The 129607-nt window shown below is 43.0% G+C and overlaps 5 protein-coding genes across 7 annotated transcripts; 3 read left to right on the top strand and 2 right to left on the bottom strand.

The window, feature by feature from the left end:
- Window positions 1–10271: 10271 nt before the first annotated feature.
- slc39a5 (solute carrier family 39 member 5) lies at window positions 10272–18806 on the bottom strand. The gene is made up of 12 exons (XM_066708241.1): window positions 18679–18806; window positions 17538–17755; window positions 16983–17215; window positions 15840–16041; window positions 14765–14945; window positions 14017–14186; window positions 13489–13608; window positions 13131–13206; window positions 11549–11719; window positions 11370–11450; window positions 10956–11146; window positions 10272–10547 (listed from the first exon to the last, which is right to left on the bottom strand). Exons 2-12 carry the CDS (start codon window positions 17748–17750, stop codon window positions 10404–10406), a joined length of 1782 nt encoding a protein of 593 aa, XP_066564338.1. The 5' UTR covers window positions 17751–17755; window positions 18679–18806; the 3' UTR covers window positions 10272–10403.
- Window positions 18807–19640: 834 nt separating this feature from the next.
- nabp2 (nucleic acid binding protein 2) lies at window positions 19641–25544 on the bottom strand. The gene is made up of 7 exons (XM_066708240.1): window positions 25230–25544; window positions 23901–24045; window positions 23356–23494; window positions 22512–22583; window positions 22090–22165; window positions 21652–21709; window positions 19641–21374 (listed from the first exon to the last, which is right to left on the bottom strand). Exons 2-7 carry the CDS (start codon window positions 23977–23979, stop codon window positions 21214–21216), a joined length of 585 nt encoding a protein of 194 aa, XP_066564337.1. The 5' UTR covers window positions 23980–24045; window positions 25230–25544; the 3' UTR covers window positions 19641–21213.
- A 1009-nt stretch (window positions 25545–26553) lies between these two features.
- Window positions 26554–60590, top strand: rnf41 (ring finger protein 41). 2 transcript variants are annotated; one of them, XM_066708237.1, is made up of 7 exons: window positions 26554–26662; window positions 39542–39635; window positions 44543–44657; window positions 50472–50743; window positions 53035–53170; window positions 54012–54115; window positions 54500–60590. In XM_066708237.1, exons 3-7 carry the CDS (start codon window positions 44568–44570, stop codon window positions 54852–54854), a joined length of 957 nt encoding a protein of 318 aa, XP_066564334.1. In that variant the 5' UTR covers window positions 26554–26662; window positions 39542–39635; window positions 44543–44567; the 3' UTR covers window positions 54855–60590. The 2 variants fall into 2 exon arrangements, with proteins under 2 accessions (XP_066564334.1, XP_066564336.1); XM_066708239.1 differs by lacking the exon at window positions 39542–39635.
- Window positions 60591–68708: 8118 nt separating this feature from the next.
- On the top strand, window positions 68709–105881 carry dgkaa (diacylglycerol kinase, alpha a). Its single transcript, XM_066708236.1, has 24 exons — window positions 68709–69025; window positions 86899–87009; window positions 91199–91275; window positions 91915–92059; window positions 92771–92851; window positions 93031–93080; window positions 93346–93420; window positions 94514–94630; window positions 96835–96952; window positions 97386–97474; window positions 98539–98658; window positions 99095–99193; window positions 99482–99574; window positions 99954–100027; window positions 100229–100303; window positions 100991–101076; window positions 101189–101278; window positions 101554–101714; window positions 102358–102422; window positions 102707–102797; window positions 103331–103517; window positions 103816–103936; window positions 104079–104139; window positions 104547–105881. The coding sequence occupies exons 2-24, from the start codon at window positions 86928–86930 to the stop codon at window positions 104643–104645; spliced, it is 2256 nt and encodes a 751-aa protein (XP_066564333.1). The 5' UTR covers window positions 68709–69025; window positions 86899–86927; the 3' UTR covers window positions 104646–105881.
- A 1092-nt stretch (window positions 105882–106973) lies between these two features.
- Window positions 106974–122835, top strand: tamalin (trafficking regulator and scaffold protein tamalin). 2 transcript variants are annotated; one of them, XM_066708234.1, is made up of 8 exons: window positions 106974–107583; window positions 110432–110481; window positions 112653–112707; window positions 115463–115565; window positions 118581–118674; window positions 120022–120088; window positions 121624–121690; window positions 122113–122835. In XM_066708234.1, the coding sequence occupies exons 1-8, from the start codon at window positions 107374–107376 to the stop codon at window positions 122574–122576; spliced, it is 1110 nt and encodes a 369-aa protein (XP_066564331.1). In that variant the 5' UTR covers window positions 106974–107373; the 3' UTR covers window positions 122577–122835. The 2 variants fall into 2 exon arrangements, with proteins under 2 accessions (XP_066564331.1, XP_066564332.1); XM_066708235.1 differs by lacking the exon at window positions 106974–107583 and adding an exon at window positions 108332–108456.
- The last annotated feature ends 6772 nt before the right edge of the window (window positions 122836–129607 follow it).

Genomic DNA, 129607 nt, shown 5'->3' with positions numbered 1-129607 from the left:
GGGCTATTGTCATCTTTCCGATCTTTGAGTCATTTCTAGTTTTTTCAGCTGGATATCCTTGTCTTACAGTCCAAATTTGAATCCCTCCTATAAATGGGTAAAACCTCCCTCTGGGTCATGCTTCAATGACCTGTTCCTAGCCTTACTCCATAATAATCTGCACACGCTTTAGCCCAATGGATCCTGTCTTTTTCAGTCTTCAAATACTTAAACCAATTGAACTGACAGATTTATATCAGACATGACTATTTTTTTCTGCAGATTGCCTTAATACTCAATTTCTTAAAATAATTGTCTAATAGCCTTCATGACCCCTGCAATGAAATTTTAATAATTAAGTTATACCGCGATGCACCTCTTTCCCCTTCCAAATTAATTCACCAGCTTCCAAAAAGTGCCACAATAAACTAGGGAGTCCTTTTATAGTTCGCTATATTGGCTGCCTCAGTACGGAAAGTGAAGACAGAATGAATTTCATGTGTTTTTGCACTGCTTTGGGGAGGCAAGATATACAGGGCAAAGGTCTTGATATTTCCCACAATTGTTGTCATTATCATGTTCAAGGGTTTTGCATTGTTAGCTGCTGTTCGAGTTTCAAAGATGCCCATTACTTCTGATTAACTTCCACAATTGGGCTGTGTAGGGAGTGTTGAATAAAAATAAATGAATCGGCAGTGTCCAGTAGAATTTTGTGTGGAGGAGAAGGTTTTTGTAATGTAATTCAAACAGTGGAGAGGGAGAGAAATGTGGGAGCATAAGCATCAAAATGAAGAAATAAACCCATTTGAAAAGACAGGATCTAATGATGTCTTGTTGGAATCACAATTGAAATCCCAGAAATGACTCAACTGTCAATTTCCTTTTTTGGTTCCAAACTTAGGAGAGGGGTGTGTGATGTATGTGTGTGTGTGTGTGTGTATTTTGTGCAGGGGGGTGCTGTATGTATAGTAGCCGGCTTTGAATGAATGCATGATTCCGTAGCGGATAAATGGAGCTGAAAAACTGCCAAACTCTGGCTGGAGTTTAGACGCAGGCAAAAGCAATAGACAAAGATGTGGCCACCGTTGGGGGCGAGGGGGCTTTTATGCACAAATGAGAATCATTTAAGGAAGGGGAAGAAATGGCATTAATAATCTATATGTAACATATAAGAGAAGTTCAGAGCTGGATTGAAGTCAGTGGAGTTGAGGGGGGGAGTGTTTGGAGGAATGGCATAATTTAGCGTTTGGTTTTGTGTAACAAGGATCTGAGTGCCATCAGCCAGTCCTTCTGACAAAGGAATTCTGTTCCTCCCTTCAAACTCCAAACTGTATTAGACCTGCCCTTCAAAAAAACACTTGGGAAAGAGCTGCCCAGAAGATGGGCTTGGGCTGTAAAGCACGGGGCGTCACCACCACCTCCAGAATAATTGTGAATTTGCCAGAAAAACTAACAAAATCATCCAGTGGCAGATTGCGATAGGAGATCGGACCAACCGAGCCACCTCGATTTTCCTCTTGCCTTTTGCTTTCTCTCCACAACTGTTATAAGAAGGAAAAAAAAAAAAAAAAAAAAAAAAGTAGTGCTTATGGTGAGCAATAGTGATCGGCAGCTTGCAATTGGTTCTAATTTTACATAAGTAAACACATAGTGGAATTTATAACATAATGGCCAGGGTTCTTTTGAAGGAGAGAAGAATGTTCAGTTTACCTCTTGGGCTTCGATGTCCCTTTATTACTTGAAGATGAGTTTGATCTGAGGCAACAGCTGAAGCAGTTCCAGCCAGCTGTTTCGGGGGTGGGGCCGTAGTGGCTTAAACTGGGAGGACCTGAAAGCCAAATACACTTTCAATCTGCTTTCCAGTGCGGGTATATATTAGTGTTTGTTGGTTTTGTTTTGCTTGCGTGTTAATTAAATAAATTAACTAAACTACTGGACTCGTTTGAATGGGCAGGAGGCAGGAGGCCCAGAAGAGTAGATCTGCAGCTTCCGTAAAGCAGAACTTAAGAGATACCTTTAAAAATATCGTCTCTATTAATTTCTTTTTTTTCCCTTCAAACCGTCAGTCAGTTCCCAAAATGTGTCCATGGTGTTTCTGGTCCATTTGGCGATCATGTGATTTTTATCAATTTTTACAAACTCCATTCCACCTCCCAGTCTCTGCTGGGGTGTCCAAGGGCCAGGAACATTCCCCAGAGGTCTGAGAGGTTAGCAACCACACACCTATCCCACTTTAAGCCTTTAATTGAATTGCCACCATTTGGAAAAAAAAAAAAAAAATGTATCTGCCTCTGGCATCTGTAATTTAAAAAAAATTGGCCCAGTGAGAGTACTGTACAGTTCTGCCAAGTCGCCAAAATAACTACATTCCATTTCCTGTACTTTCTAGTTTGTTGCACTTTTAAAAAAACAAAGTCATTAAGTAAATCAGATGTTTTGTTTTTAACTATGCCAGTTTGAGATTTTAACACAGCTGTGAATTGTTCTGCTTCCATTAGCAGTGGAAGCCAGTTGACTGCCATATAATCCTAAACTTTTTCATTAGATTTCATTCTGTGCTGGCCAAGTATTCTCACTGAAAATACAACAGAAACTAAGTGGCTGTACATGGCATTTAATTACAGAGCCAAGGCACAGTTCAAACATACCTCAGGTGCAGTTTCCAAGTCAGCGTCATTTAGTTAAATAATATTTCCCTCGATCTCGTTCAGAGATTAGCAGTTGTCCTGCTAATTAACAAATAAGATTGCTGATCTAACTTAAATTGACAAGCAATGCTGCGGTCCCCCCCCTTAAACCACAAGGAATGACTTTCCAATTCTTTGCGGAGACTGTTTACCTCAAAGCACTGTAGGAACACTAGGGAACAAACTCGTCCTTCCTCAAAATCCCTGTATCCTTTTTTTTTTTTTTTGTAATTTGTTCAAGAAAAGTCGACCTAGTAGTCTACACTTGTGTGTGGCATGTATCGTCCGTTTCTAGGAAGTAAGCGGGGACCAGTTGCAGATCCGTGCTTCTAACGGCAGTTTGGAATTGGGCATTCTCCCCGGCCTTAAGCTCTCTATTATAGCTGACCTCTAGGAAAACAAAATCAAACCGTGGGCTATAAATGCAAATGTAGCGGGTATATATAATATATATCGATCTGGAGTGTATGCACGTTTTTATTTGGCTTTGTTGATCCTCGTCTCTCTCTCTCTTGCTCTCTTGCTCTCTCTCGCTAGTGCCTCTAAAGTTTGTAGCATGGCATGTTCCTTGACCCCTTGCTGAAAGGATTGAAGGTCTTGGAATCCAAGTAACAAACCAACAAACAAACACAGGTTTTATTTACAAAGAAACGCCTGGATGAAATTCTAGGCAGCTCACAGTTTTACAGGTACTGGATTGTGGCTAGAAAGACTACATCAGTCTGATCGGGATTACAAAAACAAAATAAATAAAACTATAGAGCAGTCAGCATAATTTCCTTCATGTTTCACGTGTGTTCCTGGGTGGGAAAATAGAAATAGGTCAGTGTTTATCAGTGTTATTAAGGGAAATATGTACATCTCATTGGGGGAGAAGTCCTTTTAACATTTTATCCATTCCTTCACTGGATGTAACGGGGCTTTTATTTCACTATGATCAGACCTTTATTTAACCTCATAGGCTGTGTTGGCATGTTGGTCAATAAGTCCTAACAGTAGAGGTGCTGTCATTACTTATTTCTGATGGTTATGGGTTGGTGACAGTTCTAGTTCTTGGTTTTACGTTTTAATATGAATTCAACACACAGCCACTAAAAACAAGCCTAAAGGTCCCAAGCAGGAATTATTACATTATTGCAGTATTCACCAGAACACTCTAGCATTGAATCCAACTGTCCCACCTTAAAGGAAGTCATGACACGACCTCCACTGTCACGACTTTTCACCCACATTTACACGGCCGTTGTACACTGAGGGTCTCTTCAGTAGATCTTAGTATTTCAAGCTGTTGCCTTTAATACTGTAGTATACACCTCATTTGGAAGTGAAAAGCTGTCTGCTGTTAAAAACCCCATCTGATTGTCCAGACAAGTCTGCCTGCCAGTTACACACCGAGATGCAAACCCTCATATATATTTTGAGGGGTGGGGGGAGGGGGGGGCTGGGTTATGTAGCTATTTTAGATATGGATGTCCGTCTTGTTCTGGTCTCGCAGTTGTAGTAGCGTAGTGCATCTTTCTTAGCACTAGTGCTGTAGTCCTAGCTTTGTGAAATCCGAATGTCCAGAGTCTTATGGTGACAGCATGATTCTGAAATGTGACCAGTCTGTGCACATGATCTTGGAATTTAAAGGAAAGAGAAATGGAAGTGCAATAATAAAAAAAATTAAAAAGTCCTCTTCCTACGGAAATGAGCGAAAACAACAACCAAAATATTGAAATATGACTAAAATGTGGGACCTTCAATTCAAGTTTTTGCACAATACTGTCTCTCTGGTCAGTGGAAGCCGCCTGGCACGAACAGAGTCCCTGGCGATCCGGTTGGTTGATATCACTTAAAAACTGTCAGGAGCTCTATGCAGCTGCACTTTGTGAAGGGAAAAGCATCTGACCTGAAAAGCTTTTTGCCGAGTGAATTTTTTAAATATATATATATATAATTGTTTCCTGGAAAGCAATGAGCACACATTCTGATAACTGTGAGGGTTTGATAGTGATGGGAGTGTTTTTTGGATTTTTTAATGAAGGAGAGTACAAAATCAAATTGGCATTTGATTTGCATTGTAAGTGAATGAGATGATGAAAGGATCAATGGTGATGTTATGAAAGCAAAGCGGTTTGGAGGTTTGTGTTGGTCATTGTAGGAGGGCACTGGAGCTTTGGGCTGTAGCTGTGAACTGAAATCCTCAGTCTAGTTTATTGCCCCAGTTTCTGTAGACTAAGACCTCTATCTGGGGTGACAATGCTCAGCTATATAATGGTCTGTCAGGGCCCCAGTCCTGTTTCTGTTAATGGACTCTAGGCCTTAGGTTTTGTTAAAATCCCTCTGTTCACAGTCGGACATTGTGGGGTCCCACTAGACCTTTCAACCAGAATGAAAAGGTTGAATTACAGCGCAGAACAGAGGAGCACACCCACAGCCAATCCACTGCAGTTTTTTAACAAGTTCCTTCTCTTCCTCACTCTGCATTTCGAAACGTCTTCCCATCATCATGGGTCCATTCTCTACCCGTCTGATTCTGAGTTGAGTCCGATCGCTCGCTCTTCCACAGGTACCACACCAGGGGCACACTGTCCAGAGCTGCTCCCTGTGTAGAGTGCATCCCTGCCTTAAACAGCCTCTCTGCTCCAGGGTGCTTTGTTGTTTGTTTCTTTCTGTACTGCTGCAGCCTCAGCAAAACCTGGCTGCAGGTTACGTCAGAGAGACAGGTGTGCGTCAATTTGGATTGACAGTGGAGCGCCAGATCAAAGCTTAATAACACTCGCACACTTCTTGTCTTACCGTGGTACACTCAACTGTAACTGTTCAGCTTTCTCTGGGCTGCATCAGCGACCAACAAACAATGAAAGGAGGTAATTGATAAATAAGCATTAGATGACTGAATGATATTGAATCCTCTAAACAAGTGTTGAGGAGCCCTGGTCCAGGAGGGCTGTCCTGTAGGTTGTGTAGGTCTCTTTACATTACCGCCTGCTCACCACCTGGAAACGCTGCTTCAGTTTAGTAAAGACATGGTTCAGTAAAGAGTCTGAAGGTTGAGGAGGAACAAAAAACACTGGCCCCTTCAGGAGTTTTGCAATAATTTCCAGATTTTACCACAGTGAGGTCGATAGTTGAGAGCGACACGTCTGACTCTCTCTCGAGGGGTGGGGGGGACCGAAATGAACTGTATGACTGTGGGTTGCCACGCTTAAATTTGCACACCAGTGCCCAGTTTGTTGTTGTTGCTTTTTGATTGCTTTGGTTGATTGAGTGTCTTTTGTGTGTGGGCCGAATTTCCTGTGTGTGGCATTACACATATCAAAGAGACGGGTGCAAACACGAGGCAGCTAGACGTGCTGTACCAGACACTGACTGTATTCGAAATGGAAGACTAATGCTTGCTGTGTAAATATATATATTTATATTTAAATGTGTGTATTCATTGTGTCTCCCAACTCGCCAGTCTCCCAGTTTACAACAGGAAATTCAACTTGGAAACACTGGAGGTGTGTGTTTTAAAAAAAAATGTCTTTCCCCCTCCAAAATTAAGATTTTTGGGGGCTTTGTGATACCATTTTGAGTGAGAAAATAAGCTGTGAGTGTTATGGTGGGGTGGGGTGGTGTGGAGGGGGGGAGGCAGCAGGCAGAGATTTGCCTTAATATTTAATTTCCTGTAGCTGATGTGGTTGTTAAGCTTTCCTGAAGTTGGTTTATTATATCTTGCAATGGGTGGACACTGAGAGACGCACACTCGCTCGCTCACTCTCTGTAGATTGTGAAAGGGACCATCCAGTAAAGCACATCACTGTAGAGTCCAATGTAGAAATCCTGGCTTTCCAGTCCTGGTCACATAGTAGGGAGTCCCATGACCGAGGAGCACAAATAAGCCAGCAGTCACACCCTTGAGTGGATTTGTGTGCCCTGTCTTATGCTGCCATCGCTTGGTGGGTGGTGGGCCCTCTTAGCCCAGCGGGTTAAAAACTTATGGGAATGAAAGAGACTGTGAGAGCAGGGATTGGATTGGATTGGGGAATAAAGAAAATGCTGAAGATTCCTACTAGGGAGCAGGAAATGGGGACAGCGAAGGTAGAGAGTGTGCAGCCCAGAGGGATCTATAAACCCCATTACAGCTCGCCTGCCACAAATCTGCTGAGGGAGCCTACGCACTGACCCGAGCATTCATTCCTGTCCGAGATCTTTTTCACACCCGCACCTTCCAGCAAGAATGAGCTGGCAGCACCCAGGGTCTGTACCCGCATTCGTAAGCCAGGGTGAGCCAAATCCCTAATTACCTCATAAGGCACAGAGGACGTACTTGTAAATAACACGTCTGCCATCTGACCGCTAGGTTCCTGAAGTCCGTCTGGGTCGCTGGCTGGAAACACTGTACCCAGGCAGGGCTGACCACACCTCTGGGCACCCAGTGAAAGACAGGGCCAGTGTAAGGATGTGGACGGTCATTTTACAACTGCGGTGAAACCTATTATTATTCCTACCTCCATATTTCACAGCTCAATGTATCTAGCTGATATCCATCTGTATTAGCAAATTAATATTTCTATATTAAATGTATGTGTATATATACATGTGTGTGTATGTACATATATATGTATGTATATCTATTATTTGACCATCTGCAGTGGGAAGAGGTGTGCTTGAGTGTGTGCGCGCATGCTTGAGGCATGCGTGTCCTCTGGGAATATTTATAAATCTCTGTATCAAATACCACTGGAATGTGAAGCCAAATTGTATTAATAAACTCTTCTGTGGTTCAGCAGCAGCGTACACAAAATGACCTGTGGTGCAGTTTAAACCAATCCAAGCACTGCAGGGTATCTTGGCTAGTTTATTTGTATCGAAGGCAGAAGTTTTATTTAAGATACCCCCCCACCCCCTCCTTCTACACTTATAAGTCTGTATATGTGTATAAGTTGAGCCATACGTCTTGATTGATGTTTACAACTCTCTCGGTGTGTGTGTGCGTGTGTGTGCGTGCAATGGATTTTGGTACAAAAGCAACAAAACCTTTGTGAGCTATGCCGTTCAGTAACAACAACAAAAAAATACCTGTTATACAGCCTTATATACAATCCAACGCAAACTGACTCTAGATAAAACTTCTGTCTGAACCTGCCCCTTCTGCAATTTCCATTGATGCTTAGAGAGAGAGGGAGAGAAAGTGAGGGGGTTAGGGCTGTTGAGGGATCCACAACAGACTCCTATGTACCCATTTAGGGAGAGGGGAGAGAGTGAGAGACAGAAAGAGAGACGGACCGGGAGAGAACTGCAAGCCATTCATGATTCTACGTGACAATGCAATCCTGAAAGCACTTTGCCTTGTTAACTCATTGTGTGAGCTAGTGAATGGTTTATTTGTTACAAAAATAAAAGGATGTTACATACATGTATTTAAAAAAATATATATATGAATAATGAGAAAAACCATAAGAATAAAAACAACAACAATCTGCATCGGTCTTTCGGACATTAAAGGAAAAAGACGACAACCTAGGCAGTCAGACTTGATTTATTTTATACAATGTATGCTGCAGCCAACAAGTCTTGTAATTCAATATTGTGGCTTAGAATTGGTTATGTTTAAATAAAGTGCTATTGCTTATACCCACTGCGGCGCTGTGTCTTCTTTGCGTCAGTCTTTTCTGTCCGCGCAAGCCGTCTGTCTGGATTCAAACAGCCTTTTTTTTATATTCAAGAGGCATCTCTGCTGCAGATTTTTTTTTTTTTTCCCCCACTCTAATCAAACCACTGGCCCTATTGAGACCCTAGTACACGGGTGTTTATACTGACCAGGTTTTACCTGGGCCTGTAAAGAGGCAAGTCAGGAATCTGAATATGTATACATTTTAAATCTAAAAATATCCAAACGAGCAACACCGAGTGAGATGGATGGATGGATGGACAGACAGACAGGGTGGCAGCCATCTTGAAAAGCAGACAACGGACCTGTGGTCTTCCAAAGTTGGATGTGCGTCCGCCACGTGTCCCCACAGCTAGAGTTCAGGATCTGCTTCCAGGGCAGGTACTTGGTGTGGGCCGAGGTGATTACACTTGAGCCGATGTGCTCTGCAACATCGCAGCGATTGCCAGGTAAGTACTGATGGACGAGCTCATTGGATGGGATCTTTGCGTTTCCCATATGAATAGATCTTGCAAAAGTCACCCATGTACTCTGAAGTTTACTCTCCAATGGTACTCCCACCTACTGCCAACATCTCAAATGTTTATCAGTTAGCATCCATGTAGTTCTACAGCCTAATTAGAAAATATCCCCATCACTGTCATTTTAATTCTAATTTACCATTGATTGAAGTCCCTGCCGCCCTGTAGGCACCTACAAATGAAGAAACATTCATATCTTAGCATTTCTATCAGTGCTCAATACCCAGTATCACATTTTGAAAGATTATAGGATTTTGATGTCCCTCCCTTTTGCAAACCCCAAATGGTCTTCAACCCTTCAAAGGTATTTGGCACTGCCATGATTAGCCCTTAAAGTACACATTTAATAAGGAGATGGTATTTAAACATTCCCATGTCTAATGAAGGTCACCATGAATGGGTTGAGACACCGGTTTCACAGCCCAGTGTGGTGGCTGTTCTGTCCGGTAGCTAATGGGAGCTCATCAGGAAGTCAGCAGCTGCGATTGAGCGCAGGACTGTGAAGTCATGCAAGAGAACGTGATCAGCAGGTGAGTGGATGAGCTACAGCTCCACCTCCGGAGCGGACATCCAATAGTAATGCAGGGAGGCCACGGCAAAATGACTTCTATATCTTTGGTTTTTGAAGACGCCGATCACAGCTAATGGACTTATTTTGGTTCAGCTGCTGCCAATATCAAATTCTGCCTATTTCTCCATCTCCAAGAAAATGAAACATGAGTTTGTGACAGCGCTTTCTGAACCTCTCAATTTAGATTTCAGCGAGACATTAAGGCTTTGACTGCTGCCATACCTGCTCCTGCTTGCAAGATGACGAATTCCAGTAAAATATGAATGAAGTGTCCCGCCTATTTAACACATCATCAAAGCCGTCTTAAAGTGGACACCCAAAACAGAAAAGGCAACGTTCCAAAATCCCATGTGAAAGGATTGAAATTGTTTAAAAGACCAGGATTTAAACTTTGAGAAGGTGAAAAGGTGAAAGAACTATGGTGCAGTTTTAGTGGTCTTAAGTTTGACGTGAAGGAAGTCTGTGATTTTAACTTTCGAATCCAACGTTGATCCAATATTGGAGTCACATGCTAGTCTAATCTCTATCTCCATAGTCTATTAGTCATAGCCCCCATAAGTGACATACAAAGCAGATTATGTAATCTGGAGAGAGAAACCAGAACCAAATTGTAATTTAAAAAAATAAGGCATTCACTGACCATTTTAAAAACTTTAATTAAAAACAAAATAGTCATGTTCTCACCACATTTACACATTAATAAATCCTAATCCATTCTGTACAATAAATACTGAGTTTAAAATTAGGAGACTTAGCCGCCATTAGTCCAGGCTGTGCAGAGGCATTGTGCAGTATTGCATCTGATCCCCCACCAATTGAAGTACTGTTTGGGTTATGCACAGACACAAAAACACCCCATGTCTGCTGGCTGTTTTTCACTCTGGCCTCAGTTGTCCCCTCCTTGACCTGACCCATCTCCACCTTGTTTAAGAGCAGACGACAAGTGACAAGGTTGGAATAAGACCACCAGGAGTCCAGGGGTGGGGGGGCACTGTAGGCGGAGCTCAAGCCAGAAGGAGGGTGATCTGGTCCTCCAGCAGAGCGATGCACAGCATGATGGCGCCCCCCATCAGGAGCCCAAGGTGTTGCAGGAGCAGACGAGTCAGGGCTCCCACCGGACCTGGGGATCCACGGAGCATCTCAGGCATCTGGCAAAGAGGGAGAGGGGGATGTGGAGGGATTTGGATACAGGGAGAGGGGGACAGGGACAGAGGGGAAAGCGATAGATGTAGGGGTTACAGATATAGTGATAGTTTACAGCACAAAAATGTGTGCAGATTTTGGTCTGCTGTTTGTGCCTTACATTAACTTCATATACAATTAAACCCTTCTCCCTGTATAATAAGTAAAACCTCCTATACAAATCGTATGTTGTTTCCAATCGACTGTGCTAGAGCATGCTCTGTTTTGTGCTTAGCGTTGTGCCATCGTGTACAACCAGCGAGGCGGGGCTGTGTGCATTGGAAAGGGTTTGCTTGAGGGTTGTGGGTCCTCTCTGTCGGTTCGGCCAGTGTGATCTCAGTGTGTACTCTGTCTCCGTCTCTCAGCAGTCTCACCATGTCAGTCAGAGCCACATAGAGGAAGACCCCGGCGGTGAGGGTGAACAGCCAGGTGGAGAGCTCTGTGGAGTGCTGGCTGAGCAGGGTCCCCCCCAGCAGGCCCAGAAATCCCAGGCCTGCAGACAGCACACTGAACAGCAGCACGCGGCGCACAGGCCAGCCGGCCGAAAGCAGCACCGCCAGGTCACCTGTCAGGGAGAGAGAGGACACTGCAGTCACACTGGCCGGGACAGGGAGAGAGGGGCGAGAGAGAGACTGAATAGACCTCAGGATCACACTGTAAAAAGAGAGCGACAGAGGGAGGGACAGATGCACACTAGGTACCCAATGCTGAGTCAGAGAGAGAGAGTACAAACTGTGATTACACTGCAGAGAGCGAGATTACACGGTCATCACATTGCCGGGACATACCCAGTTCGTGGGGCAGCTCATGGCAGAACACAGCAACTGTGGTACTGAGGCCCCCCGCCAGGCTCTGAGAGAAGGCAGTCCCTGAGAGAGAGACGCATTAGACATATACAGACACTCTGGGTTCCTATAGGTTAAAAAGCGACTAATAAAAAAAACGTTTCTCCAGCCGCCCTCCTCACCAATGGCCAGTCCATCGATCAGGTTGTGAATCCCATCACCCATGATCACCATCCACACCAGGCTGCTAATCCCAGCATGCACCTGGGCGGGGTCGCCATGCGAGTGGGTTTGGCCCTGCTCGGCCCGGCCCCCACCATCACGGGAAGCTGATTGGTCAGGTGGAGGTGCGCCTGCAGATGAGGGAGAGAGAGCAATTGTCTTTGTAGAGTGGTGGGAGAGATGTGCTACTTTACCTCACAGGTATTTCTTCTCTGTTCCTTTGTGATCATGTGCTTCTTTCTGAAGGCCTGGATGTGTGTTTATTCATTATTTTGGCATTATCCAAGGTACCTTGCATTTCATACCATGACAAACTACACTACCAGTCAAAAGTTTTAGAACCCATTTTTCCAGTTTTTATTTAAATTTAAGCAGTTCAAGTCCAGTGAATAACCTGAAATGGTACAAAGGTAAGCGGTAAACTGACAGAAGTTAAAAAAAAAAAAAGTTTAGGTTACCAAAAACTGAAAAATAATGTACATTTCAGAGTTATATACGGTGTTACTACACCCTCTTAAGCATTATTTGGCAGTGTTATGCGCAGCTCCTGTGCATAGAAGTAACACTGTATTCCTACAATGCGCACATCGTTTGAAAGCTTATTCTCTTGGCTATCAGAGCGTTTCATTCTCAGACACATCTGATTTACAGTTTCCGTGTCACCCGCCATCATTCAGAGCCCAGGGGGGTAACCGTGCAGTCTGCTCCTGAGGGGAGTCTCATTCAGACAGTCACAGATCACTCAGTTTTGATCGGATTTCTTTGCTAATTTGCTTGTTTTGCTCAGAACAACCTAACATTAATCCTGTATATATTATTTGATGTTCTATCAAACACAGATCCAATTATATAAAATCGTTGTGTATTAGTACACTGTTAACAGAGTTTTCCATCTTGACATTTTGAGCTCTCCACGGGTGTGTGTTGCTTCTACCAAAACGTGGATGGTCTTGTTTTGATCAGTAGACCGTCTCAGTCTCATCTTTCATGGGATACCAAACACTTGGCAAACAACAGTGAAGAGTACACATGGGATTAAAGAGAAGCACACGGTTTTGGTGCCCTTTTAAGGGTACCAGAGGGGTTTGTCAACTCAAGGGGTTACACTGTTAAACAAAACGATTCCATTTTTTTTTTTATCTCCAATTGTTTATTTGTTCTATGCTTTAATTTCAGACTACACCGAGTCATTAAACTGCGTAAATTTCAATAGAAAATGGAAAAAGTGAGGTGTTCTAAAACTTTTGACCGGTAGTGTAAATACCATAATCTTACAAGGAGCTAAGCAGTAATTTCTTGCAAAAGACAAGAGATTAAACAGTCAAAATACAGCATACTGAAAAGTGTCGTAGATGAGCACACACTGAAGTCAATGAGGATTTAATTAAATCTACCAGACTAATACTTAATCTGTAAGATTATAAATTATATAAAATTTGAGTAAAACTGAAAGTTTTATTGGCGATACAGACCCTTCCTTTGTCTCACTAATGATGGGGATTTTGTCCAGCAGTCAGTCAGTGTGTGTCTGTGTGTCCTCACCCTGCAAAGCTGTCAATTCCCTCTCGGTCGCCCCCTCCTGGAGAGAACTGGCTCGCTCTCTCTTCCTTCGCTGGGACTGCAACCAAAAAACACAATGAAAAAGGGACAGGTGAGGCAATGTGGCTGGTACCCAGAATCCAATGGGGCGGCAGGAAGATGTTTACACAATGCCCTGGTCTTAACTGCTGCAATCTTTAGTTTCCCTCTAGAGCAGAACCAGTGTTTCAATAACCTCTGAAAGGATACTGAATGATCCAATTTCATTAGAAGTATTTATTAAACTAAACAAATCACCCAATGACTATTTCAAGTGAAGGGTGTAAATACTTTGGACGACACTAAGAGTTCTGTCTCTCACCATGCGATGGCGCTGTAGTCCCAGCAGACTCTCCACGAGGAAGAAGAGGTACAGCCCCCCCAGCACACACAGCCCTTTCAGCACAGCGTCCTGCAGCTCTGCGTGTGATCCCTTCCCAGCCTGTCAGACACAGAGGCATGATGTCAGCTTGGCACAGATGGTCACACATACAATGCACACTCCTTAATACAGGAATCTAAAAAAAAAAATATCCAGCAATGTTTGGAATATGATTAAATGTGTGTACAAGTAAAATTATGTCTTTCCACTAACAGTTTTTACAAGCTAAAAACATTACTATATAACTTTAATTAATATACTGTCCCTCTGATTTGTAAACCCTATTACCAACTACTATGCCGTCTACATTGTCTGTTCTTACAGTTAACTACTGTCACCACACCGTATGTATAGTGGGAGTGAGACCCTCAAAGACTCAGAGAGTGAGAGACTGCGAGACGACGGAGATCATGTGACTGTGTGGTCGAGTGATGCAGCCAGTGCGCGCAGACAGCAGAAGATGCTCACATGGGGCAGCAGGTGAAGCAGGGCGTCCCCGCACAGGGTGCCCACGGCCAGCGCAGCGAGAGGGCACAGCAGGGTGTGGAGACAGTGGGAGGGCAGGAGGGGCACAGTGCCCAGTGCCAGGAGGGAGGGCAGGCTAATGACGGTAAGAGCCAGGGAGCCCCAGCCCAGAGCTGCAGACAAGAGTTTATAAACATCATTCTTGTCATCAGATCTCCATGTTTGTCTATGAAACGATACGTGCTTGAATTATCTAGCATCCAGTATCTGCTTACATAATGCTCTAGATCTGGGGTGGTCAGACCTGTTTTCCAGGTCTTTTTACATCAGTCACTGGATACCTTGAACACAGGGAAATTGTGACTAATGAACCCTAACCAACTTGCCCAATTAAGCAGTCCCAGGGTTGGTAACCCCTGCACTAGACCCAGGTTTTGTACAACCTGAATTGCCTTCCAGTTAACCAGACTGTGGCAGCATTGTGAGACCTTGTGGTGGCTTGGATTTGTAGACTCTAAGGGCAAGTTGTCAAAACACAGTATAGGCTGCAGCACACATTTCTGCAATATTTTGCTCAGGTCATCAGCTCAGAATCTACTCATCTTTTAGGATTTGTTTTCCTTAATCAGCACAGCTTAAAAGCAACAAGGACAGAATCCAGTCAAGACTCAAATACCTACAATACAACTGTAATATGTACTCATGAGTAAGCCTCACCCCCAATGCACATTCCACCACGCCCCTCTCTCACCCATGAGGAAAGACACGCCCCTCTCCTTCCCTGGCCCCTGGCCCTCCTGCTGGTGGCGGATGCAGACACGGCTGTCAATCTGGTAGAGCAGGGCGGGGCACAGAAAGGTGAAGTGGGCCGGGGTGATATGGGACTCCTTCCTCAGGCCAAAATTCCCCAGGAGCTGAGTAACATTTAGACACTGAGACAGAGAGACAGACAAGACAGAGAATCAATAAACCTGAAGCAATCCAAGTTTTCTCCAATTAGAGAAAGACAGGGAAGGTAACGTAGCAGTACTTGTATTTTCGGTCAACTGACACAGAAAGGAGAAAGACCCCATATTAATAATAATACAAATAATAATAATGGAGACTGATTCTCTGACCCTCCTGTCTCTATGTGCCAGCAAACATAGAGCAAAGACATTTTCTCACTTCAGCACTGCAGTCATTCCCCACACAGGTGCTGTAAGTTCAGCCTGCTTGTGGTTTATGATCTTTCTAAGCCCTTCGCCACCTGCAATCCTGAGACTGGCTGGCGTCCCACAATGGGAACAGGCTTTAAACGATACAGGACTTTGTTCGACGTGGTTGATACCAGACCTTGAATGGAGAATTCTCTATCACATGGGCACTGTGGGGCCATTTAGTTTGTCACCTGATGCACTTTATGTTCTTGGGCAATTCCAGCTATAATGTTCCACAACAACACACCATAAGGGTGGATCAAACAAATCTGAGTCTAAGAGAAAAACAATTCTTGCTTGTATACACTTACTGAGTAAACTCAAACTGGCTCCAGTGTTCAAGATTGCGTGTTCCTTGTTTATGTTACAAAAGCTCAGCAACCCTCTGGCAAACAACAGTGATTGATTGTCACAAATGACAAACTTTTTGCCAGAAATTTGACAGAAGCATTGATTACTGCTAATGGCAAACCGGTTACAAAAGGGAAGGTTTTGCAAACTGATTATTACAGGACATTTTAACCAACCGTATAGGAAAAGGAGTTTAAATCCTGCTTTTTTGAGAAATCCTGATTATTCTTAACATACGTTAGATGCCGTCTCTAGCCAGCTGAGGGTACTACTCACATTGCCGTGGAGATGATTCTCAGTAGGGTGATTGAAAACCAAGGGGATTTCCAACTTGCGCCCCTCTTCAGGCTGGAGGACTGGAGGTTTCCCAGGGTGCTCTGGGATACTTTGGAGCACCACGGTTGTCCTTTCCGGGGAGCTATCCAGGGGCTGCTCCCATGATCCCATCGCCTGGTCATCTCCCTCAGATAGACGCCTCCTTACAGAGAGAGTGTCGTTACACAAAACACTAAATTCCCCTTATAGATAAAGACTAACATCTTGTGTAGATTGTTCCCCCAACCACTGTCCCCGTATCAGCAAGAGGAAAAAACACACAAATATTTCAATCAGCTACTGACTTTAGTTTATGCAATCAGCTAATACAGTCAAACAGTTTCAAAGTTGTGCGTTTTGGGGCACAGGTATTTGGTTGAGGACTTTGATTACATCTGCTGCCTGAAGAATGCTGACCAGCACTAATCAACACATAAAACACAACAACAACGGTAACAAACTCAGCTCTATGTTCATTATTATGCATGTGGTAAATCTATGTGTACAACTGCATTTTAACAAGATGAAATCACTACTGATGGATAAGACTGCCACCTATTGTGTATCTGAAGATACAAAAAGGCTTCTCCAACTCACATCCTTGGGTTAACCTGTATTTGTTTTTTGTAATGAACTTGTTACTTCTTCATCTGTGTATCCTGAGAATGTACTAAATCATTACACAGTCCTAGATAATAGGAAAGAAAACTTGCCCAAACCCTACCCTTATAACACTGTGATAGTATAAATGGAAATATATTTATAGATGATGTATTTATAGGATACTTATAGAAGACCCCCAGATCAGAATTCCAGGACAGAATTTGATCTTAAAGAAAAATCAGCAGGACAGTGTGCGTCCAGAACCAGAGCTAACAAGCAACGAGCTTGAATAGGACATCTTGAATTCCTGATGCAGGCTTGTCCAGGGTGGGCCACTTGGAGACCCGGAGTTTTAACAACTATTGAGAGATGCAGTTTCGCCAGTTGAAAAGGGAACGGAAAGCCATGAACTTCAGTGGAGTTCAAACGTCTTCCCTCCATCCAACAGAGACAGATATCAACCATTTTCCCATCAACTAAAGGGATGCAGAGCCCCCGTACCTTTGTGGGGGTGATGGCAAGGGGCCACGGTGCTCTGTGTGGTGGGGGTTGTGCTCCCGGTCCCCTGGCTGCACTGTGGGGGCCAGGGGAGGCTCGTGCCGGTGTCCTGGATGTCTGATCTCCAGGATGCTGACTTCCCCCAGGCCAAGGCTGCCCAGCAAGGCCTTCAGTCCCTCATAAGACAGAGTACCATTCTCCCCGTATTGCAGGAACAGCTGGCTCAGGTAATAACCCTGTGCACACACACACACACACACACACACGTCAACTTTAATGCACTCTCTAACTTACACTTTTGCACTTACTGGAACACGTTTGTTTATTTGTGTGACGTGTGCACTCTCTAACTTACACTTTTGCACTTACTGGAACACGTTTGTTTATTTGTGTGACGTGTATATTATGTGATGTCTATGTTGCCTTGGAAAAGGGTGTCTGCTAAGAAATAAATCATGATAATACACAGATGATGACCAAGGTCTGAGGAACCTTGTAAATTCAAATGTAAGAAGTCAAAACTAACGCACAGAAAAATAATAATACAAAAATCCCTACCTGCTCTTTTAGCGCCTCCTCCAAACTCAGAAGCTCCTCCCCATTGGCCTTCCACACCCCCTCTGCCACTCCCCATTGGTGCAGCTGCGCCACAGGGGCGGGGCTAACCAATTCCTGACCCCCAACGGGACCAATGACGAGGCAGAGCAGGAGAGTGGGCGTGACCACCAGCCCACAAAGCCAGTCACTTCCCGTCCTGGCCAGTAGGAGCATCTTCGCTAAAACATGGCGGGGTAAGAACAGCAAAATGTGCATTTCAGATCCATGCCCCAAAACACTGACTGGGCTCCACTGCTCATTCTGCAGAGCCCCAGTCCAGCTTCTTTCATAGGGTACTCTTGCATCGCTATTTTGTCGGTATATTTTTACAGCAGCCCGTTAGCTGAAGGCTTGTTCCTCATGATCTCAGAATAAGTGACCTGACTAAAGTCTTGTAACTGAGCAGAACAAAATGTTAAAATATGGATTGTAAGGATCGAAGAGCTTCAGATCTATTATAGCTAACAATTTCTTGAAATGGGCTTTATAAAGTCGAGATCTGGGCAAGAACAACACTGTCAACAGCAGAAATCAATGATAGTAACAAAGATCTAATATACAATTGTAGTGGTTTTCTCATACACCCCTTCCTTTGCATATATCGTTGATACATATTGTAACTGTGGATGCCACGCCACTGATGCCTGTAAACAAACAATTCCAATTACGGTTTAGTTAATTGAGATTAACGCAGAATCAGCTGAACATACTCTGAAAATATGCCAGCGATCAAAAATTGCTTAGATTAAGAACATGTATTAAACTAAAATGAGTCACTGAATAATGAATATGAACTTTAAACTATATTTAAATATTTCCATCCGTGCTACAAGCTTTCACCCCCCCTTTTCATTCAACTTTTTAGAGAGGTAGTTGCACTTTCTATTTCCAGACAGAACTTTGGCTGCATAAACTATTATTAAAAATAAAAAGATAATCATAGAATATGGTATTAACGTTATTTTGGGCTTTGAAAGACATCACCACGTTTTGAACACACGCGTGTTTCTTGATTTGCACAGTACTGTTGCGGATATCTTTTCTAGCAGTTTAAGCAAACACACGTTACGTTGATTATTCATTTGATGGAAATAACACTCACCTGTTCTGGTCAACCTTCTCGGACCATTTCCATCTCACTGCTTTGGGAAACCGTCTGTAAAGCGAAGTGGTTTCGGAGCTGCAGGCGAGTTAATGTTGTGCAGAACAATGATCTGCAAACACACATTTGGCCGACCCCTGAGAACCGATAAGAGCTTAATTGAATTGCCGCAATTCGCAGGCCTGGTGCTTATTGACATGCTTTGTTTTGCAAGTAAAGATGGGCCGTAGGATCCTTATCTCACTTTAGAGGATTGGGACGCCAAGTCACCCAGCTCTGACTGAAGATAAACTTCAAATTTGATTTTTCAGAAACTCTGGAATGTATAGCCCTGCAGATTCGACGGGGATTAAGATACATTCGATTTGAGGTTTTACTCTAGATATTGTAATTAAGTGTCTGTTATTACTGATCTGTTGTCCCGACTTTTGACGTCAAACGCACAGATCAGTAATAATAGACACAGGTCAATAATTAATTAGAATATTAAGAGTTATTAACTAATATTGATTACTTTAGTGCTCCATTTATATTCCAAAGTAGAAATTGGCCTTGTTTTTACAGACCCAGATTAACACTAGTCTTGGTCTACAGTCTTGTTTTAGGTGGAGTAGTGCAAGACTAGTGCTAATCAGTGAAACCAGCTGGTGTATATTAAACACCAAGTCTGTAGTGTAAAACTCTTTTCTAAAATGACCTGGCCTGGATACACTATATTTGCTATTATCACAATATCAACCAAGCCTATTGAATATCTGAAGTTCTATATCTAAAATTAAACTTGTAAATTCAGCTTTTGACACCTCACTTGAAATTGCATTGTTTGGTGTAAGTATGGTTTCTGTGCTGAAAGATAGTATGAGACCTATGTCTGCTAATAAATAAATAATAAATCCTAGCCACATTTTTTTCCCCCTCTCACTTTTAAAACACACACGTGACACACAGAAATCCCACACAGGTTTTCAACAAATCCAGCCGCTGTATTTCAAAAGAATGGCATGTGACAGTGACATTTTACACTGGTATCATGAGGGCTGAACACAAAGGATGGAAAATCGGCAGTCATAAAGAAGCATTACTACGCGTCATATTTCTAACAGCACAGATGTTTAGTCCTGAAAAGTCAGAAAGCATTTCACCATACTTTTTAATCTCTTTAAGACATATATATATATATATATATATATATATATATATATATATAAAAGTGGTGTATGCAGAATCAGTGTAGCCCCCCAGGAGTTGAGTTTGAGAGTCTTTCACACAGATCTAATAACAATTAATTTGGTTCACTTAGTATCTTTTCTCCCCAAGGCTGATGGAAACAAAATATTCCATCTTAATTCACGGTGGTTCCGCTTAACAACTTTGCAGTGAGAAGGTCTCACAGCTCGAAGACACGCATCTTTTTTTGAGTGAAGTTCGGAATCTGTTTGCTGGTGGGGGCAAAAGTCCAATGTTTTGAAACTTCCTCCATTTCCTAGTCTGTTTGAGAGTTTTCTGGAAGTGTCTCGGCCTGCTGTCATCTGAGCACAGTGCTGCCTCGGGGAATGCATGCAAATGTTGGGAAAAGACGCGGATGGCTCACTGTGGTTTCAGTCAGTTTGAAAATGGTGATGTAACCAATCCTGAGGCACAGGCTGAGCTACAAAATCTTCTAGATTTAAAACATTTTTTTTACTGACAAACCCGCTGCCGTTTCCTTAAAGTGATGGAAACACATGAGACTGATAAAATGTGGATATTTTGTCTGTCACTCGCCGCCATTTTGGAGATCAGACAACTGACCTAGCCACTTGCGAGGGGATTGTTTTTAATGCTCCTTTAAAAATGCTACCAAATATAAAGTGGGCAAAGCATAGGAGCCCTGCTGTAATAAAATTAATCTGCCCTCCCACCCACCCCAAAAGTAGTGGAGCTGCAGTTTCCCACCACAGCACTTCAGCCCCCAGTGGCATAAATATCTGCCTTGCCCCTGCAGGATGCACAAGGAGCCAGCTAACAGCTACCTGTGTGTTTGTGGCTGCTCCCTTTAGTGCTGAGTGTTGTGCCACATTAATCTGATCTTTGTCAACTATGCGATGATTTTAACATGGCAGGGTTCTGTGTATACATATCTGCATTTTAGGAATAGAAAGTTTATCAAGGCGTGTGTAATTTGTGTAATAACAGTGATGATTTAGAAACAGCACCATAAAGAGTATCTGGTATATCAGGAGTCAAGAACCTTGTATGTTCAAGGGGTGGGGTCCTCCTGCCCTGGTCCTAGAGAGCCTCTGTCCTAGAGCCTTTAGCTTTTATGTGGTAATTATATAGTGATCTGGGAAATGCATTAAATTCTAATAAATGCAAAAATAATTGCTCTATTGAAGTCTTTCAGAGTGGATCTCCAGGACCAGAGCTACAGGTGAGTTTTTTTGGATGTGAAGGACTGGGATAAAAGGCTTCAGTGGAGACCCAATGCAGGTTATAAAATCCTAGCCTATTTATTTCCTGGGTGCTGGTGTGGGAGGGGCCTGCCCCCTGGTCCAATCATCTCTTGGCTGAGCGGCGCGTCTCCTTGCCGTTGCTGACCGCCACAGCCGCCCCCTGATTGGCCGCCCCACGGGTGCTGCTCCGCACTGCTTGCTGGGGATTGGTGGAGGTGGTGGCAGCAGGGGCGCTTACTCCGTTCCCATTGGTGGTCTCATTTCCTTGGGGGGAGGAATGGAGGAGCGTGTTTGCCACATTCAAACAAGGCAGTCAATCACAATCATTGTTCTATTATAGAACACCAACAGTGTTATTTTCAAAACAAAAGTGGCCGGATACATTTTATATAAACCCTTTGAAAGGAGTTACCCTAATAAGGATCCCAATAAGGTTTATCTCTGTGCCATTCAGAAACACTGATCTGTAACACTGCGTGTGTGGGAGAAATAGATTCAGTAAGTATCCTGCAGGTCCACTGGGAACTCCCCGTTTACTCACCAGTTGTGACGGCAGGAGTGCTGTTGCTGTGAGAGGAGCTTCCCTGGTCATTCAGAGACTGGAGGGAAACAGAGAAATGTGATACTGATCAGCCTGGCACAGTGCAAGAGCTTGAGGAAGTGAGTCACTTCTAGGACTGCCAGACACTTACAGTATAAAAACAAACAAAATACACACTCACACACACAATCTAGAGATTCATTCTGGGCCTGGAAGACTCTGGGAGATGTTGTTGTGTGAGATTAACAGGCTATGGGGGTCTCGGAGTGACTGACCAAAATTCTTACAACTGAACCTAAATATCGACTTAGAGATGACATATTTCTGACTGGATGACATATTTATCTGACAGTGAAACACACGACAGGTTATAAGAGATCTGTGTTCCTTGTCATAGCTCCTCCTTTGGCAGTTTACAGGGCTGCAGTCAGTACTTACTGTTTTATTGACCTGCGTCAAGTACTCGGGGTTGGGTTCGCTGAAGTTGGGCACCTCCGAATAGACCATACAGAACCTGCCCAGAGGGGGACAGAGGGAGAAATCAACCCAAGAACCAAGCAGAGACGAAGAGCTGAGCCCACACCTCACTATCACAGGGACAATCGGTAGGTAAGCAGTTCTAGCATAATATGATCTGCTGACAAAGTTGAAGATTTTGGTTTGTCTGTGCACTTGTTTATTTTACAAAGAACTTGAAATCTACTGTCATTCAAAACCTGAAATACATATTCCAGCTAAGTGACTGAGAGCACCTACAAAAGAAGCAAATCAGAAATCTGTCCTCTTTTTCAAACACCAAATATTGTTGAGAGTTAGCTCTTGATCAAGCATGCCTCGTATAGCCATGGGGTAACACTTACTCTCCAATCTTCTGCAGCTCTCCCCCTCTCCCTGTGTACAGAGTGAGACAGCCTTTAAAAACTGAAGCATACCTGAAACACAGAGAAGGAGGTAGAGAGAGAGCGAGAGAGTTAGGAGGGTGTGGGTATCTGCCTGTATTACTACGCCTGTCCATCTTATTGAAACTATAAAAACTGCTCTCTCTACATCAGCGTTCTCCAACCCTAATCCTGGAGATTTCTTTCCAACCCTGGCACTCAATGACTCCATATACCCAAGTCAAGTTTTTGTAATTAGAACCCCCTATTGAAGACTTTTGCCAACTCTGAAAGACTGCACTGGGACTTGGGGTGAAACAGGTCTTATACAAGGCAAATCAACTTTTACAAGTCATAGACAACAATATGAACAACTTCAAGGCTTTCTTAAGATGATTAGTAAGTAGCAAGGCCGAGGATGGCACAGTATTCCAGAGCTGAAGAAAATTACACCAATGAGAATGACAAACTGCAATTATGCAGGTCTGAATCACAATACCAGTGCTGTGGTGTTCAATACCAATTATGCGGTAGAATTGCAATGTAATATAAAAAAACAATATGAACAGGAATAATAAATATTGTACTGGTCTTTAAGCAAAAAAAGAGAGATGACACGTTAAATATGGCCCCACAAACAGCAGCAGAGAGGTGAGATGAAACGGAACCAGACAGACACTGCGGCCCATTCAGGAACGTGTTTGAGACCCCTGAATGAACACCATCTGCTTAGCATCTGAGCGGGCTGGTGAAATAGAAAGCAGAAGGTCTAGTGGCTCTCAGGCCCAGGACACAACGGTACAGAACGGGACGAGGATGGCAGTACCCCTTGGTGAGTCGGATGATGTCTCCTGTTTGGATCAGCCCCCCCACTTCGTCCCACACCGAGATGCTGATGCTGCCTGTCTTGTCGGCCACCTTGCAGGTCCGCACCTCATGCCCGTCCTTGGTCTTCGTCACTCGTCCTTCACAAAGACAGACGACACCATTTACTCTTCACCCCCCCCCCCGACGCCTTACAATCAGTCGGAGAGCGGTTCCCTGGCCTGGGTCCGGGAGGCCTCGTGGTGTCTGCTGGATGGTTGGTCATTCCAGCCCCAGCTGTTGTCACCTCCTTAACCTGACCCATCTCCACCTTGTTTAAGAGTGGACACCAACTGACAGGTTGGAATGCGACCAACAGGAGTCCAGTTCAGGGTTCCATTAAGAGCTCAGGTGGCACAACAACCAGCAGACACAGGGATTCTCCACGACCAGGGTTGGGAACCAGGGATCAAAGAGGCTATACAACAGTGTCCGGCAAATCCCGTATGCAGCGGATTGACAGAAGTTTAGAGCTTACAAATTGGAGAGAGAGAAAGTGAGAGATACCTGTCTCCAGAACGATGAAGATGACGTTCAGGTTCTTGAGGCCAGGCTTGATGTCCTTCACGTGCGTTTCCGTCGTCATCTTTCAGTCCCGACCTTACCCAGCAACCCCCTCCCGCTCCCACCCCTCCAGCCTCCACCAGCTACCCTGGGAGATCAAAGGAGGAGAAGACGTCAATCACACAAGACCATCACTAGAAGAAAGAGCACATCCACTAGAAAATGGCACCTTATCACGGTATGGAAGTGGTTAGCCATGAAACATCAACTCAAACTAACTCTAACTATGTACTGATCCTTCCAAGGTACAACAGCAGTAACTTATAACGGAAGCCCTTATATGCTATTGCTTCCAGTAACATGATTAAAAAAAAGAAGGGGTATGTGCTCCAGAGGTCTGTCTGTAGGAAAAGATGAAGCTTGGATCAACTTGCCTTGAATTAAATCTATAATGAGCCTTAACACTTGCCCTTTATAACCTTCCATGCCCTTACATATACTAGCCAATCACCAGTCACCTTGACTGACATGTCACTATTAACACATCATATAATGCCTAGATGGGGTCAATGCCCAGGCCCTGCCCATTCTTTGCTAATTACTGTAACTGATAAAACGCCCATATTCTTACAAACCAGCCAGTCAGGTGTATCCCTCCACAGCAAGACAATCTAACTGCAGACTAAATTATATTTTTCTCCCCTGTAGCTTTGATTTAAACGTTTCTTATACAGGCTGTTGAATCACGGCTGTCTGTTTTCCAGGCTTAGAGAAAATCATGTTTTTCCCCACTGCCTCGCAGCATGGTCAACACAGACTGAAGCAAGCAGTGGCCATAACCTACTTTGCTTTCTGAAGTGGAGCCCGTTTTTCATGCTGACAGGTGTTTTGACAATACAACTTGACAGTCCCCTCACGAAAGAAAGACGGCGTGGCGTTATGTTGAATTAGGGTAGAGACATGCAACAAAAGATTCATGCTTATTTAAACATGTTGAATGTGCTGACTAGTTATACTTGTTTACCATATGTTTAAAATGAAAGACCCTACTTACGTACAGTAAACCTAACCGGATTTTATTTATAACTGTCACAATAAAACATCACCCCGTTATACTTCCATGTACAGCAGACCCAAAACGCCATCGTTTGCAGTGCATTGAACTATGATTGAGAAAACATGCACCAACACAAACGCGCGCACGTCTGCAAAACACCATATCCTGCAGCTTCAATGCACAGTATTATCCATTTTATTGCATGAATACGGAACATTTATTATTGCAAAAAATCGACAAACTAAAATGAAAAAGTATGCATGTTAATACTCTACCTGTTAGTGGAATTCTGTGTCGGTTTGATTCTGTTCCGGGCGAGTTATGTTTCTATGCTGCCTTAATATTCAATGCATATTTGCATAAGTCGGGCGCTTTTTTCCCCTGAGTATCGTCGCCTGAAGTAAGACGTCGGACGTTAGATCACAACTTGTTGGGAGTTTCAGCCGACACTACAAAATAATCGTCTTCCGGTAGCCAAGCCTCCCACCGGGTATTCAGTGATTGGCGACAATGCAGTTGACTGTGTTTCGCCGGAGCAGTTTTTGGCAGCAGCCTCCCTGTTATTGCCCCACTCACTGGCCTGAACTGCTCGGGCCAATCAGAACAGAGACTCGGGTACGCGCACGTCCTGACGCCGTGACGCAACCCCCAAAAGAAAAACAAAGTTGCAGTAATTATTACGCGGCAGAGGGCGACGTGTTAGTGCTGTAATTACGAACCAATTATTATAATGATTGCTATTAATTGGATTATACAAGCACTGTTATATTTGTATCGTTGTAATAAACACTGTAAAAACATAAAGGGATTTAGTATTCTGTATTATAATTGAGTTCATAACCAACAAAATATTTGTATGTATACAAATTGTATGTATTGTATTGTATGTATTTGTATGGCTTACGTTGAAGGAGATCTGCAGAAAGTTGTATCACAATGTATTTTGGTTTGACAAAAGGACATACAGAAAATCATAATGTGTTATTAAACTACATTGGTTTACAGTAAGGTTTTGAGAACTAGACTGGAAGCATAATTTCAGTCTCTTCCATTTGTAAGTTTTGAATTTGTCAGTCTCTTCCATTTGTAAGTTTTGTAAAACCGATTTAATTGTTCATAAATCATATATGAAGGTACTTCACCTCAGTGTAGTACGTGGGGTAACCGCCGTTTCGTGACTACAATGGGGTCTACCATGCTGTGCACACTACCCAGAAGGCCTCATAAACCTAGCACTAGGTTATGTTGAAGAACTTAGCCCTTGTTTGCCATTCGCTTATTAATGCGTTGCAGCTTCTTGGAATTATTGGGGTATCTTTTCACATGCAACAACATTGAAAATGGACCAGATCAATGTCAAATACCGAAATCCTGCGAGACGCGTTTGCAGCATGTGCGTCACCAGCTCTACCTGCCTAGTGACAGCCCGAGGACCCCGCACCAGCCCGGCCAATGACACCGGAGCGCCGCCTGAGCTCATACTCTCACTCCATTGGCTGGCGGGCCGCGTCAATCACAGCTCTCCCCTGTGACAGGTGGAGCCGCCTGTCAATCACTCGCCGGCGGGGCGTGTTCGCGCCCGCCCTGGTGGTTGCGTAGCAGCGGGGCGCGGAGCGGAGGCCGGAGCGGAGAGACAGACGAGCCGCGGAGGAAGCGCTGCTCTTTAAATTTAGGAGCCAAAACGGGGAGGACGTAAAAAAAAACACAGGTATCACATTTTATCTTTAAAGAAACACAATGATCAAATTCAGTTTCATTTTCTTCGAGTGGTTTATTTATTTTTTGTTGGAGGGGGAACGGGCACTCTGACGTGCGGTCGCCGGGAAAAGAGAGCGTAGCACGGTGTAGGTGACGGTAGGAAAGTCCGAGGTTGCATTACGCAGCGGTGATAAAGCGAGGCCTAGCGAGACAGAGGGTGAATAATATTGATAATGAAAACATATCCTCAGAGGAATAAATACAATTTTTGTATTGGTTAAACTTGAATCGATTGAGCTCTCTGCTCATTGATGTGATAGTATCTCTACACGTCAATGGCAAATACAGTAGGTGACAACATCGGACCGTGCTGTCCACGACTTCGTGTTGAAAATATAAAACGTACGGTTTGCATGCTTTTTCTGTCTATCATTAACAGGCAGCTATGTTACTGAAAAGATACTGAATGTTATCTATGTATCAAAATAGATCTTGTGTGTCAGTATCCACGAAAGCTACCTTACTGTAACTACAAGGGGTTAGGTAGCAACTCAGTCTTTCTAAATGGAAACGTCGAAAACCGAATATGTCTACCTGATGTATTGTTGTATTTAAACTTAAATTTGATAACGAACCCTTTAAATTGAAATATCGTTGGTTTCTTAAAAAAAATCTATTCAATCAAACATTTCCGATGTATCGTTTCTTGAGGTGCTAGCTTTCGAGTTGTCACTTGATCTTTCTGGATTGAGATGCTGATTTCATGGCTCACACCTTGCCTAGCTATATATTAAACGATGCAGCTTTTTATTTCTCAGGAACTCGTTGTCTAATTGAACTTGATGCCAGTTAAAATCAGGCATTAGCTAGGTTGGCTTTCTTAAAATAATTCGCCGATGCACAGCTTCTGTTCACTGAATTTTCAATGCGAAATATTTGAGTCTGCAATATAATTTTCAGCTCATTGGAAATCTGCGGTGGTAGAAAACTACACCAAGTGTTGTGGGGGCCTTAACCAAATCCCCAGCCAGCTTGTTTGAGCTAACTCAGTGCTATGCTTTAAGAAATGGTAAATTAGCTTTTGTGATCCATTTGTTAGTACCGATCAAACAAGGAAGGCTTTCATATGATTTAGTATGCTTTAATGAAGCATGCTTCTTTCAGGCTTCTAGTGCATGCTTCAGCAAGGTTACAATAGTTTTCTATAATATTCTCTTAGTATTCATACATTTTGTAGTGTCTGCTTTTAAATGAACTACCTTTCTAAATACCTTACATCACATGATTTAGAGCACATTCTAAATCAGATAGGGATTCTTCAGTCATTACTGGGAAAAAAGGTGTTTTTTTTTATATTATGTAGTTATCAGAGATTGATTTGATGTCAGTCTGGGTGATGGGCTGCTTTTTGCCCAGTGAGCTGTATTGTCGTAGTCAGAAACCTTGCAATGTTTTTTTTTATTTTGCAGTTTTGTCTAATTTTACTATATATATATATATATATATATATATATATATTTAAACCTACAGGTTTGTGGGGTTTATAATACAACATTGGTGAATGTACTCTTTTTACAAAATACATTTGCTTTATTTTGAGATGACTACTTTATTTCTGGTCTCTTTCACGTGTGTCATGATATGGTGTGGATGACTGTAACGTGTGACCAACTTGTTGCAAAGAGGGAATGAAAGTTCAAAGGGGTGTGTCAGAGGAATGCACTTGCCAGTTGTCTTATTATGGAAACAGTGGTGTACAGTAGTTTGGATTTTCTGTTAAGGGTGCATGAGTTAAACCTTTGCATTTCATAGTCTGAAATTCTGCATTGTAAGGAGGTGGTGGGGGGATCTGGGTGAATGACTTCCTTGCATTATGGGCTTCTTTTTGACCTTGCAGAAATAGATGTACAATAAAAAGGTTGGGTAATTCTATTACAGGAAGTAGCGGCACTTCTGCCTTAAAACTGGCCAAAGTCCATTTGAACTCATGCCTTGTTTAATGGAAAGCTATTTATATTAGGCATTTGCCAAGTATGTCTTTGTTATGCCAATTGTAATTTATTTTTTGGCTTTCCATTTGGAGTTATTTATTCTGCCCCATCCAATTTGGGGGGTTTCCAAATGTACTCTTACTAGCACAGGACGTAAGGTAATATATGCATGGCCTTTGTGCATTGGTAGCAGTATCTGCTCTCTCTCCCAATGTGAGTCCACATCACAAATGGCAGAGAGGAACTGAGGGCTCTTGTGGCTCCAATTCATAGCACCCCAGATTACACTTGCAAGGTGATGAAATCAAGACTGAATCTGAGCCCACCCAACCTGGGAGAGCAAAGTATGTCATTAGTTGTATGCATATAATTTGCAATAAATGCCAAAAATGGTCCGGAGGGATTTTTTGTGAGACGTTAAAGTTTGAGATACTTCAACGGATCAAAATAGAACTGAAAGAATGTACGTCTTGAAAAAACATCTTTAAAGTGTAAAACAATGAGCAGTTTGTATTCCACCCCCATGGGCCTTAATGTACTGGAAACAATGCAGAAAATCCATCCAGATATCAGACATTTTTCATCAGCTCACTGTTGTGCAACTCCCATCATATGGATATGAACATAAAGCATGTAAGTCTTTTATATTTACAAATGGATCTATTCAGCCAATGAGATTGCTGCCGGCAAGGGACGCCAGGACTTGACAGCTTTGAATGGCCTTATCTCGGTGATGGATTAACTTGCAATAGTGTTTTATACATCTTAATCATACATTTTAAACTGCTTGTTCCTGTGAAGCCTGTGCTTTCAAATTCTGGTCACTGCGACTCATTTTGCTGTCCTGGTTTATACTGATGATTGTAGTCATAGAAAGTGACACACTTTCCAAGCTTGTACTAGAGAGCCCACATGGAGTGGTTCACATCTTTAGTGGTTGAATTTTTAATTTCCCTCTAATTGTTAATGCCACTCATCTCTCAAAAAGGGTGCAAGAAAGCATGTTTCGTCCTTGGTGATCACATGGAAGGTCCTTTGGAAAACTCAGTGTGAAGCACCTACATTTTATGGAAGTAGCAATACAATGGCACCTTCACTTCAAGGGCTGCATTGCACGGGAGGTTCATTTCCCCCCCGTGCATTTTAGAGTAAGGAGATTGTAGTAAGCAAGGTTTCATTTTTAGTTAAGTAAATGGTAGGCGTTGAAAGGCCAGCAGGGGACATTGCCTGATATGAGACTTCCCCAGACTCTACATTGGTTGTGTCGCTGTGCAACCCCTGCTAACAAGCAGCCTAACGTGAAGTGCGGTGTAGTTCTCGCATCACTAACAAAGCCACTGAATATTTCATTCATTGCATCTACTGCTGGAGGCCAGCCAGATTTAATGTCTGCAGCGAAATTAATCTTGTGACAAACTTTTCTCAAGTGTGAAGGATACAGATAGAGGAGGCATATCTGAACTTGACTGGACAGTGGTGCATAACAGCGCAGGTACCATGTTTTGCACCACAAAAGGACCTTGGTTTTAGGCTCGGCTCAGACTGTTCTGACTGATTTAGGGCTGTTTGAAAAAATCCTACAAAGAGAAAGATGAACTGGAAATGTCAAACTGTAGGCCCATTGTCCTAGATCTGACTTGTAGCAATAGAAATGCAGAGAATAGTTGTAATGGGAATAACTTGTAAAATGGGACAGTGTACTGGAGTGCTAAGGACCTGTATTGGGAACAAACATTGTCCCATATGTGTTGAGTGTTTGAAAGTACTTGGGTTTGAACTAGACAGTGCAGTGACATAGCAGTTGAAAGTATTCCAATCATGTATTTTATTTACCTGAATAAATATTGTAAAGGACAATTTCCATCCCCCATTACTAGAGAAAACACTGCAAAGGTTTTACTGGATTGAACCAAATCATAGGGTGTGCTTTTTCTAGAGAGCCTCAATTAAATGTGTACACACTTCCTGTCTGTACTTGGATCCGTCCAGTGGAACATTTGGTTTTCTGTAGGTTGACACACTGTTCGACAAGTTCAGAAAAGAGATCATGGACAATTAAGTTTAGTTTAATGAAAAGTATTTAAGAAACTAAATGAATCGCAGAATAACATGTATCAAAATGAGGGTGTGATCGCCACTGCTGAGATATATTTAACATAACTTGGAGTAAGCAAAGCCATTTTTAGACCAACAAAATCAGTTTATATATTTGGGATGGGATGACTGTGGTGGTCGGGGGTGGATAATTTTAAATGGAGAAATCCATCTTTCTTAATGGTTATATTGCATTGTCTTCACTCAAAATTGCCCCTTTGAGACCTGATTTATTTGCAGACCTGTTTATTTACATGAAAGCAATGACAGCAGTGCTTGAATTCAGCTGGGACTACTTTAGAAGGGCTGCTTTTCTTCTGCCACACAACTGTCTTGGTTGGAGGGGTTTGTTTGCTCTGGGTCCAGCTGAAATTGAGATCTCTAGCCTGAAAACCACTATGTTGTGATATTTTGAGATTGGCCATATCCAGCATGTTAGTGAATGGATGTTTAGCTGGGGGAGAGTATAACTGCTTGTGTCTTGACAGCCTGGTTTATTTGTATGTTTTGGAGAGCTGTTAATTTAAAAGACTTTGTATTAGCTTTTCAAAATGTACCGTGGCTTGTTCCTTGAGACTCTTTCAGTGAAGTCTTCCCTGAAGCATTCCTTTAGGGATAAGGCTGTTACAGAAAGAACTTGAAGTCCGTATGCTAGTTGAGAGAGGAAAACAAAAACAAATACTTGTATTTAACACTTATTACATTTCCTTTAGTTCCTCAATGGGATTTTATAAAGCAGGCTACTGACTTTAATATTGTCCTTTTTCAGCAGTTTCCCTTAATCCAACATGAAAGTGAAAAGTTTGATCTTTTGTGATCTTCTGCTTGGTATTGCCACCTCTAGCCTGTGTTTAGATAGACATCTAAATTGACCCAGATTATCTGCCTTCATAATGATTCTTACCTGTTGCTCAACTCTATTCTGCGTTTGATCTGTTATTACACGTGGACCCAATTGTTTTTGTAGTACATCTTCACACACTCCAATAAGGCTGCTTTCATTTTGTTAAGGGGAGGCAACAGATAAGATTTAATGTTTAAAATAATGCTGGAGCCTCGGGGAACAACTGTTTTCCCACCGTTTGCTGTAGCGTCAGACTGTAGCTGGTTCTGTTTTCTGGTGTCTTTTTCACAAGCACTAAGGGCAAAATGACAATCCCTACTGTACATAAAAACTGTCAAAAGGTGTGATTCACTAGAATGCAATTACCTGAAATCTGTGCTTAAGGGGTAGTTGTGGGGGTGGGGGGTTGACAGGAGAGGAGAGAACTGAAAGAGGAGGGGGTGAGAAAACGGAATGAGTCATGGAGTGGGAGCTCACTGTCAAGGTAAAGTCTCCAGAGAACAACACACTATAATCCAATCTGCAGGAGACTCTGGGCTCCTACCAGCAGGAGCGTTACTGCTGAAAACTGGAGCCCTGTTCTGCTTCAGAAAATAATGCATGCCTCTGTGATGGCAAGAAATATTAGGCCTAGATTTTGAGCCCCCAATCCCCCAGCCCCCTCCTCTCCCCCCTTGCTGAAACAGCCTGGTATGCCATTCTGAAACTGGGTCACCAGGCAACCAGGAACTAGGAGCATCCTGTGAAATCGGGCAAATTCAAACTCTATTGAAGATGGCAGCCATTTCCATATCCCTCTGTGCATAAATAAAGCTAGGCTGCTGCCGTTCCTTCTGACACCTTGAACAAGTTGGTCTTGGTTTATTTAAAGGCATCAGCACAGATTATAGCATTTCTCCCTAATTGTTTTAATTAGAAACAAAAATAAAAATGAAACTGACTTAATTGAATATGTCCCCTTCACAGTTCTGCTGAAAAAACAATACTGAACAGTGTTACACCCTATTGTACGTATCCCTGTTTGTTTTATTAGTGATCATTTTATACTGATCCGGGAAATTGTTTCCAAACCTATTATCTACGTAGATTTAAAATCCAAATAGGTTGCACCATTAGGGACATTATATCTGCTCTGGGTTGTGAAATGGATACAGGGCAGTATAATCCTTTGGCAAGAGAGGAGTATCTCAAGCATGAAACCTTGCAGAGCAGGATCTGGTCTATATGATTGTCCTGCTGTTGAAACGTCCTGGCCGTGTTTTGATTTAAGGAGGATCTGACATTTTCAGAGTCTACATAGAAACATGGCAGTGGGAAATGAAGTGGAAAGGTAAACGGTCCAGGCCGATTGTTTCCATGAACCTACGCAGATTGTTCAAAATGTCCTCAAGCCAGGCTCCTTGTCTTATATTGATGTGTGTTGCCTTTTTTTTTTTTTTTTTTATAACCTTATAGGGAATGTGTTGAAGGGATGAAAGTATTATACTCACCATTTATTTTTCTAAATATAAATTTAATTTAATTAATCAACATTGATGTCCTCCATAATGTACTTGCACCTTTTTTATTATGGTATGCGTAACCTTGTCTTTTTTTCTCCTGGTACTGCTGCATGAAACTAATGTCTAGGCAGAATAGCAGGTTTTCAGTGGCAACAGGCAAGATGCCAAGACGCAGGGTCATGTAAATGCCACAAACTTTCACAATTCATAAACGATGCCCTAAAAAAGGGGATGTTGTGATTTAAATGTCTGAGTCTAGGGTGAGAGGTGGCGGACCTAGTTTGATTCAGGGTGTAGGAGTTTAAAACATTAAAAAAATAAACATTCGAAAATTGTAAGGCTGAAAAAGGCTTTGTTTGGGACTGACCTGATGAAGCATTTACTATAAGCACCTTTGGGTGCTGGGGTGATGTTTAAGCTGCAACAAACGACTATTTTGATAATTGATTAATCTGTCAATTAGTACTTCGATTAATCGGATAAAAATTATTCCAGCATTAAATGCAAGTGTTTTATTAAAAAAACCCTATACCTAAATCTAAAGTTTTGAGATTTTCCTCATCTTATGTAATGCTCTCTTTAAAACAATTTGAGATGGCAGTTATAAAACCAATAGAAAACATATGTGCAAAAAATAAAGGGTAATATACTGTATACACTCACCTAAAGGATTATTAGGAACACCATACTAATACTGTGTTTGACCCCCTTTCGCCTTCAGAACTGCCTTAATTCTACGTGGCATTGATGCAACAATGTGCTGAAAGCATTCTTTAGAAATGTTGGCCCATATTGATAGGATAGCATCTTGCAGTTGATGGAGATTTGTGGGATGCACATCCAGGGCACGAAGCTCCCGTTCCACCACATCCCAAAGATGCTCTATTGGGTTGAGATCTGGTGACTGTGGGGGCCAGTTTAGTACAGTGAACTCATTGTCATGTTCAAGAAACCAATTTGAAATGATTCGACCTTTGTGACATGGTGCATTATCCTGCTGGAAGTAGCCATCAGAGGATGGGTACATGGTGGTCATAAAGGGATGGACATGGTCAGAAACAATGCTCAGGTAGGCCATGGCATTTAAACGATGCCCAGTTGGCACTAAGGGGCCTAAAGTGTGCCAAGAAAACATCCCCCACACCATTACACCGCCACCACCAGCCTGCACAGTGGTAACAAGGCATGATGGATCCATGTTCTCATTCTGTTTACGCCAAATTCTGACTCTACCATCTGAATGTCTCAACAGAAATCGAGACTCATCAGACCAGGCAACATTTTTCCAGTCTTCAACTGTCCAATTTTGGTGAGCTTGTGCAAATTGTAGCCTCTTTTTCCTATTTGTAGTGGAGATGAGTGGTACCCGGTGGGGTCTTCTGCTGTTGTAGCCCATCCGCCTCAAGGTTGTACGTGTTGTGGCTTCACAAATGCTTTGCTGCATACCTCGGTTGTAACGAGTGGTTATTTCAGTCAAAGTTGCTCTTCTATCAGCTTGAATCAGTCGGCCCATTCTCCTCTGACCTCTAGCATCAACAAGGCATTTTCGCCCACAGGACTGCCGCATACTGGATGTTTTTCCCTTTTCACCCCATTCTTTGTAAACCCTAGAAATGGTTGTGCGTGAAAATCCCAGTAACTGAGCAGATTGTGAAATACTCAGACCGGCCCGTCTGGCACCAACAACCATGCCACGCTCAAAATTGCTTAAATCACCTTTCTTTCCCATTCAGACATTCAGTTTGGAGTTCAGGAGATTGTCTTGACCAGGACCACACCCCTAAATGCATTGAAGCAACTGCCATGTGATTGGTTGGTTAGATAATTGAATTAATGAGAAATTGAACAGGTGTTCCTAATAATCCTTTAGGTGAGTGTATATTAACAGGTGTTTTTACATTGATCTCAAAACATAAAGCTGTTTTACTCTTCAGTTTGAAAGGAGCTAAACTATTTTGATAAAAATAAAGTAAACATTAAATTCAGTGTTTACAGGTTTTCTACATCAAATAGCTTCCACGACCGTCTAATACTGTACTATGGAGGCATATTTCGTTTTTTCCTTAAATGAGAGCCAATACGAGTATGCATAGTAGCACAATATTTACATTTATATGCACACTGGATGATGCATACGATCATAACATGCGTGAAAAGAGAAAAACACGAGTGTGTTCATATTCCCTTTCCACCTGGCACACTGACTGTGAAACGAGTTCGATTCGATCTGATTTTATGTGCGTTAAAAATGACATCAGACAATGAAACACGAGAGGAAGATGTGGATTGGTGGAAAAGCTCATCATCTGCGTGTCTAACCATTAATAACTATACAACATATCAAATAAATATAGACCAACAATACATGGTAAGCTATCATGGAGGAGCTGGGTATGAATGGTGCCTACTGTCTGATGTAGCTAGAATTGTAAGAATTGTTTAAGCACAGATAAACCACAACAATGTGACTTACATTATTAACAAAGATTTGCACTTTTAAATAAATGGTTTAACGTTGAAACATGCACTCTGCTTTTGTGTTTATGGTGAGGTGTACTTTGTACCTTCTGCAGCACTGTGCCGTGGCTGTGCAACGCACATCCATAGGCTCTGAGAAGTGCCCCTACACATGATAGTTTAAAGAAATGTCTTAATTTTTTTTTAACTATCTCTGTTAGTTGCAAGTTTTAAAAACTTCTTAGGATTTTTGTATTGCTTGCTCCCTGCTTGTTTTCTTGCTTACATTTTCTTTTTACAGTGTCTGGTTTGACTTTTGCTTGAGTGTCATGATTGGGTATAATAAGATTGCGTTATAAATAAAATGTATAATATAAATAATAATGATAATAATAATGTAGTTGAGGAGGTAAAGAAACAGATGTAGCTTGTGAGACACACCAGTTCAAGAAACGGAAAAGATTTTGAACGGATCCAAAGTGTAATAATAATAATATTATTAATAATAAAAAAGTGTAATGTCCTTGATGGACAACTTTTTGGATGTCAGACTATAAATGACGTGTCGGATCCAGTGCCACTGCCTGTACCAGCCTGTGTTTTCTCTTCAGGTGCTCATGCATCATTGTTGTGCTCCCGCACCATGTGAGTTGAGCTTTGCACATGTTGCAGCAAACAGTCTTCTTTGCAGTGTTCAGTGTAAAGTGTTCCCATACTTTAGAAGACTTTCACAGCTTTCCACTGGTGTAGCTGCAGCCGGCATTGCGCCCTGGTAGAACCAACTAATCAATTTGAAATTTGTTGCCAAAAATAATCGATTAGTTGTTGCAGCCCTAGTGATGTTGTATTCAGCGCAATAAGAACATACTTATGCTACACATACAGCACATGACAAAGCAAACCTCTACACATGAAAGCAAGTAATTTCATTTGTGACAGGAAGTTAGAGTGGGCTGAAGGTGTATCCTAAACATGTCTTGGAGAAATCAAAAGGTGGCAGCACCCTGTCCAGTCCTAATGCTCACAAGCAGCTCATCCCACCACTGTGAGGTGAGATTTAGTCCCCCCCAACTGTTACTCCCTGTTTTGCTAAACTTAAGCCCTAGTGTCCCTAAAAGACCATAAATAATAATAATAATAATAAAAAAAAAAATATTGTCTCATGCCCTTGAGTCATACACTGATTACAGTTGTGCCAGTGAAAATGACCCAGCCTCCCAGAGCATTGCAAGAAGCGTGTCTCATGGTTTATTATTGTGAAATGATTATAAACTGACTTTTAACCTCACTCAGTCAGTCCCCAGATGTTCTGTACAGATCATTGCTAGTACAAGAGGAATTTAAAATTTCACAGGGGTTTGAATAAGTTGGCCTATGCACTAGAATTAAAGTATAAACTAATATTCTTATTACAGTCCATGGCAACTGACATGGTCTTCCACACACTAACACTATTTGCATGTATATTTTTTAATTTTATTATTCACATCCCTTAATTTCACATTCACTTTGCATATCCTTCAATGTATTAAAAGTAGCCTGCATAGACTATAATGGTTGCCATATGATATAAAAAGCTTCTCTGCCAGCTTACCTAGGTAAATGAGATGGTTCCATTGCTTTTGTGTTATACCTGTGTGTAGGTAGCCCTGGAAGAGGGGAGAAAGCTGTTAAAACCTTTTATATGATTGAGTGTTATTAATGGATACTATACTGAAGGTCTAAGTTGAAAAAATCTCTCCTAGTGCAGGATTTTGAGATTTGGGGAGCCGTATCTTTCTGCAACGCACTCTCCAGATGCTGTTTTTTTGCTTGGGGACAGAGTGATCGGCAGGGCTGCAGCTATATATAGTGCAGTTGCTATGAAGACCGCAAATACAGCTACAATACAGATGAATTTTTAACAAAGGTGGAATAAGAGCTTTATTGCCACCCACACAAGCTCTCCCCACCATCCCCTTGATCAGCTTGACTCGCTACAATCCAATTCACTCAATCCATACAGCGGATTGCCTTACGGCATAGTTCAGCCTGCCGCAGCTTTTTCTCTCGGACCATCTCAAGGTTACTGTCCGACTCTTAACCCGTATCAAAAGGCATCATGACATTAAAAGCTAGCTACTATTGCATTTGTCAATAGCTGGGGGCTGAACAATGGATGCAGTTGTTGCTTTTTGTTTTTTGTACATATACATATGAGTGCTTCTGTTAAGTATGTAAGTTCATAAAGGCTAATGAAGCCATTATCTGTTTGAGTGCGAGTGGTTTCCTGTTCCTAATATTTAAAACCTCAGAAAAAAATTCGGAAAACTAGACACATGGCTTTATTTATTTACAAGAAATGGGAGATTCTTCTCATTCTAGGCATGACAACGCCAGTAACGATTGTAAATCCTTTTAAATTAATTATTGGAGGAAAACTAGAACCATATCTATGCGGTAACATTATTATTCTTGCTTAACTTAAAGCTTTCAGATGCTAAGGGATTTACAATATTGGAATGTTCAGCAAGCTTTTGACCAGGCACATCCTGACCAATTTATTCAACTCCAAGCCAAGTAATTTAGGGTGATCTGTGCACAGGGATTTTTGTGCAGACTGCCTTTAAAACGTAGAATAGCAAGATGAATTTATATCCGTTTTAGGGTAGGAAAAGGTAGAATCTTGCTCGACTTCAGTGCTAGCGTGGTGTCTCTTCCTATTCCAGAGAAACAAGACCTAGTTAGAAATCGTTGTGCTAGTTTGATTCCCAGATCGTTTTAAAGTGAGGGGAACAAAAGAAATCCACATGCACTCTGCAACTTCACTGTGGTGCTGGAGGGGCCAACTTCCAAAGTAAAGCTTTGAAAACAAGAAAGTCTCCCTCACACAATTAAAACTCCTCTCCAAACCTGTATTGATGGAAAGCTGATGTTTGTGTGCAGGAGTTCTCAGTTGCTTCTTGTCCTTGTCACTACTTGCCTTTGAATCTTTTAACGGTTAGACAGTGCATAAAAGGAAGATAATTCTCTCAAGACTAGGAATGGACTCATGGGACATCATGATCAAAAACCAAAAAAAAAATGGCATATTAGTTAAACTGTGATGGCTGGAGTTGCTTTCTCTCCTTGTTTTTTAGGAGGGTTTGTTGCACATTGACGTCACTGTAAACCCTCAAGTGTTTTGAAAATGTTGCCAGGTTCATTCTTAAGTGCAGATGCTTACTTGCTCAGCACATCTTATTCTTTGTGGAAATGCCAGGATTTTATAGCTGGTGGTGAGTTTATGGAGGGCAAACTCTTACAGTTCTGTCAGTCTGTTATGAAAGCATGTTAAGCAGAAAACAGTTGAAGAGGACTTCAACATCTTTTGAAGTTAATTGGGTGTCTGTCTTCTTACTTTCCCTTTAATTAGTGAAAGGGGCTCTAGTTCATCCTGAACTGGTACCTCTGGATTATCGTGGTCAAAACTTAATGCCTTAATCATGCCCCTACACAATCCTCTCTTCCAGAATGAAAATATTCAGTTCTCTTGATCTACAGTGCCTCCTATTGAGTAAGCACTGAAACAGGGCCAGATGGAAATAGGTCAGGTTGAGTCATTTGTCAGACAAATTTCACACTAGGTTCCCACTCTGACACAGTGAAAAGAGGTGCACTCCCCAAAGTGGTCAAGTCAAAACAATTTGGGGTGGTGTTTTCTTCAAGGGGCTCTCGATAAACACTCACTGGATTGATATGAAACTTAAGACCAGCAGTTTGATTAAATGCACTGTGTGGGAAGAGAAGAGAGAACCTGATTGGCAGGAAAGAGAGACTGATTTAAGCCGATAAAGACATTAAAATAGCTGAATACTGTTTTTCAAGCACTGTTACAAAGGCAATCTTGCGTTGCAGGCGGGCTGGAGAGTGGTACTTGTGTGTAGAGAATGGGGGGAACAACCCAGCCCAAATAAGGTGAAACTATAAGGTACACACAATTCTTGAAAAAATAATAATGCGAAATTCTGTCCCATCCCCAGCTCTCCTTCATTGGGACGGCCAGCAACAGGGGAAATCCATGTGACTGAGGGGCATTACAGCGCAGAGGGAACATGCAATCTGCTTCTGTGTGAGGTAAATAGCCGCTTGGCCTCGGACACCCTGAAACCCTGGGTTGATTTCACCAGATCCCTCCTCCATTACAAATCTTGGCAGGTTTTCCTTGATGTGCAAGATTCATGGCCAAGGATAAGATGGTCAGTAAATCCAAAGCCTCTGTATTGGTTTTCTTAGCAGTGTCTTGATATCCATTTCAAGCCCAGATTAAGCACCAGTGATGAAAATGGGCAAAGCTGTAAATTGCACTTCATGTTCTCCTACTGTGAGCTGCTGTGAACACCAAACCTCCCCTGTCTCCTTAACAGCCATCTCTTTAGCTTTACACATATAGACCCAATCAGTTCAGTTAAATTTTTATTTGGTAAAGTGCACAATACAGGGTGTGTTCCAGAGTCACAGAAAGCTACCTCTTCCACCTTGTTACTCACTGTCATATGCAGATGACATTTATTAGTAACCCTTGTAATATTGTGTACGTTCGTATGTGAATGTAAACTAAACAAACATTGTCGCCTAGAATGAACAAATTCATCATTATTATCCCAGTTCCCTTCTTTGGCTATGTTTTTTATTTTGTTTGGGGGAATCTGACCTGAGATTGGCAGCCAAAGCCATTTCAAGCCTAAACCCAAATTACCAATCATTGGTAATTGAGTGTTCAGGAGAGTTGTGTCCGTAGTGTGGTGGCAGACACATAAGAACATAGAACATAAGAAAGTTTACAAACGAGAGGAGGCCATTCGACCCATCGTGCTCGTTTGGTGTCCATTAATATCTAAGTGATCCAAGGATCCTATCCAGTCTAATTTTAAATGTTCCCAAACTTTCAGCTTCTACCACATCGCTGGGGAGTTTATTCCAGATTGTGACGACTCTCTGTGTGAATAAGTGCCTCTTGTTTTCCGTTTTGAATGCTTCCCCACATTGTTTGGATGGAGAAAGTGAGGAGTCCACATAGACTCCTAGGTCTTTCTCATGTGTTACTTCATCTAGTTCTATTCCTCCCATAGTGTAATTATATTGGAAATTTTTGTTACCTGCATATATTACCTTGTACTTGTCCACATTGAATTTCATCTGCCAGGTGTCGGCCCACAACTGAATATTATCTAAGTCCCTTTGAATAGCTTGTGCTGCCAAGATTGTATCTGCTGAGCCACCTATTTTAGTATCATCTGCAAAGTTTGCTAACTATCCCAGAGTTCAGATCATTAATATAGATTAGAAAAAGCAAAGGCCCTAGTACTGATCCCTGTGGATCTCCACTAACAACCTCACTCCAGTTAGAAGCAACTCCTCTAATCGACAGCCTCTGTTTCCTATACATCAACCAGTTCATAATCCATCTACTTACATTACCCTGAATGCCTACAGCTTCCAATTTGAGGATCAGTCTTTGGTGTGGAACCTTATCAAAAGCTTTTTGGAAATCTAAGTATATCATATCATATGCTTTCACCTGATCTACAGCTGCAGTTGCATGTTAAAAAAATTCTAATGAATTAGTAAGACATTAGTAAAACTTCTCGGCTCTCTGTCCCATTTGATGATTTAAAATAGACTTATTTCACATGTTGGTGGTCAACTTGGGGGCTCTTTGCAGCATCTTCTCTTTGTGTGGTTTACTAAGAGGATGCTTGCAGAAGGTGGGGGACTTGTTTACTCTGTGGTGAAATATGTAGGGCTGGTTTCACAGCCCCAGATTACCACTATTTTAGGACTGCCAATTATTTTATTCAGAGTTGTGCTCAACTGGTACAAATCAAGGTCTGTGAAAGCAGCTGGTAGTGTTGCATAAAAAGAGCTAATACACACTTGGTAGTGCTGCTGTGTTTAATTCTCCCTCTCCAACATGCATTTTATCATTCATTATGCTCCCATATGGTTGGTGCCTTCACTGGGCCTGAATATGAAGCAGGGATTGACATCCTGCCTTGAGTCGATCCTTAATCCCTCTCTTCTTTGTTTAATCCCGGATGGTGTATTTAATTGCTACCGCAGGGATTAACAGAGCCTGTTGCAGACTGTGCCTTGGTGCTGTTGGTTGGAGAACTGATCTCTGCTTGGTAAATAACCTTTCAGTAGGGGCACTACCAGAGGAGTAGCTTGCTGTTACAGTGTCAATACTGATAGAGAATCTTAACTTTTGTCTTAGTCGTGTGCAGAAGCACCAAACAAAACTTTAAACGTATATAGTGCCTTTGCTGTCTGTCTCAGCATCTCACCTTTTTACTGTAATAATGTACAATTGCTTTTGAATGTATAATAGGTCCCTGACTTACAAAATTTCAAAGATACAAAGTGCTAGCGTTTTTTAGTTTTTTTTTTTTTTTTTTTTAATTTCTGTTCTGGGAAAACCCAGACATATAGCCGATAAGTGTGGGTACAGAGTGGTAGTTGGAAGTATAAACAGCCCCTGTCTGAAGCACCCCCTGGAATGCTGATAAATGCATCTAGTTTAATTATCAGTATTAATTAAGCTAGACCAATTACCAAATAATATGGTTTCAAGTGAAGGGTGCGACTACTTTCCACTACAGCTGTGTATCCTGTAGTTTTACCCTTGCACTACACAACTGTCATTCCTGAAGAGATTCCCTGTCCTTCAGAGCACCCAGGAGTACTACAATGCAATCATTTTTGCAGGAACTTTTGTAGTTAGCAATATGGTTTGCAAAAATCTGAAAACAAGAACACATCTGCACTCCGTTTGCTAACACATGATACTTACAATCTGTGCCTGTCTGTCCGTTTGAGAACAAACAAACTTGGATTGCGCAAGTGTGCATCCTTGGCTTCAATCCTGTGATTTGACTGAGTTTGCCTGATCTTTATTTAATCATTTATTTTGTAGTTTGAGTGAATCTTGTGATGATTATTAACATGAATGTCGACCACTATTGGTTCAGGTTTGCCATATGTTGCCCATATCGCTCTACAGTTATAGTGAATACAGATGCAGACTGGATTGCATTTTAGTGTTATCTTGCGTTTAATTCTTTGACCTATTCAATAGGTGGATTTGGTTTCACTGTTGCCGTATTATGCGTTGCATATTGTCAGTCAGAATTAATGAATGGTTTCTTGAACTCTAATATAGAAAACATTTTTAAAGCAACATTGGTTTGTGTGCAGATATGCACATAATCCACTCTCTCTGCATACATCAGACGGTTAATTGAGAACACTGTACATTCCCATTGGATTTTAATTAGCAATCTAAGGCGCACCCCATGTTCCCCATGTTCATATATTCGGCTTTCATTGGAGGCAATGGATTGCATTTAAATTTGCATATATTATTTATTCACGCAGACAGCTGCTCGCTCTGGCTGAGTTAGGCCTATGAATTGAAATCCTCTGTGGATGCTCCACATCCGTCTATAATTAGACTGCTCGAGGAAAATATGCTGGGGAACACGGATGTCTTCAGTGGGCCAGCTATTTAAACCACATTGCTGTTGGACATACTAGACGTGTTCAACACGCTGCCAGGTTAAAGCATAGAGACCCATGGAGTACCTGGCTGGGGATTCACAGGTTGTGTAGAACTGGTCCCCACAGGTTAGAGTAGATTAATGCATTGGAACATGTCCTAATCAGATAAGACACCCTTTGATAAAATTAATGTAACTGTAGACGTATCTACACCTATGAGTGTACCTGATCAATTATGAGAACGAGACCTGCCTCTCACCCCATGCTTTTTAATGTAGTTTGCCTTGCTTCCACTGTTTGGTAAACCAACTTCTTTGTCTAGCCAGGACCAGTGGGATTTTGTTTATAATTGCTCAGTCGATAATTATTTTATTCCAGATGATTCACAAGCATCAATGATTGACACCATTATTTTGACCCCAGAAGAGATCTATATTGTGACATCTGAATGATCCATATTAGAGTGTGACGATGAAAAAATCTGAGCTCAAGACACAATGCACTTACAATTCTGTGCAAAAGCCTTTCTTTGGTGAGACAAAGCTCATACGTGAAAAGTTATGTTGTTAATAAATAAGCAAGCCTTTCGGTTTTCGCAGGCTCCTCTTGGCTTCTTCTTAGATATTTTTCCCAGAGAAGGGTTCTTATTTAATGGCATGTATATTCATACAGAACCGTACATTGTGTCTCTCCAGTCCATGAAAGTCATGATCGCAGAACTCTCATTCCTGCCTCTCTGACCTGTCGGCCTGTCAGACCCAGAAATGATTAGAAAGTGCTAATTACTGCATCTAATGGGCTCCTTCAGATATCAGTGGTTCCCTTTAGCCTGTGTGCATCACTCACTCTGTCCATGCTCGGTTACTGCATTCCCCCCCCCAACCCCCACTGTGAGATGGGACTTATGGGAAAAGCCCATCCCTTTTTACTCATCTTCTTGAACAGTCTGCATCTATGCCTGCAGTGATATGTCCCTAGCAGTTGTACAGATGGTACTTAGAGTATTAATGAAACCATGCTTTGTGATGTAATTGGACTCTTTTAATAATTGAGCTGCATGTGTGGGCAGCATTGCTTTAGCTAGAAGTGACTGTGCAGGACTTGAGCTGCTTTACTTATCACTTACTACACTAAATGCGGTCATATGCCAAAAAGCTAGTCTAACAATCCATATTGTAGCAGTTTTTATTTGTGCCTCTGTGTCTTTTTATTCTTTTCCCCCTCTCCCTAGTTATAGCTGTCCATACACTATTCAAAAATTGTGTGAAGAAAGCAGAGCACAGGTGTCGCTTTTTAGCTTGAATCTCAAGATTTTACTTGTGATAAAGCAAATCGGTGCTGTGCTGGCATGAATGCTTTCCACATTGCAATCCTTAGTGATGTGCACAGTGTATGTGCTGGATAGAGGCATAGAGTACAACTCTGGTCATAATTGGCTGCTGTGACTCCAGATCTCTACTTCCTCCTGCCTCCCCTCTCCCCAGGGTTGATGGTCCCCAGTGATGCGCCATGGGCTATGACGTCACCAGGTTCCAAGGGGAAGTGGACGAGGACCTCCTGTGTCCCATTTGCAGTGGAGTCCTAGAAGAGCCAGTGCAGGTAAGTGGTTTCTCCGTCTCCAGTCGTGTCTCTTACTTATCGGCCAGACTAAAACGAGCTAAAACCTGGGGATGTAAAAAATGTATGTGATCAGGAAGGACTTCTAGGAAGAGGACTGTGGACGTATGATGGGCATTGACTGCTTCACATATTGGCTCATAGAGGGTTTTCCATTATGAAGGTCTTATTACTGAATGCTTCAACTGCACACGATATTGAAGAGCCGCCTTCTAGGTTGATTAGTGCAATTGTGTCGAGACCGGTTACATAAGGATTTGTTTTTTATTCTTATTCATCAAACCACTTCAGTAACTCCTAAAATGAAAACAATCGGGACATACTTCCTTATTTATTTAGGAGAGCAGACATAGCAGTACATTTGGGACACAGTCCTCAGTGCCAAACATGTTTGACACATCCTCCTCTTTGTGAAGTGGCACGTCTGTGTTGGATAATGAAATTCGAAAATACAACTCGGAAAGTTTCTGTGGAGACTGGATGCATCTCTTGCTCTCTTTCAAATTGTCAGTTGTCTGTGGATTACTGTTGGATACTAATGTCCCTAATGTCAGGCTCCAAAATAAGTCACTGGAAGCATTCAATGAATAAAAAATCTCCCTGTATCCAAATGTTTGGGCAACAATTGGTACTCATGAGAGCAAGAGTTTGCAGAGCTCTATAAAAGCAGTAAGCTCTTAATAAAATCCTGTTTAGCTAAAAAAAAAAAATCTTAGGTTCTCATTAGGGTCTTACTAGTATTCTACCCTTAAAATACTTTAACCATGTTACATTATATAGATATAGAAACTTTTTTTTTTTTTTCATAGGGAAAACCATATGGATTTTCTTTTCTATTTGTGTGAGTAACTCTGATGGAATGAAGTGAAAATGCTGAGCTCAAAATACCCCCTTTAATGCAAAGAGACTGGATCTAATATCACAGTAGACGTTAGTGGTTGGGGGGTTGCAGTAGCATCCCTGGCTTCCTGCTTTGAAGCCTGTCAACCTTTCTCTCCCTGATTTCATCCCTTTATCTGAAGCGCCCTGTAGTTTAACAATATTTTCTAACAGCCCCCCCCCCCCCACACACACACATTTCTATTCCTCAATTCTAAATCGCACATCCTGTCTTCACAAAGTGCCCCTCCTCCTCCTCCTCCTCCTCCTCACCAGGGATAGAGTAACCATTAGAGGAGGGAGAGATGATAGCTCGCATCGATCTCTCTCTCTTTGAGTTGGTATCAAAGCAGGAGTCTGAAAGCAAAATCAAATGCCTTGACTCAAGAACAGCTAATTTTGGAGCCTTTGACCTTAAGACGTATTTGGCTTGTTTTTGTGATGGTTAACTTTTATAATATATATATTTTTTTATAAATGATTTGATGTTAATTGAAATTGACATTTCCGGACCTGCTACCTCAGCCACACTTTTGGCAGCAGATCAACAGTTGGACAAAAAATGTGCTTTGTGCGTAAAAGCTCCCTAAACTTTACCCAAGACTTGACCATCAACCTCTGTAATTCTGGTTATTATTTCAAAATATTCAGAAGAGGACAACTGTCTAAAGATCAGGGTTGTGCTTTTCTCTTTCACTTTCACTTTGGATAGTGTTTTTTGCCCACCTGTTTTAAACAATCAAACTGCATCCAAAGCAGTAGGGATGTTGTTCTATGCAAGTAGGGAAGATTGGGCATGTTTTTAAAAAAGATAGATGAGAGTGGAAGAGGTGTGGAGAGAGAAGGGGATTGAGGTAGGTAGAAGAGGAGTGGGGTGGGTTGAGAAATGCTTTGATAGATGAAGGGGACATGGAGGCCGAGAGAAAGACAGACAGGAGAGAGAGAGAGGGGTGGGGGGTAGAGAGAAGGAGAGCGAGAGATGCACATTGCTCAGTTACAATGCGAGAGCCTGTCAGTGTGTGCGCGCGCGTGTGTGTGCTGTGACTCTCTTAGCCAGCAGCATGGGAGAGAGGAAGAGAGGGAGGGGGAGAGGGAAGCTCAGATAGTGTCCTAATCTGTGTTGGATTAGGAGAAATATGTGGAGGTTGGCAACGAGGGAATCGCAATGTTTTGGCAAGTGGGAAGCTCTACTAGTCAAATCCATCTTCACAAAGGCCAATTTCAGTTACTAACTTCATCTCGGAGGACCCGGTGAGGTAAGTGTCTTTTAATTAGTTTTCAGACTAGACTGACAATGTGCCCCCCAGCAAAAGGATTTGTCCTTGTGTAGCCATCTCCGCAGTAAAACCGGTCCAACCGTTTGCCGTTTTAGTGTAGATCTGCCTTTCAAAAGCAAGAACTCTCCTGTGTGGCGGGTCGCTGGGCTGCTGTTTGAATTGTGACAAGGGGCAGTTTGTCTCACGAGCTGCAAACCTGTCCAGTCGATGTTCTCGAGTCCGATTGCTGAACAGCGTCGCAGAGCTTTGCGCAGTGATCTGGCAGCTGTACAGGGAAGAAAGGGAAAAAAGAAAAAAGAACAGCTACTCATAAAAAAAAATTGACCACGAAGATGTGAAATGACTCTTCCGGTCTGCTTGATAGTGTCAGTCTTTTTGCATTCCTTATATAACCTGAGTTTAAATTCTGTAGACCTGTGCTTCTTTTTGTTTGATTTATGTGTGTGAGGTGGATGCTGACAGTTATGTGAAAGGCTGAGTTCATGCTGGCCAATCGCTTGCCTAGAATAGTGAAGTGAAATAGTGTCTTTGACTATGGCCATAACATGACACCTAATTTTTTTTAATTGGATTTATTTTGAAAGGGGATGGTATATGAAAGGGGCACAGGTTGTCAGTAGCATATTACTATTATTAAAATAAATAAATAAATGTGCTCGGTAATTAATTCAAATTTGAAAAGGATACTGGATTCTCAGACCAGAGAGAACCAGCAAGACTTTAAGAAAGTGTCCTTTGTTGTGCTCCACAAGGCTGTCCAGCATGGCCTGGGTCGGGCTGATTCTCTCATCATTCCCCCCCATTGCTATAAATCTACTGTTCTTTGCTCACAGTCTGGTTGGTGCCGTTGTTTAATATTCTCCCTCAGGCTCCGGTTCCTCACGCTTGTGTTGTATGAAGCTGCTAATTGGAAAGGGGGGGGGGGGTGCCTGTTAATTCACTCGCCTCCTGCTTAAGTAATTTCTTCACAGTCCTTCCCCTTTACCCCTTCAAGCATGAATACTGTGAAAGGGCAGAAAAACGAGGCGAGGTAGCGGAAGCCATAGTTTTAGCTAATCGTATTCACACAAAGGACACCGTTCGAGTCCAGAAGTGACACTGCTCACTTCAGAGGGGGCGGACTGCACACACCATGTAACTCCATACTGCCTTTCACCTTCACATCGCAGCAGGACTGGCGGCGAGGTCGGTCTCTTGCATCTTGCCATTTTTGCGCATCGATCTTGCTCCATAGAGATCAAACCGGTGGGCCTGGCGGAGACCCTGCCAAAGATGCAGAAAAAGATGGGGAATATAAAGCATGCAATATTCTGCAGTGGCATATGGAATAGATTGTCAATTATGAATTACAATCACCAGGTTTTTTTTTTATTTTCTAAAAGGCAGGTGAGATTATCAAAAGTAATCATTGATTGGTATTTTAGAATTGAAATTACACTGGATAAATATTGCATATTAACATAATTATGAGGATAATCTTTTATTTATCAAGTCTTTAGTACCACAAGGTTCCAGTTGCTTCACACAGTTACCAGGAGAACAAGAGGTACAATAGACAACCCAGATTAAAAGGCAGTCATATTAGTATAACACTTATTTATCGGCTGAAATAACGCTAGCAGCATGACAAACACAATTTAAGAACAAAAATCTATAAGGGATGATACAAAAATGACGATGTTTGGCAGCGGATTCTCCTTTCCTTCTCAGTGTTTGTGCAGTGAACCTTTCGAGCTGTAGGACTGTGTGTTCCTTCCATGCCCTGACAGAGACCCAGAAGCAGTTGAATAGGGGTCGGGCCAGTAGAGACATGGTGCTTTGGAGTGGTTGCCAGGATCACACAGGTGTGACTGGTTCTCATGCCCGGCCCTCACAGCTTTTCCTTTATTTCCAAGCTTTGGTCCTTATTATGGGGAACCTTTGTGTGTCTATTCTTGGAAAAAACTACCTAAAGCCCTACCTTGTCATCTATAAAATGTGTTCAATCTACCCTTTGCATATGTCAATGTCTCTTCTCAGTGTGGGCCCTGCAGCACCAATGGGGTCTTATATTATCACTTCCACCTGACTTAATAATGAGGTAGGGAGGTCACATACTTGGTATAGATCACTATGCCAATAAACGATAAACACATCGTTGTTAACAAATGCATGGCTCAAATATCGCCATTGATTTAGTGCATGCAGCGAGTCCCAAATGGATTTGCCTCTGCCCTTTATCAGTGTCGTTTGCAGCCGTTTTGGGGGTCAAATGAAAATTGATCGCTTCAACACAGGCCGTGGAAGGCCAATAACATTTCAGCAGCTTATTGAGGGAAAGGTTTTACTGATTGGTGTGACGGGTTTATGGAAGGGAGAGGAGGCATTGGGGGAGGTGGACTTCATGGCATAGGTCAGATATTCATACTGGAGAGGAGTATTGGGGAACTAAGCTGAAAATTCCACCGTGCTTCAAACTGTTACACAAGAAGAAATGGCCAAAAAGCATGACATGGTTAGACTGTCGATTTAGTACAAATCAGTGCATCTTAACTTTTTAAATCCACAGTCAAAATCAGTGTGTAGTCCTGAATATTAATAGTAATCAGGCCACACATTATTATTGATTCAAAGAGACCTAGCCTGAATTCAGCTCAATCAGTGATGCCTGGAGGGCTTCTGGCCAGCAGGGTCCAAGCTCAACCAAGGGGCTGATTGGCTTATTCAAGAAGAATAGTGCCTAATTTTCCTGACCCTACCCACAGCCCAATGGACAGCAATAGCTCTCCAGTTGAAGTTTTAGGCCTGCTTATTAGTCATTACAGTGGAGCAAACTAAATCACTTTAACGTCTGCCATCACCTGTCCACCTTCTGAGCCTCTTGTCCATCTGTGAGCCTCGGTTGTGTTTCCAGTCACACCTCAAGACCCAAGAGTTTAACTGGTCCAGTTTAGCAAGAAAGTGTTAATCGCTCAAATGATTATGGGCTTAATTGGACCTATAAAACAGCACTTCCTAATTCTGAAGACAAAGCAATTCCTGTCCTCCTGAGAGTGGGTTTCTTCAGGTTCAGCTCCTGTTAATTAAACAGAAGATTTAGGGTTTTCATCCTCCTGATGATTTCATGAGAATAATGGCAAGAGCAGAAACCCTCAGGCCCTCGTGGAATGGAATTGCCTCCTCCACATCATTAAGGTGCTGATGACTTGGGCTGTGTAGGACCTGCTGAGCTGAGGGAGTTCTCAAACCTTCCAGGTCTGTGGCCAGTGAGGCATTACCTGTGGGAGCCCTGAGGATTGTCAGCTGACTGAAAGGGTTTCACTGGGCAAAGCACATCCTTTGTTTTTTGCCCGAGTTTCTGTCAATACAGAATTTTATTTTTGGCGCATGCCTCATCTGTGGGGTTTAAGAGGCTCTTTGGCTTGTATGTAGGGTCAAAGTGTGTAGGTCTTTTTTTTTTATTAAAAAATGAAAGTATCAAAGTACCTATGATTAACCCTCCAACAATGTGGCTCTTGGACCAAGACTTGACCGCACACTCGCACAATCTCATGCTGTCTCTCTCACACACACACACACACACACACACACACGCACACACACACAGTCTCTCTCTCTCCCCCACCCCCTTGACTCAGGCCCTCTCTTGCTGTCTCTGCAGGCCCCTCACTGTGAGCATGCCTTCTGCAACGCCTGCATCACGCAGTGGTTCTCGCAGCAGCAGATCTGCCCAGTGGACCGCACAGTGGTCACGCTGGCCCACCTGCGCCCCGTGCCCCGCATCATGCGCAACATGCTGTCCAAGCTGCAGATAACCTGTGACAACTCCGTGTTCGGCTGCAAGGCCGTCCTGCGCCTGGACCAGCTGCAATCGCATCTGAAGGACTGTGAGCACAACCCCAAGAGGCCCGTCATGTGTGAGGAGGGCTGTGGGTGAGTGGTGGGGGGGAGGGGAAGGAAACCTGGGGGGGCATGGTTACAGAAGTACAGTCATATACATAGACGCAACTAAAAGAGTTCAAATAAAAAAAACACCTTGAATAACATTATACTTGAATTACACAAGTGCATTTGAATAGAAACCAAGAGTAGTCCTGGATTACAAGGAACAATGCCAAGCAAAGAAAGCAAACCACAGAATCAGAACTGTGCCCTACAGCCACCGGGGATTCTGACACACAGAGGAGGACAGCAGGTGTAAATCAACTTCTGCAGGTCTTTTTGGCCTTTTCATTTCAATGGGCTGTTCATTAGAAACCCAGAAAGGGAATGAACTGACGGCCTACACACATGAGACCAAGCAGGATCTTTCGCCTGTAGGTTGTTGTCAGCTGCTCCTTGTGATCTCACTCCGCAGTTGTTTTCTGCATCTCTGAGTCATCCCCTCCTCTCCAAAATACAACTGGCTTCTGCTCTTGCCCATGGAAGACGGATACACCCTTTCCCAAATCATTCAAAACTGACCCCATGTTTTTGGTTTCTGAAAATACTTCATGGGAAATTCCATTTCTCCACACCTACATGTACTCTGGTGACATCCCACACCAGTACTCTTTAACAACTATTGCTTTCACGAAAACAGGGAGGGAACATTTTGCTCTGCAGCAGAAAGTCTTTCAGGTCCCCCCCCCCTCCCTTGCATGTATTTGGTTTCAGGAAACAAGCAGTAGTCTTTGGCATAGGATGAAGCCGATCCTTTTTGCTGTCTGCGATACAATCCCACAGCTCGGCACACCCCAGGCTTTTAGATCCAGTGCTGCCCTTCACTGGAGCTTTCCCTGGCTGATTAAGTTAAGCAGACAAACGCACTATGCCAAACTGTTTTTCAGAAGGGGTTATCTGGGTGTATTACTTCCATTCACTCGTTTCACCCAACCAGAATTACAATGTAGGTGAATATCTAAAATCAAATTAAAACCTGAAACTTAAAACAAACCTAAACTCTGAAGCCTCCAGATCTTATTCCCAACATAGTCTTGAGGTCTTTGGTCCTGGGGAGTCCTAATCTCTTGTATTTTTTCCGCACTCGGATCTCAGCTCCTTATTTGAAGGATTACGTGGCTGGATTTAACAGTTCTCTCTCCAGACTCTGAAATGTTGTGTGTGTGCAATCTCTTGAGCTGTTAAACCCATATGAAATCACCAGCTGGAAGACTAAATGGTGAAAATGTGACATGGTGACATGAACTGAGTCATTTTGAGCTCCTGTTGGAAACCCCCCAAAAAAGAGACTTTGACCCCCGTGGACTGGACTCTTAATAACCCCTAACCTTCTGGATATCCAGTGAGGGGTCAAAGTTGTTTTGTGGCCCTTATTCTTCCCTTAGGCAAAGGGATCAGAGACATGGGCAGAGAGAGGGGTCTCGCTTACTCTGCCTGAGGGATTAGCTAATTTGAGCTCCCTTGTGTGTCCATAATAATTTTTTTTTTTTTACACGAGCAGATGGAAAAAGCTTTGTTTCCTATGTGCTTTCACTATTTTTATGGCTGTGCCGTGCTCCATAAAATGGCGTAGAGATCAACCCTTGTACTCTAATTGCCAGTCAGAGGTGTACGCACCATATAATCCTGTTGTTCAGAGCTAAACTGCGCTGCCTGGGGGCGTCAGTTTTGTTATTTACACGGTGTCGGCTGGCCCCCCTGCACCTTTCAGGAGATTACCACTGCATTCAAATTCACCATGACATGCACACAAGGGAGGAAATGTGTGGCATTTATAGTGTTCAGTGCATTCATCCCAACGCCTGCTGAAAACATGTTCTCTTCGAATGCCCGAGCAACGGGAGGCCCTGAATGAATCTACGCAGTTGGTTTCCAGCTCTTCTGTGTGGCCCAGAGGTGAGGCCGGTTATGTAAATAAGGATGGACTGTCTGCTTTGGGTCTGTGCTAAAGATTTACACTCCCAACGGGGACGGTGCTGCTAATCGTGTTAATTTGCAGTGTTGAGAGGATTCTGTATGGGATTCCAACGTCGGCCATGTAAAAGCCTCCACCCACGGATAGCCCGGATCCAGCTGCTCTGCAGTCGTGCCTGGGGGTGGTGAGGTGGAATTATATACAAACTCCACCTCTCATTCTGCATATATAAATACAGGTTTCAGTATGGGCTAGTAATCAGTTTTCTATCAAATTGTGCAGCTAAATTTGTGCAGTGTCTTGTGTAAATTGGGACCTTCCTGTCATAAAAGAGGAGTAGATAAAACTGCCCTTTTCTCTCTGCCAGGCTGGAAATGCCCAAAGACGAGCTCCCGAATCACAACTGCATCAAGCACCTGCGCAGCGTGGTTCAGCAGCAGCAGACCAAGATCGCCGAGCTGGAGAAGACCACCGCCGAACACAAACACCAGCTGGCAGAACAGGTCGGGACCGCAGACACTGGCGACTCGAGTCCCTGGCCTAAGATTGGGTCCTTCATCACATAGCCGGGTTAATAACATGACAGTGCTTCACATAAAGTTTTATCTGTTGCCTTTATTTTTAAAGTCTCCACCATTTTTAACCCATGTAGGATTGTAACATGAACAGTTTAACCCAACGATATACCGTTTAGGCCAAAAGATAAATTGTGAATTACAAACAGAAATTACTATATGCAGTTTTTACGATTTTAATTTGGTTACAAATTACCTATTAAATGTTTAATAAAACTTTTGTTTTTGTGAAGGTAATGCTCATGTTTAAATGTAGCCAATTTGTGACACAATGTAAAAGTTTTATTCTGCAAAAGTATAAATTTGCAGTGTTCAAAAGCTTAAAATATTTTAAGTGAATTCTGTGCTGTAAAGCATAGAACCCTCCCATTTAATTCCATGGGCTGGATTGATACATTTTTCACACAGACTCTGACAGTGACACTGTTTTTAGAAGTTTTCCCGAAACCTTGACTTCTCCCACCTGTCATCTCCACATCTCCCTCTTTACCCCATGGTTATAATGGCCGTCTCATTTTATTAAGTATGGTTGTAAATCTCGGCTTGTTTATATCTAGCTATAGGCTTTGATTAATGGAAAACTTTTATGGGACTGCTAATGAACAAGCCATTCTCTGTAACAATGTTTTTTTTACTTCCTGTGAGATCACCACACAGGGAGAAGATGGGCCGTATCAATAGTTGTGCTTGGAGTTGCATTGGTTTGTGCTGTGTGAGCCTGTGGACAACCTTGGGGGCTGAGATGTTTTCTTGTCCGTTCCTTTGGCAGAAGCGTGATATCCAGCTGTTGAAAGCATACATGAGGGCCATCCGCAGCGCCAACCCCAACCTGCAGAACCTGGAGGAGACCATCGAGTACAACGAGATCCTCGAGTGAGTGTCATGTGTAGCCGGTTTATTGGGCTCGGCCTGACCGCCTTTCTTAAAATTATGAGGACTGTAACTGGACTCGTGGTATATGAGCTCGTTATAGTGATGGCATCCCACTGAGCTTAGATAGAACATTCAAATCCCCCACGTCAGGGAACTGGTCTGTTGGCCAAGTGGGTTAGTCGCTCTGCTTTTTAAAACAATGGTGTACAGGATTGATTTTTGTATTTATTTTTCTGGCCTACCTGATAAAACATAAAAAATCTCCCTGTAGTATAATTGCACTCCTCACCTCTCCAAAAATCTTTAAATCTTGTTGTACTTTTGAGGAGTGTCCTCTATACTCAGTCTTAGGCCTACATCAAAACAAATTATTTCTTAATCCAGGTGGGTGAACTCCCTTCAGCCAGCAAGGGTGACCCGCTGGGGAGGCATGATCTCGACACCGGACGCCGTGCTGCAGGCTGTCATCAAGCGCTCCCTCATCGACAGCGGCTGCCCCCTGTCCATCGTCAACGACCTCATCGAGAATGCCCACGAGCGCAACTGGCCCCAGGGGCTGGCCACCCTGGAGACGCGGCAGATGAACCGGCGCTACTACGAGAACTACGTGGCCAAGCGCATCCCGGGCAAGCAGGCCGTGGTGGTGATGGCCTGCGAGAACCAACACATGGGCGAGGACATGATCCTGGAGCCCGGCCTGGTCATGATCTTCGCACATGGAGTGGAGGAGATCCTATAATGGGTGGAGGGGGTGTGTGTGTGTGTGTGTGTGTGCTGGGGTGTGTGTGTGTGGGGAGTCACCTTAAAGAGCGATAAAGGACGAAGAAAATAACACACACACACCCCTGGACAGTCAGAACGTCATCACGCATAACCCATCCTCATGCCCCCCTCGCCTTCTCCACTTCCCTTGCAGAGCTGTGAAAGACAAGGAGGCTGGGGGTGGCACGACAAAACTCTCAAATTCTTGGACCGTTTTGAAAACCGTGTGGACAGGAGCAATTAAAAAAATATAAAAGCAAAGTGGACAATTCTCAACACCCAATTTTAGTAAAAAAAAAAAAAAAAAAACGGAAAAAATGAACCAAAAAAAAAAGTAATGTATGAAAATTATAGAGAAAATCAAACAAACAATAAAACACTAAATGTAACCGGCCTTCTCTCTCCGCAGCTGCAGCCAAGTGTGCCCACAATAAGCCTTTACTTCTTTCAAATAACAATAATTTATTAAGTATAAAAAAATCAATTTCTACGCTACCGAAAAGATTCCCGTTACTTGGATGTCTTCAGAAGCTCCGTGTGTATATTGCCATCAAATGATATCATATCATGCAGTAGAGTTTTGTTTTACAGAGAACTCACCTTTCCCTGTCACGCTAGTCCCCTGTACTCAGAAGGACTCTTCCCCTCCTGTTGGGGTAATTATTTTGTTCTTTTTCACAGAACAAGGCCTTTTAATTGCAAATGTAGGAGTTTGGCATTTTGCTGGATGGCTCTGTGTTTGTGGGGATTGAAGGATCAGAATCGTTCAATCACGAGGAACCCACCTTCCTCTGATCAGATCCGCTTCACTGTGTGCAGCGTGAAACGATTAAGCATTAAAATCTGGAAGTGTGAAAGTGGCCGAATGATAAAGCTGCTTCCTTTTTTCCAGCGTGGTTTCGACAAGGCCTGCATTCCTCCTGTGTGAGCTGACTGGAGTGCACCCCCATTCCTTTCGCACACATTTTTTATTCAGGTCAATATGCTTCTAGCAAACCAAAATGAGCAAGGTTTTGTTAGCAGCCTGTTCTGACATTAACTTACCGGTGGCATCAACCAAATGTCACATCGAGCCTAACTGAAGATTGTTTTGAACTCCACTCCAATGGCCAACGCCTACTTTGGAACATATGGAGTCTGTAACGTCAAATCTCACCACAATCGTAGTAGTCCTATTTTCGAAGGAATGTGTATGTCTCGGTGGAGAACTGTGATAAGTAGGGAGTGTGTATTTCTGCAGAAAGTTTATTAACTCTTGAGGTCTCGGCAACATTTCCAAACTTCATCTGCAATCTTACCGTAGCTCCTAGAAGTATCTGAGTTGTCATTCTGTACTGTTCAGCTTTTCCATTCTACTCTTGATAACTTGTTCAGCCCATCTGCTGTATATAACTGAGCCTCTGTGTCCATGTCAATGTCCATGTACAGAACCACCCTCCTAAAACATGTGCACTGCCTTAAACTGAGTTCCCTCCTTTAATCTTACTGGGATTCCTCAGCAGCCATCGACAAAGTGTGCAGCGAAACTGCTTCCCCTCCAATGACACAATCCAGTGTCCGCCCATAACTCGTGCACTGTGGTTCCCAATGGAATCAGTGTTAAATACCCTGGCTTTCTAAACGGGCATGAACTGAAGCCACTAATGACTGGTTGAGTTGGCTAACTTTATGATCGGTAGCTTCAGTACCTCATGAAAAGCTATCGCCTTGTCTTATTGCTTTATTTACTCTTGCTTAAGGGAACAAAAGAGGCACCAGCTATATAATCTGGATCATTGTGTCTCCTGAAAAATGCCATCTTATAAATTCATGCATAGGACAATGATTTAGTTTTAGGTGGGGTTTTGTGTGTTGTTTTTTATTCCAACACCATAAGATATTGGCATTAAGAGTCTGAATGTTAAACCTGGGGAAGCAGGGAATAAAATGAAGTCTAGAACCTGCTGTGAATTGTAGATTTTGCTAAGTCCATGTGCACAGAATCACAGTGTGTTACCATTTTTAGCACGCGGTATTAAACGCATGTCTGCACTGGTTATTTATATAGTGTAGTCGCTGTCCTAAATGCCTCCATTATGGACTGACTGAACAAAGATTCACGGAGCATTCTGGAGCTTCTCCACCCCCAGATGTGGAGTTTTTTCCCTAGTTAGTACTGGAAGGCCACAAAGTCTTTTGTAGATGATAGAAAATAATAATCAACCTGCTTAAAACCTGGAAAAGACATTCAAATTAGCAAGTTCAGTGGAGAATTGGGTGGACTGGTAGCTTTATCCAGCGTCAACCCAGCTTTGAAATAAATGCTAGTTGGGGTTGGGTTCTACCTGGGTTGCGACCTTCTGTTTAAGATGGGGTCACAGTGACGCATGGAAAGCTAGTTTCTGCACTTCCATCTTTAGCCAGCGATACAACAGTCTCTAGCAGTGTAAGGGGGGGGGGGGAACCCTCTAAATTCATCTTTAATTTCTCCAGTTTTTTTTTTTTTTTTTTTATGATGGAATGCTTGAAGCTGCCGCTTGAAGTTCCCCTCCCCACCACGCTCTCATGTCATACAACAAACCAAGGACCTCTCAGATTTTGCCTCAAAAGTGGGCCTGGGGATTTGTACCAGATCCAGATGAAAACGCTCACTGTGTAGTGGGGGACCTAGGCTGTGGAATGGAGAGAGACAGAGGTGGATCCTGATGCGCAACAGAATCGCTGGACATCGACTTCTTTTATCTTCTCTTTCTACCATTTAACTTGTGGACTTGATATGTTATTTTATTTTTATCCAAATATATGTACAGGCTTGGGAAACTGTTAAGTCTGCATGCAAGTCGCTTTAATTCTGTGCAATCGATTACCTTGATTAGAAAAGCAAAGAAGGGGATGGACTTTTTTTCCTTTCCTGATCGCAGTGGTGTATATGCAGACGTGGGTCCAATGTTTGTGTAATTTCTATTTATTTCTTATCCAAGGCTACCAAAGTATTAATGGCAACAAAAAAACACACCCTAAAAACATTTCAATCACATTGTTTGTTGTGAGGATTCCAGCTCTTGGTTACCAGAGATTTTCACTAAAATGATAGCCTGATTTTTTTTTTTTTTTTTTTAGAATTGTGTGTTCTTTGCTTTCTGTTCACTTTGATTTCAAACCTTCGCCTCAATCTGTATTTCAGCTGGGTTGGAGTTGAGTTGGATTACTATGCGATCCCTAACCTGTATACACCAGTGGGCTTTGAACATCCTATTGGTATTCGTTCTAGATCTGTTTGTGTGTCGAAGCCAACCAAGTGACTGCGATGAATCAGATGTTTTAAGGGGAAACGCTGAAGTAATCCATTTGGTCCTAGCTGAATATATAAATAAAAAATCTGGCCAATCCATATGGGTAGACAGCTAGCTTCTTGCAGTCTAGGCATCAATGTTGTGATGTTTATAGATCTATACGTGTGTGTGTATGTATGTGTATATATATGACAGAAAGTTAAGGAACTTGATTTGTTCTTTACTTTCCTGACAGGCAGATTCTGTTTTATAGGGGAGAGTGAATGCTTATGTGCACACAAAAGGAGGGGTACAGCTTTAGGGAAGTCGAGAGTCAGAGTTCAGGATTGCCAGCGTAGAAGAGGAAGCAATAAATGGACTACAGATCTTGTAAAGGCACAGCTTGAATGCAGTTGGGGTGGCATCTTGCTACTGTATATCATCTACTCCATCAGGTACCAGCTGATGCAGTCAGGGCGGGAAACCAAACAACTTTATTATAGATATTAGAAAGCGCACACTGACAGGACAACAGTGTGTTTTAGGAATTCGTGAAGTTTTCCCCTGTGGAGCCGAAAGCAGCTAAACTATCCTGTCTGTTTTTGTTTGTTTTTCCAATTTGCTGCAGATTTGATTGAACCCTCTATCCATTTTCTTCTGGGTGTGTCCCGGTCCCAGGTCTGCTATTCAGGTTCACTAGCTAGAAGTCAGGGAATAGAGACGAGAAATCAGACTTTATTTGGAGTTTATTTTTCTATGATTTTCTGGATGCAGTGCACTGTGGTCGATTTTGTTTTGAGGAATACGGCGAGGAGGATCGCAAAAGAGGGGTTCGGTTTGAGAATCGACACAATGACTCCTTTTCAGTGTGGCCCACTAACTGGTTACCCCCCCCTATCCCAACACTTTGATTTTCCAATGAAAGTATTGGGACTGGTAGTGTGATGATCTGATCTGATCTGGGCCAAATACCACACTGTGGAGTGTGTTGCTCATGGCAGTTTGTATTACCAGTCCTATACTGTCACTGACCTCTTCAGCAAAACCAAACAGAGTATGGGTGAAATTATCTGGGATTATTATTTTTATTATTATTATTTTCTTATGTTATTTGATGTAAATACAATGGATATTATATTCAAAAGAGCACTTACAAGCAACATTTTTGTATTATGACGATGATTTGTTTGAGTTCTCTGTTGCAACCGGAAGACATTGCTTTGTCTGTTTGTTTTTACTTTTTTGTTGTTGATTTTGTATTTTTTTATTTTTTTTGTCCCCCCTAAATCATATAGACATGATGGATAGCTCTGTTCCTGTTGTGAGTTTTTACCCTGTTCTTGTGCAGTGAAGTAGTCTGTATCTGGTCTGACCGCATTTGGCTTGTTCAGCAGGTGAATTATTTGTTGTATTTTTCATTTTATGTTTTGTTTGTGTGTTTTTGTTTTGTTTTTTTTTTTGTTTTTTTTGGGGGGGGGAGTGGTATGTTGTGAAGTTGGGGGGAGATGGGGAAAAAGCTATTTTGTGTGAGTGCTAGAGCTGCATAAACGTGTTTATCCCCACAGAGTGGTCCCAAAGGGAGGTGAAATAGTGCAAGTTGGTGCATTTGAACACTTTGGACTATAAAAAAGTAGTCTACACAAGTTTCCCCTTCGTTTAAGGGAGTAGCGGTATTCACAGATATCCGCTGAATTTTCCTTTTATACATTTTTTATATAAATCTCATTTGATTAAAATCTTACTCCTGCTACTTATTTGACGTGTTTGCTCGGTATTCCCATTCCCCTTACCCCCAGGGCGAATGACAGAATACAACAGGGCGTGTATAGGAGTGCACCCCCAAATTCTTCCCCTTTGCGGCACATCCTCTGGTGTTACACCCTTTTGCTTCCCCCTGGCTTGATTTAATAAGTTTTTGTTTGTTTTTTTTAATGGAGAGAGGGGCCAAATGTAAACAATCGCCCCCCCAAAACAACACTAGCGAAAGCAAAGAGGAAGATGCACTTGGCTACAGTGTGATATGCTCTACTCCTTTTAGACTACCTTTATCTCAACACACTTTTGAGTTCTTTCTTTTAATTGGAGATCCTAATCCGCTGCAGTATTGAAGTGGCCCTCCTTTCGTGTGACTCCCTCGTAGGTATTGATGTTAAATCCCGATTCCTCTGTTGAAACCAGGATTACAGCACCTACAAGCACCTACAGTGCGAGCAACTACTCCCGCTCCTCGACAGGTTCGCGCAGCTCTGGCAGCCATGCACGAGCCCCCTTCTTCTCCTGTACACTGTCAATCTGTTGTACTCATAATTGGAAAAGGAAGAAAAAAAAAAAGTGACTGTTTACATAAAGATTTTGTACTGCACCATCCCGGTATGTGTCCCTTATGTACGTGCTTCATTACAAACAAATGAGGGAAACAAATACTCTACAATTGTACAGGATAAAAAAATGTATAAAAACAAGTGGTTTCATGGTATCCCCTGTTTTTCCTCACACTTCTACTCTTAACCTCTACATCATTAACACTGGTCTCTCCCTGACACACACTGACATGCAGGGTTAAAGCTTTTTGACAGCCAGCGCATAGGATTTCTGTTCATATGAAAACCGTACTCCAGTTAGCCCTCTTCGTCAGGCCAGTTCATGCGCAGACCATGCATGTTAGACATTGAAATTATGGAGAGGCAAGTAATTCATTTTTCTGTTGCTTTTTGTTTATTTGGCACCAGATGAGATGGATGATAAGCAAGTGGTTTGAACAGCAAAATCCCTAACCCTTGATATCGCTGAAGTTTGACTGTGCCCCCAGCCCTCGATGGTGACACAGTAGCCATGCAAGTGACTTGAAATTATTTGGCAATTTAGGGGGCATAGAAGCAAGAGAAACTAGCATGAGACCAAGTAGAACAAACCTCTGGACTCCACGCTCTCAGCCAGGTTCAGGACTGGAGCATTAACACTGAAGACCTCAAACTACACTCACCTAAAGGATTATTAGGAACACCTGTTCAATTTCTCATTAATTCAATTATCTAACCAACCAATCACATGGCAGTTGCTTCAATGCATTTAGGGGTGTGGTCCTGGTCAAGACAATCTCCTGAACTCCAAACTGAATGTCTGAATGGGAAAGAAAGGTGATTTAAGCAATTTTGAGCGTGGCATGGTTGTTGGTGCCAGACGGGCCGGTCTGAGTATTTCACAATCTGCTCAGTTACTGGGATTTTCACGCACAACCATTTCTAGGGTTTACAAAGAATGGGGTGAAAAGGGAAAAACATCCAGTATGCGGCAGTCCTGTGGGCGAAAATGCCTTGTTGATGCTAGAGGTCAGAGGAGAATGGGCCGACTGATTCAAGCTGATAGAAGAGCAACTTTGACTGAAATAACCACTCGTTACAACCGAGGTATGCAGCAAAGCATTTGTGAAGCCACAACACGTACAACCTTGAGGCGGATGGGCTACAACAGCAGAAGACCCCACCGGGTACCACTCATCTCCACTACAAATAGGAAAAAGAGGCTACAATTTGCACAAGCTCACCAAAATTGGACAGTTGAAGACTGGAAAAATGTTGCCTGGTCTGATGAGTCTCGATTTCTGTTGAGACATTCAGATGGTAGAGTCAGAATTTGGCGTAAACAGAATGAGAACATGGATCCATCATGCCTTGTTACCACTGTGCAGGCTGGTGGTGGCGGTGTAATGGTGTGGGGGATGTTTTCTTGGCACACTTTAGGCCCCTTAGTGCCAACTGGGCATCGTTTAAATGCCATGGCCTACCTGAGCATTGTTTCTGACCATGTCCATCCCTTTATGACCACCATGTACCCATCCTCTGATGGCTACTTCCAGCAGGATAATGCACCATGTCACAAAGGTCGAATCATTTCAAATTGGTTTCTTGAACATGACAATGAGTTCACTGTACTAAACTGGCCCCCACAGTCACCAGATCTCAACCCAATAGAGCATCTTTGGGATGTGGTGGAACGGGAGCTTCGTGCCCTGGATGTGCATCCCACAAATCTCCATCAACTGCAAGATGCTATCCTATCAATATGGGCCAACATTTCTAAAGAATGCTTTCAGCACCTTGTTGAATCAATGCCACATAGAATTAAGGCAGTTCTGAAGGCGAAAAGGGGTCAAACACAGTATTAGTATGGTGTTCCTAATAATCCTTTAGGTGAGTGTACATCTAGTCCAAGTATCTCTCTAGATTAACCCTGTTTAACCTTTTCAACAGGGTTGGCTCAGCAAGACCCCTCTGTTACAGTCTGCGTGTGTCAAGCGCAGTGTTGTATTGACTCGAGTCGAGTCGAGTCGGACTGAAGTCACAATTTTTGAAGACTCAAGCTTGGCATGTCACCGACTCGATTCGAGTCTTTACTCCTAAATTACTCGACTCGACTCCCAGTTTTAGTGACTTGGTTATAACTCTGGTCAGGCATATTTAGCTGCAGTAGGAGATGGAACAAGGATGTAATTTTTCTTGCCCCCAGAGAAGAAAAAAAAAAAAGTGTTGTCAGCTCAAGAAAAATCAGCACACTCAGAGCTGAAGGTACAGCAGTTTTGTAGACACTGTGTCTTCAAAGGAAAGAAAGGGAAGGGCATTGTGTCAAACCAGAATTTTGATGAACCAATCAATTCTAAGCCACCTAGCCACGGCAAAAGAAACATAAGATAGGGACTATATTCACACACAGCTGCTACTGGAACCTCCTCTTCACATGTGAGATGCAATGGGATTGTTTATAGATGTCTTTCCACTCCTGACAGTCTCCCAAGTAATGCAGAATTGTTGCAGTGGGGACGGTAATGTGTATTGCACAGTGTTCTGAAGCCCATGGTGCCTTTAGACCGAAATCGGTCCCCCAGCTGACTTCCTCCCATTCAGACTGAAAAGCCTTTGCAGAAGAGATCCCAACAGAAAAGAAGAACCCTGCTCCCCTTTCAATAGGGAACAAACTTCTCCATGTAATGTGAGTTGTGTTCCTGTTTCTTGTTACACAGCTGGGCTAAATCACTAGAGTCTCTGTGAAAACTGACACATTGTTATTATTGTCCTGTTCTGTTAAGTAATTCCAAGAAAATTCTGAAATGCACATTTTAAAATAGGCTTGTTATTCTCCCATTACAACACAAGAGGGCAGTAATGCACTGAAGTGGAGCCAGCAGCCGGACTTCACAATTTATGAGGGAGGGTGTGTGTGTGAAGATTAACACACAGATATAATGATTTTATCTTTGGGTGCGGTGGGATATTTCATCTTATCCCAACATTACATATAACCTTAACACCGCCACTACACTTACCCCATCCTCTCCCATTTGCCAGTGTTAATAAAAAGTAAACAGAAAATTATAATTTTATTAAATCATGGCAGTTTAACTAAATGCATCTTAAAATAAAATATAAGTAAAACTGGATATAATGTAGATCTATTACTTAAAAACTCAGCAGAAGATAACTGAGGCTTTCAATGTCTTCTCAGATTCAAAGCAAAATTAAATTTGAAACTGAGTGTTTGTCGTTTGCAGCTCAGGTATCTGTTCATTATTTCCCACACACCAGCATTAAATAAATGAATAAATAAATGGTCATCTTGCCAGCTTTATATTTACACATGTTCTTTCTGTGGCTTGCAGCTAGCGAGAACCTCCATTAGCCAGTTTGCCTGGCAAGCCACACTGGTAGCATCAGACAGAAATTGTCAATTGTGAGATACGTTGACATCGTTGGGTTGGGATTGAACTGGAACATTCTGGGTAGAGAATCGATCTCAAGGATACATCTGTGTCGCACCTGGGGATTTGAACCCACAACCTTCCAAGACTCCATTTCTCCCTATTGAAAGACTTTCAGAATGGGGGGAAAATATATATAAATTCTGGACTTTTGTGTAAAACTGACATTCTGTGGAGTACTTCTATTGAACCCCAGATTAAAAACTTCTTAAATTATGTTTTTAGCATTAAGTGACAGTTTCATTTCTGTGTTGCCTTCATTACATCACCTCCAGTCTCTCCAAACACATGCTGTAATATCTGTAAACGGCAAGGGACACTTCCCAGGATCACACATAGCCTGGGAATGGTAATGTGGTTTCTGAGTGGAGTATCTGTTCTGTAATGGAGATACATACAGTCCAGGGTATTAATAGTTTGTTGTTGGATTGCTGTGTGCTCTTGAATTTCATATAATGCATTAGGCTGCTTCCTCGACCCACCCAATGGCACCAGGACAAAAGAGAGAGAATTGTGGTACGTTGGGTTCATCCGTTCTATGAGGCTATGCAATTAATAGTCTACTTTATTTTGCTGTGTGTATTGTTATTGTTACTGTATTATAAATGATCGCTTCTGTTGTCACTGTAGTGCAAGAATGCATTAGTCTCAAACTCCGTTTCACCCCCTGCCCCGAATTCCTCCGCCTGCGTGTTGTTTTTGGTTCTGCCACAGGATTCCGCTGACAAACTGACTTCAGCGTGGGTGGGAACTTGGGGGGGGCATTTGCATCCAGGCTTTTTAAGCAAACTCTGCAAAAAAAACTAAAACCAATCTAACCGACATAATGCAGGTGGATTAAGTTTTATCTGCATTTGCTATAGACGGAAAACAATGAACATCTAACCTTGTACCGAGAGGGTTACGTCACCTGTGGGCTGTGAACACTCCCAGGCGTCTGACAGATAAACAACCTACATGCAGACTGTCAACTCGGCTCGACCTTTGACCTGATGCAAAAGCAGTTGCTATCTCCTCAGTTTAGAGCTAGTGGCATGTAGGCAATGTCGTGCACAACAAGGTTGACGTGGGCCTAATTGGTTTTGGGGATTTTATTTGGTGCTATTGTGTTACTGTAATTATTCTAAATTTGCTTTTACTATATACAAAAATGCATTTTTAAGATTGACCAAACTATTGACAAACTCATTATTAGGATTATAACAGGTCACATTTGAAAATAATAGTACATTTACAAAAATGGGAACTGTGGTAGTTATTCTTTTCTGATACAAAAAGCACTTGAACACAGCAAGGTCGTGTTTTAACGTTGACTGCAGTCATCCAAAAGCCATAAATGCCTGGAAAGCAGTTTCTATATCGAACGCCTCATGTTATGAATCATTGCTCAAAAAAGTTTGCTGAAGTTTTTTAGGTCAAGCCTTTGGTATCACAAAGGGTCCCTTTTTTGACGTGACACCAGCTCTTGGGCCTCCTTTACTGGCAATGCCTCGGTACGGTGTGTGTAAGAAACGGTTAGCTGCAAAAACACTGTTTCCGGCCCTAATAGGTGTGAGTTTGTGGATTCAAAGTTTCACGCATTAGGCTGCTTCCCAACATCAACTATACAAATTTGCATAGGCATTATGTGTCGGATTCCTGTCTTTACATGTTGTCTTTCTGTGAGAAAGAAACACACACACACCGCTGACATGTGAGCGTCTGGGCGAGCACATCTCTGCAGTCTCTCCAGTTACTTGTGCAACAGCAAACCAGCACAGCGCGTCTTTCTGCCAGTCCTATCTCTGCGCAGGAGGCCTACGAGTACATTTTTCCCTTTTGTTCTCGACCACAATGACGTTTATTTGATATCCTCTCTGGTGTTGGTTTCAGCTTTGTTTTATCACAAACTAAACACCTGTTTCACTGTAACCAGAATAAACGTTTGGACCAGACAACTACATATTCGTTCCATTAATTCTGGGGAAAAACTATAAAAACTGAAGAGATAGTGGGATTATACAAAAGTCATTGCTTTAGCATTAAGAAAGTTTCTAGAGTGTGAATTATTATGATTTCTGCCATGTTACAGTAACTTAAACAGGTTGAGGGTTGTTTGAGACTAGAGCGTAGATCCACGCAGACAGGTCTCCTTCTGGCACAGATTTGCTGAATTCCATTCATCCCATTGGTGGAGCAGCACAGTGGATATTTGTGCTACACAGACACGCCCACTGTCCTGCACTATCCCGCAAACTGCACAGAAGTGTGTGAAACCGGTTTAGTCGAGCACCCTGCCCCCCAACTCCCGTCTCTCGCCTCCAGTCCTGGCAATGCCGTGCATCCTGCTCTCGCCTCTCAACCTGCAGAGTCTTGCCTCTACAGTGCGGGCAGGGCGTGAAGCACAGATGCAGCCACGGAGCGCTGGAGATCAGACAGAGCTCCACACCTGCTGGTTTGCTTCTGCGTCAGCTTCTTCCTGTGAGATGTGCAAACACAATAGGACCTGTAAACACAATCCGAGCTGGATTCAAAGGGCCTCGGGCACATTCCGGTCGCTTTTCGTCATACATAGGTTTCTGGCTCATATCCTAATGCCACTATAGAGCGTTACACATTCAAGTGACCGTGACAAAAAAGAAGTAGGTATAAGAGAGGCATATTTGTAGGCGGGGTCACCTAACTTCAAGAATGGACTTTAATTACAGATTTAAGAGGGTAGCTCTGCGCGTTTATGATCAGGAATGCATTTCATACTGTGGGTGTCTGCAGTCTTTTCCCCCAACAATCCAAAACCCATGCATTATACACGGATAAGGAAGTGTCAAAGGTTATGCATTGTAAGTAGATTGACAGCAAATGTCACCCATAACAAACATTGTGCAATAAATATCACTAAATAGTGGGGTAATTACAGCATATATGTGATAATACTTATCGCCTATTAGGAGTAAGTAAGAAGTCATAAAAACGTGCTTGATTGATGCTCTGATCTTCACAATGGGGCAGTGTGCTGTAGGTCACTGCTGATGCCTTTAATGCGGTGCAAAGCATTGCCACAGATATAAGCAGTGGTGACCTATGCATCCCAGCACTTTAGAGCCGTGGATATTCTTATGTGTATTGCTCTTGGGATAAATTATGTTGTTGTTGTTGTTTTGTACAAGGAAATTGTACATCTGCCAGATTGAGATGATTTACAAAAAACGATTTATCATGAAGGATCTGACAACCCCTATGTCTGACGAAACCCAAACAAAGGGGTTAATGAGGCTCTGTTCGGGAAAAGATCAGCTGCAATGTAAGCAGGTGGGAGGGGCTACTGAAATTGGAGTTGTGTTGTAGAATATGTGTGGGAGCATCTTGCTGGGCAACGGCAACCATCCTCACTCACTGCCATACCCTCCCCACTTACACACAAATACAGGGTAGAACAATCTGACACAGCCATTCGGTTATTACAATACCGCCAAATGGGTTTGACTGAATGGAAGTAGTTATATGCATTGGAATGGAAAACGAGCAATACACTATATTGGCCTTTAGTCTGTTATTAAGCACAATACCTCGTTGATTAGTATTCACCTCTATGCCCATAGTCTTATAGGCCTATAATTGAAATAGATGGAGAAAAATGAGAACGAGAATGAGCCTATTAAGCATTTGGAGAGAGAACCTACTTTTATACGTCTATTAAGCATCCTGCCAAGGGCTAGCTCACACATTGAGTGCCAGAAATCAGCATTAAGATCGGATTGCTGATCTACTTTCTGCAAAATGCAAAATATGACGTCACTAAAGCTACTGGATCAGCATCCCCCGTGTTTCACTATTTCTGTTTTGTTCCACAGCTGGCGTTTTTCTTTCCCAATACTGTCTTCTCTTTGTGTATAGCAGAAAGGCCAAAAAAAGGAGAAAAACGAAGGGGCGGGCGCACTATTGTGTGCTAATGGGTTCTTGGTTTGTATTTATAATGGATTTCCACGCTTTGGGGAATAGGTCCCGTCTCTTGCCTTTGCCTGCTGATGCCAAACTCATGCAGAATTGACCTTCTCGTTGTTACTAATTGCTCTATTATAATCCATTTTGGGGGTTACAATATTTGCGCAATTACTTCCAACGAAACAATGATTGGGGAGTTCAGCTGGTTATTTGAGACGTATGTATTTGATAGGGTTTTTCTGTCGCTTTATTTATATTGGAAGTCTATATACATATATATAATTGCACAAAAATAATGGGTAGGCTAGTATTAATACGAGTTTTCAGAATAGGGAGTAGAAGTTTGTCTCTAATGCAAAGTTTGACATTCATTTCAATAATATATCTCTGTCCATCATGAAGAGAGGCCATACTAATTAGAAGTTGCTTTTAATTGATACCAATGGAACTCAAGTTCGACAGGTTGGCTGATTTGCCGCAGGATTTCAGTGGTTGGACATGATTTATTATATTATGCGGCAGAAGAAAAGAAAAAAAGCCTAATCGACTGAAAGTTTTCAGCTTCAAGGCAGCGGGGCGTTTTTATAATTACCATGGCGACGCGGATACATATATCAATAATAAATACTCGTAATCAGGCCCACGCTCACGATACAAGGAGCGTAATCGCGGTACTGATCCGAGCGATGCATTCAGCCAAGAGTCGTGTGCGTTACTAGTGAAACATGCGAGCGTGATGCATGATCATTTGTTAGGCAAAAACATATGATTGTGTTCATGGTCTACACGGCAATAGAGACAAGTCTCAGGTGCAAAAACAAACAAACAAACAAACAAACAAGCACAAAACCGGTTCCCCAGCTCGTACATCTGCGCGTTATCCAGCGGAGGGGGCGCTCGTTTCTGGCGTCTGTCGAGGCTGCGGTTGCGCAAAACGAGAAGCGGCGCACGGCGAACACAGTGGCGCAACGACGGCTCTCACTTGCGCTCTGAGCGGCGCTGTGTCTCTGGGTGGGTCGTCCTGCAGCCTGGGCGGGTGGAGAAGACAATTTCTGCTCGGGCTGAAGTCCAACCCCAGAGCTCTCTCTCTCTCTCTCTCTCTCTCTCTCTCTCTCTTCCGCACCACCCCGCCGGAGACAGGGCAGTTGACAGCGAGCCACTTCTCTCTCGGAGTCGCTGTGTGCGGAGACCCCGCTGGACTGCGGCACTTCTGCGCACATCAAGGTACAGATCCTTGTCCTGTCGGTGTCGGTTTGCCGTTTTATTTGGTGCGCGGCTCGGCGAATGGCGGGTTAGTGAGCTACTGTCCGCTCCGGTGTCTTTAATGTGATGATTGGCAAACCGAAGTATTGTGCGTTTTCACTTTTTGACTTACGGAAGACTTTATTTGTAAGATTACCACCAATCTCTCTCAAGTACTAGCCTATTCATTGTGTGTGTGTGTGTGTGTATATATGTGTATATAGTGCATGCTGTTTTCAAAACTGGAAGTGCAGTCCGCTTGAGCGAGAAAACCAAAAGTTAAGTGTCTGTGGGTCACAACTGCGCCCGTTGTCTATTCTGCTGCAAACCACGACTTCTCTCTTGTTAACACTTGTATTTCATTAACGGTGATAATCCTGTATGAGCAATAAAAACGGGGTTTAAATCAAACCCGCCGCTGTTGGTTGCACCTTTATTCCCCCAGGCGAGGCTGCCGTCAGAAGGTGGTCTTGCTCCACAGGTGCGCATGATTGTTCAGCCCCCGGTGTTTTGAACGGGGGGATAAGTATAGGGATTAATTCAGTTTTAGTCGTATAGCTTTAACATAATCTTGGGACGATTACAGTTAAGGGATTATAATGTATTGTTTGCATGTTAATAATTATTATTATACTTAGCATGCACAAAGCAAGAAAGGTTAAATTCTACTTCAGACTATTTTTCTTATCATTAATGTGTGAAATTGTCTTTGAGGAACATTGCACTTATAACTAGGCGTTAAAAGTGACATCATTTCTATTTTATTTGCATTTATTAATTTAGTCAAATCTTGGCCTTGACAAATGTAAAATAAAAGTTACCCCTTTTCCTAGGCTAAAGGGGTTCTGATCTTAAAATGTTAAATGTTAAAATGTATTGGACGTTTGTTTTTGGACGTCAAAATAAGAGCAAAGAGCAGGGAGGGTGTTTACGTTCAAGAAAAGTTGGTGCCATTTTTCTTTTCTTTTTCATTCCCCGACCTTTTACGCCTAGAGCCCAGAGAAGCCTGCTTTCCTGTAACAAATAGAAGTTGGGAGAAAGATAAAAATAAAATGGCCCAGGGCGTGTGATTTTCTAAGGCTGACTGAAATACACTGGCAGTGCAAATTGACTGTGGCGTCCCAGTTGGCGGATGTTTTATGTATGTATGTATGTATGTATGTATGTATGAATGTGTTCATTCATTTGGTTATGGTGGGCGCACAGTAACAGCCAGTTTTTCCAGCAGTGCATTTCGTTGTCTTGGTGTATTTGCATCCCTCTGTGTATGGTGTAGTGTTCATGTCGGCATTGTAGCCACTGTTAAAGCTGCTCTCCGTTGGTCGCATTGTGTTGTCAAGCTGAGATTTGCATCCCAGAAAGATGGCACTGGTCCCATAGATTTGCAGGACCTCTTTCTTTGTGATCTGGCCTTCTAAATGGACTCATTTATTGTGCCTAATTGGTTTACTGTTAATGATGTAGGGCTGTGGAGTCCCGACCTGGTTCTGAAGAGCCACAGAGTATCTTCTGGCTCTCTGTTTTATTCAGCCTCTTAATAACTTGGTTGACTCGGTCTAAATTGCTCAAAATGACCATGGGTTCAGGCTGTTTAGTGACCGGGAGGCATATAAAACAATGGTTTTCTGCTGCACTGGGGCAACAGGGGTTGGCCACTACAGATTTGGGAAAATCCAGAAATCCTGGAAACTGGTCTGGGACAGGGATGTAAAGATTCCAGTCCCTGGGAAATTGATTTCTGCAACTGATTGATACCCGGAAAAGACAGGCTATTTGCTTTATCCATTAATTCCATTCAATTAGTAATGAAGATCTGGGGGTGGAATTGAATAGGTGAATCTCTGAAGTCCCATGGCAAGTATACCAGTAACCATTCCAGAAATTACATTGACAAAACCCATAATAGTATCTAAATCTCCCTTCCACCCTGCCCTCTACCTTCTGTCTGTGGGCGTCGGAGCAAGAGTGACATTTAAGGAGCATTTCGATCCAGACTGATCTCTGTGTCTCTTTCTCTCAATTAAATTCAATTAAAGAAAAGCTTTATTGCCATGACTCATGACACTCTCTCTCTCGGCGACGAAGTTTAGAAGTCCCTCTGTTGATGTGCGTGCTGTCTTCAGACTGGCCTCTTTTGAAATGACTTCTAAATTGGGAACAAATGGCATTGCTTATTTGGGGGCCTTGAACAAAACAAAACCAAATCAAACAGCCAACTCTCTTAGTTTCAGATAAGAAACCTCAAGATCTTAATCAGGCCGCACGAGTGAAACTGATCTGTGGAATAATTAACAATCAAAACCTACACTGACTACTCAGATAATAATATTGCGTCTCCTTAATATGAGATGCAATTGTGGTCATCCTGCATTAGTTAAGATTAGTTATGTTTTAGAGCCATATGAAATGCATGTATTGTAGCTCATCCTTCCCAGTGAAATGGCAGGCTCTACTGCAGGCTATGAATGTACAGGGCACCAAAAACTCAGAATGGGAGTAAAGTACCCTGACCCACTTTCCGTGATAAATAAAGCAAAGTTTTCATTTTTAGAATTGCAGCTTGTGAAAAATGTACATCCTGTTTCTCTGGTACAGGGTGACCCATCTCCTGATGCTCAGTAATAAGAGGAAAGCGGGAGAAGTCTAATTCCTTTACTGCCACAGTGTTAAGAGCAAAAGCCCAAGTGCTGTCCAATGTTTTTTCAATGGTGCTCGGTGATAATTGTGTGGAAAGATCACACCTACTTGAGATGCTACTGTTGTAATGTGTGAGTGGCCCCGAGGATTTGTTGATGGATCGAGATGTTTGCCGAGACGTTTTTATGAATAGGGAGATTTAATAAAGACTTCTCGCTCTATTGCTTAGTCTTACATTTAAGGTTTATGCTTTGTTGGTGGTTGATCAACACCCTTACCTTTTTCTGTTACCCTATATTCTCATGTACTTTACAAGTTTAATCTAAATAGTTCCTAATTAGTAACAAAACAGGTCCACTCTAATACTAATAGGGGCAGCAGTGTGGAGTAGTGATGTGGAATTTCAACAGGAAGATGAGGTCAGTAAGCTGACTGCTTCGGTTATGGGTGAGGGGGTTCAAACATGTGGCCACTGCCCAGTCCTCGAGGGTGGGGTCTGTTTGTGCTTGTCTTTGGTTGCATATCTGGGAGGTGCACTGCAGTTGACAGCACAGACACAACTGTGCAATGGCACCCTTTGGGAATGTGCGTCATGCTGATTTTATTGTATTTACTGTATTGTGTAATTCACTTGAAAGGCCTTGTGACAAGTATATGTCACCCTCTGTAAGAGTGTCAAACAATAATAAAACTGGCAGTTCTAGTCCTCAAGGGTCCAGTTCTTACAGACTTTACACCTTTTCAATTAGCAAGCTGATTAAGACTGGGAATGAACACATGATTTGACTTCTATCCAACAACTGCTTCATGCAGTACAGGGTCACGCTGAGCCGAGCCTAACCCGGCAGACACAGGGCGCCATCATGGTACTCCCTGTTTGGGACACAGAGCCATCATAGGGCAGCACTTGCACCGGACGGTAATGTAGAGTAGCCAGTCAATCTAAGTGGCATGGGATTGGGGTGAGCACCTGGTGGAGTGAGAACCTGAGGCCATTTTCACTGTGGAGGGCTGAAAAGGATAGTCACACCAAAAGTTTAAAATCTGAGGTCTTCTCCAGCCCTCGTCCTGCAGAGCTCCATTGAGTGCTGGTTTTCATTCCAGACCATCTCTCTCTCCTTCAGTGAACAGCCCAGTCTGTCAAGGTTAACATAACCTTCAGCCACTTGATTTGCAGAGGACTATAACTGTAAATTAACTGGGACTTTCAAGGACCGGGGCTGGAGAGTGTTGGTTGAAATGGGAGTCTTTTTAAAGCTTAGGTAGGTCAGTGTTTTTGAAAAATCAAAGCAATAGAGGGGGGAAAAATATAATAATTATGCTAAACTCTGTCTAGATTAAACACACTTTTCTTTAAGTGACACAGTTTACATTAGTCCCAAAGCCCACACATTTTGCGCTTTTCCAAATATTGTTGACGCAAGTTGCTTGACACCAGCTACCACGCTCATTATATGTAGCTGTTCTCCTCTCATTTACTAATAAAAAAAAACACACACACACACAAAACAATCTCTCCCTTAAGCTAATCCAGCTAGAGCCGCAGTGGTGGGCATGTAGGCGTTAAACCTATTGCAGATTCCCACTCTCTCGCTGCAGTCGGTCGCGTTTGATGTGGTCCTTGACCGGCGGTGTTTCAATTCGGTGCTAGAACAGGTAGCAAAATAGCCCGTGATGCTGTAGCAAAGAAGAGGCCCGTTCCCAATGGGAGCGGAGATGGGCGATGGTAGTCATTGACCACACATCTCCATTGCAAAACCCACAGAAAAGCACAACTGACCTCCTAAATGGGCTAACCAGCTCCGATCCATTTAGATCTATATGCTACCCCAATATCCCTGTTTCTAAGCAGTTGGGGACCTGTCAGTCACTGATTTATTAAGCCAGCTTTTTGTTCAAAGGAGGAAACTGTGGTCTTTGAGGGCTGCAGTGAAATCTTATTAGTAAAACAGAATTCGGGAATAACAGGTTACCTCAAGTTTTATAAACCTCTCTATTAAATGTGCTTCATTGGAGTTCTGCTGGACCTGTGGTGGAGATTCCCGATCTATCGTGTTCCATATCTTGCAGTTCAGATTTCAACAAAGCAAATCCCTCATGCTACTTTAAATCTAATAGCTTTTTTGTTGTTGTTTTGATTAAATAATATTTAGTAATGCAGTGCTTAGAATTTCCTCCGTCTCCTTCTCCTTGAATGATTGACTTTGCTATTAGTGTGGACACAGTCATTCTCTTCTTGTTTGTGCCCATAGTTGCTTGTCTGCTGTACTCTGATTCATACCAAGATGACTCAAGCTTTCCAGCGTTTTTCTTTGTGTAAGATACATGCATGCGCCCCTCAACTGTGCACCGGCATCCCTGTACTTGATGTAAAACAACACGAACACGGATGATCGGAAAACTGCAGTGTAGCTCTCAAATGTCTGTGCTTTCCGATCACTTGTGTGTCGAAAGCCGGTCTTCCCTGCTCTCTCTCTTGCTATCCAATGGCCAATTTCGTTCCGTTTATTTCTAAAGAAATGTGTTAATTCCTCTTTAGACCAGCAATTTGGACAGGTCTTGGGCTAGACTTTACTCAAACGTTGCTTTTCCCACGCATCGTAAAGTACAAACCAGCATCCTGTCACGTTTTAATTTATTGTCAGAAGCCTCTGCCTGCTACTATTAAATCAAAACACGATAGGGTACAAAGTTTGTCATTTATGAATGGTGTGTGGGTTAAACTTAGGAATTGGTCTCGCCCCTTTGTGTGCAGTGTTCACCTCAGTGGCCGATTCTACAGTGGAAACAAAACGACCAACGTGTCTGAATGAACACCCTGACCTTAAGGTGGAATTTGGTATCTACTAGGCCATTCCCCCCCCTCACCTGATCTTTACAAACATTGTCATCGCCCGACTGACAGGAAGTTCACCTGCTGTCAAGTAATTGTGCTTCCTTACACCCACTTGCTGCAGTGTCTGTGTGTTTCTACCAAAACCACACAGACGCCACCACCATGCAACTTTTTGCACCTGGTGAGTTTTTGCAAGCATGTTTGTAAAGTAGTTGTTTGTCAGAGCAAGCTGCCTTGGATTAGTCTCAGACAAATTATTATTATGATGACGATAAGGAGAATGATGTTGATTTTTTGTTATTATTTATTGTTAATTATCATCATCATAATCAATTTGTTAATAACTACAACATCCAGGACATGGTCACTATGATAAAGATAATGTTGGTGATAATCTCAACTCCTTCTGTTATTATTAGTATCATTATAATAATAATTATTAGTAGTGTATGTATATATTTTGTTTCTTTCTATTTTCTTTTTACACCTCCACAGTGCACCCATAATCAAAAGCCTCTCTCCCGCTCCCACTCTCTCTCCCCGAGCTGAAACAGGCCACTCAATCAATGCAAACTTCACCTGCCGTTCACCTGACTCAGTTCCCAATTGAATTCGGCTCAGTGAGTGTCATTAGTCCCGCCCACCTACTTTCTCTCCTTTCACACACACACAGCACTGAGGAATATTGGTTACTTCACAGGTCCTCTCTCGGTACCGATCACCTCCTTGCTCTTCACTCCCCTCCTGTGTGCTGCCAGGGCACTTTCTAGTCCCAGTCATGTGCTTCTAATGAAATACCTCTGTTTTTTTAGACTGTGGAAGAAAGCAGAGTTCAATCGATCATTTTTAAAGTACTTTTTTTAACAGTTCTCCAGAGCTAAGACCCTGCTGAGAAGTATAGGAAGTGACTGAGGAGTTGGAAAAGTGCCTAATGGAAGTCAATTTAAAAATATAGAAGTTTTGTGTTTCAAAATCTCTTTCTGGTAGATTTTATTACTTAATTTTTTTGTCTCTCATTTTCCTCTCACCTTTGGCAATAGCTGGTCGTTAATCATTAGGTGAGGATTCTGGGATTCTTTGCACCTTCAGATTTACACTCACCTAAAGGATTATTAGGAACACCATACTAATACTGTGTTTGACCCCCTTTCGCCTTCAGAACTGCCTTAATTCTACGTGGCATTGATTCAACAAGGTGCTGAAAGCATTCTTTAGAAATGTTGGCCCATATTGATAGGATAGCATCTTGCAGTTGATGGAGATTTGTGGGATGCACATCCAGGGCACGAAGCTCCCGTTCCACCACATCCCAAAGATGCTCTATTGGGTTGAGATCTGGTGACTGTGGGGGCCAGTTTAGTACAGTGAACTCATTGTCATGTTCAAGAAACCAATTTGAAATGATTCGACCTTTGTGACATGGTGCATTATCCTGCTGGAAGTAGCCATCAGAGGATGGGTACATGGTGGTCATAAAGGGATGGACATGGTCAGAAACAATGCTCAGGTAGGCCATGGCATTTAAACGATGCCCAGTTGGCACTAAGGGGCCTAAAGTGTGCCAAGAAAACATCCCCCACACCATTACACCGCCACCACCAGCCTGCACAGTGGTAACAAGGCATGATGGATCCATGTTCTCATTCTGTTTACGCCAAATTCTGACTCTACCATCTGAATGTCTCAACAGAAATCGAGACTCATCAGACCAGGCAACATTTTTCCAGTCTTCAACTGTCCAATTTTGGTGAGCTTGTGCAAATTGTAGCCTCTTTTTCCTATTTGTAGTGGAGATGAGTGGTACCCGGTGGGGTCTTCTGCTGTTGTAGCCCATCCGCCTCAAGGTTGTACGTGTTGTGGCTTCACAAATGCTTTGCTGCATACCTCGGTTGTAACGAGTGGTTATTTCAGTCAAAGTTGCTCTTCTATCAGCTTGAATCAGTCGGCCCATTCTCCTCTGACCTCTAGCATCAACAAGGCATTTTCGCCCACAGGACTGCCGCATACTGGATGTTTTTCCCTTTTCACACCATTCTTTGTAAACCCTAGAAATGGTTGTGCGTGAAAATCCCAGTAACTGAGCAGATTGTGAAATACTCAGACCGGCCCGTCTGGCACCAACAACCATGCCACGCTCAAAATTGCTTAAATCACCTTTCTTTCCCATTCGACATTCAGTTTGGAGTTCAGGAGATTGTCTTGACCAGGACCACACCCCTAAATGCATTGAAGCAATTGCCATGTGATTGGTTGGTTAGATAATTGAATTAATGAGAAATTGAACAGGTGTTCCTAATAATCCTTTAGGTGAGTGTACATTACACATTCCACACAATGCTTTTCTACTGGCTGGAAAGGTACGGTTGACTTCAGGGTGCAGTTCATTCATGCCAAGGGGGCTGCGGAGAATAAAATATATCCTGTTTACCCAGTAAATCTGGTTCAGACCCGTTTAGATACTTTAGAGCTTGGTTGGCACTGGAAACACCAACAACAATCATTGTTTATAGGGGTCTGCAACAGGAAAGATGCACACTTTCTGCTTATGTAGCTTTTGGGAGGCAAAACAAAAACAAAGAAAACAACTGATTCCGCAATCCTTCTGGCGGAAGGTGCACAGTCATCAGTCAGATGGCGCTGACGCTGGTCAGGTTTCCATTAGTATATCAGTGTGGTACTCGCAATCGGCACTGTGATGGATTAGCTCCCTGGCTGTGAGCCCACCAGACTTCAGTACTTCCCAGCTATCGGAAATGAACAGGATCCAAACCCTCTCTCTCGCCCGAGCTCCTAGTACAGCTTTGCCCAGTAGGATTTCGTTGCTCCCTGTAGTTTTGGCGATTAGCTGCCCAGACTCGCCACATGGCAAACAAATTGTGTAGTAATAAGTTACGACCACCAGGAAACCATCATATAACCTTGTAGCAGTATATAAGTCAATTAGAAATGTAGGTTTGTAACTTTGGGAAAACCTGGGCAATAATAATGAACCGATGAGGTAAACTAAACTAAATATTTTAATGCAAAGTTTCAGCGTGCATTCTTTTTTCTCGCCCATTTATACAGCTGTGTTTTTACTGGCGCAATCTAGGTACAGTGCCCCCCACCTGGGATGTACCCCATGACCCTCTGCTCCAGAATGTAGAGCCCTGACTGCTAAACCACACTTCTGCTTCTGTTTAGGGAATCGGTGAATATGTAGCTGTTCCCCTGAGGTTGAACGTCCAGATTACTCTCAGAATCTGCTTGGACGTTTACACCCAGACACCCATCAGCCAGGCACTAGGGCTTCGATGGTGGCTGTGTGGGAAGGCCATGCCAATGTGTCCTCCAGACGGTCCAAGATGAATCACAGGGCTGACACGGCCACAGAACATCTGAGCAACAGTTTCCACTTGTCCTGACTGCACTCTATGGTGGCAGAGCTGTGTCACGCTTACGTTTGGAAACCCCCACCCCCTTGCTCTCTCCTCTCTCAGGTGTCTTCCCACCAAACCCTGCTGTTCGATCGGTCCGCCACCAGCATCTCCTCGCTTCTGCATTTTTGCCCCCGCCCCCCTATCAACTACTTTCAGTTCAGTTCTGGTGAGGAACAGAGCTCTGCCTTTGACACCGACAAGGCACGATTACCAAGCATAGAAGGTATCAGCCTCCAACATAGGGGGAATGGATAACCCGAGTCTGATGCAATCAACTCATTACAATTTTTGGGGCCTAATAGGGGGAAAATAGACTTGACAAATGGAGCGTTGGGCTCTGAAGCCAATCTTAAAGCTGTTTTTGTCGGAACTGTTAGAGAGCACGGCATTGTGATTAAAGATCCTAAATGCACCCAATCTGTGGGGTTAGCACAGGTAATCACCAGGAACAGTGAGCATCTGTTCATGCCTTGCATTATGGTTAAAAGCCTGTGGAATCTGGGAATTCTACTCTCTGATCTCTCTCCCTCTGTGACAGTCGGCAATAATCCTCTCTTGTCACACGCTGACCACAATCCCTGATCACTGTGCTCAAGACAAGGCCATCCTTGCTAATGCCCTCCATGGTCATCCTGCAGGGAGACCTCAGCTGCTCTTATTAGCACCTGAACCGAAGGAAGGAAGGAAGGAAGCACCAGGACTCTATAGGCCGTAATTAGAGTCCATTAATTGCATGTCAGGTTTCCTCATTTCTCTTCATATCCTGAGAATATTGTCTCCCAGCCCCATTTGCAAATGATTTATCCTTAAATATCCCGATATCCGGCAGAGTGACATCAGTCTGAATTACAGGGACGATACGGCTCCATTTTCATGAGAGATTTGAAGACCGGAATCATATATTGAAGTTGTCCTTATGATGAATCCAGCCTTTGCTAAAATGACGATGCACATTTTATTACTGTGCTCCGCAAGCAGGCAACACTGATCGGCTGTGTGCTGTTCTTGAGACCAGTCTGACTGAGTGAAACCCTGATTCAGATCTGATCAGAGGACGGATAGCCCATTGGCTTGTATACAGCATCTGTTATTAATTAACAGGAACTACATAGCGACAGTGATTGAAACGCCTTCAGACCTGGCACCAACACAAAACAAACAAAGCAAATACTCGACAATACAAATATGCTTCTAGGCTTTGTTCCTCATAGTGGCGTGCCGGGTGATAAAGCAACATGACTGAATTTGTAGGTGTGAATTGTTAGACGCCTCAGAGTCCCAGTGACAGTGGCATCACATGGTCACTCGGTTTACCACAGCAGTCGGAGAAAATGTTATCATCACCTAATAAAGAAGTTCTTGTGCAGAGTCTGGAGGGATTATAGACTGAAGTAGATCTCAGTAAACTGCAGTAGACTTTAGTACCCCTCCGTAAAGCTTGATTTGCCTGCCTAGACTTTGGTAGATTTTAGTGCCTTGCTTAGGGTGATAGACAGTGAGTATGGGGCTTGAGCTGGGATGTGGGCAGCTCCTGGTATTTAGTATTTTTATTTTATTTGTGCCACTCAATCGGTCAGTGCAATACGACTGGTCCAGAGCTCAGCTGGAGCGCACAGTCACAATGCCCTATGCACTTTTTGTCCACATCTGGGCAATGTGAAAGCTCACTGGACTGTCTACTTTGCACTCTGATTTCAGTAGGAACTAACATGTTGCAAATCTGCTTTTTAAACTGTTACTGAGCACTCTTATCATTTTACTGTGACTTCTATTCCAATACCTGCCCCACCCCTGAGCACATACCAGGGACAGACCTTTACTGTTTGCACTTGTTAGCTCATTTGTACTAAGTTTTATGCCTATTGGATTTTGTTCTGCTTGCATTTACTGCACTCTGTAATGTTTTGAAAAGGCTTTATGTGTAAACTGTAAATTGCCCTGGGCGAGGGCGTCTGCAGAGAAGAAAGCAGTAGTAATAATAAGAAGAATCTCAAGGTGCAGGTTGAGGCCTGTAGTCCAGACAACACTGGTGCCACTGTGACCAGGATTCCCCACTGGGGCAGCGTACAGTTGTCCAACGACTGCCAGGTTTGCTTGGGCTCCAGTCGTCCAGGGTTTCCGCAGGGTTCTCGTTGAGGGCTGGACCAGTCTTCCCTGCAGCGCTCGTGCTCTTGTGGACTTGCAAGTGTGAAAAGAATGGCCATGGTGTTGATTTCTCGCTATGGAGTACTGTGGTGTTGGCGTGTATGCTTCCTTTTGTGCTCAGTGTTGTGTCGCCAAACCTCGCATGTCGGCGAGCTCTAGTGGCTTTTGAGCACGTGGGCATGATGAAACTGGAAAGAAGGGAGTTGTACCAGGTGGCCAGAGTGAGATCAACTGGAAAGCAGGTGACAATGTCTCCAGACACAGGGCGCCCTGGCCAGCCTTCTTGTGCTAGTCTGCCCTCGGTGCTCGCCTGTCATGTCTGATGTGAAACCGGATGTTTTTCACGCGTGTAGCTCACAGGAGGTTTGCAGTGCAGCTGGGTGTGATAGAGTTCACCCTCTGTCTCTGATTGAAACTGAAAGCTGGTTTGCACAAGCAGGCGGTTAAAACAAAGGGGTTTCCAGATGTCTTGCTTTTTTTTTTTTTTTTTGATTTAACAACAAAAAACAACAATTCTTTTCTTTTTCCGAGCACCCTGTGTGTGGGAGCGTGTCTGGTGGTTCGGAGAAACCGTTGTGCTCTTTCTCGCATGGCGGTCTCGTAACCTTTGCTTGGGTTGAAGTACATACTGCATGTGTTGGGGGACGTGTTGTTGATTGCATAATCTTGACATTTTGCACCACAGATGCCTGTTACACCCCCCCTCCTAATCTTGCCACTGACTTGCTTCCTTTGGCATTCACAGCCTTTTTATAGAAATTAAGCTAAAAATACAGAGGGCAGTTTCGGTCCATCTCTTCCTGTTGCCTCTGAAACAAAACCTCTCAAAAGTCTTTTAAGTTTCAAGGTGGAAAGATTTGTCAGTTAAACCCATGCTCTGTGTTTCTAGTATAATATACCTGAGAGCAACGTTTCCGGTCTGCAAATAGATCAGGACAAAGAGCATTAAAAAAACATGGGATGTATACAATTTGTGACATATGTATAGTCAATAACCACCAGCTGACTCAAAGATAATGTAATCAATTAACCTATTCCTCACAAAAAAAATGATTTAAATACACACTGACTTTTTAATAGAGATTTAGGACAACCCAGAGTAGAAAGCCTTCCCTATCCTTAATACGGCCTGCTTAATTCTCTCTGTTGTCGTTAAGATGTATCTGCATCCTAAGTATGAGAAGATTGTTTAATTTGTACATGAGAACAGTGCACAACGGGCATGAAGCGTCCTGAAGTTATTGGCTCGGAGTGCTCTTGTTGAGCTTGTAGAACAGGTGTCTGGAATAACTGTGTATCCCTTGAATACCTGGTTCTAGGCTATGATTGCCAGAAATTGTGGTTATGTTAGAGCTGCGGATTGTGGAGTGGTGGGCACGGAGGGGGAGATCTAAAGAAACTTGACTTTTAATCATACTTTATTAATCGAGAGAGATGGAGTGGGAGAGAGAGGAGGCAATGCAGAGTAGATTAGAGAGAGAGGCAGAATGGAGGAGTGGGTAGAGCTGAGAAGTGGGAGAGAGAGACGGTGTTTAGGGGATCAGGAGAGAGAGCGGGAGACTGTTTGGACCTGTGTAACGGTGATGAAAGCTTAGTCACTTTAAAGTATCTAACAAGGGCAGCTGCAAAACACACACTTCAGTCACGTACGTACGGAAGTAAAGTGAACACGATATGGCACCTAAGTACTATCCAGGAAATAAAAGAGCCTGGGAACAAAAAGTACAGCAAGCTAGCTCTGTGAAAATTATACTCCAGTGCTTTTTTATGGATTTATTTTTCTATAAAGATTCCTCCTTGACCAAATCTCATGCAAGAAACTCCTCGCTCTAAAAATAGAGCCAGCGGGTATTCCCTTGTTTACAGTGTGAGTCAGAGTCGGCAGATTGCAGAATCGGAGCACTTTGTCTCTTAGAGGAAGGAGGGTGGGGTGCGGTGGGGGGGAGGTCCTTTCCTCGTTCGCTGGTCTCCCTCCCCTCCTCCATAGGCACCCCTAGCAACGGCCACAGTGTCAGGCTGATGGGGAAACACTTTCCATGGCAACCCATCCCCCCTAGCAACTGTGTGACATCGGCCTGGATGCAGATCTGGGGCAGCTTTGGCCAACCCACATGGAAAAGTGTGTGTGTGGGGGGGGGTGACGGTGAATGGAAGGAGAGTGGCAAGAGTTACTGGTCTGAGCTGAGAGTCTGAAAATGAGAGGGAGAGATCGAGAGAATGGTCTTGCCCAGTCCATCAGCCCTAACCACTGAGGTTAGGGCTGATGGACTGGCAAGACGCAGAAGGAGGGAGATAGTGTGGGCTTAGTGGTTAGATTTAGGAGACTGTGGGAGAGAGTGAGAGAGAGAGGGTGGGGGGCAGTGGTTAGAAAAGAGACTGGCAGATGGAGGAGGACAGGACCGAACTGCTCACCCGCACTAAGACACTGGGAGACAGCTGAGTAACGTGAGCTCTTCTTAGTTTCAGTATGTGTACCGGGGGTGTTTCCTGTAGAGCTCCATTATCGCCTCTATGAACACGTGGCCGGCGGCAACTCAAACTCACAGACTTTTGACATGCACAGCCCAGATAAAGGACACAGTGAAAGTCAGACCTGTCGTGAAAAAAAACATGCGACTTCTCTGGGCAGACTGGACTTGTTTTGAATACTGTGGATGCTTTTTTTGCCCCAATGTTGGCCTAAACATGATTGTGTTAAAAAAAAAAATTAGGACTAAAAACTGCAATAGTTTCCAATTAGACCTGTCCGAGAGATTTTACAGGAAGTGCAGCAGGGGGAAGGTTATTGGTGTTGCGCAGTGTTCTGTAGCCCTGTAGGGGATTGGAAACATGGAGTCCTGTTTGTGTGCCTTTTAAAATCGCTTTTCAAGATTAGCACCTCACTCCCCCTGACTGAAACACAGTGAAATTATCACGTTTTGTGCCTTGCCTTGTCTTTCTTGCTTGAACTGCCTCAAGGGCCAGATTACGACACTCTAAAGCCCTAAAGTATTTCAAGCTTAAGAGGCCCTGTAGCATTACTAAAAATGTCTGTAATTATAACCGAAATAACTAGAGTTCATAACTTGGGAAGGACTATTCTATAAACCCAAGTATGACCCTAAAAAGGCATGTTTGTTTTTAAGCCAACATCATTGTATTTGATCAGACCCTGATAGGAGTTTACGCTTTGTGGCTTGCTGATTTTACAACGGCGCCTTTTTTGGCATTGGAAAGCAGCCGTTGGTGTTTATGACTCATTTTAGTGTCACTGATAACAAATCATCGGCGCTGAATAGATTTTCATTTACATTTCCATCTGAATTACAGTTGTTCCTGCACAGATTTATAAACTCAATATGTCAAATAATTGCGTGGCCATCTTTTTTTGGGTCACATTTTTTTTTGTATTCCCTGTCTGCTTTATTTTTCCACCAACTTGAAATAGAGTCCCTTAGCTGTAGCTTGCTGTGCTTAAGCCTGAATCTGGCAATGACTGCCTCTGTATAAAATATATTAAAGGAGGGAGAACGTGATGCCAGAAACTATATAAAATGATTCAGATTGGGGTTGCTAGAAGTTCCACAGGAGTGACGGAGAAGACCTGAGAATAATTATGGTCAAGTCTGCAAGTCTTGAGTTACAATTGCAACTGATATTTTATTCAATTCTAATAATGCTGTAGAATTCCAAAGAGACACAGATAGAAGGCAATTTACAACGCAGTTTAAACTGGTATATTTTATTACAAATCTCAGTGTGCAAAATTATCCTGTAGAGTTTAGCGACTTAAATCATAAGCATAACAATATTGTTACTGGACTGGAATGTAACTAGAATTGATCTATTATATAAATTATGAATTAAACCATTGTAACTGCCCCCCAGGTCTGCTAATAACACGGCAGGGTAACAGCACTGCGACTGACATTACGCAGCAGTGTCAAGCAGCCCAGAGGTGTGTCGTTTTGGACACGCAGAAACGCATCTCCCACTCCACTCTCGCTCCTGCACACCTGGGACTGCCGACGTCACGTAATGTCAGTCGTCGTGGAATTCCCCCGCAGTGTTTCTTCAATACAGATTTGGGCCAGAACTGAGAATTGGGCCTAGGCCAGGGGAAAGCATACTCCCCAACTGCAAAAAATATCTTAACAGTAGCAATAAATCTTCTCTCATGCCTCCAGAAATGTTGCGCCAGTCACTCATTATTTATTAGAACCCAAAATTAAAAAAATACATTAGTGGTTGTGATTAATGTCTGTACTCTCTCGCTCTCTCTCTCGCGCGCGCACATATATATATTTCAAGTCACTTAAAAAAGCTTTATTGACATGATAAATGGCATTAGTGTCGGCAATTTTTCTCTGCTGCTCTTTCTTCAATTTACTCCCATTGTAAAGAGTTGATCTCGGTCTTCATTATTCCAGCCCCAAGATATAAAACATTAAAATTCTCATTCCAGCCTCTCTTTTTGCTGGTATCGTAGTTGAATTGCTTCAGGAAAAAGGCAACTTTTTACAGTCTGAAACCTTTCTGTTCTTGATCCAGTGCGAACACGGATATAGGGGGGAAAAAACAAAAAACTATGCAAAGTGGAACAAAGTCTGGTGTTTTTGTTGTTCTTATGTTTTGTTTTTGCGTGTGCTTTTCATAGTGCTAAGTGTTTACATTCCTGCTCACTTCGCCCACTTGCCTAGCTACATGTACAAAATATGGTAGCTAAGCGACCAGTGTTGACCTTTGCAGGGAATCAAAGCGGGGAGGCCCATCCACTGACTAGCCTCTTTTCCTGGGGTTTCAGTCCAACTCAAGGCTCCTGCTTGAATCCAGGGTTTAGGCCCAGAGTGAGATATTCAGGTGTCTGACATTCATTCATTCTCTAAAATTATTGCACCTGAGGGAACATATTGTTGTTCTGTTTATGTACTCACTTCCCTGTTTAGCCTGTTTAAAAACATTACACAAATTCACTCTTGTTAAAATAATTTTGTAATATTTTTTTATATTATGTGTTCACTCAGTACTGGAAAGGAGATTTTATTGCAGTTTTGCTAATGAGTTTTAGTGCTACAGTTCAGTTTTTCCATATGCAATGTCATTGATATCGCTGCCCCCCCTTAATTCCTAAAAAGTTGAATCCTGGTCGTCTTTTAGATTGTAACTAAGCTTGTCTATTAGCAAACCTTGTCTATTTGAATATTGTAAAGTATGTGTGTGTAATAATAATACAACTATTTATATAGTGCCTTTCATACTAAATGCACCTCAAAGCGCTGTACAAGAAAATGAAATTTAAAATACAAAAAAGGAAAAGAATGAAACGCACAAAGTAATAAAATAGATATACAAATTTAAAAAATCCAGCAGTTATAAAAACAGCCAGTTTTAAGTAAGCCATTACTTTCACAAGTGCTTTCGTGATATGTTAGCCAAAGAACATTAAAATCGATCCTAAAGCGTACAGGAAGCCAGTGCAGAGAAGCTAGCACAGGAGAAATGTGAGCCCATTTCTTAGTTTTTGTTAAAGCCCTAACAGCTGCATTCTGCACAAGATGAAGGCGTGACAAAGCATTATTGCGATCCCAGAAAACAGCATATTGCAATAGTCTAATCTAGATTAAATTAAAGCATGAGACAAGGAGACGAATTATCCAATTTTAGGAAAAATCAGATGTCAAAAGGACACTTAAAGTAATGTGTCTAATATGAGATTTGAAGCCTAAATCAGAATCAAACATTACCCCCATGGATTTCACATTAGAGATTTCCCAAATCCATTCAATCTCTCTCTGAAAACCTATTAATAATAATTAATAATACAGAGATGTAGACTTGTGCCATCAAGTCTACAAATAATGATTATATTATAATTCTGGTTTAACCTCATTGGTTGACATACTGGCACACACCTTGCCAGTATAGGAAAACTGATGATGTGTGTTGAAATGTCTAGCCATGCTGAAAAGGCTGATTCAACCAATCAGGAAAGACTATCTGATTGGCCGTCATTTTTAATATGGTTGCATCAAGGCTATTTGGGACCATATTTGTTTGCTTTTATTTGGAAACATTTCTAAAAACAGGTAAATCTGGAATATAAGCCTATATCTGTTGTTTTTTTATTTTGTTTGATCCTTTCCCCTTGATGAAGTCTATATATGAAGTGAAGGCTTTTCAGCACCGCTTGTTTATATAACAAGACCCTGGACAAGGTCTCAGTTTTAGGCAGGGCTTATTCTCACTTGGTCTCTTTTTCTTTGGGTCTTTTTCTCGCCCATCTGCCTAACCCCCCCCCCCCCATCAGAAATAGCCTTACTGACATGTAGAGGTTAACGGAAGTGAATTCAAAATTAAGTTGACCTGTACAGTATGGACAATAAGTAGAAGAGCAAATATCTCTGTCAGTGAGAGGTGGGGGAGGGTACTGTGATGTGCCAATCTGTGAAAGTGTGAACAATTACAGGAAATGCAGAGAGAGGCATTACCCTCCCCCTTCCCTCTCTCTGATCAAAACCCAAAAACACTCCATTAAATACAAAATGCAATGTTGTTCTCATGTCATTTTTCTCTTTCTTAATTCCTCATTTGTTCACTCATCTCTCTCTCTCATATTCCCTCACACTCTCTCTCCTCTTTCGTATTTCCTCTCTCATTCCCTCACACTCTCTCAGCTGGCACCAATTGCTCGCTTCCTTTCACAGGCTCTGTCTTTCTTTCTCCCTCTCTCTCTGTCTCTCTCTCTCTGAGTTTAACTTTCATGCTGAGTGTACTGTGAGCTCTGTGTTTCTGGGCTGTTAGGGGCTGACCCCTCTCTCTCTCTCTCCCCCTCTCTGCAGTTGGCAGTGTGACAGTGCCCCTCTCGAAGATGGCTTTCCACGAATCCGAGGGCAAAGACATGACCTCCCTGAGCCCGGTGGACTTCATCCAGCTCCAGCAGTATCTCGACTGTGAGGTTCCTCTCTGCCCTAGTTTTCTTTTGCCTGTGTAGTCTCTCTTTTAAAATGGGGGCAGAATAACCCTTCCTACACTCAACATGCCTATAATGTAAGGGTGACTGTCCACACCTCATAGAATGGCCAGCAGTGTGGAGTGTGGTCAGGGATGGACTCCTGGCTGGAGGGTTGTGGGTTCAGTCCCATGTGGGGGACACTGCTGCTGTACCCTTGAGCAAGGTACTGTACCTAGATTGCTAGGGATCGGTAATGGGTTTTTTTTGGGGGGGTGTTGGAATTTTTTTAAAGAAAATGTGGAACTAAAACAACGCCACAGAGTTGCGGTTACTAATGCACTATTGAGAAATCTGGGTCAAGGCATTCTTTCCGTTGCTCAAGCATACAAATACAGGTTGTCAACTCAGTTAGTATTATAATGGGTTTTGGGGGGGAGGGGGGATTTTTTGGCATTTCATTTGTCAAACAAAAATGGAGCTTCTATAACCAGAAATGCTAAAAGTAGTAACAAATATTCGGTTAGGCCTATTCCAGTCCTAAACTGAGGACTACAGTGAGGGGAAAAAAGTATTTGATCCCCTGCTGATTTTGTATGTTTGCCCACTGACAAAGAAATGATCAGTCTATCATTTTGATGGTAGGTGTATTTTAACAGTGAGAAACAGAATAACAGCAAAAAAAAAACAGAAAAACTTATTTAAAAAAAGTTATAAATTGATTTGCATGTTAATGAGGGAAATCCCCTATCAATCAGCAAGATTTCTGGCTCCCAGGTGTCTTTTATACAGGTAATGAGCTCTCTTAAAGGGAGTGCTCCTAATCTCAGCTCGTTACCTGTATAAGAGACACCTGTCCACAGAAGCAATCAATCAATCAGATTCCAAACTCTCCACCATGGCCAAGACCAAAGAGCTGTCCAAGGATGTCAGGGACAAGATTGTAGACCTACACAAGGCTGGAATGGGCTACAAGACCATCGCCAAGCAGCTTGTTGAGAAGGTGACAACAGTTGGTGCGATTATTCGCAAATGGAAGAAACACAAAATAACTGTCAGTCTCCCTCGGTCTGGGGCTCCATGCAAGATCTCACCATGTGGAGTTTCAATGATCATGAGAACGGTGAGGAATCAGCCCAGAACTACACGGGAGGATCTTGTTAATGATCTCAAGGCAGCTGGGACCATAGTCACCAAGAAAACAATTGGTAACACACTATGCCGTGAAGGACTGAAATCCTGCAGTGCCCGCAAGGCCCCCCTGCTCAAGAAAGCACATGTACAATGAACATCTGAATGATTCAGAGGAGAACTGGGTGAAAATGGTCTCGGATGAGACCAAAATCAAGCTCTTTGGCATCAACTCAACTCACCGTGTTTGGAGGAGGAGGAATGACCCCAAGAACACCATCCCCACCTTCAAACATGGAGGTGGAAACATTATGCTTTGGGGGTGTTTTTCTGCTAAGGGGACAGGACAACTGCACCGCATCAAAGGGACGATGGACGGGGCCATGTACCGTCAAATCTTGGGTGAGAACCTCCTTCCCTCAGCCAGGGCATTGAAAATGGGTCGTGGATCGGTATTCCAGCATGACAATGACCCAAAACACACAGCCAAGGCAACAAAGGAGTGGCTCAAGAAGAAGCACATTAAGGTCCTGGAGTGGCCTAGCCAGTCTCCAGACCTTAATCCCATAGAAAATCTGTGGAGGGAGCTGAAGGTTCGAGTTGCCAAACGTCAGCCTCGAAACCTTAATGACTTTGAGAGGATCTGCAAAGAGGAGTGGGACAAAATCCCTCCTGAGATGTGTGCAAACCTGGTGACCAACTACAAGAAACGTCTGACCTCTGTGATTGCCAACAAGGGTTTTGCCACCAAGTACTAAGTCGAAGGGGTCAGATACTTATTTCCCTCATTAACGTGCAAATCAATTTATAACTTTTTTGAAATGCATTTTTCTGGATTTTTTTGTTGTTATTCTGTTTCTCACTGTTAAAATACACCTACCATTAAAATTATAGACTGATCATTTCTTTGTCAGTGGGCAAACGTACAGAATCAGCAGGGCATCAAATACTTTTTTCCCCCACTGTAATTGGGAATGAAATGGAGAGAATTACATTATTGAGTTTGTGATATTTGAGCTGCGATGTTTCTCCTAACTCCTCAAACTATACTTTGGGCTACAGTTGAACAAATAGTTTAGAATTTTCACCCTGAAGCGAAATGTTTTCCTTGACAATATGTAGCATCGTTAAATTCCTCCGACACTTCGTCATCGTAGTCACAGTCATTCCGGAAACGCATTACATTATTTTGAGAAGAACTGCCTACACAGAAACGCTAATCAGGTTAAGGCATAGGAAAACTATAAAGTATTATACATCACAGAATGTTTCTAAAGGTGTTAAGTAAAACAGTTTTTTTGGTAAAGTTATCCCAATTGTTTTAGTATTCAGTTTTTTTTAAAGGCCGAATTCGCTCTCTTCCCAAGGTGCTTTCTCCTGTGTTATGTGTTCACAACAGATGCACAAGCAACACCAAAAAACAGGTTTTTGTTTCTTGTGATTACCCAAATTTCAGAACCGGTTGCTGCAAAAGCTAACTTAGTGTTACTGGGAATCTTTTTTTCACTTTTTCCTGTCTGGATGCATGTGAGCAGATTGCAGCTTGATCTTTAGATATAGTTGCAGCAGTGTACATTTTTTAGTGTTTCCCATTTTTGTTCAAGGAAAATGTAGTTACATTTTCTACACATATTTAACGTATTGTGTTATATAAAGAGGTATATGAAAATAAGTTAAAACCTTGTTCATTTACATTGGAAATGGTTGAGTACAAGCAGAGATAGGATATGAATCATCATTATACTCTATTTTTTTCAACAATAGAGGTGGTTGTCTGTTGCTTTACTGGCTACTGGGGTAATTTACATGATCAAGGAACTACTACCGAGTGATCAGCTCATGTAGATCAACTTGAGCATGAACAATGCATTGCGTCAGGTCTCTAATTAAGGCTACAGGCACAATACATTCCAGTGAAATGCAAACAAGGCCAATCTAACCCCTACTCTTGGACTTCAGCTGTGAACTGGTCTAAGAGATGAGGACAATGGAGCACAAGTATCTATACAAAGTGGTGAATAGTTTTTAGCATTCCAGTGTTCTGATGAGCTGGTCCCTCATTATTAGGCTACCGCACTAAGATCAAATCCAAGAGTATAAAAAGTACTCCACTTCATGCACACTGAGACATGTTCCTCAGAGAAAAACTTCCAGACTTTGAAGCAACACCGTCAAAGGAATATGTTCACATGTTCTCCCAGTAGGCAAGTAAAAGGGTTATCTGTGTTACATACTTGGATATTGGTGGTTAGGTGGTGTTTATTTATATAACTGGATATTGGTTAACTTAGTTATTAATGTACCTCTTGTCACATTGGAATTCAAATAATTTAAATTGTGCTTATTAATCTATGATTTGATGTCTACTTTTAAGACCCCTAATTCCCTACAGTTGTCTATCTGCTGAATACAAATGCCAAGGACTGGACTAAATCAATATTTTGCCCTTCCCATCCATCCATCCATCCATCCACCCATCCATCCAACCATCCATTTTCAATAAGCAATACATCCACTACAGGGTGACGGTGAGCCGGAGCCCAGTCTGGCGGGCAAAGGGCACATAGCAGGGATAGCCAAGACTGAACACCACAGACACCCTACTCACACAACTTTAGGGCAATGTAGAGTAGTCAAGCCACTGAAGCAGCCTATCTTCAGGATGTGGGAGAAAACCAGAGAGCCCAGAGAATATGCTGTGCTACTGCACCACTGTGCCCTGATGCCGTTTCTAGTACAGTGATATTTCAATCATCAAACCATTTAAATTACTCATAAAATGTAGAAGTTCCAGCGCACATAGGACATTTAGTTCTCAAAGCAGAATATGTTCAAGATTTCAAATCTGCCTAATTGTAATATACAATACACCTACTGACACAGCTTTGAATATATCATTGTTATTGTACATCATGATCAGAGTTTAAAAAAACGTAATTGAGTTTCATAAAAACTGTGGTGACTGTCATTTTAATAATAATTCACCACTGAGCTGGCCATAAACCCTAAGAGATGCACTCACTCTCTCTCACTCTCTCTCTCTCTCTCTCTCTCCACAGACTGCCGCCTCAAAGTGAAAGATGTGCTGAAAGATTTCTACGGGGAGGGGGTCCTCTCTCAGCACAGACACGGAGAGGTGGGAGCCAACAAATGCGAGAAATGAAAGCGGCCTGTTTCGCTCATTTTATGTTATCTAGGATGACTCCCCACCCGCTGTCGTTCTCCCATTGCTGGGTTTCTGTCTTTTCAAAATATTTTTGGGCATCCGACATTATTTTCATATTATCATTTGCCGATCTTTTGGTCGCATTTGACTTGGACCAGATTCAAACCAGTAGTCAGCTGTAAAGTCTGACCTTCATTGTTCTGCACCGGTGTGGGTCTGTTGAGTCACTCAGGATCATCTCTGATCTCTGATCTTCTATGTAGAATTGAATAAATGTAATTGCTCACACAGACTCATGAGGTCGGAGTCTGGAGCCTGGAGGAAGCCGATAAAGATTCCAGTTGATTGAATTAAGACATCAGAGTTATTGATTTCTAAGCAGGGGTGGCCCAAAGTTTACATACACTTAACTCCTTTCCATCAGCTGGAATCTTGGCAGTGTATCCCCTAGACTCCCAACAGGATATCTCTGCAGTATAGCTTAATGGACCATCATGGACACTATTTATTCGACCAAATGATTTGCAAATCACTGTCATACAATCTTCCACAACTGTTTATCTTTTGAAATGGGTGAGGCCTCTCAGTGTTGCCTCTCTTCCCCCTCAGTGGATCGACGAGAAAGGTTTCCAGCTCTTCATGAAGACCTACCTGGACGTAGAGGACTTTCCCACAGATCTGTGCCAGCGGCTGTTCCAGTCCTTCCAGAATTCCCAGCCTGATGGTTCCAAGTCTACCAGTAACTCTCCTGACCGTGAGTCTTGCAGTGTCTTCAGTTTGCTTACTATGAATAGTGCAGGAATCACCTATGAACACCTCATTTACATCCTCTGAGGTCATAAAACCCCTCAACCCCTAGTTTGTGGCCCAAATCTCTAACTCTGACTGCTTTACTCTGTTTTACTTATGATCAACATCAGTCTCAATTCAACTGCATGAGTTTTTCCCAGGCATTATTCTTAAGGTCTTCCTACATTAATTAATTAGGAACATGTGCCCATTTTTGACAAGGTTGGACCCCCTTTCCTATGTGGAACCAATCTATATTTTTAATTTGTGGTAGGAATGTGTGATCTTTTTTTATGCATTAAAAATCATGGGATATATTTTAAATATATTTAGGCCTGGAACCCATATTTTTATTTTATATGTTGAAAATCAGTTGTAGAAATGAACCTCACCGTATATTAGATATATTTGGACTCGCCAAAATCTCTCTTCTTCAGGATGGATGAGACCTAGCCTGTGTCCTGAAATGCACTTGGTTAAGCACTGTGCTATTTTTGCACCTTACAATCCCAGAATGCCCCACAGTTCCAGCTAATACTCCCTTTGGGTTTTTTTTTTTTGGACTAGCAGTCTGAAGCTGCATGAAACTTGTGGAGGCACAGGGAGAGACTGGTGTAGAAAGGGTACAAGGAGTGTCTGTGTTCATCTGTGTCTGATTTGATTTCCTCTCTCTCAGGCCCAAGGCAGGTGTGTCTGAAAGACGTGTCTTGTTACCTGTCTCTGTTGGAGGAAGGACAGCCACATGATAAACTAGAATGTGAGTGCTCCCTCCATCCTCTCCTTTCTTACCGCCTCTCAATTTCCCTTCTCTCTCTCTCTTCCTGAGTTAATTCTCCGTTCTCTCTTCTCTCCTCTCCCTCACTTTCTCTTTCTTTTTGCAATCTGATACTCACCCTGGCTGAGCTCGCTGACTTTGCCCCTCTTTTTCCCTCGCAGTCACCTTTAAGCTGTACGATAAGGACGGCAATGGACTCCTCGACAGCTCTGTGAGTACACGGATTCTGCAGTCTTTCTTAAGTAGGCCTGTCCGTCAAAGCCAAAGCTCTGAACAAGACATGCTTGAACCAAAGGCCCAGAGAATCCTGGGAAATTTGTCATGCTTTCCCCTTGGCTAGAAGAGGGCACAGACTTGCACAGTATTGTGAGAGCTCCATATGTACCAATCAAGTCTTGCCCACACACTTGACACCTGTGACATGGTAGCTGTCAGTTCTGTGCCAGGGTGATGGACTGTGTTGTTGCTGTTGGCAGGAAGTGGACAGAATCATTGCTCAGATGATGCATGCTGCCGAATACTTGGGCTGGGACGTCAGTGAACTGAGACCGGTAAGAACCACCCTCCCCCCCCCCACAAACACACCCATGTGGAAGCCATTGGAAACTACGGTAACACAATAATACAACAGCAGTAAAACCATGTTTAAAGTGCTTTTACAAAGTGTTTCAGAAGACACTGATTTTACCCCACTTGTACAATCGCAGCAAAAGGCTGAACTGACTAATTAGTGTATCCAATCTGATGGGAATTAAAGGAGCAAAAAAAGAACTGGCAATTGTAAAATATATAGCTCTGAAAAATGAGGCCTGCTATTACAGCCACCATCACAAGAGACCGCCTTTGCAAGTGGTGTACGATGTGGTAAAACACTCTATTAGTCAATCACTGTAAAGTAGTCTGTAAAATTAGCAGCATGTACAAAGCTAAAACTAATTAGCTTGATGCATCCTTCCCACACTGACTGGCATTCTAGCTGAGCTCTTAATTGCGTAATTAAGTTCTTGATGAGCCGACAACCTTCAGCTAAACCTGTTTCCTGCTCTTCAAATGGTGTTTCGTGTTATCAGGAACATCTTATAGGTAACTTGACCCCCCCACCTCTTTTGTTTTTAAATGAAGGTCAAGTTAAATCATCTGTGCATTTCTACATCAGAGTGCTTAGTCAGAATAAACAAAAGCAGAACAGAACAGAGCTCCCAATCAGGAAGCTGAGAAATCTGTTGTCTTGTCAAAGGACGAATAATTAACTTTTCTGTAAAGGTGAATTCAGCCGTAAGTTTTTTTTTTTTTTTTTTTTTTTTTTTTGCAGCTGTCTATTGCTTTTTCCCCAGCATACACCGAGCCCCCTAATCTGTAGCCAGAAGGGTTCTCTATGCTGGAAAAATATGTATACTTGAGAAGTAAGGTTGACAAATTGGTTGTACCTTTTCATAGTCTATAATTGTATTCTCTTGTAAGTGTTGACTATAGTATAACAGTTGATGACTATAGTATATTTGGACTCTAGCAGGGTTTCCCTCAGAAAATTGCATAGGCATGGCAGACTAAGATTTGTTTCATGAGTGTTCTGGGAAGGGTCAGGGCTGGGGAATCGTGCCAGTTCAGGCAGTGGGGCTGATTGTGCCGTGTGTGTTTGGGCAGGTCCTGAAGGATATGATGACAGCCATAGACTCTGACGGCAGCGGGACGGTGTCTCTGGAGGAGTGGATCGAGGGTGGCATGAACAATGTCCCCCTGCTGGTGCTACTGGGACTGCAGGCAAGAGACCGTTCCCTCTCTCCCTCCATATATATCTCCTTATCTCTATCTTCTTGTGTCTTTCACTCTCACTCCATCTCTCTTGCTCGGTGATCCACCTGTAGTTGTAAAGTGGAAGATCTTCCCCCTCCCACACTGACCTACCTACAACTGCTTTTCTTTTTCCTGATAAGCCAGCAACACAAGTAACACATAATCGGGCCATATGAGAGTCACTAGAATCGGCTGTGTACGCTGCAGTGTTATAACATTCGGATCCTTGTATGTGTGCGTGTGTCTCCAGCCTCAGTCTCCCAGCACGCATGACCTTGGCTTCCTGCTGCCAACACCACTGTCTTTGCATCTCTCCCCATCTCCACACCATCAGCAGCAGCCCCGTCTAATGAGACTTGTGGTTTGCGGTGTCAGAGCTGGCCTCACTTTGCATCATGTAGTTTGTGTGACTTAGTTTGTTTTTTGTTCCTGTTTTTCTTGGTCCTCTCTCATCGGGGAGAAAAACAAGTGTTATATATCTGGCCTGTTAGGTTATTCTGTTTATTGGAATGAATGCATCATCCGAAACACTCGCCATTCAAGCCGTGTTGGAGTAGCGCTGCCAGTGCCACTCATTGAGGAAGTGTAGTGCCGTGGTGGGTGGAAGTGGAGCCTTGTGGGAGTTTGAAAGGGCATGGAAATAACATGTGAAAATAACACTTTAGGCTGCATCGGTTGTAGTATAATTAGCTGTGAGGGAGTTTGAGAAACGCCAGAGTGCCATGGACATCCTGTCCTGCTGACAAGGTTGATGGTGACAAAGTTGAGACATTAGACGCGAGCACCCTAAAAAAGGACTGGGCGTCATTCAGAAACTTCTGAAACTACCTGTTGAGAAGAAAATATATCTCGTGCTGCCCCTGAAAAGACCTTGACTCTCCTTTCTTTCAAATGCTCCTTTTTCACATCTTTTGAATAAAGGTATTTAAAAAGCAATTTTAAAAAGTACTTTTCTCTGTCTCTTGCTTGCTGTCGTTCTGCTGTTTTCTGTCATTCTCTCTCGTTCTCTTACTCGATTTCTCTGTCTTGTTCTCCCTTACCAGTTTCTCTTATTTGATTTTGCTCCAGCCCATTTCCAGTGTATTTCAGTGAAATACAGCATGTCAACATGTACCCACAGAACAGCTCCACAGTACTGATGCTATGCCAACAATGGTCTTTGCAGAAGAACAAACAGAGTCCTTTTTGACAGACCTAGTAGTCCTGGCAGCACAAGAGTTTGTTTGATTCTGCCTAGTTTTGGTTTTCTGCCAACTCCGAATCTTGTCTGAGTTCTATAGCTTTACATTACAGCACAGTAAGATAAGTATAAAAGAGGTCAGCAGCAGAACCAGCCCTGTCCTGAGACATGAAAGGTTTGGTGTGACGTGCTTGCATTTAGTTCTGGCTTTTTGTAGGACATGTGATTGTCACATTGTATACTGTACATTAACAGTACACCCTATTTATTTAGTTTTAACAATGTCCTTTGATTTCCAGTCATGCAGTCCTACTTAAATGTTATTCCGTGCATCTTTCCCTTGGCAGAACACAATTGTGCAAGCATACAGAGTTTGGCACCTCAAAGGGCAAATACTGCCAGGGGACCGGATTTGTCAGGGACTCTTACTTTTGGCCTGATACCCAGCATCTCCTTTTCAATGACTTGGATTTCAAACTGACCCATTTAGAGTTGCAGACAAAAGACAACCCCATTCACCCCCAGCCCCCAGCCCCCTCTGAAGTTGCCTTTTTTTAATATATATTTATTTATAAATTGTATGACATCTGCAATGGCCACAGCATGGTTTTGACACCACAGCAAGCTGTAATGTCTTTGCAGCATCAGCCTTATGACACCGTCTGCGAGGGCTTCCTGCCGTCGAAGCAGTCAGAGTGCTGAAACAAATGTGATCTTTAATCTGTTGCATACAAATTAAACTGAATCGAATCCAGATTTGATTTTAAAAGGTAAAAAAAATGCAGAATATGGAATGTTTCTTTCTCTTTCTCTCTCTCTCTCGCATGTGCTTGCTTTCTCACACTCTCCTCTCACTTGCTTGTGCATAAGCTCTCTTTCTGTTCTGTCACTCGTTCCCTTTCTTGTTCTCTCTCCCTCCCTTGTTCTCTCTATCCTCTCTCTTTCATCCTCTAACTCTGTCCCCCTCTCTCTCTCTCTCTCTCTCTCTCAGATGACACAGAAGGATGGCCAGCACTTGTGGCGTATGAAGCATTTCAACCGGCCGGTCTACTGCAATGTGTGTCAGAACCTGCTGCTGGGGCTGAGGAAGCAGGGCCTATGCTGCACCTGTGAGTCTGTCCACCGGGGGGCGCCACACACTCGGACAATTCAGTACAATGCAATCCAATTAAGAATTTTACTCTAAAAGGAGGAAATTTGGGTATTTACAGACTAAATCAGTTACAAAAAAAGGTAGTTTCCTCAACCCTACAACAGATTTAACACACCAGATTAAACCAATACAAATGTACATATATTGAGACTGAGAAAGTAAATGTAAACTTCAGTCAAAAGTGGATCCCAATAATAATAAAATATTAAGTCTTTGTCCTTTTCCCCCTACTCTTTTTAACTTCCTTATAATCCCAGACAACCTCAGCAGGGTTCATCAGGGGACTGTCTTGTGTTATCTGGGGATGGTCCATGTACAAGCCCCTCCTGAAGACCTGAAACTTTCTCAGCGTTGTACGTCAACACTGATTGTGACTTGTGTGTTTGCAGGCTGTAAGTATACAGTCCACGATCGCTGTGCCAACAAAGCGCTGTCCCCCTGCGCCCGCACTTACGTCAAGTCCAAGAAAGACACAGGGGTGAGTTTTCGGAGACTTTTTGCCTTCTCTATTCTCACTGCTGCTCCTGGGGCGACTCTTTTCTGCTTTTCATCGCAAATCTCGACACCACTGGACAAAATAAAGGGTTGGGGGGTCGAATCGTAAAACACGCAGTTCTCTGGTACTAGCGATTGCAGTTGCTGTTTGAATACAAATGAAGGTGAGGGAGGAATCTGATGCATGTGTCAGTTTATTAATCAGTATATGCTAGTATTACGTTGTTGTTTTTTTTCCCTCTCTCCATTATATAATCACAGTTAAATTTATCCACTGGCACTGAAACTTCCACAGATGTACGCAGCTCCCAACTGTGCTCATCAGAAACACACAAGTGAAAGGATGCGCTGTGCTCAGAACATAATTACCCTTGAGCTCTCCCATCTTCTTAACATGTCAGCCTACTCACTCTCCCCACTGCAGGCCTGATCGGCACCTAGCCATGTTAGCATTGCACATTAGACAAGGTTTTTCTACATTTCAGATCGACCACATTTGTTGTTTTATTTTATTTGCACTCGCTCTTTGGAGAAAGTAGAGCCCAGGGAGAATTGGACCTTTTTCTAGCTCTTTCTCATCAAGGGAGAATTATGAATAACATATTTGATCAGCCCTGTGCTTAAAGCATTGTCTTTATGCAACAAATGTATATATGATGTATGATTCTTTTATTTCTCATCTATACATGGCTGTGTGGGTTTTCTCCAGGTGCTCGTTTCCTCCCACAATCCAAACACAGGCTGCTTAAGTTGACTGGCTACTCTGAATTGCCCTGTAGTTGTTTGTGTGCGTTTGTCTCTGCTACCCTGCACTGGACTTTCACCATCTAAAATAAATGCATCGTAAGCCCCTTGCACACCAACACAGGTTCCGATTGGCATCCATGTGAAAGCCTCGGGAGGTGGGCCAGCCAGCACTGACCTGGGCGGAGCAAGTCCAAAGGCAGTGACCACAGATTTAATCCCCCCTATTGGAGCTGCAATGTAGAAGCGCATACCCAATCTGGCCAACACCGTGTGTTTGTCTCTCTCTCCCTCTCTGCGCAGGTCCAGGTCCATGACTGGGTGAGTGGCAACTGCGATGCCAGCAAGTGCGATAGGTGCCAGAAGAAGATTAAGAGTTACCAGGGGCTGACTGGCAAGCACTGCGTTTGGTGCCACGTCAAGGTACGGGTGTCTCCCCTGCAGACGGGCACAACCCGGCCAATGCACTGGGACTGTCGTGTGAGGCCACGGTTTGGTTGTATTTTGGGCCTGATGATTAAAAGACATTGTAGTACCCTCTGCCACACGGTGTTGTTGGTGTTCTCTGATCATGGCGTGCAAAGGTCTGCGCCTCTCATAGGTTCATCTCTGGAATTACAATACATATCCAGAGCAAATCCTGTTATATTTATAGAAATTCTGTAGGTTATTTTATATTTTGTTTGACTATTTGTGTTTTTCATTTAGTATAGAATAGACTTTTTTTCATTCTGTGTTTTTGTGTCTGTGAGGTTATATCTACAGGGTAGCTTTATCAGCTGTAGTGTTTAAAGTACTCATTGTGCTGTGGGGCCGGGCATGAGAGTGCGTTGTCTGAAGAAACGTTGTTGTCTTTCAGCTCCACAATGACTGTGTGTCCCAGGTGTCAGCTGAGTGCGACTGCGGCCCCTTGAAGGACCACATCCTGCCACCCTGGGCCATCTACCCCATTATCCAGGTATCTGGCAACACACACACACACACACACACAGAGGGAGGGAGAGAAACAGAGGGAGGGAGAGGGAGGGAGAGAGAGGGAGAGAGAGGGAGAGAGAGGGAGAGAGAGGGAGAGAGAGGGAGAGAGAGAGAGAGAGAGGTGCAATACACAATCCCACTCCCGTCTGTCGAAGAAGCTGTAGGATCCTGTTTGAAGTTTTAATGCTTTGCTTCAGAACGGACACTGACTACCCAGATCTGTGGCACTGTGTCGTGCCGTGCCGTAACCCCCAGTTTTCTGTACCCTCAGGAGCACAGCGCACTGAAGAACGGCTGTCTCAGTGGCACCTTGACCGATGACGGCGGGCTGCAACACACCACCCCCGACGGGCAGATCCTGCGGGTGTGTACACTGGACCGCCTCTGTCAGCCAACGGGTTCTCAGGCAGGAGGCGCAGGCTGTGATGTGATGGGGGAGTTTGCTAAATATGTAATCATGAAATAGTATCAGAACACTTCACTTATTTAAAATACATTTAACTTACAACTTGTTTGAAGAATCAATGTAAGTGCAGGTACATTTCTTTTAACAGTTAATTTAATTATTTGTACTTATTTGCCCTGCACCTTTTGAAATTGTGGGACTAGTCTGTGTTTCTATTTGTGAACTCCCCATGGTTGTGTGTGTGTGTGTGTGTGTGGTTGCAGCAGTTGTTTCAAATGGATGGATAAACACATGCATAAGCTGGGCTTTGCTGAAATGATCTGCCCTCCCTCCACAGATCTGCCCTATCCCAGACACACACCCCCTCCTGGTCTTTGTGAACCCCAAGAGTGGAGGCAAACAAGGAGAGAGGTGAGGAAATGGCTGCGCTGAACTCTTATAATGAATTTTGGAACTTGTTAGTTGAATGGAAGCATCAATATTGTGGACTGTGTGAACGATATGGTTGTAAAACGCAAGTCATTTGCACAGGGCTTAAAACAGCAGTGTGAGTGTTGTAACTGTGTGTGAGTATGAGTGCGAGACTCGCTGATCTCTGCGTTTGTACCACAGGGTGCTGAGGAAGTTCCAGTATCTGCTCAACCCCAAGCAGGTCTACAATCTGGCCAGTGGCGGCCCGGGACTGGGGTGAGGCTGATTTTTGATTGGTTTACACAGTCTGGCCAACAGCCCCTGCTGACTCGGCATGTCCGCACTATCTTCTAACAGTGTGCAGCCTCTGTGCCTTCTCCCCATGCTCAGCAGTGTGATTCATGATCATGGGGAATGTGCCACAGTCTTCTTGCACTTTTAACATGTTTTTACTGTGTTTGTACCATAGTTTTAAAATGGTATAGAATTAAATTAAACCTCATCAAACAAAATAAATCTTACTGTATATACACATGAAAAGTAATAGTCACACTTATATGTATGGTATACACACCATTTGCCAGAAATGAAATATGGTGGCTGTGTAGTTATGGTTATGGTCAATTCAGTAATTTAAGGATTACTGGGAACAAACTCCCCAGCAACAATTCAGCTTCTCAAAGACCAGATTAATTGAAAATTAATACTTTCCTGTGGAATGGGTGATTTAGGGGTGATCTATGTATCCAACTGGCCCTCCAGGACCAGGCTTAGACCCCCAATAGATACAAAATACAGCCAGCCCAGCCCATCTGTACACAAAACATTCAGGACTCATTGGCACTTAAATGCACAACGGTGACTACCGAAATGATCGTACGCTGTCGTTCAACCCTCCCTCCTCTTTTCCTGTGGGTTCATCAGTGTATCAGTGTGCTGATGGGTGGTTGCTGTTTTTTTCAGGCTACACTTCTTCCGAGACCTATTGGACTACAGGATCCTGGTGTGTGGAGGCGATGGGACAGTGGGCTGGATATTGGATGCCATAGGTTAGCATCCTCTTTCACCTTTGAACTGGATCAAGGCCTCAGGAGTGGCCAGAGGTTTTGTGGTTTAGGTACCACCACACTTTTCAACACCGGCTCCTCTCCTCTCTTCCAGACAAAGCCAACCTGCTGGTGAGGCCCCCTGTGGCAGTGCTGCCCCTAGGCACTGGCAACGATCTGGCTCGCTGTCTCCGCTGGGGGGGAGGTGAGCCTTTACCACACACACACACACACACACACACACACACACATAAATCGGTATGCAAATGACACCGAGTTGGAGAGGGAGTCTGTGACCGTGACGGAGACAGAGATACGAACGATGACAGTGACAGAACCACAGCTGCACTGTGACAGAGATGGGGACCCAGACAGTGACAGTGACCTAGAGAAAGTCACAGAGACACGGACACCATAGACAAACGTGGCATATCATTTGATTTGCAACAAATTGGAACATGTGTGTGTGATTGTGTGTAGGCTATGATGGAATGGACCTGCGCAGGATCCTGAAGGAGATCGAGAACAGCTCCCAGGTGCTGATGGACAGATGGAGTGTCCAGGTCATCCCGGAGGACAGCCAGGAGGCAGGGGACCCTGTGCCCTACGAGATCATCAACAACTACTTCTCCATTGGGGTGGTGAGTGGGACACACCGACAGACGCACACACAGACACAGACACTGACACAGGAAGGTACACACATGCACAAACGGACGCAGACAGGCAACAGAGATGCATGCACAGACACGCACAACCACATACAGGCAGGCACAGACATGCACAGACCGGTACAGACACGCACACACACAGAGATGGGCACAGACAGAGACACTCACACACACACAGATCTACAGCTACATACTGCTGAGCAGCCCATATATTATTCATTACATTAAACATTTAAATTTGATAAATGTTTTAATGTGATAAAAAAACAGCTGCGTAAATAATGTGTAATCTTATGTATTACAAGGACCTGTACACAGTGCTTCTAAAAGGCATCTGTGCCTCAGCAAGACTCAAATGGGGGTTAAAGACAAACTATTGTCTCCTCAATGAGCTCTGAAGTGGCCTGTAGTGGGTCTTTGTACTGCATTGATATGTTGATTTTGTCAATTATTTAAAAACAGGCCATTAAGGTAGAATAGAGGGGTCGTGGGTCATTTCCACAGGGAGCAATGAAGCTATTTACTGCAGGTTCAGCTCTATGTAACAGTCAGCCCATGTAGTTGATGTCAAGGGATGTTGCTGTGTTCTGATTGGCAGCTCTTGTGTCCACAGGACGCGTCCATCGCCCATCGCTTCCACATGATGAGAGAGAAGCATCCCCAGAAATTCAACAGCAGGTGTGTGCCCGGGCAGCGGGGGGGGTTGTGGTCTGGGCCCCGATCTTGAAGCCAGACGGTCCTAAGCTCATAACCCCGATGACACCATTGCTGATGTAACAGATATCACTTAGAGGGACACGATTGCCTTGCAAATAGCTCCAAAATTAATTATTGTGTGTCAACGAAGACCACACTCCTTTTAAATGACATCTGAAGCTTTTTTGTAAGGAATGGAGAGGCTAGCCTATGTGTGGTAGCTAATGTCAGTATTCAGATTTAGTAACCTCCCCACTCTCTTCCAGAATGAAGAATAAGCTGTGGTATTTTGAGTTTGCCACCTCCGAGACCATCTCTGCCTCCTGTAAGAAACTGAGGGAGTGTCTGAGCATTGAGGTGAGATGGGGGCTTGCAAGATCTGCCCAATCTGGGGTCAAAGTTGAAAGGTTACGCATGAATCTAAATGAAAGCTTGTTCTTGTCATTTGTACTATATATTCAATTCCTGTCCTTCATTTCTTCCAGTATAGCTGATCTCCAGCTTTTCTGGCTTAGGGATGGGGTAACCCGTGTCCAAATTTCAATGACAATAGGGTGTACACACTTAAACATCTCATGACTTCCAGGTGAAAATGAAAATAAAATGTTTGTGTTTTTTGTTACCCAAGTGTGTCTTCATATCCTGGCCAGACCAGTTGTTGATTGTGCATTCTCCATTTTGTGCCTGGTGTTTTGTCATAGTTGGACCATGTGACATTTGTATGTAATACAGTGGGGCAGTGTCCTACTGAAGCACTGAGTTAGAGTGTGGACCCCTAGATCTGGTTTGTTTTACGTTTGTTTTATGTCTTTTAACAATTTATAGATAGAAAATTGTTATCAAAACACACTAATTGTACCTCTCTCTCTCTCTCGCTCTTTGTCTCTCAGTGCTGTGGGACGCCACTCGACCTCAGCAATCTCTCCTTGGAGGGCATCGCTGTTCTCAACATTCCCAGCATGCATGGCGGCTCCAACCTCTGGGGTGAGCCCAAAAAGTCGGACAGCAAGGGGTCGGCCAGTCAGGACCCCCCGGAGGTGATCACTGACCCCGAGGTGCTGAAGAGCAGTGTGCAAGGTAGGGGGCACTCTGTCAGGGATTGGGGTTATTGATGATACTGTGAGCCCATTCTAGCTCATGGGGCCAAATTATGGTTGGAGAGGCTCAGAGCTTTGAGAGGGGTGGGGAAAATCTGAGGTTGCTGCCCCTTTTTAGTTTTTTCCATCCTTCTGTAAGATTAAGTTCACAAAAAAAACTCTGTTGCCAAACTCTCTCACTCACTCTCTCTCTCTCCCTCCCCATATCTCTGTATTTCCTTGTGTCTCTCTGCCTTCCCAACACCCTCTTTTTCTCTCCTTCTCTCTCACCCTGTCAGACATGAGTGACCGGCGGCTGGAGGTGGTGGGTCTGGAGGGGGCGATCGAGATGGGGCAGATCTACACGGGGCTGAAGAGCGCAGGGCGCCGGCTCGCCAAGACCTCCCAGATCACAATCAGGTATCCCTTGACTGACACTAGTCCCCGCTCCTCCGACTGCAGCTCTCAGTGCAGCGCTGTACACTCAAAGGCACAGGCTGTGGTTGCGGCTGCAGGAAATGCTACTGTAGAAGCGTCTCACAGTCCGTGTCTCTGTCTCTAGGACTAAGAAGCCCTTGCCCATGCAGATTGACGGGGAGCCCTGGATGCAGCCGCCATGCACTGTGAGTGTGACAGTGAAAGTGTGTGTGTGAGAGAGAGCATGCGAGCGTGCATTTCAAATAATGGTGCAGTATTAGATATAAGCTGTAATATCTCTTCTACAAGCCTATTATTATTACTATACTACTATTACTGCAGTGTAACAGTTTAGCAAGGTGAATGTCTTTCTGCTTAAAGACAACTCCCCTGTATCAAAGCTTCTATGGAGCCATTTTTTCTAATCATCCAAAACTTAATTAATCTTAATTAGAGGCAATCAGAGTGTGACAGGTTGATTGCAGGCAGAGGGCAGATGAGAGTCAAGAGTTAAGATCTGTCTATCCTGACTTTATTCCCTATCTCTCTACGTATCTTGCCCCCCTCTCTCTCTCCTATCTCCCTCACTCCACCCATCTCTCTCTCTTCTCAGATCCATATCACCCACAAGAACCAAGCCAATATGCTGATGGCTGTCCCTCACCGCTCCTCTGGCTTTTTCCACCTGAAGAAGAGCAACCCTGAAAGCTAACCTCAGACCCCCCGGACACATTCAATTCCATTCCCTTCAATTCAAATGACCTTTAGTGGGCTGACCTATTGCTCTTTGGTGTTGCTGAAGCATTTGTAATTTAGAAAGTATGCATATAATACATGTAAAAGAAAATATGACATGAATAAGTAAATAATTATAATGTAGCACACTACCCTCTCTATCACACAACACAAGAGACCTGTGTTTTTGGACTTTTAACTAACTTTATTTTACAAAAGCTCAAGTAAAAGAAAAAATGCAATGTTGTGTACACTTACTGTGTATTATACTCTCCCCTTCTGCCCATCGGATTACAGAAGCCGGAGCTGTTCAAAATGTGTCAGACTTTGGTCTCCCCCTCGGAGCCCGAGCCTGTCCTGGAGGACCCCCTACCCTGCTGGTTTTTGTTCCAAAGTACTTAATTGAACCTTAATTGAAGTAATAATCTGCTTAGAATTGACTTTTTAAATTGTACAAGAAAAGAGTTGGTTCTTTAATAAGTTCATTATAGAATTCTATACTTAACGTCAAACCCCTACTGTTTAAAATAATGAAGGCTCTGATTTAGGAAATTAGTTCAATTAAGGGTTCAATTAAGTAATTGAGAGCTGGGTTGGAACACAAACCAGCAGTGTAGGGGCTACTCTAGGACAGGTATGTGAACCACTGATTTAAAGCACACAATTGGGCACAACTGAAACCCGCATGAAAACAGCCGCTGACTTCCCACCACTGCTGTAACTTCGTGTCTCTTATCTGCATGTTATATTCTGCTAATGCTGTTCATTCCATCAACCCCCCTCCCAAGTCAACTATGATATAATTAATCTGAGAGGTGTTCTGGAACTACAATATATGGATAGCTCTGCAAATGTACTAATCTGCACACTTGTATCTAGCCACCGCAAAATGAAATTGAGTAAAATATACAGGTAATGTGAGGAGTCACTGAGATGGCCATTAAAAAAGGATGTGTTAGAGATTGTTATAAACTGGTTTCATAACTGCTATTGTGGGTGTGTGTGTGTGTGTATATATATATATATAAATGTAAGAACCTTATTAGTATTATTTTATCAGGCTTCAACAGAATTGCTTTTATTTATTGAGTTTGCCAACGTGTACATTTTAACTGCATTGGGGGATCCCCTCGTCCGGGCCAAACCTGATTAGGATGTTTAGAGGAGAAGATTTGATTTTGGTTTCATTAATAAAAGAATTAACTGGACTGAAGCTTTGCTGTGTGGACTGGTCTTTGTTCAATCTGTTACTTTGGCACAGAGAGCGGAGCTGTGCTGGTGCTCAACATCACAATCCCGGAGATCTGGAGATGTGGCCACAGATCTGTAAGGCCTAGGTCTGCATTTTGTGCTCTGTGATCTAAACATTGTCAACTTATTTCAGCTTGATTTTAAAAATGTTTCCACGTATTTAACATTAGTATTATATTATTATGAAGTTGATGATAATAATAATAATAATAATAATAATAAATCCTGAATATCTGGGGGAACCCTGTGATCCTAAATGATCAGTCCTTCCAGCCATGATTAAGTGCTTTCTTAGAAGCAATTAAAGCTCTTCTAAAGCGTTCTTGCTTTAAAACTCAAACGTGCAAACAATCACAGAACTGGAACAGAGGGCGTAGGCAATGAAAGGGACTGTGCTTGTTAAATAAACGTCTGACGTTTTATAAGCCAGACTAATCAAAACTCGACTCTGTAACGCGAATCAAAACCGTGTGTGGTGCATGGAAATAATTGTCCGCAGCTCAAGTGTTGGCATTCATCGACACGGACAGCAGAGGGAGCTCTAGGATTGTATTCACCAATCACCCCCCCAAACACGCACATTAGCGCCATTACCCCCAGAAAACACGCAATAGTTGTTTTTATTCAATTTCTGAGCGCTTGGCGTTAACTTTTAGCGGAAGCATACATTACTGTTTAACAAACACAGTATGTCGAAAGATGTGTGGGGGTCTCCCTTTTGAAAACATGAAACATCATAGCCAATCATTACAACTGACTACATTCGTTTTTAGCCTGGTTAAAAAAAAAACTTTTGTCCAAGAGCTCAGTTTTTTCCTAAAATAATTGTAAACATAAGAAGTTTCGCATATTTAACATACCGACAATGCTGGTATGGAAGAGGGAATGGCTGAATGTGTTAGCTGAAATAAGTTTGAAAACTTTGCCGGAATTCATTGATTTTGGTTTGTTTGTTTGTTTGTTTGTTTGCACTGGGTGGGAAACACGGTGGGCTGCAAAAGCTTTCATCCCAGTCGGAAATATTTGAAAAAGAGAAAATAACGCACACTTTCTTTCGATAACCAGAAAATACACAACATCATCACCACTGGATCTGATCAGCGCTGGGCTCCTTAAACAGAACTATAACCAATACACCCAGGTGAAATTGCACACATAAAAACAACTACAACAACAAGAACACAAGTTCACATCACAAATGTGTGTAGCCGGGTCTGCAGAGGGAAGACACACAAAGGAACAATTGAAATGAGCGAGAGAGACGCCTCTTCTTCTCCCCGCCCATTGAATACAAAGTTGCGTGCTGGTGCGGTGCAGCGGCAGTTGTGAGGCACCGGCTCGGCGCGGAGCGGAGCAGCGGCAGTGTGCGCCTCATTTCCCCGCAAGAGCCCGAGTGAGTGTGCGTGACTCTGCTCACCGGCGCGCAGTCATTTCACTCGCCTCGGACCTGTACTATGAAGAACATGACGTTTCGGAGAATCAAGAAGCTCAACTCCAACGACCCGGAGTCCACGAGTGCGCCTCAGGACAGCGGGGACATCTACCAGTCCTCCGCCTCGGACACGTACCGGACCCTGGAGCTGTCCAAGAAGAGCAGCTCGGAGGTTTACACTTACAGGACGCTCGCTTACTCCGGCGGGACGCTGCCCAGGAACTACAGAAAGGTACCGGTCCACCTCTCTTTCCGTCGCAGCCAAACGGGTATAGCTTGGTAAAACGGCAGACACCGGGTTAGATCTTGCAGGTGGGACTGAGGTCGCAGAGATCAATTACACTACAATCAAAGCGCAGACGTGCGGTGCGCTACAACCTGTGCATTGTTTTACCCGATCGATACTTTCTGTTGCTGTTGTTGTTGTTGTTGTTGTATTTTTCTTTTTTAAACGCGAACTCACGTCTATCCGAGGTTTATTTCCATGGGTTCAAACATCCTCACTCAGTCTTCCACTGCCCATCACTCATCAGTTGTGTCTGTATGACCGTGATGTGTTGTAGTCCCGTAGGATTGCATTGCGTCTTGTGTAACGACGGTCACTGTTTATTGTTAAAACTGTGGACATTGTTGCGTTTCTAATTCAGTTCTTTGACGTCACCCCCCTTCTCCTCCTTGAGGACTTATTCTACCTATTGTTTGATGTCCCTCTCGCATGCATCCAGTGGTGTTTCTCTGGGGGATGTGTACCGGTGGCATATTTGTCTGGAGGTCAGGGCTGTGTGAAGTGGGGGTCGCATTTGGAGCAGTTGGAGCACAACGGCTCCCTTTCCGACCCCGACCCCCCCCCACACACATCTTGCCTGCACATGTGGAAGTGTCTGGAGCTCATTACTGCAGGAGACAGCGGGCCTGAGAGAGGGTGAAAAATGCGTGTTTGAACGACATTGTTTATGAGCTGTTGGTTGAAAAGAGGAAGAGAGAAGCCGGGTAATTGAAGAAGGCGGTTGAGCTGTAGCTGGTCGGGATGTTTGGGGGAGATAATTCCTCTAATAAAAACTGCTCGGGTGTTCGTGGGTTCATTTGGCGTATATTGATCTCTGTGGTGAGCGTCTGATTATTAATTACTTAGTCTATGTGTGGAGTCCAATGGATTATTCAAAGCTACAATTCAATTGCGTTAAATCTTGCGTAGTAAAAGGCAAAAGTAACGAATAAATCCGTATATATTTGGGCATTCAAGTGGAAGGTGCCTGATTTTCTCACCTGTTTTCACTGTCAATTGAATCAATTAAGTGTTAATGTGCTGTGATTGGCCCATTACGTCGATACCGCCCCCAACCAATCGGTTATATTGTAATGTAATAACTCCGTTGACAAGCGGGTTTTAGCAACTGAATGCGCTAATTGCATCATTTTACAGCTGCTGACATCACTTCAGTCTGCTGTGACAAAGGTATATGTTAATGCATGTGTGTTAAGTGTCGACTGTAACGTGCGTATGTAGGATAACACGTACTGTGGACGGAAAATGGGCTCTGAAATGACACAGACACGATCCCAAATCCCTACAAAGTGAGGTAAACATGGTTCAGTGCAGCCTCGGGTGCAGGAGTCCCTTTAACAACCAGGAACACACGTGTGCGCTTCAGCCCGCCGCAGTGTCGTGAGCCCGGGGCTGGTGCGGACGCGGTCCGCAGATCTGCGCTGCTCCGCCAATGGGAATGCTGGGATGCTGCACAACTGCGGAAACATCACCTCGAAATGCGACTGCGCACTCAACCCGAAACGCTTGGGATTCTTTGTGCGTAAAAGCCTTGTAAGTCTGTGAAAACCACCCACCCACTTCCCTTGCTACACGGTGTGGAAACCACTATTCACTTATTACCCAAAAGCCCGTGTGTAGCTCGGCTGTGGGCTGCCATCGTCCCACTGCTGCCATTATATATTGTCGCGGTACAATGGAGGCTCTGTGCGCATTGAGCTGTGAATGTGCCTGTGGAGCAACACGGAGCTTTAGTCAACTTTAACTCACACTTCTGTTGTTTCCCACACACACACACACACGGTGTCCTTTCTTCTCCAAGTCTGGTAACAATCTTTTTCATCTCCCAGGACTGCTTTTCTAGTTTGCCAGATTTGTTTTAATCGTGTTCATCTGTGCTGATGACACGGATTCAGGGTCACCTGTGTTGTCGGTCCAACTCGCCTCGCTTGGCTCACTCGATCTCCCGGGGACTTCAGTGATGGAGAGGGTCAATGTTGTATCAGGCTGCAGGCCCATATACTGCCTTTAAACTCTACGAACGAGTCTACAAGCGCTTTCTTTTCATTGGCACAAAAAACGCAACTGCCCCCCTCGCCAGCCAAAGCGCCCCGCAGTGCGAATCAAAGGGCCGCATTGAGCGCCGGCCAGGTGCGGGTCTGTGACGCAGTGGGTCCCGCACGCCGCCCGCCTCCTCCCGCGGCACACATCCACAAAAGCGCATTGTGAGCCGGCTCGCCCCCCGCTCGGCACCCCTGGGGACTTGAGAGGTATTTCTGCATAAATGAGGTCATTGAACAGCCCAGGACAATTTCACAAGTGTCCCGAACAGAGACTTAAAAGAGAAAACACGATTTTATGACTACCCTGGGGTCTGGTTAGCACTCCGTGGAGCTGGATCGTTAAAGTCGAACAGGACTGAATTGATAAAGACAAAATCAAAATAAACTTTGGGAACAGGAGTTTGTGTGCAGATTGTACTAAATCAGCCCGTGTCCGGTGTGTTTTATTATGATGATTAATGTGTGGTGTGCGCTTGGTGGACTGAACAAAGACTCCACACAGCTGAGGGAGAGTTGAGTGAGACTCGGAGGAAATTCTCCCAAATAAAATGCGTGTGGATAAACTGAAACGAGATGAAATGAATTGATATTTGTAGGTGTGTTAGTAGGCAATTCTGCCAAGTCGTGTGCTGGCACAGGAGCACTGGCACGCTTCAGACGTGTGCGCCCTGCGGTGGCCCTGCCTTGATCTCTGCGGCGCCTCCAGCTCTGACACGCGTCTCTAATGTTTTTTTCCCTCTTTCTTTGATTAGGGCGCGCCTCAGAAATGGAAATCCCTGACGCAGTCCCCCGGCCAACAAAGGTAAGAAACAGCCGTACATCGATTTTATTTTTCTATTTATTTTTAGTAGAACATCTAAATCTCATTTAACCTCAATTTTACCTCCTGCAAGGACCGCAGTTTAGCACAGTGAAAGTGTGAAAAGCAGTTCACAATGAAAACTATATTCTACTGTATCCTGTGTCTTAAGCACTGCCTTGACGATGAATGAAACGCATAGGGGAGAATAGAAAAGCCAAGATGTACTAAAATGTAGGGCCAAATCTGTGTTGTTCCTATTGTGTTTTATGTGTTTTAGAGGGTGAATAGCTATGCTACTTAGCAGGGTTCTTCTGAAGTGATTTTTTTTTCTTCCTATTGTGTGTGTTTCACTAAATATATATTCATTTTAATCAGTCTCCTGGGCTGATAACAGCCAGTTCTGAAAACCCTACCAGAAGCTGTACTTGGATGGCTGGATTTAAATCCTCTTATACAAAAGCTTATGATTTTAAAAACAAGGCAAAAAAAAAAAAAAACTTCCCAGCTAGGTCACATCATCTCCTGTGCTTCAATCTGCTGAATTCACTTACTCACTCGCCCTCTCAACCACTCACTCACAATCTGCTTTTAATAAAACAAGAAGACACCCCCCTCCCCCCCCACACACACACACACACACACACACACACACACACACACACACACACACACACACACACACACACACACACACACACACACCTAAACCCCTACCACTCTTCTGGGCTTTAACATGTAGACCCTAATAAGATTAGTAATAGGAGAGCAGGCTTTTTGTGCAGCGAGAGTAGTGCTCAGTAGCACAGCCATGCAGATTAGGAGAGAATGGCACAAGTGCGTGCATACAGAGGACTGCCATGACGGTACATTTATGATTATTGCAATGGTTATGATTATTACGTTATAGGTTCGTGTTTATTTATTAATTTGATCATAGGTTAGAGACACGCACACCCAGTTTAAGTGGATTTGCCTCGGGCTGGAAGTCGTTTTACATTTCAGTGGATCAAACACGTTCAGGAGCTTTTGAGCAGGTCGGTCACGTTTTCGCCCTATGGCTGCTCACTTAACTTTTAAGATGCTCCTAATTCCAGCAGATCTGGACAGAAGCATTGTACCAAATGGGGGGGAAAAATACATCTCATAGTGATGGACTGGACTTTGTGTCCTTAGATATAATAATGGTGAATTTGGTAGTTCTTTCAGATTTCACTAGTTGACTAGTTATAGTCACTAGTCACTAGTTATATAGTCTCTCATGTATACTTTTTATGTTTGTATTCTCGTATCATTACCATAGTTGCAAGGCAGGTGTGATCTGAATCAAAAGTGTACTGCATGCTTCAACAGCCTACAATTGGAAAGTCATATCGAGCCCATAGGGAAAATACGGCATAATTCAGAGAACCATGTTAATATTGAAACATCAACATGCAGATCGACGTCCTTACGGTGACTGAATTGACATTTCCTTTTAGATTTCCCTTTTTGTCTCAAATGTGCCCTGAAATGTTCTGGATAATAAATGAAGTTTCCAGGGTGTGTCTGCGTGCGAGTTCTACGCCAAGAACTCATCTGAATGTGGCGTCTTGTTGGTCAACAATGCAGTAGCTGTGTTGCTTATGACCACAGACTCTTAGCGGTCCATTGTTCTGTTCCCCTTATTTATTTATTTATTTCCCCTCTGTCCAAGTCACCCTCACCAGTGCTGTTGTCCTTTTAACCTATTGTTTATTTTTCTTTTTTCTCTAATCCCTCTATTTATTTTACACAGAAACTCGTCTGTGATGTCATTCTTATCCTCAGACCAGGTGTTGGGTTAAAATGTGATTCACTATTGGGTGAAATATTTTGTCATTTTAATTCACAGTTTATTTTTTTTTTCTAGTTCTGGGGATACACTATCACCTAGGAACATAGAATAGATTACAAAATAAACAAATATAATTGCAATCTCACTGTGGTTGAAGACCTCTCGGCTCCACCGTCTGTAGATAGCTGGTGTGTTCTTCTGCTTCTGTCTCTGACACACTAGGACTGGGGATTATTTGTAGAAGATACAGATGTCTTAAAAGCGAGGGGAACGCAATTAAATCCAAGCATCTGATATTGGTCTTCTGACTTCCAGATCACTGCTAACTGTTCCTTCCTTTTCTTTTCTCCTGCTGCAGGAAAATCATCATCCTGGAGAAAGAGGACCAGGAGACCTTTGGGTTTGAAATCCAGGTAAGAGGATTAACTGGCTGGGTAACGCTATTATGCTCGTGTCTGTTGGGGGGTTAATTGGATTTTGTGATGGATTATCACCTTATCACAGGTTTCGGAAAGCAGCGGTTTGTTTGCGTGTCACCAAACCGCTGAGGGGCTGCCAAAGATAAAATGAATAGCATGAGATCATTCAATGAGATTTTTGTTAAACCTCGGACAGAATGCAGTCTCCCACTCTTAACACTTGTTTGAGGTAGTTGAAAGCAAAGGTGACGGGCAATGAAATTCCCCTTTCTTGATTTGAAAGTACCAACAACGCCAAGAGTGATGTGAGTCACTGTAAAACAAAGAGGAGGTTTGTAAATGATCATCATATCAAGGAACCTTCCCCCAAAATGGGCTCCCAATTACTCAGGCATCTGATTCATTTTGCCTTTGGCCGTAACCACATATCTGTTTTACTGTTAAAATGTCCTACTACTGTACTGACAACGGGAGAGATGGCAAAATGCATCCTGACATTTCTGTGGCAGGCGAGTCCCACAGCGCAAACGGAGCCAGGGCGGCATAGCACCCCCCAACTGCCAGCAGTACTTGCCCCATCGTGTGGCCGCCCTTTGGAAAAGAGAATGCCAGTGTGAACTTGCCAGGATTAAAATTACACTAAGACAGGGCAGTGGTAAGGACAACAAAAGGCCTTCACATTCACATAGCCCTCCCCAGTTTTTAGTATCAATCTTGATTTGGAAACGAATCGCCTTGATGTATTTTTGGACAACATACAGCAACAGGAAGTGGCCACAGCTTCCCATGATGATGTATTGAGGCCTTAGCAACAATATGTTTGAAGGGACCTTGTGTTGTTTTTGTTTATGATACACTGCCCCCATATCAGCGTGCCCTGAAAAGCTGCATTAACATACCAATCTATTTGCATACTGTGGGTGAGTGTTACTACTGTACTTAGCTGTGAAACATGAGCTATACAGGACGTAGGACTCTGAATATTGAGCCACTGTACGCCTACCTTTCATACTCAGTCCCGGAGAGTGAGTTTTAACAGGTTTCGTAGATTCCCCTTTTAACAGAGACTAGAACCAAATTTGTGTTTTTGATTAATTCAGCTAGTCATTTGTTTAGTGAAATCAGGAGTGTCAATCTGATCCAGGAGGACTGCAGTTGTCTGATTATAGCTATATAAAATAAAAAGCATTGACTCCAGGGCCTCATTGTATCTATACTGAGCAAAATAACCTTTCCAGTGTCTGTGTGTGTGGGTTTAGTTTGCAACCAAAAGATTGTCTTTAAGTCTCTCAAACTTTTGTGATTTCATGCATAGAATCCAATTTTCTAGAGCTCTGGAGCAAAAGCGGAAAAATCCATGTACATTTATAGGGAAAAGGGGTGGGTTTCGGCCACAGACTTTATCAACTACACGTTCCCCACCCCCACAACACCACAAACACACTTCTCTATCCCTGGTGTTAGTTTTGCATGAGGCCATGGAGGTAGACCGGGTATCTCCCAGCAGGAGTGAGTGGGAGTTCATCAGCATCACTGGGCAATTTCACAGAGTTTCCGTGTCCATGGAACACCAGCAGGCAGTCTGCAGGTGACGCCGATGCTTATCTGAGATGCTGATCAGAGTTTAGTTGACCTGTTTGCATTACATATGCGAGGCCGTCACGAAAGGGAAAAGGAAACCAATTAACCAAGATCGCTCACTAGAAGCGCCAGTCTCTTCCCCACATCTTTCCCTTTAAAAAGATTGCACTATTGTAGGCCTTTTTTCTGTCATTAAAGAGTTGCTACACAACCTGTCATCTGCAGCTTGAGCTCCCTGCTCTATTTATTTAAATAGCCTTAAATTAAAAAAAGACTGACTTGATCCTGACTTCTTCTAAAGATGATGGATCGTAGCCCTTTTTAAGATTCAGATATCTCCCTAAGTGTTCTTTTGTTAACCTCGGCGGATGAGTGACTCTGCTCGGGGCTGCGCATACATTATGTGGCCGGGCTGATTCCTCTTTCAGAGCTCTGTCTTTTGTTCCAGCGCTGTGTGGAAGTCTCGGTTGAAGTTTCGTTTTAGATTTGCATGTCAAATTGACACATGTGGCTTGGAAAGGGACACCTGTAGGTTGGTGCCAGGGTCTGTTGCCACTTTCCAAGTTTTCACTGACACAATACAACCAGTAAACCAACAAGCATTGCCTTTGCACTACTTCCTCTGAACAAACGTCTCATTTCTTCCTCACTATATCAACATCTGATTATTTTTTTATTTTTATTTTCTCAGATAAACTATAATGTGCCACAGTTGAACTGCTGTCCTGTATCTAGTACAAGTGCTCATGCAAACCATTTGCAATAAAAATCCTGGATTTACAAGGGATCAGTGGATGAATGTTTGTGTATTTATTTATTAAAAGTGCTGGTTCTTTTTATATGACATCTCTGGGCACATTGCCTCCTTTTGGTATTATACACATTTAACCCTGATTGGCAGCCGTGTTTGGTACTCATCTAATGTCTGCTGCCTAGCGGCGTGATCGACACGGGGGGCCTTTTCACAAGGCCGATTATGTTAGTGAAGAAAAGGCATTGGAAACTATAAACAATATATAACCCCTTGATGATCTCTCCTTCTTCCAATGCATTAGTTAATTGATTTAGTTATTACATTAGTTTATTATTGAATTACTAGAGTTTTTCCCATGTGGACACCAATGTAAACTATGCTAATCTGTTCGTCTTTCGCCTTTTTGTATTGCAGACCTATGGACTTCATCACCAGAATGAGAACTCTGTGGAAATGTGCACTTTCGTGTGCAAGGTGCACCCTAACAGCCCAGCACATCAAGCTGGACTCAAAGTGGGTAAGTAAGACGTATAATCCATCTGTAATGGCCCCCGTTACACCACTGTGGTTTTTAAAATGCGATCTGTGTTCTCAAACTCTTCTGGCTACTGTGTTGCTCCGCACATTCAATATGTATCATCCAGGTGTGTAGATTAACTGTTGGGTACTGTTGCCAGGTTTTCACAGCACCTGCATTGATGTGAATGGTAGTGGATGTGGATAAATGAAGACATAATTTCCCTGGAAAAAGAGAGATTTCATCAGAGTACTCTTTCGTTGTTTGAATTGCTCGATAACCGTGGCAGTTTGCCTGTAGTCAAACAAAGGAAATGCCCTTATCAGATCGCCAGCGCTACCATCACTACCCGAAACACGGCAAGTGTCGTGTGTGGCCAGTGCTAAAATAGAAAGAGAAACGGGGAAAGAAGTGATTCTTATCGAACATTAGAATAAGAGTCGGAAACATTATTAAAATAGAAAAGTACCTGCTAGGTGTTTGAAAAGCAATAAATGAATTCATTGCCATTTCTGTGGCTAAAATGAACATGCAGCAACAAAGTGGTCAGTGGCATATTATTAGTCTATAGATTAGTCTGTAGATCTGCACAAAATCATTGCTTTGAAATTCGGCGCTCTTTAACTTGTCTGTTGGGCTTGAAGTTGTTCCACATGGAAGACAGCTGATGTGGCAGATTCACATATTCCAAGATAATGACTCTGAGCTCACTTCCAAGAAACATCCCTCTGTGGTTGGGAGTTAGCTTTGTACGAGTCTGCAAAAATTAATAACTGCCCTCTGTAGCGACTGATTTCAGCGTTTCTTGTTTTTATTTTTCTAAGGCAGGTCCAGAGCTGTAAATGTCAGATCTTGTGGTGTTTTTATTTAAGTGTACCCACTGCTGTGGTTCACCAGGAAAAACTAAACACATACACAAACCTAATGTCTTGATAGGGAGGTGAACAGTCCTGTTTGGCAGGAATTCAGGTGAGCAGAACGATGTCTCGTATCGGCAACAGCACAGTTAAACACCCTTTTTAGAAGGAAACTTCACAAGATTGAGAGGGAGTGAGTCCATATGGAGAACAGGGCCCAATAAGCGCGACAGGCTGAGTCATGTGATGTACTGCGTTTGCAATCAAGCTAACAAAATCTCCATTCGAGACGAGCTGTGGTTTTGACAAGATTTCTATCTTTACACACTACATAAGGGAGAACGTACGTCTGGAATGACAGTTGGTTTTTCTGGTCTGATTAAAAAAAAACACGCACTTTTTTGCTTCCTTAGCATAGCATGATATAGACCTTTCAACTTGTAAAAGCACACTATACAGTTTTTTTTTTTTTTTTTTTATCGGTATAGGTTCGTGTTGGTTGGGTGCCTACTATTCACAAAGCATTGAGGGTACAGGGTTAAGTGGACTGCTTCCCAAATGATTGGGTCTGTCAGACTCGAGCTGGTTGTATAAAACAGTACTAATATGTTCTCTCCATTTAGTTTTGATTTGATTTTAAATGTATTGATGTGCTTTGTGCTCAGATTTAGAATTCATGCACTGCTTAAAGGGGAAATTTGACTGTGATTTTTGCAACGGGCCAGTGAGTTTTTCTAAGGCAGGGTGATTTTGTGTGCCGTCTCCTTGGCTCTACTGGTGTTTACCTCGTGTGTGTCGGTTTCGCTTCCTTCATTGCTGGCATGCTTTTCTGTTTTGCTCATTGCCCCCAATGAAGCATGTGACCTCCTTGTATAATAAGTACTTCTGCAACAAAAATGAAACTGGGGTTTTTCAGTGATTCATGCTCAACCTTGACCCAATATATACATCAGAGTTGGCAAATGTTTTTAATTTGTGTTATTAATATATATATAAAAAACTTGCATATAATGCAATCTATTAAATCTATTACAATGTGTCCTTAATTGTAGTGTTTATGATAAATATGATTTCCTATTGAAATCATGTGAAGTAAGCATTATATACTCAACATTTATCGTATTTCTCTCCATGTTGCTAACCACAAACATGCATTTGAAGTGTTCAACTTCATAATCATATATACCTTTCAAAGAACATAGGAAACCAACCATTCAATATTTTCTGCAAAAAAAGAAAACGTACTTAAATGAGACTTAATAGAAACAACGTTACAACTGGCACAGTAGTATCGAGGGTTTTGCTTTAGGATTCCTCTGCCTAACAGTGCAAGGGTGAACTCGGACAAGGTGTCTTTGTACAGAAACCAGACGGGGGCGAAGTCTGTGCCTGAAGCAGTCTAATTCTCATTAACACCATCCTGAGCACTAGCTGCTGTACACTACGCACAGCACTGCTCCATTACAACCAGAGTATGAGTTGTTCACAGACACACACACAAACGGAACATAATTCTCAGCTGGTGCCTTACCTGGCCTAAAATACCCCTGATTTGACTGTCTTCTAAAAACTATACAATGAGCTGCTTGAAGCAGAAGATCATATGGAAGCGACAGCACAAAGCACAAAAAGTAGCCTGCTCTATCAGCATCTAAGTTCTTGGCCTTATAGAAATATGGCAAGTACTAAGCTTTGTGGAGAGGCAGACATTGAGTAAAATTAATATTTTTAATGTTTATTTAAGGTTGTGTGAGTCTTCTGTGATTTGTTATAGCTTCATTACGATCCACCCCCACATGACAACTCTAGCTTCAAAACCAGTCCGGCATTGGCAATAGGCTTCAGAGCATTGTACGATGGTGATTTTCATCCCCTTTGCAACTTTTAACAACATGCTTTGACTGTTATGAGGGCCATTTGGTACTTCAATGTGGCAGCATAGGTAGCATCTGCTCCACACTGTTGCTGTGTGGTCCTATATTCGGTTTTCTAAACTGCCTCACATGCCAGGTGCAACTGGCACCCGTCATCAGGGAACATGGCAGCCAGACAACATGACCCTTTTCCCTGGTTGATATGGAATTAACCAGGTTATCCACAGTTCTCCTGACACCATCTTTTATTGGATGGTTATTGATCTAGTCCCTTATGTTTGCAGGAGACACCATTGCCAGTGTGAACGATGCCAAGGTGGAGGGGTTCAGACACAAGGAGATCGTCCAGCTCATCAGGTCTTCAGGGAACACGATCAGGTGAGGGGGTCTCCCTTGGGAATGGGAGGGAATAGGTTTGGGATGGGTGGTCTGGACTGTAAAGGACAGCACAGCTGCTCCCCCAGTTCCAGGCTCTCAGAGCACTGATTCTGCAAATTCCATAGTCTGATCTTGCTATTCATGACAGGACTGCCCACAAATGCCATGAGAGTATTATAATAGTATTACAAACTACACTGAAGTTTCCTCTTCTACATACACTTAGCTAAAATTGATGACAATGTACTCCCACATCCTCTTAAAGCTTATTGTGTGTTGGAGAATTTCGTTTTTTCCCAAGCTGCAATAATTTGTGCAAAAATAGAATAACAAGTTTCTTGTGCATCCTTTACTTTCCACATTTTAATATTTTTATAAAACAAATTTTGTGTAATTAACTAAAAAATCCCCTTCTTATTTTTGGTAGTGTCCCTCTGAGCTGCATCTCTGTGGGGAAAGCTAAAATTGGCAAACTTTTTCAATTTTTTTTAATACAAACAAACACTGGAAATAGTAAAAAAAAAAAAAAAAAAAAAAAATCCAATTTAGGTTTTAGTGAGGGCAAGCTGCACTGGATTTAAGCAAGCTTTCTACACACGCTCTCAGTCAAGTATAAAAAAAAAAAACCTCCTCTCCACAAACCTATTAAAATTGGACGCAGGTCTCCACAGTAGTGAGTGTGTCAGATAGCCGGCTTGCAAAACTGCCTGACTTTTAATGCGAACGCGAGCAGCAGGCGTCTAACCCCTCCGTGTTACGCGAGCTGTGCCATGTGTCCGTCTCTGGCATAAAAGAGCTTTTGTGTTCTTCAATGGCCCCTGCTTGGCTGAAGATGCCCGTGTTGTGCCTGGAAGTAAAAATGCCATCATGGTTGGTGGCGTGACCCAGTTCAAAAGCAGGTAGATTCTCCAAAGTGCAGGTTTTTGTTGTCTTTGGAGCAAAGTCATTAAAAACAAAAACACATCTTAGATTCTGCATAAGTCAGAGCTAGGACAACCCTGGTCCCAGAGAGGCATGGTGCTTTCCAGTTAAGTTCTTAATTTTTAAAAGTAATGTCGTAATTAGTCGCAATTTCAATATGAGCAAGGTATCCAGTGACTGAGACATTAGAGAAACCTGTGAAAAACTGTATGTAAAATTGTCTTTAAGCTTTAAGCTGTAGCCAAGCACAGTCCAATTTCAATATGCGCGTTTGCTTTCCTCTTTTGTGGATACCCCCCACCCCCAGCAACCAACAAACTAAGGCTGTGAAAATTATAATTGTATTTGTTGACCAAACATTCTTCTGCCAGTGCTGACTTTATCCTCCCTGTTCACATGATTGACAAACTCTGTCCTTATTCTCAGATTGGAGACTGTTTTCGGGGATTCAATCAGAAAAGCAGAACTGGAGACCAGACTACAGTATTTAAAGGTAAGTGAGTCTTCCTATAGCTCTTGGTTCTCCATCTGGTGGTTCCACGAGAGACCCAGCTTATTTTCCATGCACCCTTGTGTGTCTGCTGTGCGAGTGTGCTTCATATGTGATCCCTCATTCCCCAACAAACGAACCCGGCTAAAGTTTGAGAAGCACCTCGTTCCACCCAGAAGTTAAGGAGATTGGGTTGTGGCAGGTTTTATTTTCGGTGTCCATCAGTTTTTGATGGAGCCAGCGTTGGCAAGTAAGCTGTCTGAGGGTTGTTAGAGAAGTGGGAAGTAGTCATTTAGTGTCATGACCATGATCTTCAAAGCTTTAGCATTAGGGTTTAATGGTTAATTGAATTGAATGTATCTAGATTGAGCCACCATTGTTGACTTGGTGGAGATCTAGGAGCGTACATGGGTGATGTCTGGAAATCAAGTTAGACCACATCTGGAATAGTGTACAGTGGATCAGCACATACAGAAGCTGAAGTAGTTTTTAGAAAGAACCCAGAAAAGACTAACCCTCTCGCCAAAGCTTTCTTATGAGGACAGATTGAAGACAATTGATCTGAAAGCCAAGAAGAGACAGGACTGGAGGTCTAGTTTCCCATTTTAAAGGGAATGAAGACAATCAGTTTGTAGGAGATCAGCTCTATTGAGACTCAAGAGTCTGCTCTCCCCATTAGATTCTTGTTTTTGTGAGCCCACAGCAGTCGCACAAAGAGGCCTGGGACCAAACTCCAAAAGGACATTCCTCACTGCTTTTTACTGTTAAAATCACTGATCCCTTCCAATAAAAGACCACCCACAGTGCCACTGAGACTGTATAAAATGACCGTCGCCATTTGTTCTCCATTGGCCACGCTGTGCAGAAAGCACATGCCTTGCAGTGGCAGAGAAATGTTTGACCCTGCTCTCAGTGCAACATGCTTTTAACTGAAGACAAAATTGATATGCAAGTCCTGTAAAAGAGCAGTGGTATATGTAACTTAGCCAGAGCAGTACTGGTTTTACTTGTGGTTCTTTTCTCAAGTATTTGCTGTGAAGGTGGTTTAAGTACGAGTTGAGGCTTCATTTACAGCAAGCCCTGTGTGTTTCGCCTCTTTGACTCGCAATAACCACAGAGATAAGGAGCTGTCAAACCTGAAGTGTGTGTGTTCAGCCCCTTAATGCAGCTTTTTTTTTTTTTTTTTTTTTTGGATCAGACACAACAATCTCAAATGGAACCTCCTTGTTCCTTCATTGCTGACACATTGTAACAGGGAAGTGTTGGTCTGAGATGCTTAGACGCTCTCATAAGTCGACTATCACAAATTGCAGCTCTAGTGTTGCAAGTTTCACCCCCCTTCAGAGAGGCAAAGTGGTCTGGAATTGGCTTTGGTGTTTATTGTTTGTGTGTGTGTGTGCCCCACCTATTGTCTCTTCACTTCTCTGGTACTCTGCTGCAATAGTTTTAAACCACAATGACGACAATAACAATATGCCCTGTCGTGACAATCTGCCTCTTTTGCTGATTCGTTGTCTTTCTATCTCTTCCCCTCACAGCAAACCTTGCATGAGAAGTGGGAAGAGTATAGGTCTCTGATGGTGCAGGAACAGAGACTAGTTCGTGGTGAGTTCCTCATTTTGGTTTCATCTGTAATCTGCAGCAAGCACTGAACCATAAAGCACAGTGCTTTGCTCCCTAACTGATGTAGCTATGCTCACTTACATTTACTGTACAAATCAGCCATATCACTGAAAAACAATAGTAGTTTCTCAGCCCTGGTCCTGAGCTCCCACTGATCAGCTGGTTTTTAAACCCACCAATCTCATATTTAATTGGACTAATAATTTTCCTGAATCAGAGCTTTTAAATAACCAAATTATTGTAAATAATTGGATTGTAAGTGTAAAATCATATAATGCACTCAAATTCGCCCCCCAACTTGTAAGCTAAACTTAAGCTAATTAATCATATACAAGTTTCATACACAAGGCTCCAGACCCCACCAGCTGTCACCTGACCTCTGGACTCTCTCTCTCTTCACACAGGCATCGTGATGAACAACCCCTCGGACTATGAGACACTCGAGTCGGTCCATGCGTGCATCTACGGGGGCAGCTCGGCCTCCCCTAGCCCGGCCGCCCACCGCCAGGTCTACACCACCGGCAGCACTTGCAGTAGCGCCAGCTACCTGAGCACCGCCACCGACGACGCCGAGGACCCCCTGTACCAAACCTGTCTGTACGACAGCAACGCCAACAACTCGGCTGAGGTGAAGAGTGCCAGGCCAACTGGGGACCTCCTGCCCCCTGCCAAGACGCATCTGACCCGCAGCGCCAGCACTCGCAGCTACCAGAGACCACCCACGGGCACCTGGGATAAATCGGGCAGTGGCCAGGGCAGCTACGGGTCCTTGCCGCGCAAGAGCAAGCAGAAAAGCTTCCGTAGGAGACTGTTAAAATTCATCCCAGGACTCAACCGCTCTCTGGAGGAAGAGGAAAGCAAGCTATAGAACACAGAACTGTTCTTCTGTGGCCTTTTGTATTTCATTGTGATTTCTTAAGTTATTTATTTATTTTGTTTTTATCTGTAAATACTAGTTTTTTGGCGATTCGTTATGTTCTGGTTTTGTAAGTATGCTTCCCAATGGCAGACATTTTGGCCTGTCTGGCCTATTTTGGCTTAGTTTTCTTTTTTTGTACTTCTGAAAATTATGAATAAGTTCCTCTGTTCCTCAGCAAACTTGTAAAAATAAACGCCTGGAATTTGAATACCTCGGGGTGTGGTGAGTGCTTGTGTCAGCTGCTTGTTGAAAATAGGAAGACTGGGACCTTTTTGAGGTGGTTATTTTTAAATGTGTTTTTTATATATGCATTTTTATATATTTTTCCTGAAGGGCAAGTATTTCAGATATGCTGTGGTCTACAAAGCCATAGTGTGTCGTTATTTAAGTAGGGTGCCCTGAAAAGACTTCTAGATGGTTTTAGGATTGAGGTTTTGTAAGGCGAGAAGTCGCACTTCATACTTTTTTCCCTTTTAAGTGCACTGATTTGTGCCTGTATGATCCTTAACTCCTTTGATTTCATTAAATACAAAGTGAGATTCCATAGCTTCACAAAGAAGGGATTTTCAACCCTGCTTCTGGAGTACTTTTCAGTCTCCTGCCTTTCATTACAACTAAGCTTTTAATTCCTGAAGCTTATTGGACTACGGGATTGGCTTGATTTTTTGTTCTTTCTAAAGTGTTTTCAGGTCTTAAAAAGCACTGGATTATAAATGTACAGGGGTTTAGACCTCCTCTTTTGGTAGACTATTTGACTCGGCAGGAGTCTGAAATGTAAGCACCTGGCCCGCTGCATAAACTGCTCATTTTGAAAGATCCCACCCTCTATAAATCCTCCATCAGTGTTAGTACATCGCTAAGATCTGTTTTTCGTTGCAGCAATTCAACAAATCCAAGACAGATTGAAAATGTATTACTGCTGCAGCTAAACCAAAATGCTTCTGAAATCAAGGCAGGAGTAGAGTTCAAATAAGAACCAGATACTGGGAGTGAGGGGGAAGAGAGAGACCGAGCTACCAGGCTTGAATGGAAAGTCAGGACTGATTGATCTTGCATTGTACCTTTATATACTATAGAGTCCAGTTGCCAGATTCAGTCGTGGTGGATTAATCGGTACAAAAACAAGTCCCTTCATCCTTCAGTGGTGAAATTCTTGTAATTCCCGAAGGCGGAATAGAAGGCTATGGTGCCACGCTCTTGAGTCAAAGCAGGTCACTGGGTCCCCCTCCACCTCTGGGGTTGAATATTAGGAATGTGTGGGGAAAAAAAATAATAAAAGCATTAAGACAGACCTATTTATAATGTGCACAAGAAAGCTGCAATTCAAGGGATACCGAACTGAAGGAGTGCGTTTGTGGGTGTCTGTTTGAAGGGGTATGGGGTTAAGAAAATACTTATTTCAGGCCTGGGTAGGGGATTGGTCCAGATTACACCATGAAACAACACTACCATTGCTTGCACTCTTGCACTTTGTTTTCTCCATGTTGGATACATTACTAGTGTTGATATTATTTAATTCCAGAATCTGTGTGGTGTCAGTCTCATGGAGTTTTTATGGATCCATGGGAAGATTTAAATGATCTCACTGACCCATGCAAATTGACAGAGGTCAAGCTACTGAAATGAAAGCTATGCAACACAAAAGATAACACCTAATTACCGCAAATCCCCTTCTAATGACGGAAAGTTTACAGTGCATGCATAGAAAGGCAAAACTTACCTTCTACTGATCAACAGTGGCTCTTCTTACAATTGTATGTGTTGGACTACATCACTTTGAAGTCACTGATTGACAGCTTGAGGTTTGCTTGTGTTATTCTTGCATACTGTTTCCTAATATTCCTTTCAATTTCTCTCACTATTGTGGCATTATCAGTGAGGCTTATTTATAGCTTAGCCTTGTTTGATTGGGGGTCGCTGTGTCCCAACAAACTGGACAACCAGAGAGAGTTGTTGTTGTTTTCTAGCAAGAGCTCTCCAGCTAGGCAGGGGAACAATAGTGGGTGGAGGGGTGGCAGCTCTGCTCCTGGAGAGAGAGTACACTGTCAGAGTCCACTCTTCCACAAAAGCTCATTGTCTCTCTCTGGAGCCTCAGCCCCCTGCGACAATGGCCGAGAGGAGAGCCGAAGGAAATCCACTTTTGTGTCCACACAATAGCCTGCTTGCGTCAGAGAGATCGGATGAGACCGGGGAGAGATCGGCAACAGCCAGTGACAACAGACTGATCCTCATTGGCTGGAGAGAGCTGGCAACAGTGTCGTTTCTTTTTTGGGTCACTCCTATAATCACCTATTTCCTCAGCCAGGGGGGACACAAAGTTGCTTTTCAGGTAGGCAGCTGTCTTGTTGATAAAGCAAACTCCTGTCCTTGTGGGTCGAAGGCCACTGAGGTGCTTGATCCCAGTCTTCTCTGCCTAATTCAATAAAGTTAATTGTTTCCAGGTCTTTAAGACGCACAGGTGATGAATAATAGTGATCATAGTTGTAGTAATAGCATTGACAGTATAATAGTAATAAGAATAGTAGTACAATGTTTGGCATAGTCATCAAACTAATTTTAGCTGGAAGGGAAACAAATACAGGTGTTTGAACGGAAGCCGTGGCTGCGTTCCTGCTGACGTTTTCTATTCCCTAGTGAGTTTTGCTCGTACCGTCAGTTCTGATGGGAAAAGGTGTATTCAGCGCAGCACTTTGGAGAAATGGCCAACATATGGTGTCTCTCTTCAGGTCTGGAGCGGGCTGGTGTATCAACTGCCCAGTATTGCTTGTTTGCAGAGTGATGGCGTGCTACAGACTGACACAATATCAGCACACATATAAACTGTTAACTACCACTACTACTTTCCTTGGATCACTTGGACACCAAACGAGCACGATGGGTTGAATGGCCTCCTCTCGTTTGTAAACTTTTTTATGTTCTTAGTTTCTTATGTAGTAGCATGAAGAAGAAGATGAATAAGAATAAATATAATTTGTATCAATAAATATTTGAGTTAATTATAAAGGATAGTTCTGAGTGTAAAAAACAAGCCCGTGCTGATGCAATACCTAGCTCAGTCATCTATCAGCTTCTTTCTCACATGAAACACAGAATTCTGCACTATCCCCCAACATCTTGTGTAATAAAATTGAAATATAACTTCATGATCTCATTAAAACCTGCATAGTTTATTACTGTAATGTTTCACAAATAAACATACGGCATCACATAATAATGGAGAGCAAATTAATATGCGATCTGAGCTCGTTTCACATGCAATAATAATTAGCTTTAGACATATATGTGTGTACGATATCTGTGTGGTGTGTAATTCTTCACACACCACCATTTGCAACATCCTTATAATGACACATTTGCAGTATCACTAAAAATGGCCCTAACTGAACACACACACAAAAAAAAGCTGATTTAATTTAATAAAATGAAAGAGTGAAGTGTAGTATCCCTGTCCCACTGGATACTTGTGTGGGAAAAAAAAGAAAGAACATGATAAAAACATAACTGAGTGCCTCATTGTGGTTGTGCGTCAGACACTTTGTGGACGGTCTCTCAGGCTGCATGTGGGCGCACATCAGTCACACGCTGACAGAGAGCTTGTTTCTCAATACACTGGCATTGTTCAAACAACAGCCAAATCGCAGTTTTTTATAAGGAGGGTCTGAAGCTGTGTGCAGGACCCCACTGCTTCTGAGGATCTGCTTATGAAGCCACTCCATCTTGGGCTCAGACAGCCTGGCCACACTGCCCCCAATCCTTATTGATGCTTCGTCTTTTGCAGCCTGAGAATCAGAATCCATGTATTGTCGCCATTTGTTTGACAATCTGGAACAAACTCCCCAGCGATGTGGTTGAAGCTGAAAACTTGGGAACATTCAAAAATAGACTGGATAGGATCCTTGGATCACTTAGTTATTAATGGACACCAAACGAGCACGATGGGTCGAATGCCCTCCTCTCGTTTGTAAACTTTCTTATGTTCTTATATTCTTCTTATGGCAGAAATGGTGACAGTATACGGATTGATTAAACAACTGCAAAATATCAAGAAACAAAATACCTTTCAGTCTACACCAACCGGTAGATTATTTTTTGAACTCCCTGCCCTGCAGACTCAGAAAGTGTTATCACCACCACTGTCGGCTGGGGACAATTACAGTACAAGCACCAATTTGTTTAGTTTTTAGTTAATCCTGCTTTCGTTCCATGGGTATTATGGAACAGTGCTGTAGCAGGTTGAATAAAAAACCTCTACATAATAAAACATTCAACACGTTGCATCTTCCCCCTGTACATATCACTTGGTGCGCCCCACAGAAGTCAAGAGGAACCAGTGCCAGAACTGAGTGTCTGAGACGGGGAGAGTAGGTCTGTGGTCCGATGAGGAACTGGGAGAGTGAGATGATGCCGGCATGCGTGTGCTCGCGCGTCAAAATGCGACTCGCTTCTCGACTCACTCAGCTGAGTGCTGGTTTTGTGTACTAGCCTGAATTTTCAGTAATTACAGAATCTGAATAGACACATGACACTTGGATTACAAACCACAACACTCAGGACGTGTAGACTGATTTACAAAGGAATCTTGGCCTAGGTTGAGGTAGAGATCAGACAGACAAGATAAAAAGAGGAGGACAATGTTTTTGTTGTGTTTTTGGAGGGGGTGCTGGAAAAGGCAGGTTGTGGGACTGGGATGGGAGAGACACGATGGACAAAGCAGGAGAGAGAGCAGACAAGCATGGGGTAGTGTCTGTGGTTGCAACAGGCATATGAAATATGTAAGTGGCAGCAGTGTGGAGCAGGGGGTTGTGGGTTCAATCCCTGGCAGGGGACACTGTTGTTGTACCCTTGAGCAAGGGACTGTACCCAGACACAAACCCAGCTGTGTAAATGGGTAATTTTATGTAAACATAATATGATATATTGTAACAATTGTAATTTGCCCTGGATAAGAGTTTCTGCTGAGACAAATAATACTAAGGCTCAGACATTTCTTCCAGATATTAAAAAATATATATTTGTTCCATAGTGGAGGGAAGTGGGCATGGTCTCTCAAGTGTTATCAGATGGCAGTGACTGATAATAAATAGATAATTTATGAGAAGTGAAATTGTGGCCAGCTGAATCATGCATTTTGATATGGCCTGTTTTTGTTGTTGCTGTTTTTTTGTGATCTTCTCAGCTCTGGTGTCACCCTTGTGATTTCGTCTTTTTTAGCAAACAAACAGTGTGATGTTTCCATAGACATATCAATACCCTTTAAAGGCTAAGAGAGGTCACTCTTAGTATGAACCTCAAACCTAGGCTGGACTAAACTGGAATTGAATGGGCTGGGCTTCACAGTGAAGAGGTTATCCTTTTTCTTATTGGTCACCTCTGGGTGGCTAAAACAGGTCACACACAGAGAGAGAGAGAGAGAGAGAGAGAGAGGAAAATATAGCCTTATGCTTCTGCTCACTTTGCATCAGAGGATTAAATAACGTTTGTTTTACTCTTTCACATGTGTACTCTGCACAGAAATGACTCAAGTATAGATCATCTATTAAACTAGTCTCCAATTAATCAATTAGTAGAATTTACTGTGTCCACTGTACAAATGTACACAGACCCCCAGCAGTGAATGAGAATGGACGTAGCAAGACTGCACATACTGGTGCTTGGGAGTATTCCTATAGATTAAGGGGGTTTGGTAAGGTCAAAGGGTACCTTATGTTTAACAGACAGGTTAAGAGAATTATATATTATATAGAGGACTAGCCCAAGATTCGGAGTCAAACAGGGAGCTGAGGATATTACACAGAAGTACATTGGAGATGGAAAACTGGGTCTGGAACAAGCTACCCAGCCTCATTAAGGAAATTGATTGGCTGGAGATCCTTCTGGAAAATGTCTGAATGAGATCATCAATTCAGTAAAGTACCAGTGATGCTGTGAGAAAGACTGGTTTACGCTGTGTACAGCCGGAAAGGAGATAACAGTAAATTGACAAGAAACTGTTGATACAGTTTTTGTGAAAAAAACAAAAAATTAACCCATATAGTGAGCTGATAAGGATTTCTGCGATGTTAGAGCATTTGCAGGAAGCTGACGTGTTAAAGAACATGAATCGAGGTTCGGGGGGCAATGCTTTGGAAGAGCAGACTCGTCTCAGGCCAAGATTGTGAGAGCAGATGTCAATGGCAAGAGGTTGTCGGGAGTTTTTCTTTTTTCGCTGGGCATGGGGTTGGCGACTGTATTGTGAGTATCCAGAGGGCTAAGTCACTACACCAAATAACTAAACCGCAGTTGAGCTCCATGCTTTGCCAACTTAAAATCTGTTAGCAGCCCTTGTTTAGTTTTCAGTTCATCCTGCTGTCTGTATAGGATTATGATGGATTATATATGGTCAGTTGAATAATTATTGAATGAAGGTAAATTCAGCAGCTTTTCCCTTGATGTCAGTTAAAGATCTTTGCCCAGAACTCCCTTATAGCTAAGGAACACTTAATGGGCACACCATGGTAGTGCAGCCCCGTGAGGAGGAGGTGGGTTACTGTGGCCGGGGAGGGGGCGCTGGCACAGGATGTGGTGTGGAGGGGGAGGTTTGTAGAAAGCGGGGCTGGGGCAAGAGCTGCCCAGAGCGGCACCAGGGAGAGGATGTAGGCAGCTGGGTGAACGCAACACTGACACCGCCAGGGTTTAACACCAGAACAGGAAACGCATCATCACCCAAGCAGACTGATGGTATCTCACACCCCCTCAGCTACTTCTCAGAGCTCTGGTGCAGATAACAAAAGAGCATGTTTGCAAATGTGCATATAGCATTGTGAAATCAGTTTTTGGTTTATTTTCGTTCCTTTTTCTCTTTCATCTCTCACTCCAGCCTCAGGCAGGTTAGACTGAGTGCTTTGCTTTGGAGTCACTGAGTTTGAGTCCCCAGTGGAGCCACTGCTTGAGCTAAAACACCTCATCCTGACTGTTCCTGTCAGTCCAATTGTAGAGATAGG

This window comes from Amia ocellicauda, chromosome 7, assembly GCF_036373705.1.
Source record: "Amia ocellicauda isolate fAmiCal2 chromosome 7, fAmiCal2.hap1, whole genome shotgun sequence".
Lineage (NCBI taxonomy): Eukaryota > Metazoa > Chordata > Actinopteri > Amiiformes > Amiidae > Amia > Amia ocellicauda.
This window is presented reverse-complemented; position numbering and strand designations above follow the sequence as displayed.

Excerpts from the sequence above, each read along its gene's own strand:
- slc39a5 (XM_066708241.1), bottom strand. The coding sequence starts at position 17,750 with ATGCTCCTACTGGCCAGGACGGGAAGTGACTGGCTTTGTGGGCTGGTG. Across the intron at positions 16,042-16,982 it reads TTGCCATCACCCCCACAAAG|GAGGCGTCTATCTGAGGGAG; the intron begins GTACGGGGGCTC and ends TCTCTCTGTAAG. Across the intron at positions 11,451-11,548 it reads GATCGATGGACTGGCCATTG|GGACTGCCTTCTCTCAGAGC; the intron begins GTGAGGAGGGCG and ends TCTCTCTCTCAG.
- nabp2 (XM_066708240.1), bottom strand. The coding sequence starts at position 23,979 with ATGACGACGGAAACGCACGTGAAGGACATCAAGCCTGGCCTCAAGAAC. Across the intron at positions 22,584-23,355 it reads ATCATCCGACTCACCAAGGG|GTATGCTTCAGTTTTTAAAG; the intron begins GTACTGCCATCC and ends TCTGTGTTTCAG. Across the intron at positions 21,375-21,651 it reads CACTCCTGCCGTCACAACTG|GAAATGAGACCACCAATGGG; the intron begins GTGAGTAAACGG and ends CCTCCCCCCAAG.
- rnf41 (XM_066708239.1), top strand. The coding sequence starts at position 44,568 with ATGGGCTATGACGTCACCAGGTTCCAAGGGGAAGTGGACGAGGACCTC. Across the intron at positions 50,744-53,034 it reads ATGTGTGAGGAGGGCTGTGG|GCTGGAAATGCCCAAAGACG; the intron begins GTGAGTGGTGGG and ends TCTCTCTGCCAG. Across the intron at positions 54,116-54,499 it reads GAGTACAACGAGATCCTCGA|GTGGGTGAACTCCCTTCAGC; the intron begins GTGAGTGTCATG and ends TTCTTAATCCAG.
- dgkaa (XM_066708236.1), top strand. The coding sequence starts at position 86,928 with ATGGCTTTCCACGAATCCGAGGGCAAAGACATGACCTCCCTGAGCCCG. Across the intron at positions 101,279-101,553 it reads CTGTCTCCGCTGGGGGGGAG|GCTATGATGGAATGGACCTG; the intron begins GTGAGCCTTTAC and ends GATTGTGTGTAG. Across the intron at positions 102,798-103,330 it reads GGGAGTGTCTGAGCATTGAG|TGCTGTGGGACGCCACTCGA; the intron begins GTGAGATGGGGG and ends TTTGTCTCTCAG.
- tamalin (XM_066708234.1), top strand. The coding sequence starts at position 107,374 with ATGAAGAACATGACGTTTCGGAGAATCAAGAAGCTCAACTCCAACGAC. Across the intron at positions 112,708-115,462 it reads CCTTTGGGTTTGAAATCCAG|ACCTATGGACTTCATCACCA; the intron begins GTAAGAGGATTA and ends TTTGTATTGCAG. Across the intron at positions 121,691-122,112 it reads GGAACAGAGACTAGTTCGTG|GCATCGTGATGAACAACCCC; the intron begins GTGAGTTCCTCA and ends CTCTTCACACAG.